The sequence below is a fragment of the Oncorhynchus clarkii genome, chromosome 9, assembly GCF_045791955.1.
Source record: "Oncorhynchus clarkii lewisi isolate Uvic-CL-2024 chromosome 9, UVic_Ocla_1.0, whole genome shotgun sequence".
Taxonomy (NCBI): domain Eukaryota; kingdom Metazoa; phylum Chordata; class Actinopteri; order Salmoniformes; family Salmonidae; genus Oncorhynchus; species Oncorhynchus clarkii.
Genome location: NC_092155.1, coordinates 66,235,112 through 66,358,170, shown reverse-complemented (window position 1 = coordinate 66,358,170; position 123,059 = coordinate 66,235,112). Strand labels below are relative to the sequence as shown.

The 123,059-nt window shown below is 42.2% G+C and overlaps 7 protein-coding genes across 12 annotated transcripts; 4 read left to right on the top strand and 3 right to left on the bottom strand.

Annotated features, from left to right (window-relative positions):
* The first annotated feature begins 3,672 nt into the window (after nucleotides 1-3,672).
* Nucleotides 3,673-19,389, top strand: LOC139416799 (carboxy-terminal domain RNA polymerase II polypeptide A small phosphatase 2-like). The gene is made up of 7 exons (XM_071165875.1): nucleotides 3,673-4,308; nucleotides 13,663-13,817; nucleotides 15,584-15,688; nucleotides 15,953-16,009; nucleotides 16,655-16,747; nucleotides 17,116-17,301; nucleotides 17,519-19,389. The coding sequence occupies exons 1-7, from the start codon at nucleotides 4,248-4,250 to the stop codon at nucleotides 17,642-17,644; spliced, it is 783 nt and encodes a 260-aa protein (XP_071021976.1). The 5' UTR covers nucleotides 3,673-4,247; the 3' UTR covers nucleotides 17,645-19,389.
* Nucleotides 19,390-19,604: 215 nt separating this feature from the next.
* LOC139416803 (probable Bax inhibitor 1) lies at nucleotides 19,605-29,447 on the top strand. The gene is made up of 10 exons (XM_071165879.1): nucleotides 19,605-19,737; nucleotides 19,913-19,999; nucleotides 20,785-20,893; nucleotides 25,813-25,933; nucleotides 26,209-26,257; nucleotides 26,384-26,481; nucleotides 26,695-26,774; nucleotides 26,916-27,016; nucleotides 27,135-27,210; nucleotides 27,323-29,447. The coding sequence occupies exons 2-10, from the start codon at nucleotides 19,944-19,946 to the stop codon at nucleotides 27,344-27,346; spliced, it is 714 nt and encodes a 237-aa protein (XP_071021980.1). The 5' UTR covers nucleotides 19,605-19,737; nucleotides 19,913-19,943; the 3' UTR covers nucleotides 27,347-29,447.
* LOC139416759 (nck-associated protein 5-like) lies at nucleotides 28,258-61,504 on the bottom strand. 5 transcript variants are annotated; one of them, XM_071165807.1, is made up of 13 exons: nucleotides 52,737-53,030; nucleotides 49,873-49,976; nucleotides 42,015-42,144; nucleotides 39,832-39,939; nucleotides 39,580-39,699; nucleotides 39,283-39,381; nucleotides 36,325-38,982; nucleotides 35,761-36,173; nucleotides 35,275-35,389; nucleotides 34,286-34,361; nucleotides 33,844-34,137; nucleotides 30,394-30,542; nucleotides 28,258-30,247 (listed from the first exon to the last, which is right to left on the bottom strand). In XM_071165807.1, exons 3-13 carry the CDS (start codon nucleotides 42,138-42,140, stop codon nucleotides 29,984-29,986), a joined length of 4,422 nt encoding a protein of 1,473 aa, XP_071021908.1. In that variant the 5' UTR covers nucleotides 42,141-42,144; nucleotides 49,873-49,976; nucleotides 52,737-53,030; the 3' UTR covers nucleotides 28,258-29,983. The 5 variants fall into 5 exon arrangements, with proteins under 5 accessions (XP_071021908.1, XP_071021910.1, XP_071021911.1 ...); XM_071165809.1 differs by lacking the exon at nucleotides 52,737-53,030 and adding an exon at nucleotides 61,371-61,504 and having other exon boundaries at nucleotides 29,210-30,247; nucleotides 39,319-39,381; XM_071165810.1 differs by lacking the exon at nucleotides 52,737-53,030 and having other exon boundaries at nucleotides 29,210-30,247; nucleotides 39,319-39,381; nucleotides 42,015-42,124; nucleotides 49,873-49,928.
* Nucleotides 44,899-46,830, top strand: LOC139417601 (uncharacterized). Its single transcript, XM_071166816.1, has one exon. The coding sequence runs from the start codon at nucleotides 44,899-44,901 to the stop codon at nucleotides 46,828-46,830; it is 1,932 nt and encodes a 643-aa protein (XP_071022917.1).
* Nucleotides 61,505-85,832: 24,328 nt separating the features above from the next.
* Nucleotides 85,833-98,387, bottom strand: LOC139416770 (cyclin-T1-like). 2 transcript variants are annotated; one of them, XM_071165827.1, is made up of 9 exons: nucleotides 98,198-98,387; nucleotides 96,734-96,815; nucleotides 96,463-96,591; nucleotides 91,854-91,914; nucleotides 91,073-91,135; nucleotides 90,835-90,880; nucleotides 90,435-90,598; nucleotides 90,207-90,277; nucleotides 85,833-90,097 (listed from the first exon to the last, which is right to left on the bottom strand). In XM_071165827.1, the coding sequence occupies exons 1-9, from the start codon at nucleotides 98,365-98,367 to the stop codon at nucleotides 88,814-88,816; spliced, it is 2,070 nt and encodes a 689-aa protein (XP_071021928.1). In that variant the 5' UTR covers nucleotides 98,368-98,387; the 3' UTR covers nucleotides 85,833-88,813. The 2 variants fall into 2 exon arrangements, with proteins under 2 accessions (XP_071021928.1, XP_071021927.1); XM_071165826.1 differs by having other exon boundaries at nucleotides 90,835-90,890; nucleotides 91,074-91,135; nucleotides 98,198-98,385.
* A 5,683-nt stretch (nucleotides 98,388-104,070) lies between these two features.
* Nucleotides 104,071-109,477, bottom strand: LOC139416807 (SAP domain-containing ribonucleoprotein-like). The gene is made up of 11 exons (XM_071165882.1): nucleotides 109,410-109,477; nucleotides 108,804-108,903; nucleotides 107,349-107,398; nucleotides 107,069-107,130; nucleotides 106,901-106,952; nucleotides 106,728-106,801; nucleotides 105,874-105,914; nucleotides 105,667-105,689; nucleotides 105,493-105,564; nucleotides 104,353-104,427; nucleotides 104,071-104,244 (listed from the first exon to the last, which is right to left on the bottom strand). The coding sequence occupies exons 1-11, from the start codon at nucleotides 109,440-109,442 to the stop codon at nucleotides 104,197-104,199; spliced, it is 630 nt and encodes a 209-aa protein (XP_071021983.1). The 5' UTR covers nucleotides 109,443-109,477; the 3' UTR covers nucleotides 104,071-104,196.
* Nucleotides 109,478-116,397: 6,920 nt separating this feature from the next.
* LOC139416762 (uncharacterized) lies at nucleotides 116,398-121,772 on the top strand. The gene is made up of 3 exons (XM_071165816.1): nucleotides 116,398-118,004; nucleotides 119,267-121,098; nucleotides 121,264-121,772. Exons 1-3 carry the CDS (start codon nucleotides 116,415-116,417, stop codon nucleotides 121,463-121,465), a joined length of 3,624 nt encoding a protein of 1,207 aa, XP_071021917.1. The 5' UTR covers nucleotides 116,398-116,414; the 3' UTR covers nucleotides 121,466-121,772.
* Nucleotides 121,773-123,059: the final 1,287 nt, after the last annotated feature.

The window sequence follows — 123,059 nt, the reverse complement described above, 5'->3', positions numbered from 1 at the left end:
CCACCATAGACATACATACTACCTAGACCTACAAAACCCCTAGACATACAAAACCCCTAGACGATACAAAAACTAGCATACCCACCCTAGTCACACCCTGACCTAACCAAAATAATGAAGAAAACAGAGATAGCTCAGGTCAGGGCGTGACAGCTATGCTGTTTTGCAACATCATGTAGGCTATTTGTATATTAGTTGCAGAAAAAGTGTGCCACCATAATGGTTAATTTGTAATCTACATAATTTGATTTAATATTAATAATTAAAACACATGATTTAAAACAATGTCGCATGATGATTTGAATTACTCTTCACTTTTTCTTCATTGTCCTTAATCCTCTCTCCCTACTCCAGTTCTAATGTTTGTTTGGTGAATTTTTGTCAGGTCTCACCAAGTTGTGTAGTTTGTTTCCCACAGGTAGAACACTACTCTCTTTCACTAGTTAACAATTGGGTTTCATCTTTTGAAATGAAGATGCCAAATTGATAGATACACTACTGCTGCTAAATATGGAAACGATAGCATGTCATCTGAGTGTTGTAAACCTGAGCTCTTCCATTACTTCTCCATTCCATTACACACTCTTGTGTGTCACTTTGCAATTCATAGTCAAAACAGTCAAAACAGGGCCTCAGCATCAGCTGCCCTTTTCTCTCTTTCTCCATCTTTGTAGTTCTCTCTTTCTCAGTCCCTCTCTCTGTCTCTCTTTCTCAGTCCCTCTCTCTTTCTCAGTCCCTTTCTATGCCTCTCTCTGTCTCTCTCTTTCTCATTCCCTCTCTGTCTCTCTCTCTTTCTTAGTCCCTTTCTCTCTCTCTCAGCTCTTATAGCTCAGAGGAATGCAAAGACAACATGACCAGGAGAGAGACACTTTAAAGACAGACAGACCAGAAAACAAGCACAGAGAAACAATTTCAAGTTTAATTCGTGTCATCAGTGGCCTCATTTTTTTACATTGAACCTCATGACATTTTCCAGGTCATCCAGTTGATGCTAATTTGACATACATTCACAATGCATCTGTGTTGCTGTGTAAAAACAGTCTGAAAGCAGGAATGCAAACAGCTGTGCCATTCTTGTTTATGCTTTAGTTTTGTGGTTGGCGTTTTGATCCGGATCCATGATTTTGGCAGTAGGGCCCCAGAGTTTCTCTCTCTCTGCTCCAGTGTTGTTAGTTGGGTTAGTCATAAAGAAACAACATCTTCCGTCTTTTGCGTCCTCTGCTCAGTGCTCCTGTTAGAATACACAGGTTGGCTTCCAAAACATGCTGCACCCAAAAGAGATGCAGAATTCCCTGATGTATGTCCCTCTCTCTGTGTGCATGTCCATAAGCATTTCATCAATGTGTTATCTTATTTCCATGTATTTCCAGTCACAGTATACACCTGCCTCACATCACACAGAGTCAGTCAGAGCACTCAGCCCTCACTGCACTACAGGTGTGTTCTGAAATTCACCCTCTGTTGCTGTTGAAGGTGTTATTGTTACACATTATTTCAGCGTAAAAAGCATTTCAAAATGATAAGAAACACATTTGTTTATCCATTTCAGTGTGTTCTGTGGAGCTGGTGGAATGTATTTTTAGACAACAATCAAAAATAAAAATGCACCTCAGGAGGTACAGTGCATTCGGAAAGTATTCAGACCCTTCACTTTTTCCACATTTTGTTACGTTACAGCCTTATTCTAAAATTGATGTAATTATTTTTTCCCTCATCAATCTACACGCAATACCCCATAATGACAGTGAAAAAAGTATTTTTACTTTATTTCGCAAATGTATTAAAAATAAAAAACAGAAATACTTTATTTACATAAATATTCAGACACTTTGCTATGAGACTCAAAATTGAGCTCAGATGCATCCTGTTTCCATTGATCATCCTTGAGATGTTTCTACAACTTGATTGGTGTACACCTGTGGTAAATTCAATTGATTGGACATGATTTGGAAAGGCACACACCTGTCTATATAAGGTCCCACAGCTGACAGTGCATGTCAGAGCAAAAACCAAGCCATGAAGTCAAAGGAATTGTCCATAGAGCTTTGAAACAAGATTGTGTCGATGCACAGATCTGGGGAAGGTTACCAACAAATGTATGCAGCATTGAAGGTTCCCAAGTACACAGTGGCTTCCATCATTCTTAAATTGAAGAAGTTTGGTACCACCAAGACTCTTCCTAGAGCTGGCCGCCCAGCCAAACTGAGCAATCGGGGGAGAAGGGCCTTGGTCAGGTTGGCGACCAAGAACTCGATGGTCAATCTGACAGAGCTCCAAAGTTCCTCTGTGGAGATGGGAGAACCTTCCAGGAGGACAACCACCTCTACAGCACTCCACCAATCAGGCCTTTAAGGTAGAGTGGCCAGACGGAAGCCACTCCTCAGTAAAAGGCACATGACAGCCCACTTGGAGTTTGCCACCTAAAGGACTCTCAGACCATGAGAAACAAGATTTTCTGGTCCGATGAAATCAAGATGGCCTGAATGCCAAGAGTCACATCTGGAGGATACCAGGCACTATTCATCGCCTGGCTAATACCATCCCTACGGTGAAGCATTAAGCTGCAGGGATTTTTTTCAGAGGAAGGGACTGGGAGACTACTCAAGATCGAGGGAAAGATGAACAAAGCAAAGTACATAGAGATCCTTGATGAAAACTTCCTCCAGAGCACTCAGGACCTCAGAATGCAGCGAAGGTTCACCTTCCAACAGGACAACGACCCTAAGCACACAGCCAAGACAACGCAGGAGTGGCTTCGGGACAAGTCTCTGAATGTCGCTGAGTTGCTCAGCCAGAGCCCAGACTTGAACCCGATCGAACATCTCTGGAGAGACCTGAAAATAGCTGTGCAGCGACGCTCCACATCCAACCTGACAGAGCATGAGATGATCTGCAGAGAAGAATGGGAGAAACTCCCCAAATACATGTGTGCCAAGCTTGTAGCGTCAAACCCAACAAGACTTGAGGCTGTAATCGCTGCCAAAGGAGCTTCAACAAAGCACTGAGTAAAGGGTCTGAATACTTATGTAAATGTGATATTTCAGTTTTTGCTTTGTCATAATGGGGTATTGTGTGTAGATTGGTGAGGAAAACAAAAATGTAATCAATTTTAGAATAAGGCTGTAAAGTAACAAAATGTGGAAAAAGTGAAGGGGTCTGAATACTTTTTGAATGCACTGTATGTGATGTGTGCAGCACTGCATTTTACAAAAAAGACTTAGTATATGTATATGATGAAGTGTTGTCATGTTGGAGTGCTGGAAAATTACAACAAATCAACTAAACAGATTACCATTAGTTATGATGGACATAAACATTATATTTAGCAAACATTTTATATGTATTTGTTTATACTGTGGATAAACTTGAATGCTTAAGTTCTGTTTTTTCTTAGTCATTACTGCAATTACTGAAGTCCTGTGTCTCAATTAACTAAATATGTATAATATTATCAATGACAATATCAATAAAAACCTTATTATTATAATGATGATATATTGAAGAAAAAAATTGCTTAATTTACTAATCCAATTTATTACAATCATAAATGCACACTCAGTCGTAACAAAACCAGCTCTGGAACATATTTTGGTGTGGAGTGTGCAGAATGGAGAGGAATGCCTTTGCAACTCCCACTTTTAAAAGATCCAATCCGAAACGAGCAACGGTTTCAAGGCGCCCTTGGTGTCCCATTCGAAGAAAAACAAAGCCCAGAAAAAAAAAATACATCTCACATTTAAAATCGAATGATATTCATAACCAATTCTCTTTTTGAGAAATATGTCCGCCGATGTAATCTGTTTTCTTTTCCTCCTCTCGGTAATATCAATTTGACGGTGTTGTTTATCTGTAGTAAGGGGAACTTGAAACCGCCCCTTGCCCCATTTCCTCGGTTGTTTTTCTTCTTTCGCCTGTATTCTCCATGTTGTTGGAGCGAAAAGTGAGGTCTTCTCAGAGACAGGAAGGGGCCGTTCGGTTCCGAAATATACTAGCGATAAAGTAAACCGAGACGCGCAGCCGAGGAAAACGCAAAGACGAAAACATATCCAAGCGCCCTGCCCCTCCCAGAAGAAGCAAGAAATAAAGAAGAATTGTTGGTGATGAATTGTAGCGTCTTCCATATCCAACAAAGCCACGGATGACAGTTATCAGGGCAATCATTTAGTAACTTGTCAATATAACCTAATGAAGGCTGCTTATCTCTGTTTGGGGAACGGATTGGATTTTGAGGGCTCTGTGCTTGTCAGATGGAAAGTTCTATCATCACTCAAGTGCAAAAAGAAGACATTCAATTGTCACCGAAAACAGGTAAGAATATGATACGCTCCGGTTTTTATTGTTTGTTCTGATTAATCATGGGTTTAACTAGAAGGGTAAAGGTTAGTTTGATTTGGAGGAGCTTCGTTAAGTAATCAAATGAAAGCACTCTAACGTTGATGCAAACATGTTCCCAGCGCGTCCATTTGACAGTTCCAACGTCGCGGATATTGCGCGCGACATTCTAGAGCTCACTGTTCTTCTTCACGGTCGGATATGTACACATTGGATTAATCTGGCATATAAATAGACTACGTTGAATATCAATATTATATTTCATGATGATTCAAGCCGCCACATGCAACGGATGCTGAACATGGATTGGTTTTCAAAGGTATTATGGAACACCTGCATAATTGGAAGGGGAAAACCCCTCTGGTACAAACACATTTTTGACAATGTAAGAGTAAAGGCTATTTGAAAAACCGTATCGCATTACATGTCTTTTGTCATCACGAATTCAAGGTTGCCAATAATATTCAGTCACTGTTTGTTGCCTACTGTAAACAATTCAAATCAATATTTATTTCCCATTTTACATGATTGGATTTTCAAGACCAATCAAATGATTCAGTTGTTGATGCTACAGTATTTATATCGATCAAAACAAGGCTACAACATCCAATACCAAATTATTATTATTAGCCAATAATTATAATTTCATTAATTGACAGACAAATAATTTTGCGTGTAAAATGTTCAACCAAACCAATCCCAAATTTAGCCTACCCTGTGTTTTTCATATATCTGTCCAGCTGTTGTATGTCGCCGTTCCATTTATTACATTGTCACATCTGTCTCTAGGCAGCCATACACACAGCACAGCCATGTCTTGTTTTTGTTCGCAGGCTCAGGCTGGAGACACATCAAGGCAGATCAATGCGCGCAGGGTGGCACGCTATCCTAATGTTATTATAAAAATACCACATCACAGGCCTATACAATACAAAGATTGGCAGGTGTATGATATACAATTTTCTGTTGGAAATTAAACCAACAACGGTTGCGGATGAAAAACATAACCGTAGAAATGCCAGGTGCCGCGGTCGATATTGACAGTGGAATGCACAAGCACACCCCTCAGCACACGCCCTCCGCCGCCGATTGTAAAGCGCGGTTTCAAAGAATCTTTGTTTTCATGCTTCAGGCATTCCGGTTTGAATTGGAGGGTAGGGTACTGCTGTATGGTTATGGTTGATTTACAATACCTGATTATGTGTGATAGGAGCAGCAGGGTTATCCTATGTTTGCTCAACAGATACAAATCTAATATATTAGATTATTTGATTATTATAGATTGTTTTTTTTCTCATTTATTAGAATTTTGTTTCGATATATTCAGGAATAGGCTATCCTACCCTTTAAAATTACTTTTTGGCACTAGCATGTTATGTTATGTTTGTGTTTATAAAGGAAATCCACAACAACAATCATGTTTACAGTTAAGTAAGCTGTAAGCTGCTGGGTAATATGCCTATACATGTCAGCCGTAAACGATTTTGGTAACACTTTATTTGAAGGGTACCTACATAAGGGAGACTTCATAACACATTCATAATGCTTTCATAAACAATACATGAGCATTTCATAGATGCATATGCCAACAACCACATGAATTAGGGATGGGCATTTGACTTTTTTTGACCGTTCAAGTACTCACATTATAATTTTTTTCCCGAGATCTCCAATGGAAAATAGTATATTTTTAGAACACAAGGCCTGCACTGGAAAAACATATGTGCACATTTATCTATAAGTTTATGCCAACAGTGTGCAACAATGCTTCATTTATCATAACCGTTACAGATAACAAATCCTAATTGCTAAATTGCCATATTCAGTCAATAAAAAAGCAAGTGCCATTTAAGATTAAATTATTGAAACCATACTATCAACTGGTTATATTATATTGTGGAAAACAATCTTTTTAAAAAGACACATTTTATTGTAAAAAAAACATGATGTTATATAACAGAATAAAATATATCAGAATATTTTTCCAAATGAAAAAGTTGCCAGTGCAAGTGATGCGCATCTCGAGTCTGGGAAAGTTATTCTCAAAGAGTGATCATTTGAAACGGGGATCAATTTGGCCAGTTAGAATATAATTTTCTAAAATTCATTGAACAATGCATGGTAATGAATGCTTAATAATTCTGGTGAAAATATATGTCTTTATCAAACTAATGTTTTTGCATATTTTCAGTGTGGAACCTGTCTATATTAGGGAGGTTATAGCCTAGGCTAACTAATTCTAAATGGCACTAGCAGTTTGCAAAGTAGCCTAAGCGGAAACTAGATGGGACACAATTATTCCTAATCTGCAGCTCATTGTTGGAATGCATATTTTCCTACATCAATCAACCAGTCCATTTTCAATTTGTGATACAACTGTCATCATCTGGCAAGGAGTATATAGCTTGTGTATCCCATCAGTTAGATACATTTTTATAGACAGTTATTTCTATAGGAGCTTGTGTGCACACTCAGCACGCATGTGTGTAGGGAGCGTTCGGAAGGCAATCGAGTGAATGACACAAGGAGGGGAAAGGGAATTTAGGGAGAAGAACTGTGCGATGCTTGGGTTGGTTTCTTTTTTTGTTGTGCTCCGCAAATGCAGATGTGCAATTGGAACACTAGAGTCAAAGCAAATTAACATTGGCTTCAAGACAAAATGTCAAAATTTTTCGGGACAATTTCACTTGCCTGTTTGGGCAGCCACAAAGCACAGTCCACAAAATAGTTTTATGTTATTTGAAGAAAATATATCTCTGGTTATAGATCAAGCTTTGACGTCCGTTCAAGTACTTATGCCCATCTCTAACATGAATACTGCCGATTTCAACTTGTGGTTGTTGACAATGACATTACTGAAATGCTAAAGAGCTTCTTTATGAATGTGTTAAGATGCTTACAGACGGGCAGCGGTAAGCTCCAAAGGTGTCATAAACTTCAATGGGAGTAGGGCATGGCGGGCGGCAAAACGCAAGCAGTTTTGCAAGCAGTGTGGTTCCTGGTGCTCGCTCCCATGAGCGGCGCCGCTGGCCCTGCTCTTGAGGCACCAAAATATGAAATTAGCTGAAGTCTTGAGCGGCCGATGCACATGGTTAACCAATAAAACCATTGTTTTAATGACAACATTCGAGCTGACAACAACCAGGACTGCTGGTCTCTACTAGAGGTCGACCGATTATGATTGTTCAATACCGATACCGACTATTGGAGGACCAAAAAAAGCCGATTTTTATTTTATTTATTTGTAATAATGACAATTACAACAATACTGAATGAACACCTATTTTAACTTAATATAATATATCAATAAAATCTATTTATCCTCAAATAAATAATGAAACATGTTTAAATAATGCAAAAATAAAGTGTTGGAGAAGAAAGTAAAAGTGCAATATGTGCCATGTAAGAAAGCTAACGTTTAAGTTCCTTGCTCAGAACATGAGAACATATGAAAGCTGGTGGTTCCTTTTAACATGAGTCTTCAATATTCCCAGGTAAGTAGTTTTAGGTTGTAGTTATTATAGGACTATTTCTCTCTATATCATTTGTATTTCATTAACCTTTGACTATTGGATGTTCTTATAGGCACTTTAGTATTGCCAGTGTAACAGTATAGCTTCCGTCCCTCTCCTCGCTCCTCCCTGGGCTCGAACCAGGAACACATCGACAACAGCCACCCTCGAGGCAGCGTTACCCATCGCTCCACAAAAGCCGCGGCCCTTGCAGAGCAAGGGAAACAACCACTCCAAGTCTCAGAGCGAGTGACGTTTGAAACGCTATTAGCGCGCACCCCGCTAACTAGCTAGCCATTTCACATCGGTTACACCAGCCTAATCTCGGGAGTTGATAGCCATGAAGTTATAAACTGCTGTTGGCAAACACACTTAAGTGCTGTTTGAATGAATGCTTACGAGCCTGCTGCTGCCTACCATCGCTCAGTCAGACTGCTCTATCAAATCATAGACTTATTTATAACATGATAACACACAGAAATACCAGCCTTAAGTCATTAATATTGTCGAATCTGGAAAATATTATCTCGAAAACAAGGCGTTTATTCTTTCAGTGAAATACGGAACCGTTCCGTATTTTATCTAACGGGTGGCATCCAGTCTAAATATTGCTGTTACATTGCACAACCTTCAATGTTATGTCATAATTACGTAAAATTCTGGCAAATTAGGCGGCCCAAACTGTTGCATATACACTGACTCTGCGTGCAATGAACGCAAGAGAAGTGACACAATTTCACCTGGTTAATATTGCCTGCTAACCTGGATTTCCTTTAGCTAAATATGCAGGTTTAAAAATGTATACTTCTGTGTATTGATTTTAAGAAAGGCATTAATGTTTATGGTTAGGCTCACATTGGAGCAACGATACGCACCGCATCGATTATATGCAACGCAGGACATGCTAGATACACTAGTAATATCATCAACCATGTGTAGTTAACTAGTGATTATGATTGATTGATTGTTTTTTATAAGATAAGTTTAATGCTAGCTAGCAACTTACCTTTGCTTACTGCATTCGCGTAACAGGCAGGCTCCTCGTGGAGTGCAATGAGAGGCAGGTGGTTAGAGCGCTGGACTAGTTAACTGTAAGGTTGCAAGATTGAATTGGCCAAATCGGTGTCCAAAAATACAGATTTCCGATTGTTATGAAAACTTGAAATCGGCCCTAATTAATCGGCCGACCTCTAGTCTCTACACATAGTAGGCAGATTTTCTCCCGGTTCAATTGCCGTTTACCGTGGCCCGTCCGAAAGTGCCTTTGAAGTCCTTACCCTTCAAATAGTGTTACCACAAGTGCTTTAAGTTACATCATTTTAACCTGTTACCCATGGCATATCTGTGACCCAGGGAGGGGCTGTCTATTCTATTTATTATATTCTAAATGTGTTGAATGATGTCACCCAGGCGAGGGCCCAGTGTCCTGTATGTTTTTATATAGATAGACAATGTTTTTTTACAGGAGTGGAATTGGAAAGTATCACTCTTTGAACTCAACATGTAAAATCCTATAGAAATCCTAGAGGAATTAGCCTTTAAACATATGTTTACATTTTTACAAGTGAAAAAGATTTATCTTGAGTTCCCATACACTCTTCCCCAATTCCTTAGTTATGTACACTATATGAACAAAAGTAGTTGGCTATTTCAGCCACACCCGTTGTTGACAGGTGTATAAAATCAAGCACACCGCCATGCAATCTCCGTAGACAAACATTGGCAGTAGAATGGCCTGTCCTGAAGAGCTCAGTGACTTTCAACATGGCACCGTCATTCCAACAAGTCAGTTCATCAAATTTCTGCCCTGCTAGAGCTGCCCCAGTCAGCTGTAAGTGCTGCTATTGTGAAGTGGAAATGTCTAGGAGCAACAATGGCTCAGCCGCTAGGAGCAACAATGGCTCAGCCGTGAAGTGGTAGGCCACACAAGCTCACAGAACGGGATTACGAGTGCTTAGGCGTGTAGTGCGTAAAAATCAACTGTCCTCGTTTGCAACACTCGCTACCGAGTTCTAAACTGCCTCTGGAAGCAATGTCAGCACAATAACTGTTCGTCGTGAGCTTCTTGAAATGGGTTTCCATGACAGAGCAGCAGCACACAAGCCCAAGATCACCATGCGCAATGCCTAGCGTCAGTTGGGGTGGTGTAAAGCTTGCCGCCATTGGACTCTGGAGCAGTGGAAACACATTCTCTGGAGGGATGAATCATGCTTCACCATCTGGCAGTCCAACGGACAAATCTGGGTTTGATGGATGCCAGGACAAAGCTACCTGCCCAAATGCATAGTGCCATCTGTAATGTTTGATGGTGGAGGAATAATGGTCTGGGTCAGATTTTTAATGGTTCGTGCTAGACCCCTTAATTCCAGTGAAGGGAAATCTTAAACCTACAGCATACAATGACATTCTAGACGATTCTGTGCTTCCAACTTTTGCATCGGTTTGGGGAATGCCCTATCCTGTTTCAGCATGACAATGCCCCAAAACAAGGTCCATACAGAAATGGTTTGTTGAGATCGGTGTGGGAGATCTTGACTGGCCTGCACAGACCAGGCCCTGACCTCAACCCCATCGAACAACTTTGGGTTGAATTGGAATGCAGACTGCGAGCCAGATCTAATCGGCCAACATCAGTGCCTGACCTCACTAATGCTCTTGTGGCTGAATGAAAGCAAGTCCCCTCAGCGATGTTCCAACATCTAGTGGAAAGCCTTCTCAGAAGAGTGGAGGCTATTATAGCAGCAAAGGGGAGACCCACTCCATATTTGATGCCCATGATTTTGTAATGAGATGTTTCGACGAGCAGGTGTCCACATACTTTTGTAATGTATCATCATTCCAATTGCTGCAGACGCCCCCCAAAGATGAAAGGAAGAGAATGATAGGTGGGAAATTAAAAGTTAGTATCAAGGCTTGAGGTTATGAATCAGGAGAGAGTCTCATAACTAACACTACTACTAACACTACTAATCCGATGACTATTTTATCAAACTGTTTTAATTGATATTCTATTAAATTAGTCATGTAACAATTAACTCAGTAGGAATTTGGGGCACCACGGGAAAAGTTATTTAACGAGTTACTATCTCCCGACTTAAACTCTAAAGATATACAGATATCTCTTACATCAATAACAGTCAATTATTAATTATTACCTCATCAGTCTCATTCTGAATGTCGCAATATCCCTGGATCTGCAAGAACCCTATCCCTTTGAATATTCAGTACTACACAAATTGATTAAATCATTTTATTTATTAACTAACTAAATAATAACACAGAATACCATACACACTTACATGAGATAAAAGTCCCTAGTGGACAGACATGGTATGACTGCTTGTTACACAATGGAAAGGGGGTGGGGAAAGATAAAGAGAGTGAACATATCGTACATACATTTGGAAGCTGTACTCACGGAAATATGAATACTTTGCACATGATCGACCGCTCATTCAAATAAGAAAGGCAATGTATATATTTATGCGTAGACGTCTTTGTCGTCTCTCTGTTTAAACCACTAAGTCTGTCTATGGGGTGTGGTTCGATGTAAGTCTCTGGTTGTCCACCAGAGGTCACAATCTCCTTATGCTTATTTGATCTGGGAGTGTTTGTTAGTGTAGATACTTCAGACATACCTACGGTGGTCAGAGGGACCTATTCTTCCCCCACGTGTTGAGAGTTAAATGTCCTAGAACCACTTTTACATGCACAGCTGCAGACTGTGAGTATTCTGGTCTAGTCTTTACCTTCTTCACTCGTGTTGAGGGTTTCAGGTCTTCTAACCCTTTCGTAATGTGTAGCCACCGCTCCACACTGTTTGGTCTTGTAGTTTTAACCATTCGCGATGCCCGGTTTACACCGTCCGTCTGCTTGATCCCTAGTTGATTATTAAGGGTTCAGCTCTCGACCACTTTACACGCCAGCAGCGACCCGGCACGTTTTGGTCTGGTTTCCAAAGTTTCTAACCATTTCAACGTGTGGACCGCAGCCTCACGTTCTCTAGTCTATTTTTCATAGGTTCCAACCATTTCGAAACGTTCAGCTCACGCTGTCTGTCACTTTGGTCTGATGTAAATTTCGTTAGCGAGTCCTTTTAAGCACTCTGGTCGGAAAGACGGTTCCATCACACTGACACGAACTCTGAGCTCACTTGGGCGTGGCTACTGACGGCATAATTTTGCATGGAAAAACAATTATCATTTAGAATGCTAAAATCATTGCTTTCTTCACGAAAGTATTCTCATATTTAATCATCATTTTTTTACAACGTTTAGATGTTAACCTGATATACACAGTGTACAAGCTCTTCAAGATACAATGTTTCCGTTATAACGTTTTTCTATCCATTTTAATGACATCTCAAAATAGACATTAATTTTCCATATTCCATCTCATCATTCCCATCGTTCGGATGTTGAAATATATTGTCCAATTGTTCATTGTTTGATGTTGAAGTTTTGGGTGGCCACTCTTCTGTAACACAACGACATTCCATTCTCCCAAACTAGAGACCAGAAAGCAGTTGGTCTGCTGCATTACAATTTACGATTGACGTGAGGTGTCATAAAACCCACACATCAATCCCCCCCCCCCCCCTCTGCTCTGTAGAGCTGATCCACTGTAACCGGATCTTTGGATCCTCACAGGAGAGTCAGTGTTCAGATGTGTGAATCACACTTTTTTTTTTAAATCAGTTTTTTATTAATCCCTTTGATAGCTTTAGTCAGTACAGCCATCTGTGTTTTGTATATCAGAGCCATCCATGCATTAGATTTTTATATACTATTACCAGCGGGGCTATGCATATCCAATGCTATTTGCCTCCTCTGGTGTAACCTTTGTGAACTATGACACATTTTTACATTGACTGATCAAAGGGGCTTGGAGCATTGAGGTGTGACTGGCTTCAGCTCGCTCCACTCCAACCAGAGATCTTGTTCCAGGAGAGTCAGTGAAACGGTTGGAATGTTTTCTCTCTGTCTTTTTTTTTTAGCAGAAGTTACCGTCCGTATCCTAAATGACACACTACTCCCTATATAGTGCACTGCTTTTGACATGTGCCCTGTGGGGATTAGGGTGCCATTTGAGACTCAGTCACTGCCTGGTGAAGAGTGTGGGTTTTCCCGCACTCTCAATGATTATATAACATGTACCAACCTCTTCCAGCTTCCAGCAGCAGCAGCAACCTCATTAAAGGCAGATTTTTATTTGTGTGTGTTTGTCCAACTGTGCTTGTGTCCGTGCGTGCGTGTTCAGGCTGGCTGGCATCTCTGTAGTGTAGAGGGAAGCCTTTCGTGAAGGAAGCACAGAGTTCATTCTACATGTGTGCAGTAACTATGTCTCTCAAAATGGGGGAAATCCTCCTAACTACTTTATGGCAAAATCTTGAGAAATTCACATCATACATTTCCCTAACATCTACAGATGTAGGGTCTTAACTTGAGCCAGTTTGCTACAGCAGGAAGATAATCCTGCAACAAAAAGAAATGTGGATGAAATTTATGGAAGGGTTGATACATTTTTTCGTAAGGGAAAATCAAGTCTGAAATGTCAAAGTGGAAATTACAAACTTCAAAAGCCTTTTTAAACTTAAAATATTCTCCAAGTTTTAAAAGTTCTCCTGCTACAGGGGGATCAAATAAAAATCCTATATCTGTACCTGGATTATAAGAACCTTCATTGCAGGTGGAATCACCATAATGTGTTGGTGAATAGCATTTTCATTTGGAACAAATCCATATATCACTCAGAGTTTTGATCAAAAGCTTGGTTGTGTCATAGGCCTACAGCATTCTTCTTTTTGGTCTTGTGACAGGCGAGGTGAGCAGATCTTCTCTGAAGAAGCCTAGGAGCTGTAACATCTTCAAAGCACTCTTCTGTTGCCTCAGAGGAGCACAGGATGCCCGGAATCCACCATCTCCTTCACAAGATGCCTTGCTGGGGCCACAGGACAATGGGGACGTTATCAAGGTAACATAATATATTATTCTCAACATCTCGGCTGCATTGTTGTAATTATCCATAAAGCGTGTATGGGCTGTAGTTTACTGTATTTCAACCAAGTGTGGGACTACTATGTAGCCTAAAGTGTCCTTTTTGCATTTTGCTATGTTTGCAAAGCTTGTTTGGACCGCTTAAGCAGATTACAAATTAATAGTTTTAACCACAAAGTTTCACACATTGTAATTTGGCTAGTTTTATACTTTTTTTATAGGACATGAATCTTGTGTATACAGTTTACCTAAGTATTTTTAAACCCAAACAACGGTCAGGCTTAGCTCAGCTTTCTTTTTATTTTACAACTGTCAACTTCCTCATCAAGTGTTTAACAACTCTGCCATGCTTATTACAGGAAAATAATATATAAACAGACAATAACTACACAAGTGATTGCTTTCCTATCTTGAGCAATACCCTGTGAGAATTTGTGGGATTATTGCCCGTTGATGTTATAACAGCAAGATGCAATATAAAATGGCTGCTGCACCTGTTGTGAACTTGTTGAACACTATAACCATGACTGTTGGCGGATACAGAGTAGTTTAGGTCTGTTCATATTGATATCCTGTGATAAGACAGCTGAGTGCCTTGCAATCCACTAAGGCGAAACAGTGGTGCAGTGGGCCTACAAAGAGTGTGATGTGCATGTCAGTTCATGTTGGCGAAATAAGATATGTACAGTATTTTGTACCTGGTACGTCATAACCGAAGTGTACAGAAGAATGACAAGTTGTGTGTTGCCCACAAGCCACTAGTGAGGCTGTCAGTGTAGGGGCGCTAGCGCCATGTAAAGGCGTCCTCATGCTTCCCATCCCAAACAGTTCCTGTATATATTAAAACAACATTTTGTGATGTTTTGGTCTTCGGCAAGGGTTTATCGGCCGTTCGTGCACACAAAAAGTTTTTCTGACGCAAGCCGAAGCTCAGTAGCCAAAGTATACACCCCTTCGTCAGTAATTGGTCAACAGTAGGAATTCTTCAATTCATTGTTTTGTTGTCATTCAACGAGAAACGACTCGGTTTTCATGCAAATATTTCCACTTGAGATATACTGCACCAAACATCTTAGATGTAAAATTGCGTGACTAAGACCACCTCGGCAAAAAACGTAAAAATGAATGACATATATCTGGAGTTATCTTAATTCGGACAGTATTGAAGAAATGGCTTCGGCATCTCAAGAGGGACAAACAGTACAATTGCCGCTTCTTTTTGTTCACATTGCCTAGTGTCCTCCAGGCAGCGCTGTAGCTGTTGTGAAGCATGGTTATTTTTGGGGTCTTTGAATTTAATCTGATATTCTATTATTACACTGTTAGAGCTCTTTTACCCCTACCTACATGTACATTTTACCTCAACTACCTCGTAACCCTGCAGATTAACATGGTACCGGTTGTTCATTTATTGTGTTCGTATTTCCTTTTTTAATTTAGCACATTTTTCTTACTTTTTAACTCTGCATTGTTGGTAAAGGGCTCGTAAGTAAGCATTTCACATTAAAGTCTACACCTGCTGCATTCCGCGCATGTGACATAACATTTGATTTAATTTCAACTGCAGTTATTCCCTGTGCTTGTAGAGTGAGGCACTGTGTTTACTAAGCATAAGAAAAGCCTAGTAAAAAGGGTAAGATGTGGTGTTCTCTGCACAGTCCTGTACTGTACTCTGTAGTACTGGCTGGAGATTGTGTCAGCTATAGTGACCCTGTATGTCCCCTGTTTTCTCCTCTGCCACAGCTGTCATCAGGGCCCAGCCTGCTGCCTGAGATGACACCCCAGGACCAGGGGAAGATATGTGTGGTCATAGACCTGGATGAGACACTGGTGCATAGCTCATTCAAGGTAGCTACCGCTTTTCCACCCACTCACTGTTACATGTGGTTTTGTAAGGGGTGTTTGTATGCAATGCAAATGTAAAATAGGACATTTCATGAAATTAATAATTTTGAATTACATTTTTTTTTAAGTGAATTGTTTGATTTACGGAATGATTTATAGTTTAGCGTTTAATTTAGGGATTTGATCCTATGTAATTACATACAGTATAACTGTAAAGCCCAGGAGCATCATAACAACAATCTTCCATGGTGTTCCTTCTCTCCTCAGCCTATCAGTAATGCAGATTTCATAGTGCCTGTGGAGATTGAGGGGACCACACACCAGGTAAAATCTCTCATCTGAATATGTTATCTGTGTGCTTGTAGAGGTGGGTGGGTTGGTATTGTGTGTGTGTTATGGTCAGTGTTTGCCGAGGTTAAAATGGGATGTGTCTCAGGACAGATGTTTGTTATGCACGCTGTATGAGCCCTCTACTGGACAAAAGTTGAATGGGAAAGGAAGTAAACAGTTCAATTCAGTTTAGTCAGTTCACTTCATTTTGCTCACCAATGCAATGCACCAGAGATATTATTTAAACTCTATATATTGAAATGTACTGGAGTCTGCTGTACATGCAAATCTACATGCAAAACTTGCACTTCAGGTCAACATGAGAACTGTTGTGGTGTTTGGAATTCTTCTCCATGGGCCTCTGCCTGGTTCAAGTAATCCAGGATAGGCTGGTTAACATCTGCACGGCCTATTCTTGATTACTTGTTTCAGGAACCAGCCACCAGCAACTGAGATGGGAACAAAATGGACACAGCAGAGGAAGAAGAGTTAATGTTACCTTCCAAATATTTTCTTCCAGATACTTTATTACTGTTCATTTATAAAGCAATTGCTAAAATACTTCGTAACAAGCAGAAATGTCTGTTACTACACAGGTAAAAGAGCTACCAAAGCTTCATGCCAGGTGTTTGTTTTCAGGTATACGTGCTGAAGAGGCCTTATGTGGATGAGTTTCTACAACGAATGGGAGAGCTGTTTGAGTGTATTCTGTTCACTGCCAGTCTTGCCAAGGTAAGCTGAACGAAACCTTAACTTGTCTTGACATTTGGCCTATTTATTTGTTGTTCTTCATGAAAAAACCTCTTGTATTTTAGTTTAGAAAGTCTTACTACTTTTTTCTCTTTCACAATCCTCTGTAGCCTTTTCCCCATGCACTAGGTGACCTTTGTAGTACCAAAGACTGCTTTGTACATTTGCATATTATGAGCTAGCATACATTCCATAATCTAACCCATAGTTACTTTATTAGTAGCTTTGGTGCCTTGATGACACACCTTGTTAGTCCTGACCAAACTCCCTTTCCTTCTTCCTCTTGCCATTTCCTCCCTTCCCTGATCCTGGTCTTCCTCCTTTCCCCCCTCTTCTTTGCCTGCCCCCAGTATGCAGATCCAGTGACTGACCTGTTGGATCAGTGCGGGGTATTCCGGGCACGGTTGTTCCGGGAGTCCTGTGTGTTCCACCAGGGATGCTACGTCAAAGATCTCAGCCTGCTGGGCCGAGAGCTCCATAAGACCCTCATCCTAGACAACTCTCCTGCCTCCTACATCTTCCACCCAGAGAATGCTGTGAGTTTGAGTTTCATTCAACTTCTGTCAACTCAAATGTGAGCTCTTTCAGGATTCAAAGTGATTATTAATAGGATACTAGTTCTGATTCTACTCTAACCTTATATTCCACTTAACTTTTGGATTTAGTAGTTATATACGACAAGAATATACAGTTGTCAATACTGCAAAGAAAGCATTAGTAAGTGAGTGAATAGTTTCTCTGATGCTCCCTCAGGTTCCTGTGGTGTCCTGGTTTGATGATGTGGAGGATGCTGAGCTGCTCCACCTGCTGCCTGTGTTTGAGGACCTGAGTCAGGCAGAGGATGTCTACACCAGACTGGGGGAGCTACGAGCACCATGATGGAGGGACCCTGCTGATGAGCACTTCATGACATTCTAACGTCTTTTCTCTGACTCTTGAGTATCTCTCTGTACGTCAACCACTGTCTGATAGTTCTGAGCGAGAACTACCAAAATACTGTAGAGTACTACAGTCATTCCAAATGAATATGAATAAAGTGGTTATTTTTTTCAAACCAGAAGCCTGCATGGCCTGATCTGACTCAGGACACTTGTATCTTTGTGCCTTTTTTGTAAACAAACACAAAAAGCAAGCAGCTCAAACTATTTTTATTAGCATTTTGTAAAATAAATAAATAATAATCTTCCAATCTCGCTATGCAATCCTCTTCTGTAATCATGATAAACTTCAGTGCTACTTGTTATACGGTTCACAGTCAAATCCAGAATGCCAACAGAATGTAACCTTACATGTTCCATGATATATGACCTGTTAGTATATGCTCACATACTAGATGTTTAACTGATACGTATGTAAATGTTTGTATTATTAACTGTAAAATGGCCAACAAAGCAAAATGCCACTCCATTTAAGTACTGAATATATTAGAATAAATAAACTCTTCATAAAGTTTGAGACTTTATATACATTATATCAATGTATTTTTCTGAATACCATTAATAGCATGCATACAGTGATGTTATAAAGCTTTAAAAAGCTTCTTGAGTTGATCATTTGGGACCACATTTTTTAAGATTAATTCCTTTATGGTCACTTGAATGCAGACATACTGGATGCATGGCTACTCAGCAAAAGTATATTATATTGTCGCTCTTAGAATATTTGGTCCAGTCTAACACGTTTTTCTGTTTTTCTTGGAATACTAAATGACAAAATTGCACTTGTTGTTTTATAAGTAAGACTGTGCTAAAAAGTGACAACTCTACCTTTCAAATTCAGTCAGAGACATCATGCACTGCCTGTGCAGATATATGCACCCTAATGCCATGCTGGATGTGGTCAAATACTGTATTAAAAAAAGGATATGTAGTTGTGGTACTCTTAATTCAGTTGTGGTACTCTAATTAAATGATATGCCTTTTTTTCTTATACATTTTGTGTATTCGTTTGTGTATTATTTGCCCACTACAAGTGAGGGTATAGAAACAACAATATTCAAAACATCTGCCAAATTATAATTTGTGCCTAGAGTTTTTGGATCGTGTAAACAAGTTAATCAAACACCACAGATTATTTTCCTCCCAAGAGTGCCTTTCAAACATCTCTTAACCTTCCAATGCCTCCTCATATCATCATAGATGATACCAACGACATTGGCTTATCCAAAAAGCAATAACCAAGTTCAGGGTGTAAATCAATGACGAATAACTAGCAAAATCTGGATTATTTTATGTAAGTACAATCAAGTATGTTTTTAGAATGTTAAATATCTGTTTTTATTGTCTAGCTACATGTTGACCACTAAAGAAATGTCCAATCCTAATGAATAACCAAAGCTATCTGGTTGTTGATATTGTGTAGATTAAGCTGTCCTCATTGATATTGTTATAATCAAACAAAATAAAGTGTACAAAATGTACAGTTTAAATCAGTAACACATATTAGGCCAGATCATTGTGTTTAGTGCTAGGGTAAAAACCAAAACGTGCACCCTTTGGGATCCCCAGGACCGAATTTGAGATACAATGTTGCTACTTTCAATAATATTGGACTATTTTTTTAAAGAAATACATGTATTTTGGAGCCAAACTGGTCAAACGTTGCCAAATAAAAGTTTGATTAAATTTCCTTGTCGGTGTGTGTTTTTGTGGAATAGTCAATTGTTTATGTATTAGGAAATTACGATATTGTCATAATTTGGGCTATCTGGCATCCTTAGGGCGTCCATACCCTAAACCCTAACTTTAACCATTTTAAACGTCAACTTCGATGCGGGTATGGACGTCCCAATGATTCCGGATGGCATCGATAATAGAAAAAAATATAAATTCGTTTTTTTGCAATGTGATGATGTCACTACGTTGCGACGCTCAATCGAATGACACGTACAGTTAGTAAACAAGGATAGATAGAAAGTTGTCGAAGGAAATAAAAGACAAGGAATAAAGCTAGCTGGCTAACTACTGTGCCAAGTACGTTATTATTACTATTTTTCGTTAACGTTTTATGCTGTTTTAGCTAACGTAACTCTTAGAGTTACAATTCTGGCTAAGTAATGTTAGCTAGCTAGTGTAGCTAGTTAACTAACGAACAGTCAATAATCGTTGGTTACGTTAAAATTCATTTTTGTAATTTCCTTGTTTTTAGATCTGCCAAGATCTCAGAAACCTGTCTCAATATGAACGTGTTTGACCGCAGCATCAAATTGGATGTTCTCCTCAAGTTCTCCCAAATGTAAGCAGAACTCTTCTGTCAAATTTCTAATGCAGATAATAATGCTCTGTATAATGCAGAGACATACCAATAAATTAATCTGTCGTTTTCAATGGGAATAAATGAAACATAGTGGATAGAACAAGTAGGGAGCTGTGCAGAGCCAAGCACCAGCTTGCGATGTCGTATTGGGCGGCAGCGTAGCCTAGTGGTTAGAGCGTTGGACTAGTTGCAAATTGCAAGGTTGCAAGTTCAAACCCCCGAGCTGACAAGGTACAAAATCTGTCGTTCTGCCCCTGAACAGGCAGTTAACCCGCCGTCATTGAACATAAGAATTTGTTCTTAACTGACTTGCCTAGTTAAATAAAGGTTAAACAATTTTTTTAAAAAAATTGGCGCGTTCTAGCATATTTCCTTTAGCAAAAAATTATTCCGTGAAGTGTGTAATAACTCAATTCGCCCATACACTCCTTAAGAACGCACATTTGAAACTTTGACAAAGGGTCACGTCTACAAAACTTGGTGCACTTTTTAGTTTTGGAAAAATAACTATAGGGAGATCTGGCTTTACTTTGATGAGAAAATCAGCTGAATGCGCCCAGTTCCATCTCGCTCCATACTCTCAAACTGCCAGACGCTGACTGGGCTTTATCTTCTCACCATATTTGGTGGGAAATGGAAATTCCAACTGGATGATTCAGATTTATACATCCGGTGAAACATTTGACACCTTGTTCTATCTGTCCATACTTATGGTAGCTAGCTAAATGACTAACGTGACATGGTTAACACAATGCTTTCCCCAGTTCCCAATCTACCCAGTTACACCTGAAGAATGTCTACTCCAGTTTGGCAGTTTGCATGTTCGTGGCTGCAGCAGGCTCCTACGTCCATGTTGTCACACGGCTCTTTCAGGTAAAGAGTAAGCACACTACCCGATAATAGACACATTGATAAATACTTGGGGTGAAACGGTATGTCTATTCGTATTGAACCGTTCTGTACAGGGTGCACAGTTCGGTACGCACTGCGAACCGAACAATACATGAATCATATATTATAGCTAGGAAAATATATATAATTGTAAAAAATATATTATTGCATAAACCAATAGCGTATAAATTAACGTGGGAAAAATATCCACATAGTAATAAAGTTGTTGTCTGCAGCTCAGCTCATTAGTTATTTCATTCCAGCGAGAACAGAGCTGAGAGACCGTCGTAGCAGCATTTCGCTTATGAAGGAATTAGCAGCTAGCTAAATGCAAAGGAGCAACATGGCAAGCTTTGGCGAGCCAGAACTAGAAGACGCCCCAGTATCATGCATGTCTGCCGTCTGGGAACATTTCAGGTTCCCTGTAAACAATAACGGGGATTGCCGACGAGTGGTGGATAAAACTTCTACAACATGTAGGCTCTGTTCATTACTGATAGCCTATTAGAGTGGTGGATAAAACTTCTACAACATGTAGGCTCTGTTCATTACTGATAGCCTATTAGAGTGGTGGATAAAACTTCTACAACATGTAGGCTCTGTTCATTACTGATAGCATATTAGAGTGGTGGATAAAACTTCTACAACATGTAGGCTCTGTTCATTACTGATAGCCTATTAGAGTGGTGGATAAAACTTCTACAACATGTAGGCTCTGTTCATTACTGATAGCCTATTAGAGTGGTGGATAAAACTATAAAACTTCTACAACATGTAGGCTCTGTTCATTACTGATAGCATATTAGAGTGGTGGATAAAACTTCTACAACATGTAGGCTCTGTTCATTACTGATAGCCTATTAGAGTGGTGGATAAAACTTCTACAACATGTAGGCTCTGTTCATTACTGATAGCATATTAGAGTGGTGGATAAAACTTTTACAACATGTAGGTTCTGTTCATTGCCGATAGCATATTCGAGTGGCAATACGAGTAACATGACTACTCATTTGGGCCGACATCACCCCGAAATGCCAATCGGTGGGACTAGGCGAAAAAATGAAACGGCAACCACTTCTTCCCACACAGCCTATGGCAACAATATGCGTCCGGTAGGGCTAAAGAAATCAAGCAAAATTCATAGCGGCAGATATGATACCCTTCTCTGTGGTAGAGAATGCGGGGTTCAGAAACATGTTTAAATTGGTCGAGCCGCGCTTCACTATTCCTTCCCCGTACACATTTTGCCCAGACATGAATACCTACCTGCCTTATACAAAAAAAAAATACAAAAAAAAAACAACTTGAGAGAGAGTTGTCAGAAACGCTGTCTGTTGCTCTAACAACAGACAATTGGACGTCTAGAGCTACCTTACTGTAACGGCTAATTTCATTATGGCAGAGTGAGAGATAAAAAGCCACGTCCTTCAAACACGTCCTCTTGAGAGTAGTCACACCAGGGAAAACTTGGGGGAAGAGCTAAGGGAAGTAGTTGCAGTGTGGAAGTTGGAGAGGGATAATGTAGTGATTCCTGTGACCACTGACAAAGCTAGAAATATTGTAAATACAGTTGCACTAGCTGGATTGAGGCCACAAATAGGATGCTTTGCTCACGTTATTAATCTAGCATCTCAAAAAGCAGTGTCACCTCCTGTTTTCAAGACAAAACAGGAGCTGTTGGAGCTGCCAAACTACAAACTAATCCAAGATGCCACTACTTGATGGAATTCAAGCCATGACATGGTTGAGAGATACCTTGAGCAGAAAGTCACAGTGTATTCTACACTGACTGATCAAGCTGTGAGGAAGAATGTCAAAGATATTGTGACTTTGTTTGAAAATGACCTAAGACTAGCAGAGGAAGTTATCAAAGTGTGCAAACCTCTCAAAACAGTCACAACACTTATATGCACTGAGAGCATTCCATCAGTTTCCGGTCTATGAAAACAATGATCCTGAAATCAATGGTGGCATCTGATGAAGATGAACCCGCAGTAAGGGATGTCAAGACTGCTATCAGAGTTAACCTGGAGCCTAGATATGCTGACCCTGGTGTCCAAGACTTCTTATACAAGAGTACCGCTTTGGACCCCGGGTTCAAGTCCCTGCTACACCTGGATGCTGCTGCTCGTCTGAGAGTCTACAATGAACTCACAGCAGAGATGGTGACCAATATACAACAGGTATTGTATTTATTTTGTTAATGTGACAATTATTATTTTATTAATTAGTGATTTAACAATTAATTGTAAAGTAATAATTGTAATTATCATAGTTGACGCAAGAGCACAAAAAAGAGCTTTGAGGACACCTCACCCTGGGTGAACTTGATGGAAGATTTGGGTTTAGATGATGCATAGACACAGCCACCAGAAGCACTGCAACTAATAATAGCACTGCCACCTCACGACACAACCACCCGAAGCACAGCAACTAGCAACTCGCACTGAAGTGCCGCTTTAAAAATACAATTCAGAGCATGGGCTGACTTGGTCCTGGAGAAAGAGTACATAAGAAGCATGCTTTCAATGGAAAGGCATGATAGTGCTACTTGACTTATCACCGACAGATAGCTTGTGATACTTCAACTATCATCAACCTAAAAGGTAAATATCTGACTTTCATACTCTAGAACAATTGTATCTCTTGACTTCTGATTTCTGAACGAGACATACTGAGACTGCTCCCCAGTACACTCCTTGTGCTGAATACATCCACCTCCTAAACGGAGTGGATAAATAGCAACAGTGTTGTTACAAAGGGTCTTGATCTCGAACCGTTCTCTTCACTAATCACTAAATCATAGTATAAACTTCTAGTAGGAGAAACAGATACTGAGTGATTGGATAAGCCTCTAGAGCAATTGTGAGTGGAAGAACATACTCTTTGGAGACCAACCAGGTCATCCTACGCTAAGGTAATTAACCGCTTGTTGTAATACATATATAAGGCATTAATAGTAGTAAGTGTTTTGATGATGTTTGATGTTATAGATTAAGGACCAGAAATAAACTGTAATAACGTGTACAACTGTGTGAACTGCAAACATTGAATAAAAAGTAGAAACTAGACCCAAAACCTTAGGGGAGAGAACAGCTCTGACACTCCCAATCTAGGGGAACAAGTCTAGTTTCTACACTAAAGACAATAAAACGGTTTGGACAGAATAATCATTTTATTGTAACAGGTATCCTCTATATTAATACTCAAGTAGTATTAGTCGACGGACATAGACAGTAAATCGTAACCAAGGTATAGCTTGCGTGAGTCTAGATATAAGAGCATACAAAGGGAAAGTAAAGCAAGAGGTACTCTAAGTCTGATTGATATTATCTAAGATCCCGAGACAAGCCTAACGGCATCACACAAGGCTCATCTCCGAATAAAGGGCAGGATACATAACCAGGTCAGTCTGGAGGACCTGTGAGTCACCTGTTAGCCGGGTGACATAAGAACTTGAGTGAGAAGACTTGTATCAATCTCGACGGGGGTACCTTAACGGTCCTATAGCAAAATCCCCTACCGCGACACAGTGTCTGATATATATATTTCTAACAACAAATCATATTTTTAAAGCCACTTCAGAGATAGTAATTCTCATCTAATTTAATTATTCAGGGCTAAGCCACAGATACCACAGGAGCCAACCCCTCTCCAGAGACTTCAGACGACAGGGGTTCTCCTCCAGAAAAGAAGTCTGCCATGGCTGAGCTTTTTGGGGAGTTGTTCACGACCCAGGAGCAGGGAACCAAGTCAAAGGTCAAGGTCATAGAGGAGGAGGTGACCTCATACAGGAAAGTGGACTGTATTCCCCTGGATGCTGATCCACTTACATGGTGGAAGACCAAATAGTTAATATAACCTTATGTTACCATGTTAGCAAGGTGCTACCTGGCTGTGTCTGGGACCTCTGTCCCTAGTGAGAGGGTATTCTCCACAGCTACCTGGCTGTGCCTGGGACCTCTGTCCCTAGTGAGAGGGTATTCTCCACAGCTACCTGGCTGTGTCTGGGACCTCTGTCCCTAGTGAGAGGGTATTCTCCACAGCTACCTGGCTGTGCCTGGGACCTCTGTTCCTAGTGAGAGGGTATTCTCCACAGCTACCTGGCTGTGTCTGGGACCTCTGTCCCTAGTGAGAGGGTATTCTCCACAGCTACCTGGCTGTGTCTGGGACCTCTGTCCCTAGTGAGAGGGTATTCTCCACAGCTACCTGGCTGTGCCTGGGACCTCTGTCCCTAGCGAGAGGGTATTCTCCACAGCTACCTGGCTGTGCCTGGGACCTCTGTCCCTAGTGAGAGGGTATTCTCCACAGCTACCTGGCTGTGCCTGGGACCTCTGTCCCTAGTGAGAGGGTATTCTCCACAGCGGCTGACATTTTCACAGTAAGCCTATCTGTGCTCACTGCAGATAATGTGGATAGACTAATCTTAAAGAAAAACTTGAAAATTTGATAAAAATGTTTTGTGTTTTGTTTTTTCTCAAGTAATGTCTCAAGTGGTCCTATTTTGTTGAAGGCACTGCTATGTGACTTCATTTTGATATATGCTGCTGGACTATGCACTGTTGTTGAAGTTCTGTTTTAAATGACTATTTTATTTCATGTGATAAGGTAAGTTTTTTGTTGTCCCTGTGTTTCCATCTGCTCCTGGGAATTCAAGCTACCCTGTTTACTATTATAATAAATGGAAAATCTAAATACAAATTACATATTTCTCAGGCATTTATTTTGGCGATGTATCAAAACCGTATCGAACCATGACACCACTGTACTGTATCGTACCAAACCGTGAGTTTTGTGAACCGTTTCACCCCTAGTAAATACAGTAACATTCAGATAGATTTTAGGCAATGTTGAAGCTATAACTACTAAAAAATACTTTGGGCTTTATCCTATTCCTCTAGGGTGGGTTGCTGACTCTTCTGGGTTCCCTGGGCATGGTGGTTTGGTTGTCCATGACACCACACAACCCAGAGACCGAGAAGAAGAGACTGGCTATCCTTGCAGGGTTTGCTTTCTTCACAGGTAAACTCAGGGCTTTAGACAGCCAATTTTGGCTGTTATTGACTGTTAATTTGTCAGTCATTGGAGGGGAAAAAAACTCATTATAAAACAAGTTGAATCCTGGATGCTGATTAGTTGATAGCAGGGAGTTAGTTATTCACCACAATCCCCAGGTAATGTCTGTTAACAGTTCCATTTTAAATGTATCAATGCGCATCCACTGTCCCATGGCACAGCCAGGCAATTCATAAACTTTGTCTCCCCTGCAGTCAAATGGACTTTTTCTTTCTCACCAGGTGTTGGTCTTGGACCAGCAATGGACTTTGTCATCATCATTAACCCAAGGTAGAACATCGAAGCCTATGTGCTATTAAATATTGTTGGAAATAATTTCTTAGGAATATTTGTTATTCAATTGAGTCAAGAAGACTGTCCTTAAATTGTGTGTCTATCTATCTGGTCTCTCTCTAGCATCATTGTGACAGCCTTCCTTGGAACCTCAATCATCTTTGTCTGCTTCACTCTCAGTGCCCTGTATGCCAAGCGCAGGAGCTTCCTCTTCCTAGGAGGTACAAAGATGTAATACGCTATTCAGTAGCATAGTTATTTATCTGTTCTGGTCATAATATCTTAACTTAATTTAATAAACCCTTTTGCTCCTTGAGAAGCACAAGTCATTCACAAATTTCGCAGAATTTGTGTTAATTTAGTCAAGATTTAACCCCCCAAAAATCTTGAAACTGTGTGATTTTTCCTCTTTGACATGTTTGTTGTCTTCTCAGGTACTCTGATGTCTGGCTTGTCTGTCTTGTTCCTGGTGTCTGTGGTGAACATGTTCTTTGGATCAGCGGTACTCTTCAAGGTAGCCTAAATATTTAGAGCCATCTTACGACTTGGATGTGAAGTGATTCCACTCGTAAATTTGGAAGTGTGTAATATAATTGTGTGAGGAGGTCTCAGCAAGGTGACTCAGATGTAACATGGCTCTTCTCTTCACTAACAGGCTCACATGTACCTGGGTCTGGTCATTATGTGTGGCTTTGTTCTGTTCGACACTCAGCTCATCATTGAGAAAGCAGAGAACGGAGACAAGGACTACATCTGGTAAAGCTTTATAACATTTCACCAAATAAGCAGTTGTAAAACGTTTTACTTGCTGATGTATTAGAATGAAAGATAATATAACGTCAATGAAATTAAGTCATTGTTTTTCTTTTGAAAGGCATTGCGTGGACCTGTTCCTCGACTTTGTTACTATTTTCAGAAAACTCATGATTCTCCTTGCCATGAATGAGAAGGTAATTTGTTTTATTTTCCCCCAAAGACAGATTATTAATCTCATGTAATGTTTACTTTTTCTCATACTAGCAAATTTCACAATATGCAAATGGTAATATTTTATATTTTCAGGACAAGAAGAAAGAAAAGAAGTAGATTAAATAAATCCAGTTGAAGTTTCAAATGAGAAACGATCTGTGACAAGGAACAGAACCAGCAACAAAGCCTCTGTCTGCAGTGCTGTTGGTGCTTTCACTATTTGTCGTTCTTGGTACTTTTTGTCCATTTATTTGAGCTTGAAAGAGGTTATAAGGTTGTATTTTAGGCTACTGCTGCAGTGAGAATGATTGTCCTGTAGGGGGAATGGTTGTTCTATGAAGGTCTACATAACATAACAGAACTCTTTGTGCCATAATTTTTTTTTTTAAATTCAGAAGGCCGTTTGAGCTTTTGGAGATTAATCATAGTTTTATGTTCTAATATTTGGATTTGTTAATGCTATTCCTCTAATCTGTTTAGTTTAGTTTATGGAAGGGATGTGACAGACATCCTGACCTGTTACGTCTTTATCAAATCACATTTTGTCACATGCGCCGAATACAACAGGTGTAGTAGACCTTACGGTGAAATGCTTACTTACAAGCCCTTATCAACCAACAATGCAGTTCAATAAATAGTTAAGAAAATATTTACTAAATAAAACGTAACAAGAAAATAACAATAACGAGGCTATATACAGGGGGGTGCCGGTCCCGAGTCACAACTTCTCATTTTCCTCTTATTTACTACTTCACCGTGTTACGTTGAAGAAGAAAGTTGGTAATTCGGCTGACCTTTCATGAAGATGTACATTTGCATTTTATGGTCAGTTTGTGCGCCACAAAAAGGACTGGTCAAGGCTGTAGAATAAATGGATCAACTGCCGATGCGTTCTCTCGTGATATTTTTGTTATCTGAAAAGGCCTACTGTGAAAAACATACTTTACCAGTGATAACTTTGAATACATTTATCAAATTAGGTTAACTAAATGCAGTTTTCATTGCAGATATACATTTCAAGAGCAAGGTATATGGTATAATTTTATTTGTGCTTCAGTGAGAACACATGAACAAGAAATAATCAAAAACCTTTTTAAAAGAATGTTGACATTTTAGCTGTTCAAGATTATGACATCCAAAGTTAAACAATCTATTTTAGCCAGGTGACTGCATTTACAAGTTAACAAATAAAATGGACAATTACAAATATGCAGTTGATTTAACATAAAAATAAATACATAATTAATTGGACAATATTATTGCTGGCATATTACCTTCAAAGAATGGTCGGCTAAACTAAACGCTTTCTTGGCAGTTAGAGAAAATCTTAACCCCATCAACAAATAATTTGACATAAAATTAAATGTATTCAATAGTGAAAAATTAAGCTCAAAATTAAGGATTCAGTACATTGGGTGTGCTGATAAAGAGAATAATTTATTGCTAATAAGTCCTTGCATGTTCAGTGTTCCAGCGCTCTGTAGGTGAAGGTTGGAGTAAGACTTAATTAACAAGACATTCAATTTCAACATAAAATTATTTTTTGTGTGGGAATGTTCGATATTGTCATCATGTGTATTACCTATTACTAAGCGATTAACTGAAATGTTAGTTATTTTTGTTTTCAAATGGACTGACATCCGTTCAATTATTTGAATTCCATGTAGTTGTTTTCTGACCTCAATGCCCACATTGCACCGTTTCTCTAGAGATAAATCAGATCAAGCCCGAACTGTGCAATGTAGTAGGGAGTTGTAGAATATTGACCTGTTGGTAAGTACATCATTTCGCACTGAAACCGTGGTAATTAACTACAATGACCATAATCCATTGCGCAGCTACTTGGTCGGTCTGCTTCTTTTAGGCATGCTACCTTAGGTTAGTGTGATAGGGATAGAGAGCACTTGCTTCCTGAGGTGTCTACATACATTATCTAAGTGATTGATAGTTGGTATTCAGCGGTCATAAAAATATGCCTTATTTATTTTGAACTTGTAAAATAGGGATTTTGTCAGAGCATAGGCAGCAGCTGAATAGAGGTGAGAGACTTGGAATGGAATAATGAGGTAATATACACAACTGAAATATTTGATTAAATGAATGTGAATACATGGTGCAGTAATGGGCAGTCACTTTCAAATGTAACTATCATCATTGGACTTTGTTTCATTCTGTGTTACAGCATTTAATTAGCTAAATAAATGAAATCAAACTGGTATTCTTTTTTAGTAATTGAACCAAAAAGACCTCAAAGTCCTAATCGCTCAGCACACTATTTCCATAATCAGACAATTATATAAACAGCTATTTTGGTTAGCAGTGTGTTTGTCCAATTCTCTCCTGTCATAAAACAGTGTTATTGTGAATCGTCTATCCTTTGGGTTGTAGTTATCCTGAGGAGAGGTTTGTCTTTCCAGTTAACCTTGAAACATACAGTAGCTGGTGAGAAAGCAAGCATGAAAGTCTTAAGGGGACACCATCTTATCACAGTCCATATTCCTCTAAGGATGGTCAGCATCACTTGTACCCTTTTCACACTACTGAGACAAACTAAGCTGGGTCGGACCAAGCTGTATCCGGCTGGCCTGGTTACGCATCCGCCATAGTAGCTAGAACCATTCTGAAAATAACATTTTGGAATTGGAGCCAGCCCAATATGGTTCAGGTTGGTACGATAGTGTGAAATGGGTATATCTTAGCACAGTCCATATTCCACTAAGGTGGGTCAGTTGGCACCATAGTAAGATCTGCAAGTCATCCCTGGCTGCCACAGGAAGAGAGGCTGTCGTAGAGAGAGTCACTGAGTGACTCGGGGGTCTCTAGGACCTGCGGGCGGCTGGGAGAGAGGGCCTCCTCAGGCCTCTCCCTCACCAGCTCCAGGCTTGTCTCCCGGCCAAGGCCCATCTCTGGGGCACTGGGCGCACTGCGGATCTTCCCCCGTCGGCTCAGCCCTGTCTGGGCCGGCACCGGCAGACTGCTGGGGTCTATGTTACGAGATCCAGAAGTACCACAGGCCTTCTATAAGGTAGAGAGGGAAGGAGGAGGGAGAAGAGAGACTCAATAGTAAAACGTCACAAATCCACAATACATTTTTAATAATCCTATTCTAAATTAATTACATATGCAAAAATGGTTAGTCTGAAATGATCATGCTTTCAACCAACCCCTCTGAATGGGGATCCATAGGGGGCCGTCTCCACCTCTTCTTCCACAGCCAGGTACATCTCAGTGGGCCCTGCAGGGGTCTTCAGGTTGGGGAAGGTCCAGGTCTTGGAGCGGGGGGACAGCATGTGAGCTCCATAGGCTTCTGTGTCTGCAAAGGTTACAAAATACATTTTATTCAGGATTATACTCAATGAAAGTCCATACATAAAGCACATTTTATTCAGGATTATACTCAATGAAAGTCCATACATAAAGTACATTTTATTCAGGATTATACTCAATGAAAGTCCATACATAAAGTACATTTTATTCAGGATTATACTCAATGAAAGTCCATACATAAAGTACATTGTTATTGTATAAAAGTAATTTCAAGGAGAAATTAGCTTTTTTAAACCAAATCTATTTTTGATGTAAAAATGTTTTGAGAAACTTAGCCCAACCAGCGATGAACTTCCTCATCCTCGTTGTGCAGCATGGGGCTCTGGAGAAAACATTAACAAATGTTTTGAGAAACTTAGCCCAACCAGCGATGAACTTCCTCATCCTCGTTGTGCAGTATGGGGCTCTGGAGAAAACATTAACAAATGTTTTGAGAAACTTAGCCCAACCAGCGATGAACTTCCTCATCCTCGTTGTGCAGTATGGGGCTCTGGAGAAAACATTAACAAATGTTTTGAGAAACTTAGCCCAACCAGCGATGAACTTCCTCATCCTCGTTGTGCAGTATGGGGCTCTGGAGAAAACATTAACAAATGTTTTGAGAAACTTAGCCCAACCAGCGATAAACTTCCTCATCCTCGTTGTGCAGTATGGGGCTCTGGAGAAAACATTAACAAATGTTTTGAGAAACTTAGCCCAACCAGCGATGAACTTCCTCATCCTCGTTGTGCAGTATGAGGCTCTGGAGAAAACATTAACAAATGCTGCAAAATCACCCATATATGTCCTTTTAGAAACAGAAATGCTCTCAGTATAGTGATGCAGATTTTTAGATGTTACACATGAAATTGTGTCATTCCGAACTTTATCCGCAACATTATATTCCATGTGCGACTCAAACCATTTCCCCTATCCAGCTGTTCCATCTAAAAAATGACTCCACTATTATTATAAAAGCTGCCGACAAGGGAGGTGCAATAGTGATGCAGATACTATGAAAATGAAATTCTAAGAACTCTGTGATTATGAATTTTACTCCCCAGGGATCCTGATAATCAATTAAAGTCTCTGATCCATGATGAACTGTCAAAAGTTATTGAATGAAGGGGAAATTGCAAAGACAGAATGAGTACATGCAAGTTGACTGCCAAACCACACCTGTCATATTACACTCTCCCCAAAATTCACAAGAGCATGACGCCACCTATACCAGGCTGGCCCATTGTGAGTAGTAACAGATCTCTGACAGAAAACATTTCTACCTTTGTAGACCATTTCATGAAACCCTGGGTGACCTCTCTCCCCACCTATACCAGAGACTATTTATTTTATACATCTTCTGAAAGCTGTGGACCACATACCAGAAAATTATATTCTGTGTACTTTTGACGTTACCAGTCTATATACTAACATCCCCTACCAGGGTGGCCTAGAGGCCCTCAAGTTCTGCCTCAGTGAACTTCCCCCTAATGCTCTTCCCAGCACCAACTGTATTGTGGACTTGGCTGAACTGGTACTAACCTCCAACTATTTTCTCTTCAGAGGATACTTTTTCCTCCAGACCAAAGTAACAGCGATGGGGAGCACTGTGGCTCCTAATTATGCTAAACTACAGTGCATTCTTAAAGTATTCAGACCCCTTGACTTTATCCACATTTTGTTACGTTAAATCCTTATTAAAATTAAATTGTTTTTTCCCCTCATCAATTTACACAAAATACACCATAATGACAAAGCAAAAACAGGTTTTTAGATTATTAATTATAATATATATATTTTTTACAAATATCACATTTATGTAAGTATTCAGACCCTTTACTCTGTACTTTGTTGAGGCACCTTTGTCAGCGATTACAGCCGCGAGTCTTCTTGGATATGACGCTACAAGCTTGGCACACCTGTATTTGGATAGTTTTTCCCATTCTCTGCAGATCCTCTCAAGGTCTGTCAGGTTGAATGGGGAGCGTCACTGCACAGCTATTTTCAGGTCTCTCAAAGACATTCAGAGACTTGTCCCGAAGCCACTCCTGCGTTGTCTTGGCTGTGTGCTTAGGGTTATTGTCCTGTTAGAAGGTGAACCTTCACCCCAGTCTGAGGTCCTGAGCGCTCTGGAGCAGGTTTTCATCAAGGATCTCTGTACTTTGCTCCGTTCATCTTTCGCTCGATCCTGGCTAGTCTCCCAGTCCCTGCTGCTGAAAAACATCCCCACAGCATGATGCTGCCACCGCCATGCTTCACCGTAGGGATGATGCCGGGTTTCCTCCAGACTTAATTCTTGGCATTCAGGCCAAAGAGTTCAGTCTTGGCTTCATCAGACCAGAGACTTGTTTCTCATGGTCAGAGTCCTTTAAGTGCCTTTAACAGAAGAGTGTCTTCCGTCTGGCCATTCTACCATAAAGGCCTGATTGGTGGAGTGCTGCAGAGATGGTTGTCCTTCTGGAAGGTTCTCTGAATGCCAAGAGTGTGCAAAGCTGTCATCAAGGGAAAGGGTAGCTACTATGAAGTATCTCAAATATAATATCATTTTGATTTGTTTAACACTTTTTTTGGTTACTACATGATTCCATATATGTTATTTCATAGTTGATGTCTTCACTATTATTTTACAATGTAGAGTGTCCAAACTTTTGACTAGTACTGTACATTTTTTGTATATATTGAATGTTGATATTGTGAACCGATATGATATATTTTTACCTCCTGTTTCAGGAAGTGATGTCACTCAGCACTGCCCCTATATATAGGACCTTCCACATGGGATATGGATGCCTGATGAAGACCTAAGGGTCGAAACAGAACAATATCACCTGGGAGCATGAACAGCAGTGTGCAGCGTGTTCCTTTTTATTTTGTATTCTTTGTGTAGCCTGCTGCTAGAATGGACAGAGAGGTATCGCTCGAGTCACAACAAAATGGAATATAACGTTGAAGATAAAATTCAGAATAGCACAATTTGATGTGTACAACGTCTAAAGACCTGCATCACTATAATGAGAGCTCTTCAGTTTCTTAAAGGAGGATGAGGAAAGTGAATCGCTGTTTGGAGTACGTTTCTCAAAAACAAGTGAAGTCATATAAAAAAAAAAAAACTTTTGGGCCCTTCTAAAACATGCCATTTACATCAAAAATAGAGATTTGGTTGTATAAAAGCTCCAGTTTTTCTTCATTATACCAAATCATCAGATTGCTATACGTATTACTATTACTATACGTATTGATTTAGAGAATTGTGATGTACAGTAGTTGATATTATGAACTTATGTATGCAGTATTTCTCAGTATTGTACCTTCATGAATGACCCCAGCTGTTTGCCTGGGTATGCCTTTCCCCTCCAGTACAGACCCGTACATTACCGGGGCAGTCATCTCTCTGTGAGATTGATAGCACTGCTCCGTGGATGAGGGCTCTCTGTCCAGGGTCCTAGCCCTCCTCCCTGCCCGGCCAGGAGAACCAGAGGAGCCATGCTCAGCTCCAGCCCCCCTCACCTTAGACAGGCTTCTCCCAGGCGTACCACTACAGTAGTTAGGCAGAGGGAAGGTGCCAATGCCACTGTCCAGGGTGTAGGTGGAGGCACCAGAAGCTAGGAGAGAGAGAGAACAGGGACAATCAGACTGATTCAATTTAAAACCTTCTCTAATTTGATTATTGATTAGATTTGGTAAGGATTAACACAATCTGAGATACTCAATGCCTCCATGAAAAATGATGAATCTGATCAGTTTTCTTACCTGCGAAGTGATGAGAGTGAACTGGGTCAGCTAAATTGTCATCTGAGGGGATGTTGCTGATCAGATGTTCTGAACCCTGAGTAAGTAAAAAAAACAATCTCAAAACGCACATTTACACATACACAGAATAAAGTGGAAATACTCACCTTCTCCATTCACACACAGAATAAAGTGGAAATACTCACCTTCTCCATTCACACACAGAATAAAGTGGAAATACTCACCTTCTCCATTCACACACAGAATAAAGTGGAAATACTCACCTTCTCCATTCACACACAGAATAAAGTGGAAATACTCACCTTCTCCATTCACACACAGAATAAAGTGGAAATACTCACCTTCTCCATTCACACACAGAATAAAGTGGAAATACTCACCTTCTCCATTCACACACAGAATAAAGTGGAAATACTCACCTTCTCCATTCACACACAGAATAAAGTGGAAATACTCACCTTCTCCATTCACACACAGAATAAAGTGGAAATACTCACCTTCTCCATTCACACACAGAATAAAGTGGAAATACTCACCTTCTCCATTCACACACAGAATAAAGTGGAAATACTCACCTTCTCCATTCACACACATAATAAAGTGGAAATACTCACCTTCTCCATTCACACACAGAATAAAGTGGAAATACTCACCTTCTCCATTCACACACAGAATAAAGTGGAAATACTCACCTTCTCCATTCACACACAGAATAAAGTGGAAATACTCACCTTCTCCATTCACACACAGAATAAAGTGGAAATACTCACCTTCTCCATTCACACACAGAATAAAGTGGAAATACTCACCTTCTCCATTCACACACAGAATAAAGTGGAAATACTCACCTTCTCCATTCACACACAGAATAAAGTGGAAATACTCACCTTCTCCATTCACACACAGAATAAAGTGGAAATACTCACCTTCTCCATTCACGCACAGAATAAAGTGGAAAAATATTAAATCGCAATTAATCTGTAGTTTACCTTCTGCATGTCCTCCCCGCTGGCGGTGTGTCTGCTGAACGGTCTGGAGGTTTTACAGTCAAAGGAGAGGCGTCTCTGAGCCACACTGATGCCACTGAAGTCCTTCCCATCCACCCTGTAGTCACACAGACACAACACAGAGGTAAGATGTTGTTCAAAAGAGGAAAGGCAACAAACATTTGACTTTATCTTTGCACAAAATTCACATTTTAGATCCAGCGATAAAAAAACAGCAAACTTCATAGAGTAAGTTATTCAAGGAGTTAGTCTGATGATGCCCTCTGATGTCATCGGCCTCCCCCTTGCTTGAAGCACAATAGAGGAGCAATAGAGAACAAAAGAGGAACAGCCTCTCCCTTCAGATAGAGCTTGGCGATAGTTAATTAAAAAGATATCAACTTAAGTTGTTTTACTTCAAACAAAAGCAATACAAAACAATCCTAACTGACTAAACATATAATCCCATAGCTTAAATCTATTCCTCACCTGTTCAGTAGCTGCTGCATGAAGTTGTCTGAGCGCGCTCCCCTGTACATCACAGCCAGCTGGCCCTGTGATTGGTCCATCACCACCTCACAGGAGTGCCCCCTTCCAGACCGGTCCATCCCGACCCCCCCAACCCCGTTCACGTAGGCCCTCTCCTCCTCCAGAGCTCTCCTCAGACCCTCCGCCTTCTCCATCAGCATCGAGATATTTAGGCTCTCCACCCCCACCCCCTCTCCTTTAGACTTAGACCCCGCCATCTTGGAAGGGATATTCAGCCTCCACTCTCCACCTTTCTTCTCGTCTTTGACCTTAGGTGGTATGTCTGGTTTGCGGCTGAGAGCTGGGAGTTTGCTCTTCTTCAGGCCAAACCAGCTGGCGATCCCGTTAGAGGCCTTCAGTTTGACCTCAGTAACCTGTTCAAAGTCTTTATTTATCAAATTGCTGACAGCAAACATTGAAATACTTTATATTAACAAACACATTCCAGCTCCAAGAAAAAATTAGACTTGTCACTAATAAATAATGCATAAAAAAATATATCACAGAAAAAACAAACATTTATACCTGTCCTCTGTCCTGTTCTGCCAGCTTCAGCATGTTCTCCTCGATACCCTTCATCACCTTCTCCTCAATGGCTGACGTGGGGCCAAGTGTGGGGCTGGAGACGATAGGGAGAAGGTGTCTCTTCTCCTCTTCCTGCTGCTGCGGTTCTGGCATTGGGAGCGGGGGAGGAAGGCTGTCACCGTACACTGTGGTGTTTCTCTTGTTTGCGTTGAGTTTGCTCCTGTCCTCTGACTTGGAGGAGTACCGGGGGACCAGGGCTGGGGCCTCCAGGGTGGGTTTCCCAGTTCCAGCTGAGGGAGCCAGGCCCTGGCACGGTTTAGACGGGGACTTAGGAGGGACCTTGCTGGGGCTGTTGCTGCTGAAAGGGATGCTGGGTGCAGGTTGTTTACCATGGTAAGACAGGTTCAGAGAAGCCGGGCATTTCATGTTGTTGCGTAAAACTATGGGAGTGTCAGTGTTTGGAGACGGGAGGCCCAGTTTACCTTTGGGGCTGTCCGTCTTAGCCACACCCACTCTGGATGAGAGCGTCTCCAGCTCTGCCTTGGCGACTGAAGAGCCAATGAGAGACTTCTCTCCTGGATCATAGGACTGACAGCCACCTGGGAAATTCAAAGCAACGCTACCAGGAATACCTTTAAGCTTGCCGTCCAGAGAGTCTGTATATTTCGAGTGTCTCTGCTCCTCTAAATTACCATCCACAGGGCTCTCCTCTGTCTTAATCCTGTCATCGTTAAAATAGACTATACTCTCCTCACTCTGAGGCTCTGGCTTGTCTACTGGCAGGAGCACATTGATTTGTAAGTCCTCTGAGCTCCTCAGCTTGCCAAGTGCAGCCAGCCTGTATTTGAATGTGTGACTAGACTCGGCTGGCTGACTCCCTGACCCTGCTACCCCAGAAGGCCTCTTGGGAATGGACGAGGGATCATGTCTCTTGGCTGGGAGAACTGGAGGCTGGGACTGGGAGAGATCAGAGTTCTGTATTGTGGCCTCTCTAGTATCCTGGTCCTGTGATCCTCTGTCTTTCATGCTGGCATAGTGAGCTGGGCTGCTCTGAGACTGAGCTGCTCTGAGGGCAGAGGGGTTGGGCAGACTGTGGTGGCCGTGCCAGACTGGGCTCTCTGTGTTGCCATCCTGATCGGACGAAGATGAGGAGGACGAGGAAGAGGATGAGGAGTCCGAAGCAGGGGACAAATGCTGCTGCTGGAGAAACAGGACATTGTCTTTCTGTAGTAGTGAATTAATTTGCTTCCTGTCACCTTCTGTTATGGTATGAGAGAAAGATGATATGTTTACGTTCTCTGGGACCTTAGATTCTTCTACCTGAGCCGAGGTGGAAAGTTCCAACATGTTCTCATAGTACGGGACCTTCTGCGAAGAGGCCCTGGGTGTGTGAGAAGTGCCAGGGGCCAGTGGATCGGGGCCACCATTGCTGGTCTTGGGGGCTAAGAGGCTCCTGTAGCAAAGCTCCTTGGCTGGAGGGGAGCAGGTGTCCTCAGGCTGAGGCGGGGAGGTGGGGGCTGAGTGCGTAGTGGCTGGGTAGGACTCGGACCTGGCGGGTGGAGGAGGAGGCTGCCTGGCCCTTTCTGTGGTAGCGGCTCTGCGTGAGGGGACAGGGGAGTGGTACACCTCATAGTTGTTAGTGCGACAGGGGATCTTCGACGTGCGGGTGAGCTGGGGGCTCAGACGGACAGGGCTGGACCCTGCCTGGGTCCTCTCTGCCATTGTAGGGATCTTTAGGAACTTGAGGACCCTGGACGGGGAATTGACGGCAGCGGCTTTGACGTCGCTGAGACATGATGAAGGGATGGGGCTGAGAGCCACGTTGGCTCTCCCAGAGAAATCCCCCTCCTCTGCTGGGCCACCGTCTTTCTCTGGAATAACTACATCACTCAACACGTTATCACTGTCATTGGAAGAGAAGATAAACCCATTGGTTTCCAGCTCACAGTATGCTAGCTGAGGGTTGTCCTTCACTCCAGGGACAGGCAGCTGGGAGGTACACAAACTACCATCCTCTTCAGACTTCCCTTTAAGACAGCTCTCCTTCTCTGTGTCCTGGACCTTCCCAGTCTTTAATCCAGCCTCTGGGCCCTGATTGGCTGGACTAGTCTGATCTACAACTGTGATTGACAAGTAAGAGTTAGGACCTGCTGGTTGCTGGTGGTGATTAATTGTCTGTTGTTTCTCCACTGATGTGCTCTTGATGTGGCATTCACTGATAGCAGCTGTGGTGGATGTGCCTTTGACATGGTTCGGGGTCAGGTTGAGCTTTGCAGTACTACCACAAACATAGTTACATTTGACTGGACTGTCTGTGCTCTTTTTGAGGTGCGTAGGACATAACTGCCCTTCACCATTCATGTGCTGCTGTTGTTGCATGTCGGAGTCTGAGCAGGAGCAGAGTGTCTGGTGCTTCTTACACAGGTCTCCAGCAGCCAGGACAGCCTCTGTGGACATCAGGACCTGACTGTAGTCACAGAAGGTGATGCTGCCTGCAGAGGGGTGGAACTTGAGGGGGTCTGTCTCCTCCATCTTTCGAAGGACCTCCAGAATGTGTGCTTTCTTCTTGAAGAATGGGGACAGGGCATCCATGGATGCGGCTGGGCCTCTGGGGGGAGTTGTTGGGGCCTGTGGCAGTGTGCGGTGAAACCCATTTCCCTGTGGAGAGAAAGATTGTCAGGTTGTTATTATAGAAGTGAGTGTGTTCTCAATAACCTTACTGGTTAAATACAATCTCTCAAATCACTTAATTCAACACTTCCAAGACTGCAGCCTCATTGTTAAACAGAGATTAGAACATCAAGGTCTCTTGAATACAATAGTGAAATAGAAAGAAAATGCCATTTCATCTGAGAAACCTTGGAACCCACTGAATATGTCATGACAGCTAATGTTGGAGGAATGCTGGAGACTACAGCCATGTCTTAGGGTGAACTGCTAACAGTGCTCTGTCCACACCTTGGCTTGTGCGTCGCTCTGTGACTGTGACCCCACCTGCTTGTCAGAGACATTGTGCAGCAGCTGTGTATTGTATACTGGGAGGGGTCCTGGCTGCACCTGTAACATGAGATTCAATGCAATCATGTACACCACTTTAAGCACAGCATTGCTATAGGAATCTATACATTACAACAATATGAAGCAAGAGGTATAACAGCTGAGAGATGAATTTCAAATACTCAGCAGATGTAGAGCCTCCAATGCCATAGGAGTCTGCAGCCATGTCTCAGGGCAAATTGTGACGTTACTTCATACCTGGTCCTGAGAGCTTGACTGGTTGGGTAGCTTCTGTTGGAAGAGCTCACACAACACTCTGTTCTGTCTCTCCAGGTCAAACACATGCATCTTCAGCTTGATGCACTCCTCTCGCAGATCCTGCAAAGACACACAGAACACACACACAATGTATAGCACAACTATAAGTTAACCACAATGACAACCCATGCCTTAACTGCTTGTGGTTCAAAATTGTGTTTTGTCAATGGTGGGTTGTTTGTTGCAAATTACCTTTTGGTTGAGGAGGGCTTGGACCACATGGTTGGCCACCTCATCCAGACATCTCTCATATGCTTCTCTTTGATTCTCATTGGCCAACAAAAGAGCTGAGTTTTCTGCCTGTCAACAGGAAGACAAAAGATTATTCCTACAGTGCCTTGCGAAAGTATTCGGCCCCCTTGAACTTTGCGACCTTTTGCCACATTTCAGGCTTCAAACATAAAGATATAAAACTGTATTCAATCAACAACAAGTGGGACACAATCATGAAGTGGAACGACATTTATTGGATATTTCAAACTTTTTTAACAAATCAAAAACTGAAAAATTGGGTGTGCAAAATTATTCAGCCCCTTTACTTTCAGTGCAGCAAACTCTCTCCAGAAGTTCAGTGAGGATCTCTGAATGATCCAATGTTGACCTAAATGACTAATGATGATAAATACAATCCACCTGTGTGTAATCAAGTCTCCGTATAAATGCACCTGCACTGTGATAGTCTCAGAGGTCCGTTAAAAGCGCAGAGAGCATCATGAAGAACAAGGAACACACCAGGCAGGTCCGAGATACTGTTGTGAAGAAGTTTCAAGCCGGATTTGGATACAAAAAGATTTCCCAAGCTTTAAACATCCCAAGGAGCACTGTGCAAGCGATAATATTGAAATGGAAGGAGTATCAGACCACTGCAAATCTACCAAGACCTGGCCGTCCCTCTAAACTTTCAGCTCATACAAGGAGAAGACTGATCAGAGATGCAGCCAAGAGGCCCATGATCACTCTGGATGAACTGCAGAGATCTACAGCTGAGGTGGGAGACTCTGTCCATAGGACAACAATCAGTCGTATATTGCACAAATCTGGCCTTTATGGAAGAGTGGCAAGAAGAAAGCCATTTCTTAAAGATATCCATAAAAAGTGTCGTTTAAAGTTTGCCACAAGCCACCTGGGAGACACACCAAACATGTGGAAGAAGGTGCTCTGGTCAGATGAAACCAAAATTGAACTTTTTGGCAACAATGCAAAACGTTATGTTTGGCGTAAAAGCAACACAGCTGAACACACCATCCCCACTGTCAAACATGCTGGTGGCAGCATCATGGTTTGGGCCTGCTTTTCTTCAGCAGGGACAGGGAAGATGGTTGAAATTTATGGGAAGATGGATGGAGCCAAATACAGGACCATTCTGGAAGAAAACCTGATGGAGTCTGCAAAAGACCTGAGACTGGGACGGAGATTTGTCTTCCAACAAGACAATGATCCAAAACATAAAGCAAAATCTACAATGGAATGGTTCAAAAATAAACATATCCAGGTGTTAGAATGGCCAAGTCAAAGTCCAGACCTGAATCCAATCGAGAATCCGTGGAAAGAACTGAAAACTGCTGTTCACAAATGCTCTCCATCCAACCTCACTGAGCTCGAGCTGTTTTGCAAGGAGGAATGGGAAAACATTTCAGTCTCTCGATGTGCAAAACTGATAGAGACATACCCCAAGCGACTTACAGCTGTAATCGCAGCAAAAGGTGGCGCTACAAAGTATTAACTTAAGGGGGCTGAATAATTTTGCACGCCCAATTTTTCAGTTTTTGATTTGTTAAAAAAGTTTGAAATATCCAATAAATGTCACTCCACTTCAAGATTGTGTCCCACTTGTTGTTGATTCTTCACAAAAAAATACAGTTTTATATCTTTATGTTTGAAGCCTGAAATGTGGCAAAAGGTCGCAAAGTTCAAGGGGGCTGAATACTTTCGCAAGGCACTGTAAATGTTAATATATTTTTCATATGTTAAAACAAAAGAGGGAGTGGTTCTTCAAATTAGGGCTATTTGGAGAAGCTGTTCAAAAGAGGACATTGTATTGTTTCTTTGTACTCCCTGACGAAGGCCATGAAGCCGAAACGCGTCAGATTTTTAAAACTTTGTTTCTATTGAACATGAGATCCAAATAAAGGCATTTTAATTAATTATATGAAGAGTGCCTTGGTCCTCCTTTCTTTTTGATGACCAATTCACCCCTTTTACCAAAGAGCCCCTTCTATCTACCAATATGTACTATTGTGTACCTTAGTAGCGCTTCCCTTCCTCCTCTTCTACAGAAATAAAAGCACTTAATGTGGTAAAATTATATAATATTTAAAACATGATATAATTTGAGATGTCTTGTATTCATTTAATTGTGATGGTGGTTGGCTCACCTCCAGCTCTCTGAGTCGGTCCATCAGTTCTCCGTTGTTCTCCTCTTCCTCCAGGTAGTCCTCAACGTCTCCCTCGTCTGACTCCAGGTTTTCGTCACACATCCTCGGTTCTGTCTCATCAGACATGGTTCTCATCATGAACACAAGAAGGCGGTTCCTAATGTTACAATCGTCTCACTTTACTCACAAAACCACAATGCACTACGTAACCACAAGCATAAGTCTACCCTTGCCTTGGGACATGGCTGTAGACTCCTATGGCATCTAACAACAATTGTTTACAGACAGATTATTTCACTTATAAATTACTGTATCACAATTCCAGTGGGTCAGAAGTTTACATACACTAAGTTGACTGTGCCTTTAAACAGCTTGGAAAATTCCAGAAAATGATGTCATGTCTTTAGAAGCTTCTGATACGCTAATTGACATCATTTGAGTCAATTGGAGGTGTACCTGTGGATGTATTTCAAGGCCTACCTTCAAACTCAGTGCCTCTTTGCTTGACATCATGGGAAAATCAAAAGAAATCAGCCAAAACCTAAAAAAAAAAGATTGTAGACCTCCACAAGTCTGGTTCATCCTTGGGAGCAATTTCCAAACGCCTGAAGGTACCACGTTCATCTGTACAAACAATAGTATGCAAGTATAATTACCCTGGGCCCACGCAGCCGTCATACTACTCAGGAAGGAGAGATGAACGTATTTTGGTGCGAAAAGTGCAAATCAATCCCAGAACAGCAGCAAAGGACCTTGTGAAGATACTGGAGGAAACAGGTACAAAAGTATCTATATCCACAGTAAAACGAGTCCTATATCAACATAACCTGAAAGGCCGCTCAGCAAGGAAGAAGCCACTGCGCCAAAACTACCATAAAAAAAGCCAGACTACGGTTTGCAACTGCACATGGAGACAAAGATCGTACGTTTTGGAGAAATGTCCTCTGGTCTGATGAAACAAAAATATAACTTTTTGGCCATAATGACCATCGTTATAGTTGGAGGAAAAGGGGGGACGCTTGCAAGCCGAAGAACACCATCCCAATCGTGAAGCATGGGGGTGGCAGCATCATGTTGTGGGGGTGCTACAAACCTGACTCAGTTACACCAGCTCTGTCAGAAGGAATGGGCCAAAATTAACCCAACTTATTATGGGAAGCTTGTGGAAGGCTACCCGAAATATTTGACCCAAGTTAAACAATTTAAAGGCAATGCTACCAAATACTAATTGAGTGTATGTAAACTTCTGACCCGCTGGGAATGTGATGAAAGAAATAAGAGCTGAAATAAATCACTCTCTCTACTATTATTCTGACATTTCACATTCTTAAAATAAAGTGGTGATCCTAACTGACCTAAGAAAGGGAATTTTTTCTAGGATTAAATGTCAGGAATTGTGAAAAACTGAGTTTAAATGTATTTGGCTAAGGTGTATGTAAACTTCCGACTTCAACTGTACCTGTGTTTAGCGATAAAGACATTCTCTTCTTAGAATGGAACAGTAAATCCCTCTAGTTTCAGGTTCTTGATGATGGAGATAGATGTAACACTATTCTGCCATGTTAGACTGGATGTGCTGGATCAGATAAATGTATAACTGGTGTATCCATCTGTTTGCTGGCTTTAGCTAGATAACTGAGGAATCTATAGTAATCTATAGCACACTGTGATTCTTTTGTCAAAGCCTATAGGAGCAGAACATATGGTCAATGCTAGTGTTAGGGTTCAGGGACAGCTGTAAGTAGAGGGAAGGTACTGAAATCATCCCCTCCAACGAGACCTAAACAGACAGTGCTAGACAGGTCACTTAAAGTAAACCATACAGTAGGTAACAAACACAAACATACTGTCGGAATGATTCCATTCTAGAACATACTGTCGGGATGAGTCCATTGTACAACAAACATGCTGTTGGGATGAGTCCATTCTAGATCCTCGCTCTCATCCTCCCTTCCCCACCTCCTGATCCTCCCTTCCACACCTCTCTCCTCCACCCCCATCCTCGCTCCCCAACCCTCATCATCTCTCCTCCACCTCACCCTGATCCTCCCTTTCCCACCTCTCTCCTCCACCCATATCCTCCCTTCCCCACCCTCATCCTCTCCCCCCACCTCTTTTCTCCACCCTCATCCTCCCTCCCCACCCTCATTCTCTCACCCACCCTCATCCTCTCACCCAACCCTCCCATCCCTCCTCTCTCCTCCACCCTCATCCTCTCACCCTCAACCTCTCACCCCACCCTCATTATCCCTTCCCCCACCTCTCACCCCACCCTCATCCTTTCTCATCCTCCCTTCCCTTCCCCACCCTCATCCTCCCTCCCCCACCTCCCCAACCCTCATCTTCTCTCCTCCACTTCACCCTGATCCTCCCTTCCCCACCCCTCTCCTCCACCCTCATCATCCCTTGCCCGCCCGCCCTCATCCCACCCTCATTCTTCTTCCCCCACCTCCCGAAACCCTCATCCTCCCTTCCCCCACTCTCATCCTCCACCTCACCCTGATCCTCCCTTCCCCACCTCTCTCCTCCTCCCTTTCCCACCCTCATCCTCTCCCCCACCTCTTTCCTCCACCCTCATCCTCCCCCCACCCTCATTCTCTCACCCCACCCTCATCCTCTCACCCAACCCTCCCCTCCCTCCCTCCCTCCTCGCTCCTCCACCCTCAACCTCTCACCCCAACCTCATAATCCCTTCCCCACTTCTCACCCCACCCTCATCCTCCCTTCCCCCACCCTCTTCCCCTTTCATCCTCCCTTCCCCAGATCCTCCCATCCACACCCCTCTCATCCTCCTTTCCCCACCTTCCCAACCCTCATCCTCTCAACCCACCTTCATCCTCCTTCCCCCACCTACCCAACCCTCATCCTCCCTACCCCCACCCTCATGCTCTCTCCTCCATCCTCCACCCTTATCCTCCCTTCCCCACCCTCATCCCCTCCATCCTCCACCCTTATCCTCCCTTCCCCACCCTCATCCCCTCCATCCTCCACCCTTATCCTCCCTTCCCCACCCTCATCTCCTCCATCCTCCACCCTTATCCTCCTTACCCCCACCCTCATCCCCTCCATCCTCCACCCTTATCCTCCCTTCCCCACCCTCATCCCCTCCCCCACCTCTTTCCTCCACCCTCACCCCACCCTCCCCACCCTCATACTCTCACCCCACCCTCAATCTCTCACCCAACCCTCCCTCCTCCACCCTCATCCTCCCTTCCCCGCCCTCATCCTCTCACCCTCATCATCCCTTCCCCCACCTATCACCCCACCCCCACCTATCACCACACCCTCATCCTCCATTCCCCCAACCCCCTCACCTCTCTCCTCCACCCTCACCTTCTGTCCTCCACCCTCATCCTCTCTCATTCTCCCTTCCCCAACCACATCCTCACCCCACTCTCCCTCCCCCACCTTAACCTCTCATTCTTCCTTCCCCATCCTCATCCTCTCACCCCACCCACCGCTCTTCTCCACTCTCATCCTCCCTTCCCCACCCTCATCCTCCTTTCCTCATCCTCACCCCACCTTCCCCCACCTCTCACCCAACCCACCCTCCCTCCCTCCCCCACCGCCCCAACCCTCATCCTCCCTTCCACCCACCTCTCACCCCACCCTCATCCTCTCTCCACCTCACCCTGATTCTCCCTTCCCCCCTCCTCCCTTCCCCACCCTCATCCTCTCACCCTCCCTTCCCACCCTCATCCTCACACAACCACTCCATCCCCCAACCTCATCCTCTCTCATGCTCCCTCCCCCACCTCTCACCCCACCCTCATCCACCCTCCCCGACCCTCATCCTCCCTCCCCCACCTCTCTCCTCCACCCTCATCCTCTCTCATTCTCCCGTCCCCACCCTCATCCTCTCCTCCACCTTCAACCTTTTTCTCCCACCCTCATCCCCACCCTCCTCTTTTCCCCCACCCCATTCCCTCATGCTCTTTCCCCCACCCTCATCCCCCTTACCCCACCCTCTCCTCCACCCCCATCCACCCATCCTCTCCTCCATCCCAATCCGCTTTACCTCCACCCTCATCCTTTTTCCCTCACCCATCATCTCCACCCCAAACCTCTTTCCCCCACCATCATCCTCCCACCCCCACCTCTTTCCCCCACCCTCATTCCCTCATCCTCTTTCTCCCACCCATCACCTCCACCCTCATTGCCACATTCATCCTTTCCCCCCCCCACCCTCATTCGCCCACCACCCTCTTTCCCACCCACCCATCACCTCCACCCTCATCCTCTTTCTCCCACCCTCATCCTCTTTCCCCCACCCTCTTTCCCCTACCCCACCCTCACCTCCCCCCTAGCCTACCCTCACCCTCTTTCCCACCCCACCCTCAATTTCTTTCCCCTTCCCACCCCACCTCATTCCCCCACCCTCCTCCTTTTCCCCCCCACCCTCATTCCCTCATCCTCTTTCCCCCCACCCTCACCTTCTTTCCCCTTTCCACCCACCCTCTTCCCACACCACCCTCTTCCCCTAACCCACCCTCTTTCCCCCCCCCACCCTCACCCTCTTTCCCCCCACCCTCTTCTCCTACCCCACCATCATCCCCCTACTCCACCCTCATTCCCTCATCGTCTTTCCCCCACCCTCATTCCCTCATCGTCTTTCCCCCACCCTCATTCCCTCATCGTCTTTCCCCACCCTCATTCCCTCATCCTCTTTCCCACCCTCACCCTCTTTCCACCCCACCCCGCCCTCTTTCCCCTTTCCACCCCACCCACCTCCCCCCTACCCTCACCCCCCCCCCCACCCTCACCTTCTTTCCCCTTTCCACCCTCCCCTCACCCCACCCCACCCTCTTTCCCCTAACCCACCCTCACCTCCCCAACCCTCACCTACCCTACCCCACCCTCTTTCCCCCACCCTCTTTCCCCCCCTCCCCCCACCCTCTTTCCCCCCCTCCCCTCACCCCACCCTCTTTCCCCCTCCCCTCACCCCACCCTCTTTCCCCTAACCCACCCTCACCAACCCTCACCTACCCTACCCCACCCTCTTTCCCCCACCCTCTTTCCCCCACCCTACCCCACCCTCTTTCCCCCACCCTCTTTCCCCAACCCTCATCCCACCACCTCCCCTTTCCCCCCCCCCCCCCTTTCCCCCCACCCTCATTCCCTCATCCTCTTTTCCCCACCCATCACCTCCACCCTCATTATTTTCCTACCACCCTCATTTCCTTATCCTCTTTCCCCCACCTTCATTCCCTCATCCTCTTTCCCCCACCTTCATTCCCTCATCCTCTTTCCCCCACCCTCATCTCCACATTCATCCTTCCCCCACCCCTCATCCTCTTTCCCCCCCACCCTCACCTCCCCCCTACCCCCTACCCCACCCTCACCTCCCCCATCCTCACTCCCCCTCACCTCCCCCATCCCCCCTACCCCACCCTCACCTCCCCCATCCTCACTCCCCCCTACCCCACCCTCACCCTCTTTCCCCCCCACCCTCTTCTCCTACCCCACCATCATCCCCCTACCCCACCCTCATTGTCTTTCCCCCACCCTCATTCCCTCATCGTCTTTCCCCACCCTCATTGTCTTTCCCCCACCCCCCCACCCTCACCATCTTTCCACCCCACCCTCACCTCCCCCTACTCTACCCTCATCCTCTTTCACCCACCCTCATCTCCACATTCATCCTTTCCCCCTCCACCCCTTATCCTCATTCCCCCACCCTCATCACCCCACCCTCATTCCCTCATCCTCTTTCCCCCACCCTCATTCCCTCATCCTCTTTCCCCCACCCATCACCTCCACCCTCATCTCCACATTCATCCTTCCCCCACCCTCATCCCCCCCACCCTCATCCTCTTTCCCCCACCCTCATTCCCTCATCCTCTTTACCCCACCCATCACCTCCACCCTCATCTCCACATTCATCCTTCCCCCACCCTCATCCTCTTTCCCCACCCTCATTCCCTCATCCTCTTTACCCCACCCTCATTCCCTCATCGTCTCCTCCCACCCTCATTCGCCCCCACCCCACCCTCTTTCCCCTACCCCACCCTCGCCTCCCCCCTATCCCACCCTCATTCCCTCATCGTCTTTCCCCACCCTCATTCCCTCATCCTCTTTCCCCCACCCATCACCTCCACCCTCATCCCCTCATCCTCTTTCCCCCACCCATCACCTCCACCCTTATCCTCTCTCCCCCACCCTCATTTCCACATTCATCCTTTCCCCCCCATTCATCCTTTTCCCCTAACCCACCCCACCCCTCACCCTCTTTCCCCCACCCATCACCTCCACCCTCATTCTCTTTCCCCCACCCTCATCTCCACATTCATCCTTTTCCCCCACACCCACCCTCTTTCCCCTTTCCACCCCACCCTCACCCTCTTTCCCCCCCACTCTCACCTTCTTTCCCCTTTCCACCCCACCCTCACCCCACCCTCTTTCCCCCCTACCCCACCCCCTTTACCACCCTCACCCTCATCCCCCTACCCCACCCTCATTCCCTCATCCTCTTTCCCCCACCCTCATCTCCACATTCATCCTTTTCTTCTCCACCCTCATTTGCCCCCCACCCCACCCTCGTCCCCCCCACCCTCTTCCCCCCCTATCCCACCCTCATCCGCTCCCCCCACCCTCATCCCCCACCCTCCTCTTTCCCCCCACCCTCATCCGCTCCCCCCACCCTCATCCTCCACCCTCCTCTTTCCCCCACCTGCTCCTACACCCTCATCCTCCACCCTCCTCTTTCCCCCCACCCTCTTTCCCCCCACTCAGCAAGTGAGTGATATGGAGGAGAGAGATTCCCTGCTACAGAAATGGGCTGATATGAGAGAGACATAGAGAAGCACTGCATACACTAAGGAGTTTGTGTACAAGGAGGACGGCCATATTGTCGCTTCCCTATTTTTCTCATTCTAGAATGACACTCAGCAAAAATGTACGTCACCCAAACAATTTACGATATCCCCGGATAAAAAGGCATGCTTTATTGCAATCTGCAGTCTGTGATATTTATGAATCATATTGTACATACTTCCTTCATCTCCCACTTCTCTCTGCATTGTGAGACAAAGAGAACCCTGACTGTGATTCCAATGTTTATTAGCTACTGTAGATAATGGGTGTCTGCCTGTGAGATGCATAGAACGGAACAGTCACCCCTCATCCCTTTAGTGCCTGATCACTTATAACCCTGATATTTGACTGACATACAGGAGGATCTATAAAGAGAAAACTTCTAAAGAGCTAATTGTATTTTACACCACCATCAATAAAATATCTAAACACAGTATCTCCCTTTGTTTCCTATTCAAATGCCACAAAACTAAAGCGAGGACACTGAGAATCTGACAATGGCTAAAAGGACATGAAGAGAAAGCAGAGAGTGAAATACACAGATAACAAAAGGGTAACCCTGAACACCATAAGGTAGACATAGCTATTTCAGCAGAACTGCTTGTTTTCAATGATGTTCCCACCTCCACTGCGCTTTCCCCATAATACATCCACAGAAAATAAAGAGTACATGAAGTGCAATGACACACAGTTTCCCAATTTAAATGTAGAGAACAAGATATATCACGTAATCTCTGGGCTGGAACACATAACACCTGTTTTCTCTAAAACGGTTGTAAAATGGATACCTGCTATAAAAAAAAGTATGCTTGAGGACATGTGATGTGCTTTTATAAAAGGAGACAAATCTGTAACATTATACCATACGAAAACAAATGTGTCATGCACCAGAAGTAAATTGCCAAGCAGGGGGTCTCCCCAAAGGTATTATCCAGCCAGAAGCTATTGCAAGGGGGGGGTCAGTTTTCATGGGTGGAACATACAAGACAAAGAACATAGAAAAGAACTGTCGACTAGAACAGAGTCATCTGGAACAGACAGTCACCTGTGATGTCAGCTCTCCTTAGAGCAGAGCACTCAGTCCTACTCCTCTGTGTGTAAACCACCTCCCTCTCGCTCTAGTCTTCTCCCAATGTCAGAGCCAAAAAGCTGAGGAAAAACAAAGTTACATCTTGTTATCATCTGTCATCCTCGCAACTGTTCTCTCATCCCTCCTTTTCCACCACTCACAGTATTCAGTCAGATTTGCTGACATCAAACATTATTTTGATATAGTCTATGACATCAAGGCCATCTTGCTCCCTCTTGGTTTCCCAGATGCACACTCAGAAAAACCATCTCCAGAGAGGGGCTTCAAAGTGGTTTTAGCATGTGTGGACCTTAGAGAAATAGCATGTCTGTCATTATCAGGACCCGTATTCATAAAGTGTCTCAGACTGTTGATCTAGGATCAGTCTAGCCTTTTGGATTAAAATAAGATTATATGGTCAGCGAGATCCTAGATCAGCACTTCAAGGCGCTTTGTGAATACGGACCCAGAGCAATGTCATGTCACCATCAGGACTGGGCCAAGACCACAATCTGCCTCTCGCTCTCATCTTGCCTTCTTTTCATCAGAGTCATTGTAAAGTGTAATGAAAGAAATATGAATAATTTAGCAGAGACCCAGTAGCCTTTAAGAAATCCCCTTTCATGTTCCAGTGATAATACCATGTCATGCAGGCTGCAGACACGCAGTATTAAAATCACTGTATTGAACATCAATGTAACCAGTCTGCAATCTGGGATTCCCCATTACTGTACTGTCATCGGTAGTTATGTTCAGTTTCCACAAGACTTGCCCTCATAGCTAAATGTGAACACACTCCGATGCTCTCTGTCATAGGGTAAGTCCCATGTGGCACCCTATTCCCTATGTAGTGCACTACTTTTGACCAGGGCCCATAAGCATTATTTAGGGAAGAGGGTGTCATTTGGAAGGTTGCCTTGTCCTCATACTGTAGCTTGCTAAATAGGAGCATGCTTAGTCACTGCCATAAGCTTCAGATTCAGAGTCAGTCTAGTCTGGCTGCGTTCCTTCAGACAGGATGAGTTTAGATAAAGAGCTACAGTATTAGCTCTTCACTCCCAAGCAGCCCACAAGGGAAACCAAAGCTGATCCTTTAGATCTGGCTGCATTCCTTCAGACAAGATGAGTTTAGATAAAGAGCTACAGTATTAGCTCTTCACTCCCAAGCAGCCCACAAGGGAAACCAAAGCTGATCCTTTAGATCTTGTCAACTTCCAATGTGATTAGCGTCGGCCTTTCCCACTTTGGGTTTCCAGCTGCAGATCAAACAGAGCAGAGCATTCTGCATACCCGTCTCAGTCAGAACACACCGGTTCCATTTGTGAAAATCCTGACCTGTGATCTGTTGTTGTGCGACAAAAACAACAACTGGTTTTAGAGATTATTCTTATGATCCACTTGCCATAGCCAAATAGTGTTATTGGGTGCACACACACCTGATCACATCCAAGAAACTGTGAAAAATGGCACTTCTTGAGCAATGATTTTCTTGAGAATGTGTTTTGCCTGTGGAGGTTGGTAACATTGATATTTATATCATGCGGTGTGTGTGAGGTAATCTAAATGGAGCTCAGAGTTCAAAGTGGCTTGATCTGGTGTGATGCCACAAGGAATGAGCCGACTTGCAGACTACACTCTATATTCATGGAATGGGGGCAAGGCTACAGTATAAATCAAAGACAACTCAGCAGAGCCAAACCCCTTCAAGCTCCTTAAATCATGTCAGTCAGTCACACACTTGGGGATTTGGCTGCTGCCGGGCGGAGGCTGTCTCAGGTTATATCAAACAGTACCCTTCCCCATCTGCCGAACTGGGATGGCACAGATTGAAGTTCTCTCGGTGTGAACAATCAAAGTGTGTCAACAGGTGATGTAAACAGCATTGAAGACTCAGACAGACAAATTGAACAGGATCTTAAAAAGAGAAATCACGACCCGTAGGAATAAATCTGAATAAACATGACTATCAACACTGTCAGTAGCCTAAAATACAGTATGTCACTGTAGATGCACATTTAGACAGTGACATAGATCATATTCAGACTATTGGATTCATTTGTTACTGTGGCTTCTGATGTTTAGACAAAATAAGATTAGTCATCCAATAACAAGATTTTGACTGAAAGTACAGGGGAGAGAGAGGGAATAACAGATCGGGGGAGGGGCGGAGGGACGATTCCCAAAAGAACCCAGAGGTTGGATCAATGCCATGTCTGAGACTAATCAACCTGAGTGGTGCAGGCCTCGCGGGGATATTTCTAAATATTTGCCAGGCAACCCCACCCTCCGTCCTCCCTACAGGAACTGCATTATAAGACTGCCAGTCCCGATACAGCTATACCGGGGGAGGCTTTGTCATAATTGGGCACACTAAACAGCAAACCACATGTTTACACATGCCCCTCTCTTATGATCTATAAAACAAACTAAATCAACCCGAATCAAACGCGTCCATGCTGGGTTGAACAATGAAATGACTAAACATGGGTCTGAGTGCTTAGCGTTGCTCCAAAAATGGTCCACTGATGCTGCAACAGTGTCATACGTGTTCATAATAACATAGAGGTTACATAGACCTGCCTGTGGGCGTCTGATCTCTGCTTCCCAAGTTCATCTGTCCTCTCAGTCTCCACAGCTAATACGTCATATGGTGTGGTTCTGTCACCTCACCTGTCACATCAACTCTACATCTCATATCTACACAATCAATGAAATCTAAACACAGCCATAACGGCACAAAATGGACAAATAGGACTGACAATGTAGTCTAGACTAACAATAAAAACGTTTCACTATACATGTTCAGATCTGCTTGTCCTAAAATGCCCACCCAGTCTCACCTTGCTTCATATCCTAGCATCCACTCAAAGCACCCGAGAGAGCCCCAGTCTAAAGAAAATCAGTCGTAAAAAAAGCCCCACAATGTAAGTATTTTCCAGTTGAAGAAAGGATTTATCCACAAGGATAATCAACCTGAATGGTGCAGGCCTCGCCTCCTCTAATAAGGAACTGTTTCCTCTAAACTACTGATAGAAAAAGACCCGTCTTCGAGCATGTGGATTGTGTGCATCTCTCGCTGGCTGCCCTGTGCTGTGCCGTCTGCCTGCAATATCTCCCATTGTTCCAGGGCGAGTGAGGAGGCAGGCTTCCTGCCCCAATAGACCCTGCCTACTACAATAACTGTAGACTTGCCCCCACCTCTCTCCTCCTCCTCCTCTCCCCTCCAACTACTGCTAAACATTAACCCTGCAGCTGCTGGTCAGGCAAGGCCATAAAGGAGCGAGACAGAAGGGAAAGGGCGTTATGTTTCCAAAGAAACCCCACTATGTAACAGACAAAAGCGTGGACCCAGAGAGGATATCCAACAGTCTGGCTAGTTGGTTTGTTTAGTAATGGAGTTATCCAGCCAGGGCTATTCAACTGCTTGTATAAAGAACATGAGTTCTGTGCTAAGAGGATTTTATCCTGAATCAGACCATTAATGACTATTATTAATATGCAACAGAGGGAAAGACAAAGAGTGAATTAATAACCATACATGAACAACCAATACATAAGCTAATAATTAGAATATGCTGTTTGATTTGTAATAGCATTATTCATTTGTGAATTGATTAAGCAGCTAATGATTCTTTCAAATAACAGCTTTAATAAATGCCTTACACCAGTATGCCTAATTGTTTAGTATTTTCTAGTAAATATCACATCATTACTAATAGAAAGTTGGGTGTATCCTTTCTTCATTGACCCTAATTGACTTGACATAGAGGCCTGGAATGTACTGTACTTCAGCCTTCCAGAACACAAAATAAAAAGCCTTTTGGTTCTTTCCTGAATGTCAGTGTCTGCAGGCTCTCTCACTCTTGGAATTTATATTTAACCTAAGCAGCTTGCCAGTGGTGCCACATTCTGACAAAAGCTTTTAAACCTCTGCCGATTCAACCGCGGCATTGGATAAAAATCATTGTATTGCCACATATTGTATTAAGAACAATTCAGCCATACCTACATCTAAAATGGCACTAGGTTGAAGTGTATCCTCCTTCCTGCTATCAAAGAGACATAATCAATGCAGGGCAACAATAGAGAGACAGAAATTGCTGTCTGTCCACCTAGTGGTTGGAAGTGAAAATAAACTGTTTCCATCTCCATCCAAAGTAATATAAATGGTGGATGAATCTGGCTGGACACCATTAATGCATCCCAAATGGCACCCTATTCCCTATATAGGGAACTACTTTAGTTCACAATATAGGGAATATGATGCCATTTGGGACTCAGTCAATGCCTCTGCTCTGTCAGTCATTAATCCACATGGGCATCTATCTCTATGGGATGGATGTAATGAATGGAACAGTCACAGAACCAGTCCCCTCTGAGGGTCAGATAGGCTGCCATGGCCCATAGTCACCCATAAAATATGCACTTTTTCAAGGATCGTGACCCACAAATAGAATACTAATGTTATGTTACTGATAGGAGTTAGCGACTGTAAGCTATAGATAATGGATTTATGATCGAGGTAGAGTAAAATCAGAATACTGGTAGCTAAAAATCTCACATTTCTTAACATAGTTTTATTTATCAGTGCTTACTGGTAAACTGTAGTAACAGTACATTGTGACATTCAGATTGAGTCACTAGTGACATGCTGACAGACCCGGCCACCACGGAGCACTGTTCAACGTGGCACCTTAACAGATGTGCGAAGACATAGCAGGACATTTGACTTAAGCACAATGCAAACAGTATGAAAACCAAGTCCATTCTATAAGACTGGCTTTCTCTCTAAAAATACAAAATCCTCAAGGTTCTATCTGCCCTGGACCTGTATGACTAAAAAGGCACAAAAATACACTGCATCCAACCTTCAAATCAATATATCCCTAACACAATAAAGAAATTCAGCTATACATTGACAGGTTGTCCATCTGACTGACACATTCTTCTTCCTCGTTGAGCAGTTGGTTGGTTTGCAAAGCGAGCCTCGTTGCTGTCAAAGGGGATTAGGGTTTTAAATTAGACTCCTGAGGTAAAAAACCCTATTGAGAGGCAGACAGTTTAATGGCCTGTAATAGGCTCAGCTTCATGGGAGGTGGAGCTAATCCACCTATAAGAAATGTGACACTGGCTGCTTCTGTGCTCTGCTGGGAGAGACACACACCCACACACACACTCTACTGGGAGATGGGTAGGGTGGGTCCACAGCTGGGGCTATAAAAGGGGAATGGTGGCCTCTATGGTAATTTGCATGAAGCTTCAGCGAATCCTTAGCTAAGACCATGAAGTCTAGAATCATACTATCCATTCCAGAGACATCCCCGGCATGTACTATAGCTTCTGCATTGCTGATTTTAACTATTCATGTGGCGGATACAAAGACATTCCTTTAAAATGCATAAAAAGACCAGATCCACCACAGAAAAACATTATTCTGTAGCCAGAATAACAATACATTTCTTCCAGGTAAAAATGTAATGTATTGTTCTTCTTACATTTCACTACACATTAAACTCAAGTCATTTTATAACATGTCTTGCCTATTTTTTTACAGACAGGTTTTATACAGCTGCAAATAGTACAATGACAACTGGAGTCCTCTTAGTAACAACCGGCGTGACATGCTGACAGACCCGGCCACCACGGAGCACTGTTCAACGTGGCACCTTACAGATGTGCGAAGACATAGCAGGACATTTGACTTAAGCACAACGCAAACAGTATGAAAACCAAGTCCATTCTATAAGACTGGCTTTCTCTCTAAAAATACAAAATCCTCAAGGTTCTATCTGCCCTGGACCTGTATGACTAAAAAGGCACAAAAATACACTGCATCCAACCTTCAAATCAATATATCCCTAACACAATAAAGAAATTCAGCTATACATTGACAGATTGTGTCAGTCAGATGGACATTCTTCTTCCTCGTTGAGTGGTTGGTTGGTGTGCAAAGTGAACCTCACTGCTGTCAATGGGGATTAGGGTTTTAAATTAGACTTTGAGTTAAGGTGTGTGTGTGTGTGTGTGTCCCCGAAAACATTCCACAGGGATGCTGGCCCATGTTGACTCCAATGCTTCCCACAGTTGTTCAAGTTGGCTGTATGTCCTTTGGGTGGTGGACCATTCTTGATACACACAGGAAACTGTTAAGCATGAAAAACCCAGCAGCATTGCAGTTCTTGACAAACCAGTCCGCCTGGCACCTACTGTACCACCATACCCCGTTCAAAGCCACTTATCTTTTGTCTTGCCCATTTACCCTCTGAATGGCACACAAACATAATCAATGTCTAAATTGTCTCAAGGTTTAAAAATCCTTCTTTAACTGGTCTCCTCCCCTTCTTCTACACTGACTGACGTGGATTTAACAAGTGACATCAAAAAAGGATCATGACTTTTACCTGGCCAGTCTGTCATGTACTTAATGTTTTGTATACTCAGTGTATATTGCACCCTTAAGGTTCTATATAGCAACCCTGAGGTTCTGATCAATGAACCCTTTGGTTCTATCCAGAACCTTTTTTTCTAAGAGTGCAGCCTTCCTTACTGAACAAATTCAGGTAATAACTCACTGTTTCACCAGCTCAAAACATTTTGGTTTCTGTGTTGTACCTACTGGACACAACCCCGGACCCCTGCAATGTTCCACAATGTTTGCCTACTGATTGTGGTCCTGGCTATAGAAGAGCAGGGTGGTTCTCAGGGCCAGAGAGGTGCAGGGACCATTAACATGTGGGCAGGCACACAGCCAGCCACTAACATCTGGACACCAGGCATCGTGGGCGCGTCCTACACGGCACTCTATTCCCTATATAGTGCACTACTTTAGACCAGAGCCAATAGGGCTCTAGTCAAAAGTAGTACACTATGTTGAGAATAGGGTGGCGTTTGAGACGCGGCCCGTGTCAGTCAGTACAGACGCCCACAGAACCAGCTCAGCTGAAGCCAAGCATGTTCTCACATCCCAACATCCACATCCTTTGTTCTCATGTCTGGCCAGACCCAGAAAGACTTATTCATAGAATAAAATATATATAATTGAAGCCCATTGACATTACAAAGAGGTTACTATATGGTTGGAAACTCCATACATCTTTTATTTTGACTGTCTGAGATGACCAAGAGCCATCTCTTTATCAAAACAATTGATCATACAGGATGCCAGAGGGTAGCTAGCTATATATAATGTCCATGGTATGTCCAAGTATCTTCATGTGTTTCTAGTGCATTGAGAAATTAAATTGATGGTAGCGGTTTTAAGTAGGAGAGCCTGAATTTTAAACATACCAGCAACAAGGCATATCATAAGCTTACTAAGCCGCTTGTAGGAGTGATGTACTGAATTTACTAAGCCACTTGTAGGAGTGATGTACTGATTTTTACTAAGCTGCTTGTAGGAGTGATGTACTGATTTTTACTAAGCCACTTGTAGGAGTGATGTGCTGAATTTACTAAGCCACTTGTAGGAGTGATGTACTGATTTTTACTAAGCCGCTTGTAGGAGTGATGTACTGAATTTACTAAGCCACTTGTAGGAGTGATGTACTGATTTTTACTAAGCCGCTTGTAGGAGTGATGTACTGAATTTACTAAGCCACTTGTAGGAGTGATGTAATGATTTTTACTAAGCCGCTTGTAAGAGTGATGTACTGATTTTTACTAAGCCGCTTGTAGGAGTGATGTATTGATTTTTTTAAAAGGGCAGTACCCTAATAATGCACCATTTTAAGCACAAAGGAGCACTATTTTGGATGGCAATCCATGAGTGAATTTCTCAGAGCAATATCACTGGGATTTTCTGAGACCATGCGGCAAACAAGTTATAGCATTTTACAAGCATGTTGTACCAATTTTTTTTTCTGTCACTTCATGCTCTTTCAGATCAGGTTGTTTTCACAATCACGACCAACCATTTAACATGTCATTGGCCAAACCGGATGTGTGCCATTGACCTGGCTTGCTTGAATTGATTAAAGCCGCTACATCGCAAGCCATATATCCCTGGTTGAGGCGATGAATTGGATGTTTGTTACAGCTGCTTTCTGGAGGTGTTTTAACCAACTGCAATATTTGTGTGACCGCAGATTCCATTTTAGGGTGGATTTTGAACAAGCTTTAGTCCTTTACACTTTGAGGAACACTCACAGATGAATGAATTGTTGCAGTATAGGCCTATATCTAAGCCCAAATAGCTATTGTTATTTTCTACCAAGCAAATGATTTGATACGGTTTATATTAGTAGACAAATACCAGGGGAATAGTTTAAGCTGTTCTTAATGACCCCTAAATAATGTTCTGCCTTTAGCAGAACATTCCAGTTGACTGACACACAGGCACCAACTCTTCTGATTCTGTGGTTTGTGTTTTTTTAAGAAAAGGAGAAACAAAAAGGCTGCTGGGTAAAACAATGCAGATGAGCAAAATGTTCTTTCATCCAAATTTCTGCAGTGTGTTTGGAAACAGTAGTGATGTCTCGGGGAGACCTTGGTCCTGCCTCCTGCTTTGAGCTCTGTCATATCATTCCAGCTACACAGGGTAATTTATGAATATTTGTACATGCCAATGTGATGCAGCTCCAGAAGCGCCTCAGCTGGTGCGGCTGCATAACCATGGTAACTACCTGCATGCAGCAGACGGCGGGGGGTGCAGAGGGAATTAGAGGAAAAACTGATAAGACGAGACGGGAGTGGGGTTAGTCTGGCTGACACCTAACTCAAAGTCACATGAGTCAGCAAGGCTAGAGAGGGGTAGCCCTGGCCAGCACATCTTCAAAGGATGCTGATGAGGCATATGCACCGAGGGGAAGCAGCAGGTTTAAGAAAGGTAGGCCTCCTATGGCCTAGTGACACTGACCTATCTGTGGAAGGCATTCAATAACAGCACTGTAGAAGCGTGTCTGAATGGAGCCCTGTGCAGACGTAACTGTTATCAATAGTCTAATTCAGGGCTCTCCAACCCTGTTCCTGGAGAGCTACCGTCCTGTAGATTTTTACTTCAACCCTAATTTAGCGAACCCGATATGAATGGTTGACAAGCGGATTTAGGTTAACTACACTAGAGCAGTCAGCACAACCAGGAACAACATAGTGACCGCTAGGGAATTAATTACCTTGACTTTACAGAGGTTCTAATCTAAAAATAAAAAAAATGTTACATTTAAAAAAGTACGAAATTAGGCCTATCCCATGAGTAGGAGCCCAAGGAATAGTCAAACACTAAGTCTACCTCTACTCTAGTCTAAAATGTTATGGCTGATGTCTTCTGTGAGTATTTGGATATTGTAATGATTTTCAAATGTCAGCATGATTCTGTCAGACTCAGAACACAATGGATACATGGAAGCTTGATGATCAAAGGCCAAATGAACACATACTTTGATAATGTGCTACTATGTCAGATGTAACATGATTTGCATATTTTAAAGACAGTCTTGTTGCAATTAAGGGAAGTATATAATTCATTTTTATCTCAATGGATCCAATATTCATCATGTTTTAAGCTTGTAAATCATAAAAAAATATATGCAACAATCCCAATCTTATAACATGATGACATATAGCAACTGTGTCTCACAGACATACAATACTGTTCAAAAGTTTGGGGTCACTTAGAAATGTCCTTGTTTTTGAAAGAAAAGCTAATTTTTTTTGTCAATTAAAATAACATCAAATTTATCAGAAATTCAGTGTAGACATTAGTCATTTACAACATTAACAATGTAGCTGGAAATGGCTGATTTTTAATTGAATATCAACATAGGCGTACAGAGGCCCATTATCAGCAACCATCACTCCTGTGTTCCAATGGCACGTTGTGTTAGCTAATCCAAGTTTATCATTTAAAAAAGGCTAATTGATCATTAGAAAACCCTTTTGCAATTATGTTAGCACAGTTGAAAACTGTCCTCCTGATTAAAGAAGCAATACAACTGGACTTCTTTGGACTATTTGAGTATCTGGAGCATCAGCATTTGTGAGTTTGATTACAGGCTCAAAATGGCCAGTAATAAATGTATACTACTCCCTTCACAGAACAGAGCAAACTGTCTCTAACCAGAATATAAAGAGGAGTGGGAGGCCCCAGTGCACAACTGAGCAAGAGGACAAGTACATTAGAGTATCTAGGTTGAGAAACAGACGCCTCACAAGTCCTCAACTTGCAGCTTCATTAAATAGTATCCGCAAAACACCAGTCTCAACGTCAACAGTGTAGAGGCGACTCCGGGATGCTGGCCTTCTAGGCAGAGTTCCTCTGTCCAGTGTCTGTGTTCTTTTTCCCATCTTAATCTTTTATTTTTATTGGCCAGTCTGAGATTTGGCTTTTTCATTGCAACTCTGCCTAGAATGCCAGCATACTGGAGTTGCCGCTTCACTGTTGACGTTGAGACTGGTGTTTTGCGGGTACTATTTAATGAAGCTGCCAGTTGAGGATTTGTGAGGCATCCGTTTCTCATACTAGACACTAATGTACTTGTCCTCTTGCTCAGTTGTGCACCGGGGCCTTCTACTCCTCTTTCTATTCTGGTTAGGGACAGTTTGTGCTGCCCTGTGAAGGTAGTACACAGCGTTGTACAAGATCTTCAGTTTCTTGGCAATTTCTTGCATGGAATAGCCTTCATTTCTCAGAACAAGAATAGTTTCTTTAGGATCTGCTTCTAGCCATTTTGAGCCTGTAACCAAACCCACAAATGTTGATGCTCCAGATACTCAACTAGTCTAAAGGGCAGTTTTATTGCTGATTTAAATCAGGACAACAGTTTTCAGCGGTGCTAATATAATTGCAAAAGGGTTTTCTAATCATCAATTAGCCTTTTAAAAATGATATACTTGGATTAGCTAATAACATGCCATTGGAACAAAGGAGTGATGGTTGCAGATAATGGGCCTCTGTATGACTATGTAGATATTACATTAAAAATCTGCCGTTTCCAGCTACAATAGTCATTTACAACATTACCAATGTCTACACTGTATTTCTGATAAATGTTGTTTCTTTCAAAAACAAAGGACATTTCTAACTTTTGAACGGTAGTGTATGTGACACAAAAGGCATGCAAAAACATCTGTAAAAAATTAGAGCCAGTGTGAGGGAGTGTTTCTACCACCCATTACACTTGAATTAGTCACTGCTGTTCATGGTGTAAGTGAGCACATTTTGGTAACACTGCGTAAGTCTAATGGCCTAGATTCCATACTGAACTGAAATCTAGGGGTTCCCCATTGTCAAGGTGGTGTGTTAACCCAAAGGTGAAATACTATCCCAAACTGAATTGCAAGATCAATTCATTCAAATGTGACTTGATCTCACTTGCACTCGCTTCGTTTTATTTTTCTGAAAGCTAAAACAAATCTGTCGACATTTAGACAAATTTCATTACATCAATAACACGACTGCCTATTTTACCTATTTCGCTTGTCACATTGGTGCGACAACACACGCGCGAGTCGAATCGATACATTAAAATCAAACTCACCTTATTTGTAGTTTTGGTGGGTCCTGCTGAAAACTGACCATTCAGTAATGTATTGGCCCAAATATACTCAATGGCTACGTTATACAATAACCTTTATATAAGGCGGTGTATTGAGAGACCACCCCTGTCTTGTCGTTTTATCGCTTCGTCTGCATGGGTGTATTCATTACGCAGATTCTGTTGCAAAACGTTTTCCAACAGAAACTGTTTACCCCAAACGGAAATGGTTAACAAAAACGAGAGTTTCTATTGCACAAATTCAGGTAGGCTCCTCCCCGTTTCGTTCGGTTCTTAAAAGGCAAACTGTTTCCATTGCAAGAGGTAATGAATACACCCCAGGTTGCCTCGGCTTGTTTGCAGCGTTTGACTTCTCGGACTGGGTAAGGGAAAGTGATGTCATCAAATTAAATTGTATTATCCACCCCAATTTCAGGTCAGGCTGTGTTCCATGTTGCTAAGTACGACTTTTTAATGTCACTTTGTCGTCTCAAAAGTTCCACTGATGATGCTTTGGAGAATAATATTTTTTTCATTGAAAAAGGCAAATCAAGATGCAGGCATTTTCAGAAAGTACATTAAGGCTGCATTTAGACAGGCAGCCCATTTCTGATATTTTTTCCCACTAGACCAATCACAGATCTTTTCACAACAGCTTTTTTTCAGAGCCTATTGTAATTGGTCAAAAGACCAATTAGGGGAAAAATATCAGAATTGGGCTGCCTGTGTAAATGCAGCCTAAGTGCGGTACAAATGTAAATGGGTTGCACACACCAAATAGAAAAGCTGAAGAGCTTATGTACATCCAGGAACTTCTTTGCAGTTGCTGGAGTTACAGGTGAACTCATGAAAAATTAAAGGAAAACGCTGCACACTGCTGTTTATGAGATTTTAATTGACAACATTTCAACCCTGAGGTCTTCATCAAGCATCCACATCCCAGGTGGGCGTCCTTTATATTAGAGGCAGTGCACAGTGACATCACTTCCTGTTTTAAAGGTGCACTGTGCAGAAATCGCTCCGCCATTTCCTGGTTGCTAAAATTCAAATAGTTTACCTTAGTTTGTGAAAAAACAAGCAAGTATAGAGTAGAGAATCATTGTACCATCTGAACCTCTATCTTCTTCATAAACAAAAATATTGTATTTTCAGTTGTTTGAAGCTGGTGTCCAAAACCAAAAGTAAAAGACACAAAAAGGAAACTTAAGAACGGGAAACATAGAAATAGCGCACATAGAACATATCTACCACTTTTAAAACTCACACTTCTTTGTGAATTTGCTCAGGTTACCCAAAAAGTTACATATTGCAGCTTTAAGGGGTTACCCCTGCCTCAGAAAGTGATGTCACTGAGTTCTGCTCCTATATAAATAACCTTCCAACCCATCTGGGATATGGTTGCCATGGTGCCTAGAGGCAGCCGTAGTAGTTTACTCCTTCAAATTATTATTAACTTTTTTATGCACATTGTTTTTAAATCAACATTTTGTTTTTTTGATAGCTTATCAAGATCATAGGAATCTTTTTTATTTTGATCATTAACATTGAGTTAGCATATGTGGCTACTTCTCCAACCTCACCAAAATGTCTGAATTCAAAATGTCAGCCATATCCCAGATGGGTTGGAAGGTTATTTATATAGGAGCTCAGTGACCCTCAGGCAAATGACATCACCCACTCCAAGCCAATACAGTCCATACAGAGCACAGTGTATCAACCAAAATGAAATGAAAGTGAAAGTTTCCACCAATGCCTCCACAAGTTTTGCAATCTACAATATCCAATACTTAACAAGTCCTCTTTTGTATGAGTTTCTCAGACAATTTCTCAGACAATGACTGACATGACAATGAATGACATGATCTGAAACATGGCTCAAAGAGGGGACTTTTACCATCAAAATGAGGCAGCGCCGCCTGGATACACATACTCGGAAAGTATTCAGACCCCTTGACTTTTTCCAAATGTTATGTTACAGCCTTATTCTAAAATGGATGAAATAGTTTTTCCCCCCTCAATCTACACAAAATACCCCATAATGACAAAGCAAAAACAGGTTTTTAGAAATGTTTCAAATGTATTAAAAAATTAATTAAATGTGATATTTCAGTTTCATAAGTATTCAGAACCTTTAGCGATTACAGCCTTGATTCTTCTTGGGTATGACTCTACAAGCTTGGCACACCTGTATTTGGGGAGTTTCTCCCATTCTTCTCTGCAGATCCTCTCGCTCTGTCAGGTTGGCTAGGGAGTGTTGCTGCACAGCTATTTTCAGGTCTCTCCAGAGATATTCGGGTTCAAGTCTGGGCTCAGGCCAAAGAGTTCAATCTTGGTTTCATCAGGCCAGAGATTCTTGTTTCTCAAGGTCTGAGTCGTTTAGGTGCCTTTTGGCAAACTCTAAGCATGCTTTCATGTGCGTTTTACTAGGGAGTGGGTTCTGTCTGGCCACTCTACCATAAAGGCCTGATTGGTGGAGTGCTGTAGAGATGGGAGACCCTTCCAGAAGGACAACCATCTCCCCAGAAGAACTCTGGAGCTCTGTCGGAGTGACCATCAGTTTCTTGGTCAAATCCCTAACCAAGGACATTCTCCCCCGATTGCTCAGTTTGGCCGGGCGGCCAGCTCTAGGAAGTTTTGGTGTGTTTCTTCCATTTAAGAATGATGGCGGCCACTGTGTTCTTGGGGACCTTTAATGTTGCAGAAATGTTTTGCTACCCTTCCCCAGATATGTGCCTCAACACAATCCTGTCTCGGAGCTCTATGGACAATTCCATTGACATTACGGCTTGGTTTTTGCTCTGACAGTTGTGTGGCCTTTCCAATCATGTCCAAATTAAATTTACCACAGGTGGACTCCAATAAAGTTGTAAACATCAAGGATAATCAATGGAAACAGAATGCACCAGACAACTCTCATTTGCAAACATTTTAAAAAAACGATTTGATTCGTCATTATTGTGTGTAGATTGATGAGGAAAAACATTTATTTAATCCATTTTAGAATAAGGCTGTAATGTAACAAAATGTGGAAAAAGTCAAGGGGTCTGAATACTTACTGAATGCACTGTAAATACATTGAAAAGGCGAGCAGCCAAGGCCTTGCTGTTATATAAAGAGACTGCTTCATTTTGAAACCCACAATCTGCTGCTGATTTTCAGTCTTGAGTGCCTTGCTTCAGCCTTGAGTGCCTTTCCTCTAAGTCGACCTGCACCCACTCTGTCCTGAACCCCCAACCCAGACTGCCCCTCCCCTCAGCAACTTCACAAAGTTCCATCCACCACTACAGTCAATCACTTGCTTCCTTGACCCTATCCCTACACAAAACCTGCTCATCTAGCCAACTTCAGTTTGTCACCACCCTCATCAACAAGTCCCTGCTGACCAGTGAGGTACCAATGCAATCACTCTTCAAAACATCCTATCCAACTACAGCTCCATCTCCAACCTCCCCCTTTCTATCAAAAGTGCTGGAGAAAGTGGCTGCAAACCAGCTTCAATTCCATCGGTTTTCCAATCAGCTGTACACATTTTTCCAGTCTAGCTTCTGGCCCTTGCACAGCACCAAAACAGCTCTGGTGAAAGTTAGCAACAACCTACTGATGGCTGCAGATTCTGGGTCACTTAGCCTCATCCTCTTAGATCTGTTCTACTTTTGACACCTTTGCCCAAGACATCCTCCTGCAATGTCTCAGAGAGCACATTGCAGTCTCCGGAACTGCTCTGAACTGGTTCTCCACCTACCTCTCCAATAGGAAGCAGTAAATCACGATTGGAAGTCCAGATCGGAGGAGTCTCCAGTCACACGTGGTGTCCCACAGGGGTCCGTTTTGGGGCCTATTCTGTTCCTAATCTACATGCTCCCTCTCAGCTAAATCCTCAGACTTCACTGAGTATACAAAACATTAAGAACACCTGCTCTTTCCATGACAGACTGACCAGGTGAAAGCTATGATCCGTTATTGATGTCACTTGTTAAATCCACTTCAAATCAGTGTAAATGAAGGGGAGGAGACCGGTTAAAGAAGGATATTTAATCATTAAGACATGAATTGTGTGTGTGCCATTGAGGGCGAATGTGCAAAACAAAAGATGTAAGAGCCTTTGCACGGGGTATGGTAGTAGGTGCCAGGCGCACCAGTTTGTGTCAAGAACTGCAACGCTGGTGGGTTTTTCACACTCAACAGTTTCCCATGTGTATCAAGAATGGTCCACCACCCAAAGGACATCCAGCCAATTTGATACAACTGTTGAAAGCATTGGAATGCTTTCGACACCTTGTAGAGCCCATGCCCCGACAAACTGAGGCTGTTCTGAGGTCAAAGGGGTGAGGGTGCAACTCAATATTAGGAAGGTGTTCCTAATGTTTGGTATACTGAGTGAATAACATCAACTTCCACTGCTACGCTGACGATACACAATTATATATTAACACAAATCCGGACACCATCTCAGCCCTAGCAGCTGCCTAGATGACATCAGGGCATGAATGAAAGAACTTCCTCTAGCTGAACAGCAGCAAGACAGAGGCTGTGCTTATTGGGACACCCAAGCAGGTCACCAGTGCTTATTGGGACACCCAAGCAGGTCACCAGTGCTTATTGGGACACCCAAGCAGGTCACCAGTGCTGAAAACATCTGCACTAAAACTGATGGTCAAGCAATCCTTCTGTCTTCTTAAACCCGGGAGTAAACATATCTGCAAAAAACATTTTTTTCCATCTAAGAAGCATCGCCCAGCTCAAACCATCGCTTACGCAGCCAGAAGCAGAGAAACTCATCTACGCATTGATCGTCTCCCGAATCGACAACACTGTTCGGGGGCCTTCCAGGCAAATCACTTCAGAGGCTTCTCTAGAATAGTCCACATCACCCACATCCTTGCCAAACTCCACTGGCTACCGGTCAACTATAGGACTGACTTTAAAATTCTCCTCCTAGTGTTTAAAGCCTTGAATGGATTTTGCCCCACCTACATTAGCGACCAATTTATATCAATGAGCCACATCACACATACCACTCCAACACACCACTGCTTCAAGTCCCCAAGACATGTACTTTGGGGCACTGAGCATTCTGCTCCCTTGCCCCTCACCTATGGAACTCTTTCCATGACCAGAGCTGCTCCACCAATCTGAACTTTTATAAACAGGCCTTAAAACACATTTCTACAAACTGACTTTCTTATAGTCCAAATCTGGAATATCATTTTAGCACCAAGCCCATTATTGCCATGTCCTGCCTTCAATCTATAATATGTTGTTGTTGTATAAAAAAAAGAAGATAATTTCTGCCTATGTAAAGCTTTCAGATAAATGAAATCATTTAATTTGTTACATGCGCCGAATACAACTGGTGTAGACAACTCAGTGAAATGCTGGCTTACAGAACCTTTCCCAACAACGCAAAGTTACTATTTTATTTTTGTAACTAAACGAGGGAAGAAATATATACAAGAATGGAGCTATATACAGCGAGTATCTGTACCAGATCAATGTGCAGAGGTACAAGGTACTTGAGGTATGCACACATGATCAAAAGTATGTGGACACGTGCTCGTCAAACATCTCATTCCAAAATCATGGGCATTAATATGGAGTTGGTCCCCCCCCCTTTGCTGCTATAACAGCCTCCACTCTTCTGGGAAGGCTTTCCACTAGATGTTGGAACATTGCTGTGGGGTCTTGATCCATTCAGCCACAAGAGGCGGCAGGTAGCCTAGTGGTTAGAGCGTTGGACTAGTAACCGAAAGCTGACAAGGTAAAAATCTGTCGTTCTGCCCCCGAACAAGGCAGTTAACAACAAATTATTTTTTTCCAAGACGGTTTAACTGAATTGCCTAGTTAAATAAAAATAAGAGCATTAGTGAGGTCAGGCACGGATGCTGGAATTCAACATATTTTGAGGAATATACAGGAATACGACAGTTCATCATTACTTTAAGACATGAAGGTCAGTCAATGCGGAAAATTAAGAACTTTGAAAGTTCTTCAAGTGCAGTCGCAAAAAACATCAAGCGCTATGAAACTGGACCGCCACAGGAATGGAAGACCCAGAGTTACATCTGCTGTCATTAGACTTGCCAGCCTCAGAAATTGCAGCCCAAATAAATGCTTCAGAGTTCAAGTAACAGACATCAACATCAACTGTTCAGAGGAGACGGAGTCAGGCCTTCATGGTCGAGTTGCTGCATAGAAACCACTACTAAAGTACACCAATTAGAAGAGACTTGCTTGGGCAAGAAACACGAGCAATGGACATTTGCTTCAATTTGTCCTTTGTTCTGATGATCCAAATTGGAGATTTATGGTTCCAATCGCCGTGTCTTTGTGAGACGCGGTGTGGGTAAACGGATGATCTCCACACTTTTATTTCCCACCGTAAAGCATGGAGGAGGAGGTGTTATGGTGTGGGGGTACTTTGCTGGTGACACTGTCTGTGATTTATTTAGAATTCAAGGCACACTTAACCAGCATGGCTACCACAGCATTCTGTAGTGATACGCCATCCCATCTGGTTTGGGCTTAGTGGGACTATCATTTGTTTTCCAACAGGACAATGACCCAACACACCTCCTGGCTGTGTAAGGGCTATTTGACCAAGGAGAGTGATGGAGTGCTGCATCAGGTGACCTGGCCTCCACAATCCCCCCCGACCTCAACCCAATTGAGATAGTTTGGAATGATTCGGAGCGCAGAGTGAAGGAAAAGCAGCCAACAAGTGCTCCACATACGTGGGAACTCCTTCATGAAATGCATTCCAGGTGAAGCTGGTTGAGGGAATGCCAAGAGTGTGCAAAGCTGTCAAAGGCAAAGGGTGGCTATTTGAATTCTCAAATCTAAAATGTATTTTGATTTTGTTTAACACTTGATTTTATGTGTTATTTCATAGTTTTGATGTCTTCTATTATTCTACAATGTAGAAAATAGTAAAATAAAGAAAAACCCTTGAATGAGTAGGTGATCTAAAACTTTTGACAGGTAGTGTATCTTATTTACATAAGTATTCAGAATATTTAAGACTCGATATTGAGCTCAGATGCATCCGGTTTCCATTGATCATCCTTGATGTTTCTACAACTTGATGGGAGTCCACCTGTGGTAAATTAAATTGATTGGACATGATTTAGAAAGGCACACACACCTGTCTAAGGTCCCACAGATGACAGTGCATGTCAGAGAAAAAACCAAGCCATTAGGTTGAAGGAATTGTCCATAGACCTCTGAGACAGGATTGTGTCGAGGCACAGATCTGGGGAAGGGTACCAAAATATTTCTGCAGCATTGAAGGTCCAAGAACACACTGTTAAATGGAAGAAGTTTGTGGTTCCAAAGACTCTTCATAGAGCTGAGCCTGGCCAAACTGAGCAATCAGGGGAGAAGGGCCTTGGTCAGGGAGGTGACCAAGAACCTGATGGTCACTGACAGAGCTCCAGAGTTCCAGAAGGACAACCATCTATGCAGCACTCCACCAATCAGGCCTTTATGGTAGAGTGGCCAGACGGATGCCAATCCTCAGTAAAAGACACAACAGCCCGCTTGGAGTTTGCCAAAAGGCACCAAAAGGACTCTCAGACCATGAGAAACAAGACTCTCTGGCCTGATGAAACCAAGATTGAACTCTTGCCCTGAGTGCCAAGCGTCCTGTCTGGAGGTGAAGCAAGGTGGTGGCAGCATCCTGCTGTGGATATTTTTTTATCAGAGGCAGGGACTGGGAGACTCAGGACCTCAGACTGGGGTGAAAATTAACCTTCCAACAGGACAACGACCCTAAGCACACAGCCAGAACAACACAGGAGTGGCTTCAGGACAAGTCTCTGAATGTCCTTGAGTGGCCCAGCCAGAGCCCGGACTTGAACCCAATCGAACATCTCTGGAGAGACCTGAAAATAGCAGTACAACGACACTCCCCATCCAACCTGACAAGAACTTGAGAGATTCTGCAGAGGAGAATCTCCCCAAATACAGGTGTCTCAAGTTTGTAGCCACATACCCAAGACTCGAGGCTGTAATCGCTGCCAAAGACGCTTCAACAAAGCACTGAGAAAAGGGTATGAATACTTATGTCAATGTCATGTTTCCATTTATTTTATACATTAGATAAAATTTTGAAAAATCTGTTTTCTGGACAAGAGCGTCTGCTAAATGACTGAAATGTCAATATATAATTTAACAGATTTGACAGTGCTGCAGCTAAAGAGGATTGATGCAGAGTACCATAATAAAATGGTAGACAAACACCTATATAGGGCTCTGGTCCACTAGCCACGTAGGACCAGCCTGATTTTTGCGCTCCCCATTCCATTTAACAAGAGTGAGCTATAGACAGGTCTGGCTGGTTCACAAGGCTACTGGTCCACAATCATTATCAATAATTAAACATGACATCTCACCTGGTCCTCTATAAACCATCTCTCTCTCACAGAGCTCCATGTCAGCCGAGTCGTCGTGTCCTGAGGTGTCCAGCTCAGCCCTGGTCAGGAAGTCCTTTGGGGCCTCAGCAATGGCCCTGATAGCCTGGTTCTCCAGGGCCAAGGCTGTGTGACACGTCAGAATGGACATAGGACCTGGATGTAGTGGGGTGTCCAACAGGAAATTAACAGATGGGGGGAGGACATACGCTGCAAGAAGTTTATATTCCTCAAAGTAGATTAATACAGATAAATAGGCTGCAGGGGAAGTAAAAGGCAGATTTTTGTGAGCATGTACAACCAAACTGTAAGCCTTGTTAACGCTGTTCTAGGAGGTGTGTGTAGCAAAGTGTTATTTTAGTATCAAAGTATTTTAGAAGCTATTTTGGTATCAAAGACCCATCATTTAAGTTTGCCTTAAAAAAAAGCCAGAACTTTTATATTGGGTTTTGTCTGGCATCCCAGGAAATCAAGCGAGAAATCATGTGCAAATCCTGGAGACGGTCATGGTTAATTTATTAACACATTCTTACATACTGACTAGACTGGGCATGTTGATTTTGTCCATCCACAACAGACGCGATCAGGACACGCAGATTGAAATATCAAAACGAACTCTGAACCAACTAGATTAATTTGAGGAAAGGTCATGCACATTTAGCTAGCTAGCTTGCTTGCTGTTGTTAGCTAATTTGTCCTGGAATATAATCATTGGGTTGTTCTTTTCTGGATCTTTGTAGAATTTTGACCCCTTTTGAGTCACAAAAAAAGCGTGTTCCCTACTCTGACAATTAAATTGACAATTAGTTAGTTTCTAGTAATCTCTCCTCCTTTAGTCTTCTGTGGACTTTATATGGCAGTTGGCAACTAACTTTAAAGGTGCATTACCACCACCAACTGGACTTGAGTGTGGACCTCAGTTCATCTTTGAATCCCCCACGCGGGGATATATGCTCCTAAAACCCAATGAGGAGATGGGAGAGGACGAACTTGCAGCGCACAAATATAAAAAATAGAACCAAGTAATATATTAGTGCCTGGCTACGCAGATGCTAATTGATGCGGGCGAGCAGTTTGGATAAAATTGTAAAATAGAATGTACACATACATGTTATTCAACGCTCGCAACGCTGGCAGTGTGGTCAGCACGTTAGACAGCTGTGTTGCAAAGGCAGGAAGTAGCTTTGAGCAGAGTGCAGTTGCACTCATGCGCATTCCCCGCCAGAGTGTATAACACTTAAAACATGGGAGTCAAAACATGCAACATTTTAGACAGTTTGGGGGTGAACATTTGAGGAATAGAGGCGTTTATTCCTTCCAACTGAATTGACTATCCCCTTTGTTAATAAGGGGGAAAACCACCAGACCATGGGAAGAGGTTAACATTGTCCTGGTTTGGATCTGAACAGCTATAACAAGCTGCCAGACTTGATTAGGGAGAGTGTAAATTAATATTTGGGGTGAAAATCAGTTGAAAACAAATTCTGGGTATATTAGCCATGGGTTAATCATTATATTATGGATATATCATAAGAGCAGGAAACTTGGTGGGAGTCAGACTTTACGTACGTCGCTGAGCTCTAGCGGCAGGCTCTCTGTGGGCTCTAACGCTGCAGCACTCCGGTACATGTCTCTGGGTAGTACTGCATCTAGCTGCTCTGGGGCCAGGGCTGTCTGCTGTTCAGGCTGGTACATGGGGGGCGGCAGGCAGAGATGCAGGGGGCAGCGAGGCTCCTCAGACTGGCCCATGTGGACCGGCCTATCACACAGAACATCTTCGAGCCCCGGACACATGTTAAACAGTACCTGGTTACTGTCTTTGTAGATGTCTTAGTCTTATGGTCAAGGATAAACACTTAATTAAATAAAGTATTAGATTGCATCTTTGTGGAAAACACCATCAGACCGTGACTATTAGATCTAGGATATTAAGTCTATAGGATGTTATTGCATTTCCATAGATGCATATGGCATTAAGAAGTTAAACAGAAACAAACATCTACCAGTTAGTAACACATATAACATGGAGATTATCAGGGTTACTACAATTACCACATACCAATAAACGTAATATAATTACACTATGAATTAGACTTATGCAGCGATTACCAGCATTACGTCACACAAGCTCACTACAATAACAGTATTTGGGTACTTGTATGAAAAGCTGGAAGGTGCAAATTATTTACAAGGTTGATTATTTTGTACAACGATACTCTGTACCTCATTTACAATAGCTTTACTTTGAATTAAATCAGGGTTTATTGATTCTTGGAAAAACATGCAACAATCAACAGCTGAATCACTTGCTACATCAGTCATTATGTTCAGCTTACTCTTGGTGACTATACAGTGCATTCAGAAAGTATTCAGACCCCTTGACTTTTCCACACATTTTGTTACATTTCAGCCTTATTTTAAAGTTGATTAAACTACTGTTGTCTCATCAACCTACACACAATACCCCATAGTGACAAAGCGAAAACGGGTTTAGATATTTTTGCAAATGTATACAAAAATACAATACAGAAATACCTTATTTACATAAATGTTCAGACCCTTTGCTATGAGTCTCGAAAATGAGCTCAGGTGAATCCTGTTTCCATTGATCATCCTTGATGTTTCTACAACTTGATTGGAGTCCACCTGTGGTAAATTCAATTAACTGGACATGATTTGGAAAGGCACACACCTGTCTATATAACGTCCGACAGTTGACAGTGCATGTCAAGGAAAAAACCAAGCCATGAGGTCGAAGAAATTGTCCATAGAGCTCCGAGACAGGATTGTGTCGAGGCACAGATCTGGGGAAGGGTACCAAAAAATGTCTGCAGCATTGAAGGTCCCCAAGAACACCATGGCCTCAATCATTCTTAATTGGAAGGAGTTTGGAACCACCAAGATATTTTACAGCAGCAGGGACTGAGACTAGTCAGAATCGAGGGAAAGATGAGCAGAGCAAAGTACAGAAAGATCCTTGATGAAAACCTACACCAGAGTGCTAAGGACCTCAGAATGGGGTGACGGTTCACCTTCCAACAGGACAACAATCCTAAGCACACAGCCAAGACAACACAGGAGTGACTTCGGGACAAGTCTCTGAATGTCCTTGAGTGACCCAGCCAGAGCCCGGATTTGAATCCGATCGATTGAGGGGAAAAAAACGATCTAATCCATTTTAGAATAAGGCTGTAACGTAATAAAATGTGGAAAAAGTCAAGTTGTATGAATACTTTCTGAATGCACTGTAAGCAGGTTACGTTTGAAAACATTGTTGGATGTATGCATCTGCTTGAAATAATGATATTATCATTTGTTAAGGAGAAAAGGAGGTGTTTGTTCCTTCCAACTGAATTGACAACTAAGGGCACAAATGTCCGAGTAGCGAGGCTGGCTGGTTAACATGGCAACATCCAAGCTTATGTTGTAGATTTTGCCACAAAGAGCATTAATAACTTACATAAGTCCATGTAAGTTATTGTACTCGTGCACATTTTAAAATCAACCCATGATGGATCATAGATCATACTATGACGGATACGAGAGATGCAGTGTCGTGTCATTGGGATAAAATGGTTAGAGTAGCGGGTCCCCTCCACGTAGAAGACACACCTCTGGTTGGATCTCACTGTACGGACCTGTAGAGAGAACACACAATAACAGGGCAAAAAAGATTAAAATCTTCAAACAAAAACTTTAGCTTCAAGTTTAACACAAAATACATATTGAACAGAGGTTTCACATGCATTTGCTAACAAGTTATTCACGAAATATGGCAAACTATCTGTGCAGTCTGCAACAAAATATCACACTGTGCCCTCTACTGGCACTGTATTGTACATGGAAGGTCAAGCAGAGTGGTTTTACGATTGGTTTTTTAACAACAAAACCGATGCATGCGGAACATTGGGGCAAAACAGACAGGGTTGGCTTAGATTGTTACCCAACTATATTTAGTCTCCAAATGTTTATTGAAAACATATATACATTTGCACAATGAGCACCCATCTTTCAAATAAATTGTTAGTAAGTTAGCTAGCATAGAAGTGAAATCAGTCGAAACACCTCAAAACAAGACATCAAATCAAACGTTATGTCACATGCGCTGAATACACGTGTAGACCTTACAGTGAAGTGCTTACTTACAAGCCCTTAACCAACAATGCAGTAAAGAAAACACTTTTTAAACAATTAAAATACCAAGTTTAGAAGCTTCTGATAGGCTAATTGACATCATCTGAGTCAATTGGAGGTGTACCTGTGGATGTATTTCAAGGCCTACCTTCAAACTCAGTGCCTCTTTGCTTGACATCATGGGAAAATCAAAATAAATCAGCCAAGACCTCAGAAAAAAAATAGAAGCAAGTCTGTCTGCCACAAGTCTGGTTCATCCTTGGGAGCAATTTCCAAACGCCTGAAGGCACCATGTTCATCTGTACAAACAATAGTATGCAAGTATAAACACCATGGGACCACGCAGCCGTCTTACCGCTCAGGAGAAAGGCGCGTTCTGTGTCCTAGAGATGAACGTACTTTGGTGCGAACAGTGCAAATCAATCCCAGAACAACAGCAAAGGACCTCGTGAAGATGCTGGAGGAAACAGGTACAAAAGTATCTATATCCACAGTAAAACGAGTCCTACATCGACATAACCTGAAAAGCCACTCAGCGAGGAAGAAGCCACTGCTCCAAAACCGCCATTAAAAAAAGCCAAACTACGGTTTGCAACTGCACATGGAGACAAAGATCATACATTTTGGAGAAATGTCCTCTGGGATGAAACAAAAATAGAATGGTTTGGCCATAATGACCATCGTTATGTTTGGAGGAAAAAGGGGGAGACTTGCAAGCTGAAGAACACCATCCCAACCATGATGCACGGGGGTGGCAAAATGGCTTAAGGACAACAAAGTCAAGGTATTGGAATGGCTATCACAAAGCCCTGACCTCAATCCTATAAGAAACGTTGTGGGCAGAACTGAAAAAGCGTGTGCGAGCAAGGAGGCCTACAAACCTGACTCAGTTACATCAGGCGGAATGGGCCAAAATTCACCCAACTTATTGTGGGAAGCTTGTGGAAGGCTACCCGAAACATTTGACCCAAGTTAAACAATTTAAAGGCAATGCTACCAAATACTAATTGAGTGTATGCAAACTTCTGACCCACGGGGATTGTGATGAAAGAAATAAGAGCTGAAATAAATCTCTACTATCATTCTTACATTTCACATTCTTAAAATAAAGTGGTGATCCTAACTGACTTAATTAAGGGAATTTTTACTAGGATTAATTGTCAGGAATTGTGAAAAACTGAGTTTAATGTATTTGGCTAAGGTGTATGTAAACTTCCGACTAACTATGCAAGTCAGTGAAGAACAAATTCTTATTTACAGTGACGGCCTACCCCAACCAAACCCGGATGACGCTGGGCCAATTGTGCGCCGCCCTATGGGACTCCCCATCATGGCCGGATGTGATACAGCCCTTGAGCTACCTAGCTAGCTAGACATCTGATTGAAATATCAGCGACTATTTACCAGTTGTATACTCGTTCTCCAAGAGTCAGGGGGGTTTTGTTTGGGGGATGTCTGTTGTCACGGCATGAGTTGAGGGATGTGAAAAAAATTCCCACTGTCAGCAGCGTCTCTGCCATTTGCCACTAAAAGTCTATTTTGAAGTTTGTTTCACCTCTCAGCCTATGTCGTGGTCTACTCGCATAGGTAGGCGAGATTAGAATTCAGATCAAGAAGCCTTCTGAGCGTTGATCAACACTGGGAAGGCAATAATATGTGGATAAAGGATAATTAAAATAAAAAAGGCGAGTAAATGCCATTTCACAAATGTACATTTTAGTCATTTAGCAGACACTCTTCTCCAGAGTGATGTACAGTAGTGACTGCACACATTTTAGTACTGGTCCCCAGTGGAAATCGAACCCACAACCCTGGCATTGCAAGCGCCATGCTGTACCAACTAAGCTACACAGGATTATAAAAAAATTGCGTAAACGCTATTTACCCTCCACTACGTCGCTGGATGGGTCTGGCAAAGCCATTCCTAAACATCAATATCCTGCAAGGCAGAACTGAATCTGCATTTGCCCTGCATTTTAGCTAACAATGTGATGTTTGGAGGCGCCTAGTCAGTTCTGTACCTGCCTGGCTAACACTGAACCCACACCAGCTGTGCAAGTGCGCCATCATGCATACATTTATTTTGTCCCCCTACACCAAACACGATCACAACATGCAGGTTAAAATATAAAAACAAACTGAACCAATTACATTCATTTGGGGACAGGTCGAAAAGCATGACACATGTATGGCAATTTAGCTAGTTAGCTTGCACTTGCTAGCTAATTTGTCCTATTTAGCTAGCTTGCTGTTGCTAGCTAATTTGTCCTGGGATATAAACATTGAGTTGTTATTTGACCTGAAATGCACAAGGTCCTCTACTCCGACAATTAATCCACATAAAACAGTCAACCGGCTTTTTCATCTTTGAATTTATATGGTGATTGGCATCTAAACTAATAGTATTACCACCACGACCTGCAACACAGTTCATCTTTCAATCACCCACATGGGTATAACCAATGAGGAGATGGCACGTGGGTACCTGCTTCTATAAACCAATGAGGAGATGGGAGAGGCAGGACTTGCAGCGCGATCTGCGTCAGAAATAGAAAGGACTTCTATTTTAGTCCTTGGCAACGCAGACGCTCATTGACGCGCACGAGCAGTATGGGTGCAATAATAGGCTCTATGCATTATACCGCCTCCAACGTTCTAATTTACTTCTGACCGGGTTGATGACTTCCGGAGCGAGTTCTGCTATTGGTTTTTATCATTAGCTTACTAGCTATCGTCGATGCATTTCTGACTGAAATCTGAAATCTGAAAACTGAAATCGTTCGCAATGACTACGTTTAAATTACAGCACCGCAAAGGAGGTGCTAATGAACATTGTTCAGTGCCTCTGTGTTCAGTTTCTTCCAAAAGTAATGGTATTGTGAGCTTCCATTGTTTCCCGGTCAATGTAGAGCTCAGAAAAAGGTGGTTGGTGGCAGTACGTTTTGACAACTTTACGGTCACCAAACACACAAAGGTGTGTAGAACACATTTTGTCGAAAGTGACTTAGTTGAGGGAAACATTGGGGGGGGGGGGGGGGGGGGGACAATACCTAAAAAAGGGTGTTGTTCCTACAGTCTTCACAAGAACATCAATACTTATTTTTCATAAAACCACTAAATTTGGCACCTATGCAGGGGATCAATTCAGGTGCGAGACACTTCTGCAAGTAGTGGTAAAAATTAAAAAGTGGTCAACCTTCTCTCTTATAGTTTTTGAAACCTGTAGATCTTAATATATCCTTTCAACTAGGATGTCCTCCTGTGCACAGCTGACAAAGTCACACCAGCTACAACCTGTGAGAAGGATTTGACCTTGCACCTGCCAGTAGTAAGCATGAGATCTCAACTTCAGCTCTCCATTCTGTAACTTCAGGTAAGGGCAGTCAACATAACTTGGTACATATGGGCACTTGACCTCTAAGAGTCCAACGTGTGGTCTTACACTGGGATCAAATATGATTCCATCTGGAGAGGATCCTAACCACGGAGCATTTGGGTGCACTACAAAGCCACACGGAAAGAAGTTAACATTCTTCAGTGTGCAGTACTCCTGTACAGCCACTGGCTCCATGGCTAGCCCCCTCTTCATCTCCATGGTCTGCATACACATAACACTTCCTGCAACACAGGAGCAGTGGCTTTGGACCACTATCACTGGTACGGAGTGCTTTAACACCATCTCTGAAGATAAGTGTGATGAAAGACTAAAGTGAGAATAAATAACAATAAACATAGTAGTGTCTAGTCTTCTTAACTAGGGACTCATTTAACTATACAGGAATAGATTGTGTTTCAGTAACAAAACTACCAAACACTGCATCAACAGATCTTTAGTGCTGCTTTTGATACCGTCGATCACCACATTCTTTTGGAGACATTGGAAACCCAAATTGGTCTACATGGACAGGTTCTGGCCTGGTTTAGATCTTATCTGTCGGAAAGATATCAGTTTGTCTCTGTGGATGGTTTGTCCTCTGACAAATCAACTGTAAATTCCGGTGTTCCTCAAGGTTCCGTTTTAGGACCACAATTGTTTTCAATATATATTTCACCTCTTGGGGATGTCATTCGAAAACATAATGTTAACTTTCACTGCTATGCAGATGACACACAGCTGTACATTTCAATGAAACATGGTGAAGCCCCAAAATTGCCCTCGCCAGAAGCCTGTGTTTCATACATAAGGAAGTGGATGGCTGCAAACTTTCTACTTTTAAACTCGGACAAAACAGAGATTCTTGTTCTAGGTCCCAAGAAACAAAGAGATCTTCTGTTGAATCTGACAATTAATCTTGATGGCGTTACTCTGGACCCTGATCTCTCTTTTGACCAACATATCAAGACTGTTTCAAGGACAGCTTTTTTCCATCTACGTAACATTGCAAAAATCAGAAAATGTCTGTCCACAAATGATGCAGAAAAATGAATCCATGCTTGTTACTTCTAGGTTAGACTACTGTAATGCTCTACTTTCAGGCTACCCGGATAAAGCACTAAATAAACTTCAGTTAGTGCTAAATACGGCTGCTAGAATCCGGACTGAAAAATGTGATCATATTACTCCAGTGCTAGCCTCCCTACACTGGCTTCCGGTTAAGGCAAGGGCTGATTTCAAGGTTTACTGGTAACCTACAAAGCATTACATGGGCTTGCTCCTACCCACCTTTCCGATTTGGTCCTGCCGTACATACCTACATGTACTCTACAGTCACAAGATGCAGGCCTCCTAATTGTCCCTAGAATTTCTAAGCAAACAGCTGGAGGCAGGGCTTTCTCCTATAGAGCTCCATTTTATTGGAATGGTCTGCCTACCCATGTGAGAGACGCAGACTCGGCCTCAACCTTTAAGTCTTTACTGAAGACTCATCTTTTCAGTGGGTCATATGATTGAGTGTAGTCTGGCCCAGGAGTGTGAAGGTGAACGGAAAGACTCTGGAGCAACGAACCGCCCTTGTTGTCTCTGCCTGACCGGTTCCCCTCTCTCCACTGGGATTCTCTGCCTCTAACCCTATTACAGGGGCTGAATCACTGGCGTGATTCATGCTGTCCCTAGGAGGGGTGAGTCACTTGAGTGGGTTGAGTCACTGACGTGATCTTCCTGTCTGGGTTGGGCCCCCCCCCCCCCTGGGTTGTGCCGTGGCAGAGATCTTTGTGGGCTATACTCGGCCTTGTCTCAGGATGGTAAGTTGGTGGTTGAAGATATCCCTCTAGTGGTGTGGGGGCTGTGCTTTGGCAAAGTGGGTGGGGTTATATCCTTCCTGTTTGCCCTGTCTGGGGGTATCATCGGATGGGGCCACAGTGTCTCCTGACCCCTCCTGTCTCAGCCTCCAGTATTTATGCTGCAGTAGTTTGTGTCGGGGGGCTAGGGTTAGTTTGTTATATCTGGAGTACTTCACCTGTCTTGTCCGGTGTCCTGTGTGAATTTAAGTATGCTCTCTCTAATTCTCTTTCTTTCTTTCTCTCGGAGGACCTGAGCCCTAGGACCATGCCTCAAGACTACCTGGCATGATGACTCCTTGCTGTCCCCAGTCCACCTGGCCGTGCTGCTGCTCCAGTTTCAACTGTTCTGCCTGCGGCTATGGAACCCTGACCTGTTCACCGGATGTGCTACCCGTCCCAGACCTGCTGTTTTCAACTCTCTAGAGACAGCAGGAGCGGAAGAGATAATATTAATGATCGGCTATGAAAAGCCAACTGACATTTACTCCTGAGGTGCTGACCTGTTGCACCCTCGACAACTACTGTGATTATTATTATTTGACCATGCTGGTCATTTATGAACATTTGAACATCTTGGCCATGTTCTGTTATAATCGCCACCTGGCACAGCCAGAAGAGGACTGGCCACCTCTCATAGCCTGGTTCCTCTCTAGGTTTCTTCCTAGGTTTTGGCCTTTCTATTGAGTTTTTCCTAGCCACAGTGCTTCTACACCTGCATTGCTTGCTGTTTGGGGTTTTAGGCTGGGTTTCTGTACAGCACTTTGAGATATCAGCTGGTGTAAGAAGGGCTATATAAATACATTTGATTTACCAACTAACCTGTTAAATGGGCAATTCTAAATTGGGATTGGGACCCATCATTAAAATCGATCTACTGATAAGATTAAACATTGACACCGTCTCCAACACATTTTGACCATGATGTGTTGCTATCTATAACCTTTCCCTACTCTCATGCTGTGCAGCTTCTCACTCTTCCTCATGGACCTGTGGCAGGCAGCCCTCACGGTGATCTCCCCTGTCAATGTATCTCAAATCAAATCAAATTTTATTTGTCACATACACATGGTTAGCAGATGTTAATGCGAGTGTAGTGAAATGCTTGTGCTTCTAGTTCCGACAATGCAGTAATAACCAACAAGTAATCTAACTAACAATTCCAAAACTACTGTCTTGTACACAGTGTGAGGGGATAAAGAATATGTACATAAGGATATATGAATGAGTGATGGTACAGAGCAGCATAGGCAGATACAGTAGATTGTATCGAGTACAGTATATACATATGAGATGAGTATGTAAACAAAGTGGCATAGTTAAAGTGGCTAGTGATACATGTATTACATAAGGATACAGTCGATGATATAGAGTACAGTATATACGTATGCATATGAGATTAATAATGTAGGGTAAGTAACATTATATAAGGTAGCATTGTTTAAAGTGGCTAGTGATATATTTACATCATTTCCCATCAATTCCCATTATTAAAGTGGCTGGAGTTGAGTCAGTGTCAGTGTGTTGGCAGCAGCCACTCAATGTTAGTGGTGGCTGTTTAACAGTCTGATAGCCTTGAGATGGAAGCTGTTTTTCAGTCTCTCGGTCCCAGCTTTGATGCACCTGTACTGACCTCGCCTTCTGGATGATAGCGGGGTGAACAGGCAGTGGCTCGGGTGGTTGATGTCCTTGATGATCTTTATGGCCTTCCTGTGACATCGGGTGGTGTAGGTGTCCTGGAGGGCAGGTAGTTTGCCCCCGGTGATGCGTTGTGCAGACCTCACTACCCTCTGGAGAGCCTTACGGTTGAGAGCGGAGCAGTTGCCGTACCAGGCGGTGATACAGCCCGCCAGGATGCTCTCGATTGTGCATCTGTAGAAGTTTGTGAGTGCTTTTGGTGACAAGCCGAATTTCTTCAGCCTCCTGAGGTTGAAGAGGCGCTGCTGCGCCTTCTTCACAATGCTGTCTGTGTGAGTGGACCAATTCAGTTTGTCTGTGATGTGTATGCCGAGGAACTTAAAACTTGCTACCCTCTCCACTACTGTTCCATCGATGTGGATAGGGGGGTGTTCCCTCTGCTGTTTCCTGAAGTCCACAATCATCTCCTTAGTTTTGTTGACGTTGAGTGTGAGGTTATTTTCCTGACACCACACTCCGAGGGCCCTCACCTCCTCCCTGTAGGCCGTCTCGTCGTTGTTGGTAATCAAGCCTACCACTGTTGTGTCGTCCGCAAACTTGATGATTGAGTTGGAGGCGTGCGTGGCCACGCAGTCGTGGGTGAACAGGGAGTACAGGAGAGGGCTCAGAACGCACCCTTGTGGGGCCCCAGTGTTGAGGATCAGCGGGGAGGAGATGTTGTTGCCTACCCTCACCACCTGGGGGCGGCCCGTCAGGAAGTCCAGTACCCAGTTGCACAGGGCGGGGTCGAGACCCAGGGTCTCGAGCTTGATGACGAGCTTGGAGGGTACTATGGTGTTGAATGCCGAGCTGTAGTCAATGAACAGCATTCTCACATAGGTATTCCTCTTGTCCAGATGGGTTAGGGCAGTGTGCAGTGTGGTTGAGATTGCATCGTCTGTGGACCTATTTGGGCGGTAAGCAAATTGGAGTGGGTCTAGGGTGTCAGGTAGGGTGGAGGTGATATGGTCCTTGACTAGTCTCTCAAAGCACTTCATGATGACGGAAGTGAGTGCTACGGGGCGGTAGTCGTTTAGCTCAGTTACCTTAGCTTTCTTGGGAACAGGAACAATGGTGGCCCTCTTGAAGCATGTGGGAACAGCAGACTGGTATAGGGATTGATTGAATATGTCCGTAAACACACCGGCCAGCTGGTCTGCGCATGCTCTGAGGGCGCGGCTGGGGATGCCGTCTGGGCCTGCAGCCTTGCGAGGGTTAACACGTTTAAATGTCTTACTCACCTCGGCTGCAGTGAAGGAGAGACCGCAAGTTTTCGTTGCAGGCCGTGTCAGTGGCACTGTATTGTCCTCAAAGCGGGCAAAAAAGTTATTTAGTCTGCCTGGGAGCAGGACATCCTGGTCCGTGACTGGGCTGGATTTCTTCCTGTAGTCCGTGATTGACTGTAGACCCTGCCACATGCCTCTTGTGTCTGAGCCGTTGAATTGAGATTCTACTTTGTCTCTGTACTGACGCTTAGCTTGTTTGATAGTCTTGCGGAGGGAGTAGCTGCACTGTTTGTATTCGGTCATGTTACCAGACACCTTGCCCTGATTAAAAGCAGTGGTTCGCGCTTTCAGTTTCACACGAATGCTGCCATCAATCCACGGTTTCTGGTTAGGGAATGTTTTAATCGTTGCTATGGGAACGACATCTTCAACGCACGTTCTAATGAACTCGCACACCGAATCAGCGTATTCGTCAATGTTGTTGTCTGACGCAATACGAAACATGTCCCAGTCCACGTGATGGAAGCAGTCTTGGAGTGTGGAGTCAGCTTGGTCGGACCAGCGTTGGACAGACCTCAGCGTGGGAGCCTCTTGTTTTAGTTTCTGTCTGTAGGCAGGGATCAACAAAATGGAGTCGTGGTCAGCTTTTCCGAAAGGGGGGCGGGGCAGGGCCTTATATGCGTCGCGGAAGTTAGAGTAACAATGATCCAAGGTCTTTCCACCCCTGGTTGCGCAATCGATATGCTGATAAAATTTGGGGAGTCTTGTTTTCAGATTAGCCTTGTTAAAATCCCCAGCTACAATGAATGCAGCCTCCGGATAAATGGTTTCCAGTTTGCAAAGAGTCAAATAAAGTTCATTCAGAGCCAACGATGTGTCTGCTTGGGGGGGGATATATACGGCTGTGATTATAATCGAAGAGAATTCTCTTGGTAGATAATGCGGTCTACATTTGATTGTGAGGAATTCTAAATCAGGTGAACAGAAGGATTTGAGTTCCTGTATGTTTCTTTCATCACACCATGTCACGTTAGTCATAAGGCATACGCCCCCGCCCCTCTTTTTACCAGAAAGATGTTTTTTCCTGTCTGCGCGATGCGTGGAGAAACCTGTTGGCTGCACCGCTTCGGATAGCGTCTCTCCAGTAAGCCACGTTTCCGTGAAGCAAAGAAAGTTACAGTCTCTGATGTCCCTCTGGAATGCTACCCTTGCTCGGATTTCATCAACCTTGTTGTCAAGAGACTGGACATTGGCAAGAAGAATGCTAGGGAATGGTGCACGGTGTGCCCGTCTCCGGAGTCTGACCAGAAGACCGCCTCGTTTCCCTCTTTTTCGGAGTCGTTTTTTTGGGTCGCTGCATGGGATCCACTCCGTTGTCCTGTTTGTAAGGCAGAGCACAGGATCCGCGTCGCGAAAAGCGTATTCTTGGTCGTACTGATGGTGAGTTGACGCTGATCTTATATTCAGTAGTTCTTCTCGACTGTATGTGATGAAACCTAAGATGACCTGGGGTACTAATGTAAGAAATAACACGTAAAAAAACAAAAAACTGCATAGTTTCCTAGGAACGCGAAGCGAGGCGGCCATCTCTGTCGGCGCCGGAAGTATCTTAGTTAGATACTGTGTAGAAGACATGAATAACAATTATTTTAAGCTAGCAAATATAGCTAGCAAGCAGAACTTAACCAAGCTAACGAAAATATACACATTTTCAGGTAGATTGTCAAACTTACGTCATTTTACGAAGTAACTAGCTAGCTACAGTTAGTTAAATTAGCTAGCTAATGATTGTAGCTAGCTAACGTTATATCACTGACTTGGTACTCACCTTCATAGTTGTCTATGTAACTTCCTAAATACATATTGAACCCCTTTTCATTCTTGCTAGCTGGAGTCTCGGAGGCTGATGTAACAATTCGATGTACATCATTAATATTAATTTTAGGGAAATCCTGAAGACACCTAGTAAAAAACTGGGACATAGTGGTAGTAACGTTATATCGTCGATAACAACTAGACTGACCGGAAATTGCCAAACGGATAGGAAGTGTGTTTAGAACGTTCGATCATGGAATGTGCATTAGGGCTATTGAATAACATAGATTTCTACATTTATTTTGCAGCGCACGCGACGCGAGCGGTGTAGTCAGGGTGAGGGGACAGCATAAATGTATGCACGATGAGCATGTGCACAGCCGGTTTGGGTTCGGTGTATGTGGCAGTGTGGGTAGAATGAGCGAGCTTGCCTGGCAGCCAGTGCGCAAAACACGTGAGAAAATGAAACTGTCGTCTGCCTGGAAATGTATTCGTAAAACCATTAAATTTCTAATATTTTTAGGATTAACATATTTTATCATTTTCTATTCTCTCATTTTAATTCAACTTGAGAAAATGTCTGATTTAAGGTATTCTATTACTTGGATTTCAGAGTGCCAAATCCAAGTACTTTAAGAACCTCAAGCACTTTGTGCGAACCCTGTACATTGATAAAAGTTAAAATCATAAAGTTACTGGTCCCCTCCCCATGTCAAACTCTTGGATTCAGGAGGCGGGTTTATTAAGAGGATAGGGTGTTTCACCCTAACACTCATTTTAATACATCAACGGTAACGTAATATTCCCTTACTGAATTTAAATAAGTACCGCCTTGTAACCAATCAGAGAAGGCATGTTTGCAGAGGGGCGTGGTTAATATAGCTATACTGCGGGAGTTGTCATGTCATTGCTGCTGTGAACCACATCACGAGATACCAAATGGGAGATGTATAATAAAATGCTATTTAAAATGTGGTTCGAGTTGCTTTATGCATCAACAGATTTTATTGAAAATGTATTTAACTGCATCCAAGTTTCTTGACATTGGCGTTTCAAAGAGCTGTCAGTCAAGGCAAGCACAAGAATATAAGCTCCCTGCCCACTCAGGGTCATGGCTAGTTACCAAAGCCACAGTCATAAACCCTTCCTATTTCTACAAATTCTATTCAAACGTGATTCTAAACCTAACCTTAACTACACTGCTAACCTTAGGCCTAACCATAAATTAAGGTAGTTAGCAATGAGGATTTTTTTTTACTTAAATTGAGCATTTCTATCCGTAACATTAAAAAAAATGGCTGCTATGTTTGTACCTCAAAGTGCTATTTTTACATGGGAATCAGAATGACTGTTCGGGACCTTAATGAGGATCCTGCATAAACCCAATCACGTGCAACATGGAACAGGCCCGCCTCTTTATTAGCCGAAAATTCAGCAAACTGTAGCTTTTTTGTTATCTTGCTAGCCAGCTAGCTTTTAGTAGCCATGTTTGTTTAGCGTTCGTTAGCCTCGATGTAGCAAAATAGTTATTTACTCGCTGTCAATGTACAGTTGCCCTCTGATGTAACCAAAATATGTAATGGACAAGAAAAGTACTTTTAAAAAGCATTTTGGTTGATACAACGAGGAGTTTACCATGTCGTTACCTAACCAGTTATCGAAAGCAACTGCGCCTTTTTCCCCCGCACACCCTGAGTTGAGAAGATACCCGCCCCATTTGAGTTTTGATTGGTGTAGACTTGTGGGTGTGACATACACGATTGTTTGAAAGACCTCTCTGTCAAGTTAGAGAACCCACATCTGAGCAAGCGGAGATATTCAATGCATCTAGCCTAAGAACAACCCACCACACCCCCTCGGACCATATTGCCTAAATATACTAAACATTAGGAACGTATTCCTAATATTGAGTTGCACCCCCCTCAGTGTAATGTCTGTAAAACCAAGTTTGTTGCATGATAAGATACACAAGAACATTTAGAAAGGGGTTTTTCTTCAAACATTTATTGACATGGGATTATATCAAACACATTTTTTTAAAATAACCATGTTCACAACAAAACAATGCCGACTTTTAGATACATTTTAAACAAAAGATAGCCCAAACATTCCTATTCCAGACCTGAGTTTGTGGTACCACGACAACATTAACAAGATGTGACAATAGGTACAAACCGATACAACTTTTGGAAAAGATTATGAAGTAGATGAGTAGCAGTGACTTTGCACTTGGTTGCATGTCTTCCTTCTATTTTCATATCAGTGTTATTTTGTAGTCATTCATGTTCAACAAGCATTCACACAAGACAGACTGCATACAGTTATCCATGTATCAGTCCCAGTCGATCCTTAACTAAATATAGTACGATAATATGTCTTATCTTATAATACAAAACACAGAATGGAAGCATAATGCTCTTGGTAATACAAAATACAATTTCCTCAGTTTTAACAATAAAACATCTGTTTGATTACAATCTTGCTGGGATAGAGATTCAGTGCATTTTAAAGTATATCCATGTGTTCCTCTTCATATATCATCATAAAGGCTTACCTGAGTGACAAGAATCAATGGTTGGGCTCAAGTACTGTAGAAACTGAGCAGACTGTAGAAACAGTAGAACCGTACACCTGTTCCCTTAATACATCAGTTAAAGTACTAGGAAACAGCAACCATAATGTCAACTCTTTCCATTATATACAAAACCAATCAATAGCAAAATACCACATCAAATCAGTATGCCACAGCTGTGTTACATGATTTCCAGCTGATTAATTGTCCATTGGCAGCTTATAGATTGGTTGGTTGCTAAGCAAAAGCGATGTGTGCACAACTATGGGGCAAAACAGACAGTGTTGGCTTAAATTGTTGACATGTAAACTATATTTAGTCTCCAATGTTTATTGAAAACATAAATACATTTGCACAATGAGCACTTGTCTCTCAAATACATTGTTACAGTTGTTGGTTAGCTAGCTTGTGAAGTTTAGCCATATTAGCAAAGATGTGACATCAGTCAAAACACCTAAAAACAAGACATGGTATCAAGAACAAGAAAACTAACTGAAATGAGAAGTCTCTTGTATTGGTTCTAGCCATCTGGCCATCCAGAATCACAACACACAAACTTCTGCCCCATTGAAACATGTGCATCGTTTTTGTGACGTTGTCAGCTAACCCATCCATTGGACAAAGAGAGTTCTGAAACATGTCAGAGCTAAGTTCAAGCCCATTTCCACTATCATACAATTTTAAACATGATTTAAGGAGAAAGACTATACCAGTTTGTTCATAAGCATGACAAACAGCAAGTCTGGAACATGAAGGGAAAGATTATCTTAATTGAACAGGTCATTCTCACTGAAATTAAATGTAAACAGTGATGGTTGACACAGAGGTACCGGAGATGTTATGTTAAAACCTCTAAAAAAGTCCCTCAGTTGAGCATGTGTGATCGCCACAAGCAACCACATGGTGTGATTGCCACAAGCAACCATATGGTGTGGCATGAAACCAGAAAAACAAATTATCTAAATAATATAGACAAATGATTATGCACCTTATCAAAATCTCACAAAAATACAATTTCAGTTGCATTCAAAATGTACGAGTGAAGACATCAGTTATCGTTAAAACAGTAGTGGAAGCAACACTATGAATTCTGTTCAAAGCACTAAGACAAAAATCAGTCCATTATCAAAATGTGTAGGAATATGTAGATAAGTACTGTAGTATAAACTCTGTACGTTAGTGTAATTATTTGAGTATTATGACTAACATTTTACAACCATTTAAAACAATGACTGCAACACATTCAAATCTAGAAACTAAAATACAAGCCTCAAGGAAAATAAAAAAATATATTTTTAAAGTCAACTTCATATTTGTCATGTCCAGCATCTACCCAAAATCAACATGTGAAAATGGCACATTTATGTTTGGTAAAAAAATGTAATTTAAAATTTAAAAGAGAGGAAGATAAGTTTTCCTAATTTGCACCATTGGATTTAAACCAAATACGAGTTGGCATTGCATACTCATTGGAAACACTTATATTACTCTATTTTTTTACTACAAAAAAAAAATGCACAATTTTCACATGTTGATGTAGGGGTGGTGCTAAAGATGAATATGAAGTAGAAAAACTGAAATGTTCCTTTTAAATTTCAAGTATTTTTTGCAACTTTTAACTAAATGTGAAAATATTTTGTCCACTAAAGTCATTTTACATAATTAATATATAAAGTGTTGCAAATAATGCAGAGGGGAAAAATGTACTATAATAGACAAAATGGAGGGGGGGAGATCTGATTCAGTGACTACTTTTTAAACAAAAACATTTCAAACGATGGCTTTGAAGACATGCATTCTCAAATAGACTTGTGTAAGGAGCACTCAACTATCATTCAGTTCAACAGGACACAGCAGAAAGCGCAGGGGAGGCAGTTGGCAAAATGTTCTAATTGCATTCAACACTAATAATAAATAGAACATTTAAAAACATTCTGAAAAATACTAATTGTTAGCGAGACATACACAATTTAAGAAGTGAAGCAGACAAGTTTGTTTCTTCTACTGTGCATTCAAAATTCCTTAAAACAGCCATGTTTAAAGTATCAGGTCCAGTCATTCCATGAAATTGGATTTGAGTTCATATCACAATACAAAAATGAATAACATCAAAAATAGTATTTACATTTTTTTTATAAATAAATTCCTTTTGTTTTCTTTCACACCTGTTATTGCCCCACAGATGTATTGGATATGATGATGTAACAAGGGAGAAACTTCTGTACATGCATCACTGATAAGTATGTATTGGAAGTACATTTCTTTGCTGTCAAGTTGAAAACCACAACATGATTCCTTCAAACACATAAAGGGACCCAAAGTCACAGTGCAAATGTCTTATGGAAGGATGTGGAGGCGTCTACAGATACTGTCAGTAATTCACCCCTTCATCAGGGATCATTTGGGTAAAGGGGGTAGCGGGGGTGGAGGTTCAGCAGGCAGGGGTGGCGGTCGAGAGCCCCCCCTCGACCCTCCACTGTATCTGTACTCCCCGTACTGAGACCGGTAGTCAAACATGGGAGGCTGAGCTGGTTGGACCCCCTGAGCACTCAGTAAAGAGTTCAGCATCTCAAATGTGTCCTGGTACTCATTTGACTGGCTTCCCCCGCCTGCATTGTGTCCGTTAGTGTCAGTCTTGTCCCCTTTGGAGTGAGAGAAGTTTCCCTGGTGGAGGGAGGGGAGACCCAGGGATGGGAGGATCTCAGCAGTTTGCGCCCCCAGGGAGTGTGCACTGGAGGCAGCTAACAGAGCAGGTAGCTGGTAGGCTGAGTTCCTGGAGGACTTAGAGACTTTGGACGGGTGGGATCCCTGGGACTCAGTGGAGTGTGTCCTCTTTCGAGAAGCAGAGGAGGAGCTCATTCTAGATGAGTCACTGGGGGTCTTTTTGCTACCACTTCCTCCTACAGCTCCAGCAGCACTGGCTGAGTGTTTATGTGACGAGGACGAAGAGACGGAAGCACCGCTCAAAGACGACGATGAATGATGGTGGTGGTGGTGATGGTGGTGGTGGGAGCGATCTCGATGCTTGCCCTCCCTACTCTTGCCCCCCTCCTCTCCCGAGCCTGCACTGCGTACTTTCTCAGGCACCCGGATTCTCACTTTGATGTCCTGTTCTCCTCCGGCTCCTCTGTTCCCTCCTCCACTGTGCCCCCCTCCTCCCCCAGTCCCCAGAGGGAGGCGCATCTTCAGGGAGCTGCGCTCGCCCCTCTCCTTTTCCAGGGGGATCTTGAGGATGATGGGCGAGGGGCTGCTGAGGTCAGAGGAGGCTAAGCTGGAATGGTGGGAGCTGGACTGCAGCTGATCACGGTGGTACTTCTCCTTCCTCTGATGTTGGCCTATCAGAGCTTGGGCTGCCGAGGCATACTCCCTCTTCACGCTGGCCTCCATGTTCTCAAGCTTCCTCTTCTGAGCAGCCAGGACATCAGCGTGCTTGGCCCGGTACTCACTCAGTGACACCTTGGCTGGGGCGTGCAGCTCGACGTGGTTGGGCTGGTCGGAGCCACTGCCCAGGGTCGACTTGAGCTCCAGTAGTATGGGAGCCATGGATGAAGAGGAAGGGTTGGAGAGGCTGGCCAGCGTGGTCTCAGAGGACGACATGGAGATCATGCTCATCATACAATCTGTCTGGTCCCCGTCCTCTGGCACCTTAGACTTCCCTCCCTTCACTGTCTGACCTGCCGCCTGGGACAAGAGACCATTGCGTTAAGGAACAATATAAGGAAATACCCTGAATGAAATGGAGCTATGAGGATTTAAAATCAGTGCAAGTATGTTACAAACTACAACTTACTTTCCAGTTGCGAATGCGTTTTAATCGGCTTGGTGTCTTCTCCAAGATCTGTAGGAAGTCGTGAGTGAGTTCTGTGGGTAACAAAGTATTACAAGGGGCTCTGCAATTCACTTCCTTACAATATAACCAACATCTGCAGTACATCTCAAAGCAAGTGGCTCAGCTGACAGCCATGAGTTGTTTATCATGTTACATCATCATATCCAACAAAATTAAATTCAAACATACCATCCAGCAGCTCAAGGGTGACAGTATTGTCCACATACTCCCACCAGTGCTTGCCGTCTGTGGAGACAGGGATCTCCCAGTTGGACCACTTGCAAGCCAGGTGGATGCAGACACAGGCCACTATGGGTGGGCTGTACTGCAGGCAGAATGTGGTCAGGTGTAGGCTACACAGCAGGTTGGGTCCCAGATCAACAATCCAAAGGGGGGGGGGGGGGAGAAGAAACCGATTCAGTTCCAGAATACGATGAAAAAGGACTGTGCATCTCATCAATGGGTGGTGATTTCATTCTAATACAGGTCATAAGAACATCTCCTTTTTCAGTTTAGACAATGTTGCATTGCATTTGTATTGAATTGACAAATGTAAAGCTCAAAGTTGAACACAGAGTGAACAGCATACCTGTTGGTAGCCATGAAGTATGAGGTCTGGGCCAAATCCTTACTCGCTGGGACAACAACACGAGAAACAAGAAAATACAATTAAAACCTGCTGCGTTCAAAATAATGCCATTAAATACATGCAATAAAAACACTCATAATACATTTAAATAGGTAAGAACCATTTATGCTATTTGTAAAAGTACTAGGGTTCTCAAACTTCACCAGTAGCCTAAGAAAGGGGGTTTGTTGATTCTTACCTCTGACCAGCTGGGTGCACTTGACAACATGAGTATGTGGGTGGTCAATGGTGATTTCAAAAGCTGTAATGAAGGGGGTAGAGTGGAGACAAAAGGTGTCATGAGCAACAGAATTTCTAAGAACACTCTAGAATCTTCTATCCTGATTTATGGGAACCTGAGGGTGTTAAGTCAAAATAGCTTCAGCTCAATAGTTACTGAATTTTCAGTATTCTCACTGTGCGTTAAAAGAATTCCCTGAAAACCAAAGTCTTATGAAACTACAGTAAATAGTGAATGAATGCACTGCTGTAGATCTTCAGATGACAGGCCCTGTATAAGACAAATGTAAATGAATGAGTTGAGAATTAGAGGTTTAGCATTAACATTTAAGCCAGTCATTGAGACAAGGGTTATAGGTGGTGAATGGGCATTTTACTGTGCCATCCAAATTCTATCAATACTGTACTAAATTCATTATCTCTAATGTGATTACAACCAACATATCTTCCATCACAACAATTACGTGACTCAAAAGAATGGCTTAAAGTCAAGAGGAAAAGGTAAAAGAAAGTGCTGCGCTGTAAAGTTAATGACGAAAACAGCGGGGAACCGAAAATGCAAGACAGTACTGATAAAGTGAGCATGGAAGACTAGATGTGACCTTCCAATGGAATGGGCTGCTACTCAAAGACTGCTGTAGACAAGAACAAAGAGGTTAATATTATCAGTAGGCAAGCATCACATCTCTCTGTTTTGGGATGAAATCAAAGACCCCATTCATTTGTCCATCCCAACTTACCCAGGGTCTGGAGTATAATGCTCTCAAGAATGACCAGGTCTTGGGCTTGTTGCAGGTAAGCCTGAGGTTGAGAGGACAGGCAGGAGACAGGCATTACTCACTAGGAGGCATTCTCTCACCCCTCATGTCTCACTCACACCTCTTGCTTTCCCTTTACGCAGTCTTACCTTCAAGGAGGTACAACTGCCTCAGAACACCCAATTTCTTACTTTGTAATAACAATTTAAGCACTTAAAGGAGCATGATGGTAAAGGTAAGATTGAGAAAAAGGAAAACCCCAAAGCGCAGGATAGCTTTAAAATTTCTACAGATCAAAGCAGTGAGTATGGATCAGGGGTTGGATCCGGTTAAGGGAACAGAACCGAAAACAATGGCATTTAAGGAACGGAAACAGAACCTGGAATGAAAATGATCCACTGTTCCGGAACAAAACCATTATTTTAAAAGCATGGGAACCGGTTAATAACACTATTTTATGTTCCAGGCACCTTTTTCCTAGTCCCAACAAAACGTCCATGCAACGCCCTCACTCGGTCACTCTAACTTATTCCAGTGTCTGTTTGCAACCTAAAAATCTTTGCCTGTGCCGGTTACCTGCCCTTCCCCCTCTGAAGCATAGGCTACGGTACTGACGTTAGAAGCATTATTCAGAAGATAGGGAGATAGATTTATAATTCGCTAGAGAAGAATGGATACATTTTTTTCAATGCTAGTTAAGGATACTATAGGCCTAGTTACCTTGATGGATTGGGATAGGGGGCAGCATTGGGAAGTTTGGATGAAAAGCGTGCCCAGAGTACTGCCTGTTACTCAGGCCCAGAAGCTAGAATATGCATATAATTAGTAGATTTGGATAGAAAACACTAAAGCTTCCAAAACTGTTAAAATAATGTCTGAGTATAACACAACTCATATGGCAGGCGAAAACCTGAGAACAATCCAACCAGGAAGTGGGAATTCTGAGGTTTGTAGTTTAAGTGAATGCCTATCGAATATCCAGTGTCTGTGCGGTCAGATTGCACTTCCTAAAGCTTCCAGTAGATGTCAACAGTCTTTAGAAGTTGTTTCAGGCTTCTATTGTTTAAGGGGAGAGAATAAGACCACTCAAAGCAAGTGGCTCAGCTGAAAGCCATGAGTTGTTTATCACACAACCTTCTTTCCCTTTCCTTTCTAATGAAAACAGTATTGTCCAGTTGAAACAATGAATATTTATGATAAAAACACCCCAAGGATTGATTAGAAACATTGTTTCTACGAACTTTAAATGGAACTTATGACTTTTCGCCTGGACTTCGTGCATTTGGATTACTGAACTAAATGCGCGAACAAAAATGAGGTATTTCTGTAATTTGATGTGGCTCTCTGCAATTTCACCGGATGTTTGTTTGAGACGACGCATTTCTGAACATAACGCGTCAATTTCAAATGAGGTTTTTGGACATAAAGAAGAATTTTATCGAACAAAACAAACATTTGTGTAACATGGAGTCCTGGGAGTGCCACTAGATGAAGATCAAAGGTTAGTGATTCATTTTAACGCCATTTCTCACTTTTGTGACACCTCTCCTTGGCTGGAAAATGTATTTTTTTTTGTGGCTAGGCGCTGTCCTAACAATCATATGGTGTGGTTCGCCGTAAAGTCTTTTTGAAATCGGATACTGTTTGGATTAACAAGAAGTTTCTTTAAAATGGTGTATAATACTTGTATGTTTGAGGAATGTTAAATCAGATTTCTATTTGAATTTGGCGCCCTGTAATTTCACTGGCTGTAGGCCAGGTGTTCCGCTAGCAGAACCCCCTTACCAGAAAGGTTAACCTCAGGGATAGGGGCCAGTATTTTCACATCCGGATGAAAAGTGTGCACAAAGTAAACTGCCTGCTACTCAGGCCCAGAAGCTAGGATATGCATATTATTAGTAGATTTGGATAGAAAACACTCAGGCGGGCGAAACCCCGAGCACAATCCACCCAGGGAAATGTTTTTTTTGGGGGGTCAATCTGTTTTCCATTAGTTTTCTATGGTAAGCCCTTTTTAATTAATAGGAATCTAGTTGCAGTTCCTATGGCTTCCACTAGATGTCAAGTCTTTAGAAATTGGTTGTTTTTCTTTTGAGAAATTAAGAAGTAGCCCTGTTCTTTCCATGTGTCACTCCAGGTGGACTCTAGTCTTTTGGTGCACGCTTCACTTTGTTTTCATCTGGTATTGAACACAGTTTATTCTGTGTTAAATTTTATAGATTATTTACGATACCTAAATTTGGACTAGGAACGTTGTTTGAAATGTTTGGACCAAGTTTACAGGTAACTTATTAGATACTTGGGCGAGTTGGAACCGGTGTATTTTCTGAATCAAGTGCGCCAAATGAATGGACATTTTGGGGGTATAAAGAAGGAATTTATCAAACAAAATGACAATTTGTGATGTTTCTGGGACATTTGAGTGCCAACAGAAGAAGATCTTCAAAGCTAAGGCATGAATTATATAGTTATTTCTGAGTTTTGTGTCGCACCTGGCTGGTTGAAATGTCCAAAGCATGGTCTGCTTTCGCCATAAAGCCTTTTTGAAATCTGACACTGCGTCTTGGTTAACAAGAAGTTAAGCTTTATGTTGATGTATTATACATGTATGTTTTGTAAATTTTTATTATGAGTATTTCTGTTTTTGAATTTGGAGTGCTGCAATTTCACTGGATGTTGACAAATCAATCCCGTTACCGGGATCTGAGCGGGAAGGGATCACTTAGAAGTTAAGTATTACTCTGTGGACCTAATTCAGATTATGCATAACAAGATGCCCAGCACGTCAAGCCTCCTCCACTCCCGCAAAATTTCAGTCGCACTTGCATCATAGGCTACACTTGTCTGTCCATCATGCATGTAAAGAACTAGCTTGCCCGCTCAATCTGCACTGATTGGTGAAGAAATTGAATGAGATAAGTTTAAAAAAATTGATTTCACAGGTTAAAACTTCTTGACTATACTTGAGACGCAGATGTCTCAAGTAGACACCTGGAAATGCAAATGCGCTACGCTAAATGCTAAATGTACTCGTTACAACTCAAACCTTGATCAAAATTCACAAGCAGGGTATTGAATTAAAGCTACACTCGTTGTGAACCTAGCCATCAAGTCAGATTTTTAAAATGCTTTTCGGCGAAAGCATGAGAAGGTATTATCTGATAGCATGCACCACCTGAAAATGCCTGAATGCGACGTAAACAAAGACTCTGCTTATCCGACGCAGCACAAAACGCAGAAATAAAATATAAAACATTCATTACCTTTGACGAGCTTCTTTCTTGGCACTCCTATATGCCCCATAAACATCACTATTGGGTCTTTTTTTCGTTTAAATCGGTCCATATATACCCAAAATAGCTTTGTATGGAAGCTGTGTCATTCAGAAAAAAACATTGTTTTTAAACGCTGCGTAATTTTTTTTAATTAAAAAAGTCGACGATAAACTTTCACAAAACACTTCGAAATCCTTTTGTAATCCAACTTTAGGTATTAGTAAACGTTTATAATCTATCAAAATGATTACAGGGCGATGTATATTCAATAGCTCCTCGTTTGCAAATCACTGGCTGCCCATGTCCACATTAACAACATCCGGGTGAAGACTGGAAGAAACGGATGCCAGATTGAATTAATTGTTGGAAAATCCATCTATTGAAAATGACGATGGCGACATCGTGTGGAATTTGTATGAATTGCATGCAGGTCGATATTAAATTTTGCCCTCTTTTAACAACTCATGGAAGTGACTTATGGAAATTATTTTTAGCTTTCAGAGAGCAGTTTTTCTTGCGTTTTTCAATGAAACACACGATCTGTTATAGTCACAGCCGTGATTTAACCAGTTTTAGAAACTTCAGAGTGTTTTCTATCCACACATACTAATCATATGCATATACTATATTCCTGGCATGAGTAGCAGGACGCTGAAAAGTTGCGCGATTTTTAACAGAATGTTCAAAAAAGGAAGGGGTAGACTTAAGTAAGTTAATTAACGAAAGGAACAGAAAGGTATTATATAAACCAGCACTTTTTGTGGGGTTCAAACCAGTCAGAACTTTATTTTGCTGAGACAAAAAAAGGAAGAAGTTCAGAACAAAATAATTTTGGTTCCAACCCCTGGTATGGACAGAACTGTTTACAGATCTCCCCGTCTGAAAGGAAGATGGTGAGTGTGTGGAGAATATCAACACCCTCTTTCACAACCTGTGAAAGAGAATGCATTGGAGCTATGTCTTTGTCACAAAAGATAAAGACCACTTCAAATGTTATCAAGAACTTTAAAGTCAAGTTGCATTAAATGTTATTGCTCCGTTTCTTGCCAGAACTTGTATCAAATAAAGCAATATCTAAATAATTTTTAAAAATTGTTTCATATAACACCAACAGCCTGCAAGCGGAGAAATCCATGTCAAACAGTTATGATGCAACTACCATCATGCATATTGACACAAAAGTACTTACTTTGGGTCTTTAAAAATACCAAAAAAGTTGAACACTGGATCTACACTCAATCAGTTTGTGGTCAGAGGATCACACTGCAAGTGTCATAGTGAGTTTGAAGTGGAGTGGTCAGACCATGGACACTTACATCACTGCGGACGTCTGGTGAAGGGTCCTGAGGGTTGAGGCATGCATGGGTCACCTTGATAACATGCTCCAACTTGCGGGGCTGTTCCTCAACCTTTGCAGCCAGGAACAGTGTCGCTGGAGCTATGACCTAGGGGTAAAATTTTTTTTTTTAACATTTTGTTCAAAACTGGTGTCTTGTTAGTGCTACACATTATGCATTTCACAAAAGATTGAATTAACTTTACAAGACACAATTGTGCAAGGGAGGCTCAGCGTGCAAAAGTACTTACATTTCTGTGGAACCTGGTGAAGGACTGGATCATGTAGAATCGGTGCATATACACAATAGCAGTATTAATTGTTAGCTGGGACCTGATGCATAAGGGTTAAGGATTATAACATATGATATCTCAGTGAGATTTAACTCAAAGTACATTTTGAGGAATTACAGAAATGTTATGTAACTGCAGCTACCAACTTATTTTCAACTAAACTAGCTAGTTGTGGGTGTAGCTAAGTGATCTGCTGTAACTACTCCTGATGTTGACTGGTGGTACATAGTAGGACATAACTGGCTAGCTAGAACAACATACTAGCTGGCTATAACAGCATTCTCAACCTGGTCTCAGAGTTTGTATGTAAATCCGAGTCAATCCATTTAGTATGTTACATTTGCTATGGGTGAGGTAAAACGCAAATGTCTAGCAACCCAAAGGTTGCGAGTTCGAATCTCATCACGGACAACGTCAGCAATTTAGCAACTTTAACTACTTTTTATGTTAAAGGGCTATGGGAAGGGTTAGCTAACTCCTAAACGTAAACCTAACCTAGCTAACATTAGTGAGCTAGCTAATGTAAGCCACATAGCTAGAATTCGTAACATATTGTACGTTTTGCTAAGGATTGTATTTAGTAACATATACAAAATGGATGATACATTTCGTATGGTATGTATTAATTTGTAACATATCATACTAAATTATGCTTATTGGCTTTAGTAACAGAATAATACATGCTCTGAGACCAGTTTGGCATTCTGGGTCAGAGTTTGTTGTAGTTAAGGAAGTAATTAATAAGTGGCCACGAAGAAGCCAATGACATGGTATCAGAAATAAGAAACTAACTAGCTTTAATACACAGGGGAATTTTTATCACATTGCAGCATTGGACCTCTCACCAATACCATTTATATTATGTCGTAAACGCCAGTTAACGTTCGCTTGCCCCAGGATGTTTTTAGCCTACTCGCTAGCTAGCTAGCCACTCGTAATAGCAGATAAAGACTGCCAGCTTAGCTCCCATAACAGCGCCACATATCTTTGATATCACTCTAACACTATGGCCAACAAAACCAATGCTTTTATCAAAATATAAGAACGTGTTTAATACACCTGAACCCCGTTTATAATAAATAACTGTCAAATGGCCCCTGCTCGGCTTTTGTTCTCCACAGGAAGCTTATGCCTAGGCCGCAGAGGCCTACACTAAACGTTAGCTAACTGTCTAGGCTAACTATCTAGTTGTGCTAATAGAACCCAATTCCCTAGCACTCGCGAGTCACAGCAGCAAGTCTGGGCTGCTTGTTACAAATAGCTATTAACTACGCCAGTCTGTACACACCACAGATGAATAAATAGGCTAACATGAATACAGTATCCATATAAGATAGCAACTAGCCATGCCGCCAAACCGGCATCAATCTCTATAGCTAGCCGTTAGCAGGCACAAATCGTCCCCGGCCCGACAAAAGATACACATTGAGTCGCTGTCCCATGTCCTGTAGAAGGTTCGCGGCTTGCTGTCTGTATGATAATTCCTTGTCTGGATCAAGTCCCACACGACGAGATGGGCTATTCTCGATCTGTTCTCGGGTGAAGTACCATTTGTTGTTTGTTCCAGAAGGAGAAGGGAACGAAGCCGCCATTACTGAGAAGGACAATTTTTTTAGACTCGTGGTACGTCACAGGAACTGACGTCAATGGTGTGGATGGCGTAAATGTGCCATGTGTCCCTAAACATAATTTCTAAACATCTGTGGCAAATAAACGAAACCTCTCTGGTATCCATGGCCTGACAGAAAAGTAAATGCGAAGGGCCTACAATCAGCAGACAATGGTGAGTTAATCTATAACATATTCCTGGTTTGGACGAGGGATGCAGAATATCGCCTCGTCTGGGGACTGTTTTGGATTATTGCAGGTGTGGTGTAGTCTGGTCGCTTTTACAGTCGCGGAATAATCACCCTTCGGTAGTGGATAATTCAGCCTACCAATTGAGGAGGAGCTGTGAACGTCAGACGATCATGTCCCCTATGAAGAACTCCGGGGCTGTGTGAGAATGTAGATGAACTTCAAAGGTACTCTCGCAGGTGGAATCTGAAAATCCAAGGTGTAAAAGAGGTAGAGGATATTAGAGAAGTAGTCATTAATATCCTGGGAAAAGTGGCACCATGCATCAACGACAGGCTAAGAGACGTGATTGATGTGGTACATCGATTTGGGAAACGAAGATCTGATGGACCCCCTCGCAATATCATATTGCGCTTAACTATGCGCCATTACAGGGACATCATATGGAAAATGGCCAAGGGGAACAAGTTTCTGGACGAGAAGAAACTCCACATCAAAGAAGCTCTGATACCGCAGGATCAGGCTGCCAGAGAGAAACTGTGGCCGTTTATACAGAAGGCGCGACAAGAGGGAAAGAAGGCGGGGTTCAAGGGCCCACACGCGTTTATCGAAGGACGAATGATTACTGGGTTACTCTGTTGACATTAACCAAATTGGAACTGTGAGTACTACCATGAGTACAGTTAATGCACTGCCAATTATACATGTACCGTTCGAACTACAACTGATGAACACTTGCCAAAGAAAAGGAAGTTAATAGATTTGTTATTCTGTTGACCACAGCTACCTCATCTGAGCGTAGTTTTCCGTGGAGTAATCCTCTCAAGGTTCACTGTTTGTTTTATTGTTCACATTAATACTTGTTATCTAATTTGTGTTCTTTATTTTTTAATGCAGGAGTTCGTTTTCAATCCACTCAATATCGTTAGTCTGAATGCTAGGGGTTTGAGAAATCCTACAAAAAGGAAAGCTTCATTTTTATACTGTAAACGCAGTAATGCAGATTTTGTTCTTCTTCAGGAAACTCATTAGGGTGAAAGTGATTTGAAATTTTGGAAAGCACCATGGGGAGATATGGCCTATTTCAGTTATGGATCAAATCAGTCTGCTGGTGTTTTGACACTTATTCACAAGTTTAAAGGTGACATTCTAGAATCCACATCTTCACAAGACGGCAGATGGGTCATAGTAACTGTTAAACTTGACCATGCTATTTTCATCATCTGTAATGTATACGGACATAACTCACATGCTCCTAATAAGACCCTTTTTACCCAATTTACCAGGAAAGTACATGATTTAAACAACAAATACTCGGAGGCTTTTCTAATTATTTCAGGGGATTTTAATGCATCTCCTGATCGTTTTCCTCCTAGAACGAGTCAAAACCCTCAAAATAGTAACATTATCATTACATTATGCAAGGATCTGTGTTGAGGATGCCTGGTGTTATTTCAATCCGGATGCTAAGGGTTATGCCTGGACCAACAAAACTATGTCACGTAAATCTAGAATAGATTTATTCCCAATTTTCCGTTTTTTGTTACAATTTGTTATAGATGTAGATCATCCGTTGGCTCCCTTTTCTGATCATCACTTGATTTCCCTGAATTGACAAGCTACTAAAACATCAAAAGGTACTTGAGGATATTGGAAATTAAACAATACACTTCTTAAAGATACTGATCTCATTGAAAACATCAAATCATTAGCTAAAGATATTTTTGCTAGAAAAGACTTGGGTCATGGAAGTAGATGGGAATATTTCAAATATAAAGTCAAGAGTGGTAGCCATTTAACGCGCCAAAGAGTTGATGCAATTAAAAAACCATAGAGAAAAAGGAGATGATGAGCAAGCTTGACAGTTTTCTAAAGAAAGATAATCTATCTGAAGAAGAGGAGTCTGTGTTCAGGTCTTTACAACTAGAATTAGAACAGACTTACACTGATCTGGCAAAGGGTGCCTTTGTAAGGTCAAGAGCTAAATGTATTGAAGAGGGGGAAACAAACACTACTTTTTTTGCACTTGAAAAGAGAAACTACAAAAGAAAATCTATAACTGCACTCAAAATTAACGATGTTTTATGCAAAGATCACATTACAATATCATCATTTGTCAATTCCTTTTATGAAAACCTTTACAGCTCTCAATTTCAGGAAGGTGGTTGTGAAAGTTACATTTTGCCACATTCAGAATTGTGTCCGTGTAATTGAGGATGATTTCCACTCAGTTTGCGATTCACCTGTGACAATTGGAGAAATTAGAGAGGCTCTGAATTTGATGAAAAAAGGAAAATCACCTGGCCCTGATGGCCTGTCAGTTGAATTCTATAGACAGTTTTGGGAGTTACGAGAAGACCCGATTTTCAATATGTTTCAAGATTGCATTAAAAATGGGGAAATGGTCTCCACTATGAAACAGGGCCTTATTTCATTGATTCCGAAGCCTGATAAAGACCCTTCTCTCATTGACAATTGGAGACCAATTACTTTATTAAATGTTGATTACAAATTGATTGCTCTGGTTTATGCCAAAAGATTAAAGAAATGAATAGATACCATTATAAATGAGACTCAAACAGGATTTATGAAGGGCCGTCACATAAACTCTAACATGCGTTTAGTCTTGGACCTTATAGATTATTCAGATGCATTTGACTCAGATGCGGTTGTTCTATTTCTGGACTTCTGTAAAGCCTTTGACACATTTGAACATGAATTTCTCTTTAGGTCTCTTAAACTTTTTGGATTTGGTGAATATTTTATTAAAGTAATTCACATGTTTTACAAAGATATAAATAGTTCTGTGCTACTAAACCTTAATATTTTCAAAATATTTAGTATCAACAGAAGTGTACGACAGGGATGCCCAATTTCGCCATTTTTATTCATTTTGGTTGTGGAACTTCTATCTCTAGATATTCTGAATGATGCAAATTTGTATGGCTTAACCATTTTTAACAAAGAAATCAAAATTTCGCCACTGGCTGATGATGCTACTCTTTTCTTAAGAGACAAAGACCAGGTCGCACATGCCTTAATGCTATAACTGCATTTTCTATTGCATCAGGATTAATGCTGAATATTTCTAAATGTGAAATCTTATGTTTATTTGACTCTGATGATAAAGAAAGTGAAAAATATTCCTGTAAAGGACTGTGTTAAATATTTAGGAATACATGTAAAAAAAAAAAACACTTAGTCAGACATTTTAATTTCTCTCAAAAAAATTAAGAGAACTAAAAAATATATTTAATAATTGGCTACAAAGAGATCTTTCTATACTTGGGAGAGTACTTCTGTCCAAGGCAGAGGGACTATCTCGTTTTGTGTACCCCTCATTATTGTTATGTGTAAATCCAGCTACTTGTAAAGAGATCAATAAGACCTTTCTTGACTTCATCTGGAAAAATAAGTCTCACAAACTAAAAAAATATGTCCTTTCTAACAAAAGAGCTGAAGGCGGTCTAGAAGTGTTGGATTTTGTTGACATAAATAACACTTTCAAGATATACTGGTTGAAAAAATGTTTGCTCGATACTGATTCAATATGGTATTTCATTGCAAATAATGTGTTTAATAAATTGGGAGGTCTTCAGTTTTTACTGAAATGTAATTATTTTCCTGAAAGGTTACCTGCTAAATTGGCTAGGTTTCACCAACAAGCTTTACTGGCATGGAAAATATGTTTCCTGCACAATTGTTCCCCTCATAAAGCTCTTTTGTGGAATAATTCAGACATAACTGTAAGGAATAAGTCATTGTTCTACCCCAGCTGGCATGAGAGGAATATTGACTTTGTTCTTGATGTTTTCGACAACAAGGGTAATATTCTCACATATGAACAATTTATAACATTGAAATAGTTTCCAATACCTTTCAGAGAGTTTATGTGATCAAAGCCGTTCCCAGTGGTCTAACTACACTTATGAAGTCATCTTAATTTGGGGAGTGATCAAAGTTTATCCAGAACTCAGATTGGAATGCGTGGGCTTACTTGAGAAATCTTGTTGTAATAAATATAAATGACATTCTTCATTCACAAAACCAACTTACACAGAGAGAAACGTTTTTCTGGAACATGCTTATTCCTGACATTGTCTGAAAAAATGCATGGTTAAGGCCTTAATACTGTATACCAAACAAAGTTAAGGAAGTGCACTTCAACATTTTACACAAGATATCCATGTAATTCTATGATTTCCAAATTTGTGGCTATTGATATCTGCGTTTTCTGTGAAAAGGGTGACAATCTGTCTCACTTGTTCTCTGAATGTAAATGTGCGTCAGAGTTTTGGGAAAACCTTGCAAAGTACTTATTTACCATTAGGAACACTGCCTATAATTTTAACATAAAATATATGTTACCATTGCAATGATAACAAAACCACTGAAATTGTTAATTTTTTATTCTTGTTGCCAAATACTTTATACACAAACAAAAATTCAAAAACTCTATACCAAAATTAAATTTGATTGAATTATCTTATTAAAACACTAACCCTACTGAGTAACAAGAATAACATCTTCATGAATCATTATAATAAGATATTTTCAAAGTGAATATAATTGCACTTAAATTGTTTCTTTTTTGTATGTATGAGCATTGTTAATACCTGTGTTTGGTTTGCTAGACATGTTTGATGTAGCAATGTAAGTTGATTTTTGTATTATGAATAAAATGTATAATAAATAAAAAAATTAAACCCATCTGAAGGTGTGGAAGACATCGCCCAATAAATCCCAAATATTTCTCATTTTAAAAGCGACCGAGATTCTTCTTATAAATTGCTATATAAAATAAATCCATTAATGTTCTTATTACTACTTAGCAGAATGACCCAACAAACAAACCAACCCGGTCTCAGGACATTTCATATTATCCTGAATGTAAATCCGAGTCACTTGGTATGTATTAATTTGTGGATGTCCATCACCAATTTCATAGTACAAATTTTATCTAGGTGGCTAGCATTAGATGACTGTTAGCTAGGTTAAGGGTTAAATTTAGGAGTTAAATTAGAGTTGGAAGATTAGCTAAAAATGGTTAGGGGAAGGGTTAGCGAGCATGCTAAGTAGTTGCAAAGTAACTAAAAAGTAAGTAGTTAAAGTTGCTAAAATGCTAATGTTGTCTGAGATTTGACCTCTCAACCTTTAGGATGCTAGACATTTGTGTTATACTCCCACCCCACCAACTTTATTTTTGTTGGGGGGGGGTCCCGGATTTACATTTATTATGCTGCGTCTAGTCAACGAGACCAGGCTGCACAAACTCTTCCCTTTACTTGTCTGGCTTCCTATACTGATACTGATTAGTGAGATAGGTCCTGACTTGTCAGCTCACAGGTCTGGCAATGTAAGCACATGGTCCAGCATGCTGTTTCAGGCCGCTATCTTGGGGGACCCAATGAGGCGGGTGCCCTGCTACCAGGCCGTGTACTCCACTTGGTATAACTAGATGATAATCAAGTAGCAAACCCATAGAAAGAATCACAGAAAATAATTGAAAACGACTTTAATGACTAAATGTAATGCAACTGATAATTGACAAGCTATATACAGTACATTTCAGTTCTGTTTGCAACAAAATAAAAAAAACATAAAACATCTGTAAATACCACAATTTACACAGTCACATTTCCAAATCTTTCAGAACGCTTCCGTTTCTTTGCCTGTGGGAAAAAAATTAAACCATTTAAAAAATAAAATCTTTACGGTATTAAGTATCAAAGAAATTGTATAATACCTGTATTGATTCAATACAGAATGTGAAAACATACCTCAACGTCAGGTGTAACAGCAGCGAGTATCCCAAATCTTTCTTTCCGCTTCTTCAGCTTTTCATCTTCCTCAACCTGTAACACACAAGCATTTTACTACACCCACAATAACATCTGCTAAATGTGTATGACCAATAAAATGTGATTTGACATGGTCTTAAATATGTAACTTGGAGGTGACTTAATCAGAAATGCTTTAGTGTAGTAATCACAAGGTTTCGATTGAGCATTTCTTTCAGGATGCCCTGTAGTCTAATACACACACCATACAGTTCATTAGGTACACCACCCAATTCACAAAAATGGATCACCCCTAAAGACAGTGCGTTACGTGGCTGTGGCTTGTTATATAAAGCAGGCAGAGGCATTCAGTTACTGCTCGATAGAAAGTTAGACTTGTCAAAAGGAGTGACCTAAGCAACTTTGAATGTGGTATAATCTATGGTGCCAGGTGCACCGGATCCAGTATCTCAAAAACTTCCGCACTCCTGGGCTTTTCATGCATGACGGTGTCTAGGGTTTACCAAGAATGGTGCAGCAAACAAAAAAACATCTGGTCAGCGGCATCTGGTCAGAGGAGGTCAAAGGAGAATGGCAAGAATTGTGCACGCTAACAGGCAGGCCAAAAAACAGGCAAATAACAGCGCAGTACAACAGTGGTGTGCAGAACGCCATCTCAGAACACACAACTCATCAATCCTTGTCACAGATGGGCTATTGCAGCAGACGATCACACCGGGATCCATTCCCATCAGCTAAAAACAAGAAGTGGCTCCAGTGGGCACGCGATCACACTGGACAATTTGAGGAGTGGAAAAACATTGCACGGAACATGACAGTGAATTCAGTTTACTTGAGTGGCCTGCGCTCTCCCCAGACCTCAACCCAGTAGAGCATCTTTGGGATGAGATGGAACAGGCTGTCCGCAGCATGAATGTACTGCCGCCCAATCTGCAACAACTGCGTGATGCTATCGCATTAGCATGGACTAACATCCCTGTGGAATGTTTCCAACACCTTTTAGAAAGCCCTGAAGAATTCTGTCTGTTCTGGAGGCAAAAGGGGTCCAAGGCAGTACTAGATAGGTGTACCTAATAAGCTGTCCAGAGGATAGAAGCTGCCCTACCCCTAGGCGCTCACCTTCTTGGAAACTGAAGAAACGTTCCCGCCAAATCGCTCTGCTCGCTTTTTTAGCTGTTCAACACTGACCGCCTACACAGAACACAGAGATGTTTGATTAAATATTCTGGGTCACTTATGGTTACATTATTTAAATGAGGGGAGGTCACTGTTTCTCATATTTGGATTACTCACAGTGGATTTATTCACAGTAACACCTTTGATAGAGAGAAACACTAATTAAAACCAGAGTGAAAATGCAGGAGAAAACATTATCATTACTTGTGATAATGAGGTTGTTCAACACTTGTTTATAAACTGACTGCAGGTTATGGTTCTTGGGAAAAAATAATATTAAAACCACACATGAACTGTGAAAATGACTGGAAGATTCACACTGACCTGGGGTGGAAGTTGGAGGTGCAGCAGCGGGCAAACCAAACCTGAACACAATGCATATTTAATAAAATCAAAGTGTCACATGCGCCAAATACAACAGGTATTTTTCACCTTAGAGTGAAATGCTTACTTACAGGCTCTAACCAATAGTGCAAAAAAGGTATTAGGTGAACAATAGGTAAGTAAAAAAATAAAACAGTAAAAAGACAGGCTATATACAGTAGCAAGGCTACATACAGACACTGGTTAGTCAGGCTGATTGAGGTAGTATGTACATTTTTTATTTAATTTGTATTTTTATTTATCCGTTATTTTAGCAGGTAAGTTGACTGAGAACACATTCTCATTTGCAGCAACGACCTGGGGAATAGTTACAGGGGAGAGGAGGGGGATGAATGAGCCAATTGTAAACTGGGGATTATTAGGTGACCGTGATGGTTTGAGGGCCAGATTGGGAATTTAGCCAGGACACCGGGGTTAACACCCCTACTCTTACGATAAGTGCCATGAGATCTTTAATGACCTCAGAAAGTCAGGACTCCCGTTTAACGTCCCTTCCGACATATGGTTAAAGTGACTGCATATGTATGATGAACATAGAGTAGCAGTAGTGTAAAAGAGGGGTTGGGGGGTGGTGGGACACAATGCAGATAGCCCGGTTAGCCAATGTGCGGGAGCACTGGTTGGTCGGCCCAATTGAGGTAGTATGTACATGAATGTATAGTTAAAGTGGCTATGCATATATGAGAGCAGAGTAAAGGGGGGGGGGGGGGGGGGGGGCACACAATGCAAATTGTCAATATAGGTTAATAGATATGCCCAATCAATAGTGTGGGGAATATTTGTGGGATACTGACCGGGCAGCGCGTATGGCCTTCTTGCCATCAGCTGACGCAGGGACATTGAAGCGTTCTGCTCTTTTCTGTACCCTCTGAAAACAGGATTTAAAAAAATAATTATAAGGTTAGCACACCACCATTGCATTGACGACTTGTCATGACTGGTGAGAGTGCAGCAAGCATCATATTACCTCATCCACAGACGCTGGGGGTGTGATTTTTACCACTTTCTTTTCAGCCGTCCTGAAACGCATTAAGATCACATGACTAACATATTTCAATAGGGACATCAGATCATCAGGAAAATGGAGGGAAAATGTCACTCTTCAATGTGTGTTCACATAAAAGGAAAAACTTACTCCTCAGACACTATGGGTTTCTTGTCATTATCCTCAGTGATGGCATCCTCTTTCGTGAGGTCCTACATGTTCAAATGCATAAAGTATCATCAAGAAATGCACCTATGATTTTACATGTATTTTCCTAGCAGATATTTCACCAAAGCAATTGCAGCATGTACAAAGTGACTTTATACTGTATGATCAAAATCATACTGGACATGGTGGAACCCATCTAATCCATACATGAAGTGCCATTGCTGCTATAGTGGTTTAAAACGTGGTTTAAAACCAGGCTTACCTCTGGCTCTTCTCCCAGAACATCATCTTCATTTAGGCCCATGTCATCCTCTGTTTAGGATGAAAATCAGGCTTATGATTCACCTTATCATTTCATAGACTGGGTAGACTTTTCACCATATTGCTCACACCTTTTAAATATAAAAGGGTGTCAAGGGGTAGGGGCTAGTAGAAGTTGATTTGGAATTCAGCAAGTTACACTTTCATAGGCCAATTAAAATCCTCAAGTTTGCAGATGACAACAGCCTGATTACCAAAAATGACGAGACATGCTACAGGAAGGAGGTGAGGGCCTTGGCGGAGTAGTGCTAGGAAAATAACCTCAAAACGAAGGAGCTGATCGTGGCTTCAGGAGAGAGCAGAGGGAGCTCGCACCCATCCACATTGATGGGGCCGCAGTGGAGAAGGTGAAAAGCTTAAAGTTCCTCAACATACACATCACTGACAATATGAAATGGTCCACCCACACAGATGGTGTGGTGAACAAGGCGCAACAGGAAGTTGAAGAAATTTGGCCCCTAAGACCCTCACATTTTTACCGATGCACCATTGAGAGCATCTTGTCAGGCTGTAGCATTGCCTGGTACGGCAATGGCACCGTCCACAACAGCAGGGCTATCCAGAGGGTGGTGCGGTCAGCCCAACATATCACACTGCCTGCCCTTCAGGATATATACAGCACCCAGTGTCCCAGGAAGGCCAAGAACATAATCAATGACCTCAGCCAAATGAGCCACGGACTGTTCACCCTGCTATCATCCAGAAGGTTAGTACAGGTGCAAACTGGAACCAAGAGACAGAAAAACAGCTTCTATCTCAAGACAATCAGACTTAAATAGCCATCACTAGCTGGCCTCCACCCAGTATCCTTCCCTGAACTTAGTCACTAGCTGGCTATCACCCGGTTACTCATCCCTGCACCTTGGAGGCTGATGTCCCATGTACATAGACATGGAACACTGGTCAGTTTAATAAATGTTTAATACCGTTTCCCCCCATTTCATATGTATATCCTGTATTCTAGTCAAGGCCATGCTATTCAACTATTGCTGTACATAAACTATTCTATTCACGTATTCTTCAGATATACTACATATTATGTCCACACTGTCCATAATGTCTATACATCCCATCACACACACACACTCAACATGGCTCATCCTAATATTTCTATATTTCTTAATTCCACTTGTATACTTTTAGATTTGTGTGTTAGATATTACTGCACTGTTGGAGCTACGAACACAAGCATTCCGCTATATGCGCAATAACATCTGCTAAATATGTGTATGCAACCGATAACATTTTATTTGATCGACATCGGCTGATTTGATATAAACTGATGTAAAAAGGGCTAATTAAACACATTTGATTGATTGGAAACAGCACCAGGCTTTATTAGAGTATGGGAACCTGACCCCATGTGTATTTAGTCCATCCATTATTGCATGCTCACCATGTTCCTCCAGATAAGCCTGTAGTCGTGTGATCAGTTCCACTTTGTTGCCCTTCACATCCAGACCCCTGGTCTCACACTCATGCTTCAGTTCAGCAAGCTGTGGGAGGTCAGGCATGAGTGTAGATTACTGGTTAGATTACATTTGAGATTTCCCACTAAATGGCAATTTTTTGCAATTCAAATGTTACTGCCCAACAGCGAAGCTTGGCCTAACATTCTCAAGCACATTCTGTACAATTTCATTCATTCGTTCACTTGTAGTCGCGCATGCGCCGATGTCAGTTGCCAACTTCACAGCAGTAGCAGAGCTAACTTTGGCCCTCGTTGAATAACAAAGCCAACCCAACCCAATTCACGCGTGGATATCTTAAACCTCAAAATGCCTTGTTAGCTAGCTACACCGTGCAGCAAGCATGGACTATTTCCGTCCTGTCCGCTAGCATCTGCTAGCTAGCTACCTACGACTCTTTGTGTCCGAAGATCCCCAGCGTGCTAGATCATGATTTACAATGCAAAGATAGCTAACAACATACAATACTTGATTTCCCCAAAATATAATACCGGTATTAGACGTTTCAAACTAAGCTAAAACGGGTTAACAACCTTTAGTTTCTGGAGCTCCACAACTTCAGCCATCTTGCTTTGTTGTAGTGGTAGGTCATTCGCGAACGAACGACTCTTTTTGAACGGCTCTTTTTGGTGACCGTCGGGAACCGAATTGCAACTGTGAAAGAGCCGTTAATTTGGCTTCCTGATTTGCATAGCCTACTGTTATTGCTTTTTGAGCCCCAGACATCGATTATCTGCTGACAAATTATAAAAAATATTCACTGAAGATGGTAATTGCTCAGTGCAGGAACAATCTAGTGAGGAGCCTCAGTCTGGTTCGCGCTCATTTTTTTCAGTGCGTTACATTTTTTTCTCAATTTGTTTTTGCAGGCCATCTAATAATCTGGTCAGGTAAAAATGTATTTGAACTCAAATTTCACGATCTGGTAGGCAACCTTTTTAGGGTTTAAATTATATATTGACAATTTCATCATGGTTTTAGTTCCATTCCTAAGAACTACTGAACGAAAAGCCCGAATTAACGGCTCCTGAGGGGAATGTAGACCAATGATACCAGTCACCGAAAAGACTCGGAATGCCTGTTACTACTTGGATGAGTAGATGCGGAATCTGTTTCATCCATCAGAAATCGACCCGTCTGCTTCTTCAGTAAAATCCCAACCGCTTTGAGTTGGTACATTGCTATCATAAATCTTTTTTTGTTTTTGTGTGTAAATTCGGTGTAATTTTAGTCATTTGCTTTGACACAATGAAATGTATAGCCCAGCTTTTCATGTAAAATATCTTTATTGATAGGCCTAAGTCGTTCATTATATACATTGATCCATACTTTTTTTTATCCAACAGATTTAGAAGGGAACAATTAAACAATTTGACTCCAATACATGCGATATAATCAATGGAATTTCGGATATGCTAATGAATTGCGTCACAGATGGTACAGTATTCTAACTACATTATGATGCATATTTATTGACAAATAATCATGTTCAGCGGCATGTTGCTCTTTCCTGTCATGCTGTGCAATGGAGAACGACGTTTCTAAAAGCAATCAGGTAAATACTTTTGCTTTCACCTTTGCATTTTGCTAAACTTGTAAACAATTGTCTAGCCTATTTGAAAAAGTAAAATAGGCAATTGTGTACTCCAATAATATGAAGTCTGAACATAGTCCTACTGTTTAAGTGAATCAAGCTTAATTGCCATCAAAGTTTACAAGTCCCATGCTCTGAACTGAGCTACAAAGGACTACAAAGTTAACTATTCTTGTGCGATGAGTAACCTTGCCTGAAATGTGTGTTATCTGCCTGAGCTAATGCCTAGATTTAAGCTCAGTGGGATAACAGTGTTGTGACATGCAGATTGACCTCGGTTCAAATCCAGTCAGTCTCATGGTTGATGCTAGGCGGTATCCTTGGGACATCCTATGGAGCCGGCCCCTGGCAACAACCCTCTGGCCAACACACACAGTGAGGGAGTTTTATTACGCTGGCCCGGGTTGACCCGAGCAATGGCCAGTCACATCATTGGGTGAAAGCAGGGAGGAAGGAGCACCCTTCTCAATGAAACAGTAATCTGCGCCAGTCGGTCATGTTGTCAACAAGGCAGCATGGTGCATCTTCCAGAAACACATCTCTTTTGCATAAAATAGGTGTTTGAATTTTCAAACTATTTTTCATTGGGAAGGCAGATAAAGCGTTTTTATCAAAGCAATCACATTTCACACAGTTCAAACTCCTCCCACCGAGGTATCAGTCTTGTGGCGTGGATATGATCTGGGTTCAAACACAGTCAGTCTAATTGGTGCCATTGGACCTTGATCGCACAGTTTATGTCTATCAGCTGCTGGGGTGTTGTGAGAGAAGGTCAAGGGAGGGATGAAGTGTAGCGGTGGTTCCGTGAACAGAATAATACTTGAGCTAGAGCCTAGGCATTCGCTCAGCAGTGGGCTAACACAGTCTTGTGGCATGCAGATGACTCCAGTTCAAACTAAGTCAGACACAGTGGCGTGTATTCATAGATGCCAAGAGAAGCCAGGCTTTCCCAAATATTTGACCAATAAAAATAATGTATCTTTTGTCTCTGTGTTATCATAATCATCCGTAAATTTGCAAGTGGCTGAATCTCATTGATTCTGATTTTTTTATTTGCCAATCAGCATTTGCCAATCAACTGTGGGTTGTCCTGGTGCAGCAAAATGCCCCCCAAGGGAGGCCAATCTGGTGTGAAGCCAAATCCAATCAAATCACATCCTGAGCAAACGTCATCATGTCAAGAAAAGGTGTTAATTTCTAGTCTTCTTGTGTTGATGTCTTGCAGTAGTTCGCTTAATCTAGCTAGTTTGCTTAATCGGCCCTTTTCCAAGCCATGGATGGAGATGGGGATTTAAACTTGAGGTGATGGAGATAGGGATTTGGACTTGAGGTTTTGACTTAATTCTCTGTACAGGCCAATGATTATAACGGCAATTCTGATCTAACCATACATTCATGCCACTGGTCTGAGACGATTGAAGTTCAATATGTAGCCTAGTAGACTCACATTAACTAGCTAGCTAACATAGCTGGTTCATTGTTGCCCATGTGAGGAAGTTAGGGCAGCACAAATTTTAGCTAGGTAGCCTATGAAAGCATAAACTAAAAGCGTGGGTTTGAATCTTGAAGCATGGATTCCGATTGGTCAGACCAGCATTGAATAGACCTTAGCACGAATACTTCCTGTTTGAGTTTCTGTCTATAGGAAGGGAGGAGCAAAATGGAGTCGTGATCAGATTTGCCGAAGAAAGGGTGGGGGAGGGCCTTCTAGGCATTTCGAAAAGTTGAGTAGCAGTGGTCAAATGTTTTACCAGCGCGGGTACTACAGTCAATGTGTTGGTAGAACTTTAGTAACGTTTCCTCATTTGCTTTGTTAAAATCCACAGCTACAATAAATGCGGCCTCAGGATCTGTGGTTTCCAGTTTGAATAATGTCAAGTGTAGTTCTTTCAGGGCCATCGTGGTATCGGCTTGAGGGGGAATATACACGGCTGTGACTATAACCAAAGAAAATTCTCTTGGGAGGTAATACAGACGGCATTTGATTGTGAGGTATTCTAGGTCGGGTAAACTAAAGGACTTGAGTTTCTGTATGTTATATCAATCACACCATGAGTGGTTAATCATGAAACATACACCCCCGCCTTTCTTCTTCCCAGAGAGTTCTTTATAGCTGTCTGCGCAATGTACTGAGAACCCAGATGGCTGTATGGACGGGGACAGTATATCCCGAGAGAGCCATGTTTCCGTGAAACAGAGTATGTCACAATGCCTGATGTCTCTCTGGAAGGAGATCCTCGCCCTGAGCTCGTCTACTTTATTATCCAGAGACTGAACATTAGCAAGTAATATACTCGGAAGCGGTGGATGGTGTGCACGCCTCCACAATCGGACTAGAAGTCCACTCCAAATACCTCTTCTCCGCCGGCAGTGTTTTGGAGCAGTTTCTGGAATAAGTTAAATTGCCCTGGGGGGTATGAACAAAGGATCCAATTCTGGAAAGTGAGGTACCGCCGTTCTGATATCTAAAAGTTATTTCCGGCTGCATCTAATAACACACAAAATTTTCTGGGCTAATAATGTAAGAAATAACACACACAAAAAAAATACTGCAAAGTTGCTTAGGAGCTAGAAGCAGAGCTGCCATATCTGTCGGCACCATCTGTTCTGTTCTTAGGACACTGTTGTTCAGAGGAGCTAGCCAACAACACAGCTAACACAATAACTTCAAACTGAAGCTGGAAAGACTGTAAACTACCTGCACTTAGTTTCATTTGACCTTTTTTCAGTTGACATCTCTTTGTATATATCCATAAAAATCATGCCAGCTGATTCGTGATTTTGACTGGATGAGAAATGCTGTCTGCCTCTCTCTCTCGTCCCAACACCCTACCCCTACACGTTGTATGGGACAGTTGGAGATACAATTTGAATAATGAAACAATGTTGCAAATGTCCAAGAGACAGACAGCAAGGTTTATACAAATCTCTGCTGTTGAAAACCAAATGTTAGTCTAAAAGAAATGTTAAATAATGTCTAGATGCTTTTTACAGTGCAGATCAAGTTTATACCTTCCCTACCTGGACTGAGGAGACAGTGGATTGCGCAGTCAGATGGAACAGAGTAAATAGGCATTTTAACATCATAGATTTAGCCCGGTGGTAACTTGTGGAATAGACACCGGCTGGAATTCGCTTTAAACCAATCAGCATTCAGGATTAGATCCAGCCGTTGTATAAAGAGCAAATATCAACATAGGTTGTAATATGGCTTTTTTACTGTCTTGGCTTCCCCAGTGATTTTACACATGCACCGCTACTGGTCAGACACAGGTCACATAATTAGAATCTCTATGGCAACAGTAGCCTGGGCCCAGATCTGTTTGTGCTCTTGTCAACTTAATTGCTCTCATAGCTAAGCCAAACATCATATTTGGCATGACAGTGAGTGGCAGGGAGATGATATAAAAAATTTAAAAAATAGACTGGCACTCAGGCTATGGCCACAGTAGTTCATTGGGCGTCAACCTATGATGGCATATCAGGCTCGCCGCCATGTCATAATGGTCGGATGAACTATCACAGGTGAGTTTGTAAGAAATACATTATTGCTATGTTGCTGTTTTCAGGAGAAGACCTCAAAGCCCCTGTGTCAGATACCCTCGCAACCAGAGAAGCAAACTCGTCCACTGAAAGGGAAGCCTCCTCAGATCATGATAGAAACAAAGCCGTCAGTGAGCAGCAGATTGCCTGCCATGACAAAGCTTCCGTTCCTACCTGGGGTCGCCTTTAAATTTTATAGAGCCAGCCTGGGTAAAAAGGTAAGCAGAACATATATTTAACAGGATACGGTATAACATTTTTTTAAAGAACATGCATACAATAGAATGGTGCAGTAGAATAGAAGAAGGGTCCAGTAGAATGATGCAGTAGAATACAAGAAGGATCCAGTACAATGATGCAGTAGAATGGAAGAAGGGTCCAGTAGAGTAGTGCAGTAGAATGGATAAGGATCCAGTATAATGGTGCAGGTGAATTGAAGAAGGGTCCAGTATAATGGTGCAGTAGAATAGAAGAAGGGTCCAGTAGAATGATGCAGTAGAATAGAAGAAGGGTCCAGTACAATGATGCAGTAGAATGGAAGAAGGGTCCAGTAGAGTGGTGCTTTAGAATGGTTGAAGGGTCCAGTAGAGTGGTGCAGTAGAATGGATAAGGATCCAGTATAATGGTGCAGTAGAATTGAAGAAGGGTCCAGTATAATGGTGCAGTAGAATGGAAGAAGGATCCAGTATAATGGTGCAGTAGAATGGAAGAAGGATCCAGTATAATGGTGCAGTAGAATGTAAGAAGTATCCAGTATAATGGTGCAGTAGAATGTTTATTTTTTATTTGTTTACATCGTTGTTCCTTCAGTTGTATCAGCCTACATCTGATTTCAACCTCAGTGACCCAAACTGTCACATTATGAGGCCGACGTACAACAGTTTGCATGACCCAAACCTCAATAAATACTACCATCAGAAGGAAATGCATGAGAAGTTAAAGAAGCGAAACTTCATCACTAAAGAGGACAATGTAAGTTTGAAGTTAATATGGTTGTTTCTGAACAGTGTAGTAGAAGACTATAAGCTTTACCGATAGTTAACTCCAGGAGTATTATATCAGGAAACATTTTGATTCTCTCTCTTCTCAAGGTTGTATGCTCATTAAAGGAGTATAACACATACAAACATTACCTGGATACGGTCAAGACTGACCATCATAAAACTTACAGCAAAAAGTTGGTATGTGGGCAGTATGACTGTGTTCTTAAATGTGAACTTCTGTGAAGATCACACATGTTATTTTCACAAGAAAATGTGAAATGATCATTCATCACTCTAAAATCAATGTTACTCTAACATGTATTTTATTACGTAGATAAGTGTTTAAAATGTACAAAAATTGTATTTATCCTATTTAAGAAGGAACAGATACTGAGAATGGTTCAGTTGCAAGAGGAAGGCCATATACCTAAGGATGTTACCCTGGAATATATGATAGAGTACTTACTGAATAAAGGAGCACAGAACCTGAAGCATCTGCAGTCAACCATTGGTTCCAGGTAGGCAAGAAGTGCATGAGGTAATAAAGTAGAGTTATATAGGCCTACTCTGTGTTGGCAATGTCATGACTCCTCTGTTTAATGTATTGATAGGGACAGGGGACAGAAATATGGCCTGCAAACTGCATTGTATGACCAAGAGAGAGAGTTTAAAGAGGATTGGGTTTCTATGGAGCGATCCAGGCTGAAACTCATTGAAAAGGATGTGAGGCACGATGTGAACAAGGCCAAGTATATGAAAGAGGCCAAAGAAAAGCGCATCAGAAAGGTACAAATGTCACACTTTCATCATACTTCACAAAACTACCCACAATTATTTTCAAGTTTGAATAAATCATGAAAATTAAGAAATAATTTTGCATCAACTTTTGTGGATGCTAAATTGCTATTTTTGGACTCTATGTTCTTCACAGAAAATGTGCATTATGGAACAAAAACAGGCTATTCGGTTGAGGATAATGGAAGAGGAATTGAAAAACCTCCATGAGTTTGAGAGGTTGAGAGAGGCCTCTATCAAACCAAATAAGCTGCTGGAAGAAATATTTGAAAAACCAGGTAAGATTTCATTTGAATTCATCACACAGTTAAGCAATGTTTAAATGACTATGCCAAATGCAACCTACAAGGAGCAGTTGAATGTGTTGTGCTATATATCATCTCATATTTTGTATTTTTTTTAAACTATTATAGCATCTGCTCAGCCTGCTCTCAAACCTGCTCACTCCAAAACTGTAAAGAAAACAGTTTCTCTGTCAGGTAAGAACATTTCCTTACTAAAGAACCATAATTTCATTACAAAATATCTTTCAGAGTATGTTCATAGCCAGTGAATGCTAAATTTAGTCACATTTTTTAAATGTGTGTGTGTTATTAATAGGGACATCTAAGGAAAAGCCAGCCATGCTACAGAGGAGACCAGGCCTTGCACCACTCCAGAGGAGACCATGCCTGGATGGTCTGGCACCGCTGAAGGGTTTCCAAGAACCTGTTTTGAGGATCTTCAAAGCCATCGAGGGACAAAGCATCCCAGACAGAGCTCAGCTGAAATCTGTCATTCTCGACCACTTAGGCTCCAAGCTTGTCAGGAAGCAGCTGGCGGAGTCAATCAGGGATGAGGTCAAACTGACGATTTCAGGGTCTACACCAGCGGCACAAAGGGCTCTGAGTGCCAGAATCGCTTACGATGTGTTGAAGTGCGTCTCTCGAGCGGCCAATCCTAGCAATGAACCTGCCTGCAGACTCCGTGGGGGAAACGCAATCAAACCCAATGCTCAAGCAGATGATCCAGAACCAGAGGAGTGGATGGCCAACGGAGAAGACATAAATACCTATGTGACAACGTTGATCACTGACGTTCTGGAGGAAGTCCAGGAGCAGGTTATCGTAATGATCCGAGAAGACTCCCCTACCCAATTCAGAGTTGTCTCTGCAAAGGCCAGCCAAACAGCCATTGATGTGGTAAGCAATGTTTTGGAAGACATTAGACACTTATTAAATGAGGAAAACATTGAAAAGCTTGCACTAGACTGTGATGCTGAAGAAGGCACCTCAGGCATATCAAACAGTCAGCCACCTGCATTAAAAAAGGCAGACCCCGAGAACCGCCCAGATTCCTGTTCAAAACTAGAAGGTGTCGCCTGTGACCTTATTAGCACTGCATATGACAGCCTCCTATTTGAGCTGGCTTTTCCTGAGCTTCAGGTTGAAAGAGATGAACAACCAAGCAACTCAAGGGCTATCAGAAGTGACATACAAATCTCTTTTGAAGAAAAAGCTCCTTCCCTGACTCTGGAAATACTTCCCTCAGAGCCAGTGAACTCATCTTTATCCAACTCTCCCAGTTATGGAATGATGTTTTCATCTGACACTTCAGAGGTTGCAGAAAACAACAGTACGACAAGCAGCTCAGTGGCCTCCGCAGCTGCATCAACCTCGCCCCAGGAGACGGATACCACAACCACTGTAGAATGCAAAGAAGAAAGAGTAGAGAATGGTAACACCAGTGAAACAGACAACGCCCTTTCTGTCCCCTCAGTCAATACTGAAGAAGTTGTTTCAAAGCCTACTCTCTTGCACAAGGTGAAGAAAGAAAATGCAGCCACCAGAAGCGCTTCTCTTCCCAACCTGTATGGACTTGTTGTGGATGCAGTTATGGACCACTTCAGCACAGAACCCTTCAAAGACAGTCTGGCCCAATCAGTGAAGAATGAGGTGAGACGCACCCTTTCTATGCCTGACTGTGGATTGTTGAACACTCAAATTGATAATTACTTTGAGAGGAAAATGCTAGAGGATATGCTGAAGGAAGTATCCCGACAGTGCGGAGGAACAAGCTCTAGCACCATGGCGGAAGAGGCTACAGATGAAGAAGAGATCTACAGACTAGAATCTGCTGCAGCACAACTGATACAGAAAGTTTTCCAGGAGGTCAAGACACATTTTGTGTTCAAGATCAAGAAGGGTTCTCCCAAGAGATGTCTATCCCCAAAAGTAAGTCAATATATTAATATGTTGTATGTACTGTGTAATGTGTAATGTTGTATGCAACATTTATATGTGCTGTGTGATGCCATGACACTTTTCCTACAAGGGAGGTCATGTACACTGAGTATACTAAGAATTAGGTACACCTTCCTAATCTAATATTGAGTGGTGTCGAAAGCATTCCACAGGAATGCTGGCCCATGTTGACTCCAATGCTACCCACAGTTGTGTCAAGTTGGTTGGATGTCCATTGGGTTGTGGACGATTCTTAGAACTGTTGAGCGTGAAAAACCTAGAAGCGTTGCAGTTCTTGACACAAACCGGTGTGCCTGGCACCTACTACTATACCCCGTTCAAAGGCAATTAAATGTTTTGTCTTGCCCATTCACCATCTAAATGGCACATACAATGGTCCCAGTGCTTAAAAATGCTTCTTTAACCTGTCTCCTCCCCTTCATCTACACTGATTTGAAGTGGAATTAACAGGAGATATCCATAAGGGATCATAGCTTTCACCTGGATTCACCTGGTCAGTCTATATCATAGAAAGAGCAGGTGTTAATGTATTTGTGTTGATGTTTAATCTGTGTTGATGGCGAACTGATTGACTGTTGATGTGATTGTTGATGGGGATGCTTCTATTTGCAACACCAAGATAAATTCCTAGTATCATTTGTTCAGTGGGGGAAAAAGTACCCAATTGTCATATTTGAGTAAAAGTAAAGATACCTTAATAGAAAATGACTCAAGTAAAAATGAGTCATCCAGTAAGATACTACTTAAGTAAAAGTCTAAAAGTATTTAGTTTAAAATATTTCTAAGAATCAAAAGTAAAAGTATAAATCATTTCAAATTCCTTATATTAAGCAAACCAGACAGCACAATTTTTTTGTAATTAAAATTTTCAGATAGCCAGGAGCACACTCCAACACTCAGACATAATTTACAAATGAAGCATGTGTATTTAGTGAGTCTACCAGGGATGTTCTCTTGATAAATGTGTGAATTGGACTATTTTCCTGTCCTGCTAAGCAATCAAAATGTAAAGAGTACTTTTGGATGACAGGGAAAATGTATGGAGTAAAACGTACTTTATTTTCATGAGGAATGTAGTGAAGTAAAAGTAAAAGTAGTCAAAATATGTCAAATGTAAAGTACAGATACCCAAATAAACTACTGAAGTAGTACTTTAAAGTATTTTTACTTAAGTACTTTACACCACTGCATTTGTTGCATGGCGATAAAGTATTCTGATTCTATCTCCAAAGGTAAGCCGAACAGCCATCAATGCTGTGAGCAGTCTTCTGGGTGACATGGAGACAACTGTGATGGCCAGTGTTCCATGTTCTTGTACTACCTCCAGAGCAGATATGGAAGGAATGCTCTCTGAGGCAACAGGCGAGCACCCAGCGAAATCAATGGCCTCTGCAAAAGTTGAGTTGATCGCTGATGATTTAGTGGAAGATGCCATCGATATGTGCAGTGAAATGATTTTAGACGACCAGCCACTAGCTCTACTACATGGCGATCCTGAAGAAGGTCCATCACATGTTGTTGTTCCTGGACCAATTCAGAGCAGCCTGTCTGGATGTGATGAATGCCACACAAAATCACAGGTCCCTGCAGTAAAGATTGAAGACCATGAGGTAAAGCCAATTTTGATTCAAGACACAGCGCTCATATCTCCAGGCGAGAAGAATACGGATGAAAAAAGAGTCATTAGAGTAAGTTATGTCTTTGACTCATCCCCTAGAAGGAAAGCTCACAAGGCCACCAGAAGCACCTCTTTCCCTAACCTCTATGTCACCCTTGTGGATGGAGTTCTGGACCAAATTAGCACAGAACCTTTCAAAGAAATACTGGCCCAATCTGTGAGGAATGAGGTAAGACGTTCTGTCTCTTTGCCTCAATTTGGATCGGTGAACCTCAAAAGTGAGGACTGCTCAGAGAAAGAAATGATTGAGGATATGTTGAAAAGTGTATCCAGAAAACTCAGTAAAGACCAGGCCTGTCAGCTGACCGGGAATGCCAGTGAGACCATGAATGCCAATGTAGATGCCATTTCACTTACCCCCAAACTACAGTCTACTGCCAAAGACCTAATCATCAAAGTTCTGGAGCAGGTCAAGACTATAATAATCAATATGATTAGACAAGATTCTCCCAACAGGGCGATTTCCTCCAAGGCAAGCCAGACTGCCATCAATGCTGTCAGTGACATTTTGGGTGCTATGGGAACCTCTCTCATGGCAAGCAACACACCATTTGTTCCTGATGTGGCTGGACTCCAGCCTGACCTAGATGATGTAGCATCTTACTCAACGGAAGCTTTTGAGGCATATCCAGGGATCTGGATGTCATCCCAGAAGATAAAATATATTGCCTCAGGCCTCATGGACACTGTCTGTGATGACCTACTGGATGAGGATGGTTTCCTCAGACGGAGCGCTGGTGCAATATCCTCACAGGAAGACCTTGATCTTCAGAAGGTAATTACTTCAAAACCAGCATCCCCAGTCAATTGCATGCCTGTCAAAAGATGCCTGTCAATGTCCTACCTTGATGCTTTGAAGAATCCTGAAGACATTGAAAATGCTACTCACCTCAGTAGAAGCCTTGACTCTCTCTCCGTAATTGGTGTGCCTACTTCAACCTCAAAGGAAGTTTCATACGGCACAGAATTGAAACTGACACAGTTGCAAAAAGATGTCTTTGCATCATCCTCACTTTATGCCATGAGCAACTGTTGGAGCTCATTGGAGTTTACCTCCACTGGATCTGATATCCCTATCGACGAAGAGGCCCAAAGGATTTCCTCCACAGACGAAGAAGACAGTCTGTCCAAATCCCTCCTGACCTCTTCCAAATCAGTCTTCAACGTCTCTGGCCTCGTCCCTACTCCTCCAGAGGGAAAGCCAAAGGTGAGGCTGCCATGGCGCCCAGTGCTTCGCCGTAGAAAGGTTCCAGAGCAGCCCCCCAACAAGATGCACATTTACACAGTTCACAGGGATGCTTTTCATTTCCCAACTGAGACAATGCAATCGACCAGTCCATCATCACCCGAGGGAGACTTCTCAACTCCAGAGTCGGAGAGGCCAAGGTAATACTGTCTTTCTCATAGTCCTAATCTGAAAAGCTTTTTAGCACCTAGCCCACTGTTGATATTTGAACAGCCTTGATTCTAAATGTTTCTATTTTTGTAGAGCTTTGAGAACTCTGTTATGAAAAGTGCTGCACAAATTAAATGTGTTTTTTATTCATTAAGAGCGGTGGACAGCTCAGACAAGGAGTCTATCTTTAATATAGACTCCTCCAAAAGACTCGTCGCAGAGATAATGCTGTCTGTTCGGGAGGACGTTGTTGAGGCAAAGCAGAGCGAATTGGCCGCAAATCTGGCTGTGCTGTCATCTGACAATGAGATGCTCAACACTTTGGCTCAGAGTGGGACACCCCGCACCGATTCCTGAACTGCCTCCAACACCTCTCCTCACAGCGAGAGTGATAACTGAAGAGAGATTCACATGTTTACTTGGACATACATGATAGAAGCATTTGCTTACATTATTTTGAATCGCATTGAGCTATTAAAGAATGCATTTATTTTCTAAAAAAGACAAAAGCATTTATTTACACTATGTAGTTTTTCTTAGATGTTAGTGTTAAGTTAGGAACATTAAATTGAAAGTTAGGAGAGAGTAATTATACATCTTTGCTCTGAATGGGGACATTGTTTAAACAGTCTCACAATTTGACAATAAAATATTAATACACTTTTTTTTTTTACACTGTGACTTTTATGGTTCTGAAGGGAGGAGAGGACAAAGCTGGATGAATTTAGGAGTCACAAGCGCCCCAGTAATCCTTATTAACTTTACATTCCTGACATTTTTCCTGCCTGTAAGCAGTCTCTCTTAACAGCATTGTATGACCTATTGTTCTGTTGATACAGAAACGCTTCACTAATCAGTACAACTTACTCTGCATTCCAGTTATTATACCTCAGATTGTTGAATTTATGCATCAAGAGTGTTGTGGTATTTTATTCACTGTTTATTCTGGCAAGATTTGATCATTATTGCTCAGATTGTCAGAATATTTTAATACTGAATAGCCTCATTAAAATAGAGCTGCAACTATTTGAGTGTAAATCCCAGAATCATTAGGACTACTTTGGGACATATTGAGTCCAGATTGGCCTAAATGCAATGGGTCAGGTGGTATTTTAAGATGGCTATTCACTTATTAGCACAGTTTTCACGTGACACTGTAATCACCAATGATTTATATATAGGCTACACTAGATGACCAATAAGACATCCCTCACAATTGTAAAAAATATTTTGGATGCAATAGAAATTAATTTATTAATGACTACATTTGTTTGTGACACGTTTATCATATTACAGACACCTTAACCTTAATGCATACTTTTAAATTATATTATGTGAGCTAAACATACAAAACCATTTTTTCCCTGAAGTATAATTTTTTTTAGAGATTATTGAAATCTATGTCCCCACTACAGAATACTTAAATACATGTCATTTTGTTGTTGAAACATTTAATTGAAATACTGTAGAATTCCATTCATTCCTATGGAGGAATGCTTCTACTGGGGAGTACCAATATGGCCGACCGGTGTTTTCAACGCCTCTCAATAGCCAATACATAGCATAGCCAATACATAGCATTACCAATCCAGGGTGTATATACATCACTGCTAATTACCCAATTTTAATAAAAGCTATTAACATTCTCAACACTCCAGCAGTTTCACTAGACTTCTTACAGTACCCTATAAGAAGTACATCTACTGTACATAACATAGTAGATATTTAGTGGCGATTTTAGCATGTAAATCTTGGTGGGGCAAACTCCCCAAATGTTTTGTTGTTGATGCATGCATGCAAAGCTAAACAACACATAAATTGCACTATAACCGTGACAAAAGGCACCCCCACAAGCTGTAAGGGCCTGCATAAAGCTGTCCCAACAGCAGAGCCCTCTTTTCACCACCATGGAGTTAATCCTTACCACCACAACACCTGACTATCAGCGGGG

Coding starts and splice junctions, on each gene's coding strand:
- LOC139416799 (XM_071165875.1), top strand. CDS start 4,248: ATGGAAAGTTCTATCATCACTCAAGTGCAAAAAGAAGACATTCAATTG. Junction 4,309..13,662: donor TCAATTGTCACCGAAAACAG/GTAAGAATATGA, acceptor GTCTTGTGACAG/GCGAGGTGAGCAGATCTTCT. Junction 16,748..17,115: donor TCACTGCCAGTCTTGCCAAG/GTAAGCTGAACG, acceptor GCCTGCCCCCAG/TATGCAGATCCAGTGACTGA.
- LOC139416803 (XM_071165879.1), top strand. CDS start 19,944: ATGAACGTGTTTGACCGCAGCATCAAATTGGATGTTCTCCTCAAGTTC. Junction 25,934..26,208: donor AGGGTTTGCTTTCTTCACAG/GTAAACTCAGGG, acceptor CTTTCTCACCAG/GTGTTGGTCTTGGACCAGCA. Junction 26,258..26,383: donor GTCATCATCATTAACCCAAG/GTAGAACATCGA, acceptor GTCTCTCTCTAG/CATCATTGTGACAGCCTTCC.
- LOC139416759 (XM_071165806.1), bottom strand. CDS start 42,152: ATGATGAGAACCATGTCTGATGAGACAGAACCGAGGATGTGTGACGAA. Junction 39,700..39,831: donor AAGCCCTCCTCAACCAAAAG/GTAATTTGCAAC, acceptor GTGTCTTTGCAG/GATCTGCGAGAGGAGTGCAT. Junction 34,138..34,285: donor TCACTCTCATCACTTCGCAG/GTAAGAAAACTG, acceptor TCTCTCTCCTAG/CTTCTGGTGCCTCCACCTAC.
- LOC139417601 (XM_071166816.1), top strand. CDS start 44,899: ATGCTCTCTCCTCCATCCTCCACCCTTATCCTCCCTTCCCCACCCTCA.
- LOC139416770 (XM_071165826.1), bottom strand. CDS start 98,367: ATGGCGGCTTCGTTCCCTTCTCCTTCTGGAACAAACAACAAATGGTAC. Junction 91,136..91,853: donor CATTATACTCCAGACCCTGG/GTAAGTTGGGAT, acceptor CCTTCATTACAG/CTTTTGAAATCACCATTGAC. Junction 90,599..90,834: donor TACTTCATGGCTACCAACAG/GTATGCTGTTCA, acceptor CCTGCTGTGTAG/CCTACACCTGACCACATTCT.
- LOC139416807 (XM_071165882.1), bottom strand. CDS start 109,442: ATGGCTGAAGTTGTGGAGCTCCAGAAACTAAAG. Junction 108,904..109,409: donor TGGAGCTCCAGAAACTAAAG/GTTGTTAACCCG, acceptor GACCTCCCACAG/CTTGCTGAACTGAAGCATGA. Junction 106,802..106,900: donor CCCCAGCGTCTGTGGATGAG/GTAATATGATGC, acceptor TCCTGTTTTCAG/AGGGTACAGAAAAGAGCAGA.
- LOC139416762 (XM_071165816.1), top strand. CDS start 116,415: ATGCTACAGAGGAGACCAGGCCTTGCACCACTCCAGAGGAGACCATGC. Junction 118,005..119,266: donor AGAGATGTCTATCCCCAAAA/GTAAGTCAATAT, acceptor CTATCTCCAAAG/GTAAGCCGAACAGCCATCAA. Junction 121,099..121,263: donor CCAGAGTCGGAGAGGCCAAG/GTAATACTGTCT, acceptor TTATTCATTAAG/AGCGGTGGACAGCTCAGACA.